The sequence below is a fragment of the Vidua macroura genome, chromosome 2 (genome assembly GCF_024509145.1).
Source record: "Vidua macroura isolate BioBank_ID:100142 chromosome 2, ASM2450914v1, whole genome shotgun sequence".
Classification (NCBI taxonomy): Eukaryota; Metazoa; Chordata; class Aves; order Passeriformes; family Viduidae; genus Vidua; species Vidua macroura.
Genome location: NC_071572.1, coordinates 74,264,697 through 74,390,392, shown reverse-complemented (window position 1 = coordinate 74,390,392; position 125,696 = coordinate 74,264,697). Strand labels below are relative to the sequence as shown.

At 40.9% G+C, this 125,696-nt stretch overlaps 1 protein-coding gene, 1 long non-coding RNA gene and 1 gene segment (V, D, J or C); 2 read left to right on the top strand and 1 right to left on the bottom strand.

Moving 5' to 3' along the window:
• Positions 1-4,417: 4,417 nt before the first annotated feature.
• On the top strand, positions 4,418-12,271 carry LOC128803587 (T cell receptor beta constant 2-like). The segment is given in 5 exon segments: positions 4,418-4,445; positions 8,471-8,806; positions 9,188-9,205; positions 10,293-10,399; positions 11,956-12,271. Coding segments are annotated over 5 exon segments (492 nt in total).
• Positions 12,272-40,290: 28,019 nt separating this feature from the next.
• EPHB6 (EPH receptor B6) lies at positions 40,291-107,477 on the top strand. 7 transcript variants are annotated; one of them, XM_053970655.1, is made up of 17 exons: positions 40,291-40,381; positions 58,948-59,166; positions 69,572-69,636; positions 72,119-72,815; positions 85,296-85,451; positions 86,463-86,801; positions 95,825-95,949; positions 96,962-97,124; positions 97,896-98,010; positions 100,744-100,799; positions 100,915-101,034; positions 101,429-101,676; positions 102,588-102,803; positions 103,833-103,982; positions 104,131-104,324; positions 105,569-105,724; positions 106,754-107,477. In XM_053970655.1, the coding sequence occupies exons 2-17, from the start codon at positions 59,073-59,075 to the stop codon at positions 106,860-106,862; spliced, it is 3,003 nt and encodes a 1,000-aa protein (XP_053826630.1). In that variant the 5' UTR covers positions 40,291-40,381; positions 58,948-59,072; the 3' UTR covers positions 106,863-107,477. The 7 variants fall into 7 exon arrangements, with proteins under 7 accessions (XP_053826630.1, XP_053826631.1, XP_053826632.1 ...); XM_053970656.1 differs by lacking the exon at positions 40,291-40,381 and adding an exon at positions 40,525-40,718; XM_053970657.1 differs by lacking the exon at positions 40,291-40,381 and adding an exon at positions 58,554-58,813.
• Positions 63,118-63,427, bottom strand: LOC128803590 (uncharacterized). Its single transcript, XR_008435765.1, has 2 exons — positions 63,316-63,427; positions 63,118-63,231 (listed from the first exon to the last, which is right to left on the bottom strand). It is a non-coding gene; the product is annotated as an uncharacterized LOC128803590 (long non-coding RNA).
• Positions 107,478-125,696: the final 18,219 nt, after the last annotated feature.

Below are 125,696 nucleotides of genomic sequence, written 5' to 3'. Positions count from 1 at the left end.
GGGCTGCAGGCACTGGAGGCTTGCCCTCGCCAGGGGCTGATTTTGGGCCAAAACAGCTTCATAATTCAAAGGTGGTAGAGAAGGAAACAGCACTCAAGCCAGGTGAGAAGTGACATCCTCTTGGGAGAAGCATGGGAGCTGCTTTTTTCTCTCACTTGGTTCTTTTGTGGGATTACCTTGGTGATGGCACCAGATTCACTGTGGTATTGAAGAAAAACTTGGTGAATAGATTATAAGTCTCTGACACTTAATGGTTTTGTTTCAAAAGGATCTGATGACAGACTTGAGAGGAATCTGTCATACCTCTATTCATGTCAATAAAGAAGAAAGCTGTATCTTAATGCTAGAGGACAGATGGGTATAATGCTGTAAAATGGAGTTGGTGTCCTGCTCAGTGTTTGCCACTCTTTCAGTCTCCTCAAAACACTTGAGAAGAGGTGAAAATATCCTACGCAACCAAGAGATTTATTTGGTGTTCTGAGTACAGAAATTACTTAAGTAGTCTTGTGGCTGCTCCAAACAAAACAGAGAACTGTTTCCTGAAAAATACTTTTAACAAATCTGCTTCAAGGGGTCTTATATTCACAAGATGTGAATGAGCTGGTCTAGGGAAAGGCGTCCCCTTCCTCTTTAGAGAAGAAACGATAGGAACAGTTCTTGGCAAGTGGGAATCGTAAGAAGGTTGTACAAAGGGGCAATTTCAGGGGGTGTGACAAAGATAAACAAACAGGTTCATCTTCTCATTCTGAGGATGGGTTCTTTTTCCAAGAAAAAGAAATGCCCCATTATTCATGCTCTATGAAGTTAGAATAGACTGGAGCACAGCAGAGTGGAATATTAAAAAATAATTCCAGCTCAGCCTGAAACACATTAAGATGAATATAATTTATTAGGACATTTGGTGAAAATGGCTGAATTTATCAGGGCTGTCGGAAAAACCCCCAGATCAATCTTGTCCTCACACACACAGGCTTTCAGAGTGATCGTGGCAGAACTTGGTCAAAGTGAACAGAGGACAAACTGGAGCATAGGAATTTTGGAGCAGACAAGCTACGGTGCAAAGGAGGGACATAACTAAGCGGTTCTATGGAAGAAAAGAATGTGGCAAATGACAGAGACTTCCCTTTAGTCTCTGGAATATGAAGAATGTTCCCACAGTGAATTCATATCTCTCAGTCACTGGAAATTGAGACCAAGGTCTGCAATCCAATCCTGTTCTTTTCCAAGCTTTCTCCAAGACATGTAATTCTCATTCTCACACACTCCTGCTATTACAGAGGTGACTGTAAAAAGAGACCACTTTAAAAGAGAGACAGATACATATCTAGGCTCATATAATAGCTCCTTTTTTTTTTCTTTTGAATTGAAGTATGTTTAAAGGAAAGTTTTTGTCCATCAAGCTCTATTTCAAGAGTGTTTTCTACAGGCGATGTTTGTGATAGGGCTGATGCTTAAGTCCAAGGAGAGAAGCAGAATTCTACTCCTCACCCATTTATTGTCACTCCTTCTAGCCTTACAGGAGACCACTTTGGACAAAGTGATGTCTTCAGGGTGATATTTATGTAAGCCCACTTCTCTACAATTACACTGCACTGTGTCTCTTACAATTTTCTAGAGAACCAGCTAGTGAGAATGAAGGGGAGGATTTTTGACAAAAAGAAGGAAGGAATGCCAGGTGCACTAGACAATGGATGAAATATGATTAAATTGTGTTGACCTTTTGAAGAAGAGTAAAATGGAAAATTAGGAAGAGTAAGAAAATAAAGACAGTCATTTCAAGAATGAAAGGAAATAAATAAAAACATAAGTCAGAGTAAAACTGATACAATTGAGAGATAGGGAAGAGAATCTAACCTGTAGTGGAGGAGAAGCAAAGGGAACCAGAGTGTGTTTCTGTAAAACGGTGTTTGTGGTGACCTTTTCTGTGCACCATAAACTATATACTCAAGGGATTAGTAAATGTGGAGAGTTTTTCTGAAGATCTTTCCCCCACTTTACTTCTCATTATTACCTCACGCCAGAAGTTAAACCATTGGTAGTTCAGTGGAAGCTCACACAGGGCTAAATGAAAAACGGAGTCATACATTTTATGTTTAATTGTTTCCTGCATAGATGTAGGAAATAACACAGGCTAAGGTAGAGGTGCAACAGTGTAAATTTGGATGCAGAAGTTCTGGTATACATGAAAATATTAGAAAAAATATATTGTAATTTTCCTAGTAGAATGGCTTTGTTTTGAAGTATTTTGTTCTGTGCTTTGTAGTATATTTTTCATGTAAAAAAGATTCAAGTGAAGCTGTTGAAGAGCAATATAAAAACATGTTTAGGTTAGGTTGCTAACTATGTGTTTGCACTTTGTGAGACAAGACTGCGCCACTTATGTATAAGGGAGGAGACAAATGTAGCCTGTTACCTCTCCCCATCAGTTCTTGTCCATTCAGACAGTCTGCAAAACGAAGGCTTGCTCTTACTCCTAAAAGAAGCCCTTTCAGAGTCACAAGCATCCTGGGAGGATGCTCTCAAGCAACACAAAGCTACAAAGACAAACACCAGCCCGTAGTAAACAAATTACTCTCATTGCAAATCAGTTAGCATGGGTTAAAAGTTTTTGTCATCCTCCAGGGGGTAAAAAGGAGAAAGAGTAGAAAGGAAAGCAGCATGAACACTGCCATGACATTACTAAGTGAAAAATGACTGCATTTAAAGCCAGCCAATAAAAGAATAAAAAGTGTTACCTTTCTGAGTATAAGAAAAAAATCTTGAGATTGTAAATTGAGGAATATTGGATACACTGAGAGGTAATTGGACCATCGCATAGAAACAGCAATGGCAAAGGAAGGATGTGGTCTGTGGTTCTGTCATGGTTTAGCCCTAGCCAGGATCAAGCCCCACGCAGCTGCTTGCTCACTCCCCACCAGCAGGACTGGGGAGAGAATTGGAAAAGCACAAGTGAAAAACTTGTGGTTTGAGATAAAGACAGTTTAAGAGGTAAAGAAAAACTGTGCACACAAGCAAAGCATAACAAGGAATTCATTCTCCACTTCTCATGGACAGGCAGGTGTTCAGCCATTCCCAGGATGGCAGGGCCCCATCACCAGTAATGGTGACTTGGAAAGGCAAACACCATCACTCCAAATATCTCTCTCTTCCTTCTTCTTTCCCCTACTTGCCCCTTTCACATAGTGAACACGACACCATGGGATATGGACTATCCCTTGGATCAATTGGGATCAGCTCTCCCTGCTGTCCCTCCTCCCAAGTTCCCATGCACCACCAGCCTCCTTGCCAGCATGGTGGTATGAGAAGCAGAAAAGCCCTGAATGCTGTGTAACCACTTTAGCAGTAACAAAAACATTTCTATCTTGTCAACAGTATGTGCAGAACAAGCCCAAAAGACAGCCCCACAGCAGCATCTCTCAAGTAAATAAACTGTACCACAGTCCAAACCAGCATAGGTAAACATGGCAATCCTTCCTGGTTAACAAAAACAGGGGGTGGAGTCATGGGTGGGATTGTTTTTGTACCAGACTGTATCATTGTGGCACAACAGCGGGGGACCACGATGATACATTCTCCAGGAAGCCTTTACAAAAACCCATGGGTACATTAACCTTGTGGCAGAGCATGTTAAGGAAGCTGCAGAGAATTCTGCAGCAGAACAGGCGTGCTCTGCCTTGGTTTCTCTTAACAGACCTTGTATGCTGGGATTTACTTTCATCATCTGAGAACTGAGCCTGCCCTCCCTGGCAAGCAAGCTAGGAAATTCTGAGATATCAAAATTAATTTTCACCAAACCAAACTGTGACTGCAGATGCATCTAAAGCCAATCAACCATGCAAAGCTGGAATTATTATATTTTCCTGATGCACCAATGTTTGCAATTGATGACAATATGGTTCTTTCTTAATGTGGTACAAGTGTTAGGAAAAGAATTCTGACATGTAGCAGGTATCTCTCAGAGGCACTACATAAAATGTGTTGGGGTTTTCTGTCTTAAATAATCCTCCAATATATGCTGACTGCCTCATGTCCGTGAGAACAAAGGTTGCCTATAATCCCTATCCCTGCTCTCTCACTGCAGTTCTTCCTAATGGCTCTGAAGGGTTTGTCTGGGACCAGTCAACAGATTCTTCTGGGCTCTCCTTGTGTGGATTATTTTAACCAATCCAAAAACTGAATGGGATCCTGAAAGACTATTCAAGATGGCTGGCCTGCCATGGAAGGGAAAACAATGGGGTTTGTTTTAGTTCAATGTTACAGGCAAACCACTTCAAATAGAGAATGAGTGATGTTTGGGATTCCAAAAACAGTAATGGTTTCTAAAGCTTGTGCTTATAGTAAGGCAGCTGTAGTGCATGCCTTCTCTTAGCTTATGATACATCACTTTGTCACTGTGAATGCTGCTGATATGATTTTTGGCAGTGGCACAAAACTTACAGTAATGGGTAAGAAACTTTAGTTTCCTCCTTTAATTCACTTCAAATGCCATGTCTTCTCTTTAGAGAACGTCATCATTAACCTCCCTATCATTATTAAACTGGTGTGTGTTAGCAGCCCTGTCGACTTCTGAGCATAGACTAAGTTGGGTCCTCCAGGTAGCGGTACACCTTTCATTTTGGAGAACTGAATGAATGTGTTTTCAGTAAAGAAAAATCTGTCCCTAGAAAGAATGGGGATAAGGAATAGGATAAATAATGTGCACATGACATAAAAAAAAGTTGTCCTAGTGAATCAACACATGCAAAAAATCCCCAAAAGTATAGCTGCTCTCTATAACGCTGGTTCTGCTGGGGCTAGAGATGATTAAGGACAAGTCAGTGAAAAGCTGTCTATCTGTCTGGAAAGAACTGACTTGGGGTTGCACTTTGAAGGGGTCTAAAAAAAAAGACCAAGACAATACAAGCTTAAATTATCATGGATCTTCCCAGGGTGAATTAAAGAATGTGTTGTCTCAGATAACTGGGAAAAAAACACATGTGCTAGCATTTTTAATTTATAAAAAAGAAGGTATTAATAAGTACTGAACTATATAATAAGCAATATTAAATCTCTCTGCAGCTTTTTAAGTCGTTGTTGTTATAGAAAGTAGCTCTTCACAGCACAGCCAGTTTCTTTCCACTGTACAGGCTCACCAGGTAAAAGATACAAAGACCACAAAGAACAATGGCATTACTATTTCAGAATAGGTGCTAAACAGCCATTGAAAACCACAGAAAAATAATATATGATTAATTTCTAAGAGAAAGAGATCTCAGGGAATGTCGATATATGGGAAATATTTTCTAATATTCTCATATGACACCTAGATAAATAAATAAATATTAACTAAAAATTGTTGGAACCTCCAACAACTCACTGAACCTGGAGCAAAAGGGCTCTGGGCAGGGCATTTCTGATGTTGATTGCAGCTGTTTAGATACACAGATTTGCTGGTGTTCCCTTTCAGACCTGTTTTCTAGGAGACCTGAGATAAATGTACTCTGTATTTCTTCTTTTCTGGTACCACATGAGGGGAGGGTTAGTCCACAGGCTTGGCTCTGAGGACTGGGAGTAGAGGAGAGGTTTTTCTGCGGCTGCAAAATGGTGTGAATAATAATAGACTGTTCTTTGGCAGTGGGACAAAACTTACAGTCATAGGTAAGTAAAAAGTCAGATCTCCATGATTTATGTGATACTGGTTTAGGGGACAAGAACGTTCTTAATTAAAAGCTTAAGAAGATAATTTTTCATGCAGCCATGAGAATAGGATTAATGCTTTATTGGTTGCTTATTAAAATGAGATGTGCCATTATGGAAGTGTAGGATTTACAGGCACAAATGCTTGCCTTCAGTCTTTGTCTTTCATTTCTGGGAACTTCATGAAGGGAGAAGGGAATAAATAATTTTATTTTCACCCATCCTCCAAGGAAATATTATAGGGGTTGGGAATGAAAAATGCTTCTTTAGTCTGCAGGTTTTTATAGTTTATCTGTGTAATGATCCAAAGCAGCATTTTGGAAGTAGAATCTGGATTCTCCTGTGTGCTGAACCACAGAGGGAAGGAGTAATCTTGCTGGCACGTCGCTTGCCTGTCCATGGATGGTTGTCAGGCTGTCTAAAGTTGCTTTAGGACGCTGGCTTCTGCTAGTAATCCTTTTCACAACTTCTGCTGCTCAGCAAGGACTGTATTATTTTTCTTTTAGCATACTTTTTCCCTCTATTCTTTTTATTTTTCCCCATTTTCTTTTGTTGTTTTCCCCTCTTGCAGCAAAGGATTTAACATCACCTATATCAGGGCATTTCAGAATCACAAGGCAAAGTAACTTTTTCTATCTGCTACTGCCCCATCTGACAGCAAACTGTAGAAATACTCACTGGTGCCTGCTCCTTTAAACAGTACAATTTTAAGGAACTATGTGGCTGGCAGGAAGAGCATAATGACACTGGGGGTTAGAGCCCGACTTTGTACAGCTGTGCAAACCAGCCGCTTAACTTTGGAGTCGGTACTGTGCTCAGAGTCATAGGTAAGGAGCTGTTGTTAACCCAAGTGCTCAGTGTGGAGGACACCTGAAAATTGCCCTTCCATTCATGATATGTAGCACATACAGAGATGATTTTAAAATGAGAGTAGGAGCGAAAGATAACAAGAAATTGTGAAATTGACCCTGCAATGATGGGAATGGAGGAACTGTGATACTTTTTCTCTCAGGTAGGTGAAGTCCATGTGACAGGGAATGAGTTTATGCATGGAAGTGATCGAGCTTTGTGTCAGTATCTACAATGAAGATCATGGATGACCAAAACACAACGGGCTGCTGATCAGATTTTTTTTTCTAGTCCTTGCTTTTACCAATCCCTTTATTCCATTTCAAGCATGCTAATTTTCTGATTTTCTTGGCCTTTCCAGTAGTTTCAGTATTTTTCTAATTCTTTTCTTCTGTCTCTCTTTTTTACGTACCTTCCATGTTTGGTAGTTTCTTTTTTTCTTTAGGCTATAAAATTTCTCCTTTTTCTTTTGTCCTCCTATCTGTTTCCATCTCCTCACTAATTCGCTGTTAAGGCTATGAGCCGAAGAATTTGTCAGAGATACTTCTAATATAGGAAAAAAACATCATAACAACAAGTGCTGTAAGGGAGAAGCAGAAGTGATCAATCTCTCTCTATACCCACTAAGAGGAAAGAGAGCAGTGCTAAACCCTCTAGGGAGTTATCTCTATTTAATATCCAGGTCATCTAAAGTCTGTACAAACTCATACAGAAGCAGCCCAGGGATCTTTGCAGAGCAAGCACTGGTGGTCACAATTAAGGCATCACTTGAATGCAAACACAAGGGCTTAGGGGACAAGATCTCTGCAAGATACTAATTTCTGCCCATTCTGCTACCTCTCTTCCTCTGCAAAGGACAGAGTGATCAGAAAGAACAGCCACAATTCATAGTGCCTTGATACAAAAAAAGCAACCCAGAGTAATAATTTTCTCTTTGGCTCCATACCACAGTTTTCCCTACATTCCTTTTTCCAGCAGCACTCTACAGACCTCATGGGTTTCTCATGCTAGATGAGTCAAAAATATTTTTTGACTCATCTAGCATGAGATGTAGTACATGAAAACCTCCTGGCTTTTACGGTCCCTGCTTGACTTCTGAGTAAGTTCTCATGGCTGCCTTGTACATCCTTCTCGCTGAGGTCTGTTCTCATTAATCTTAAAAGTAGGTATTAAACACCTTAGGACAGGGAACAATGCTTGATTTGCAAGTCTACAGAATCTCGCATCATTTGGGGAAGGTGTGTAGCCTAGGATCAGAGCTTCTCATACCTACACTAATCTAAAAACTAAATTACATAAAGACATTTTAATATTCTTAAAAATGGATAGGTTAAGACCCAAGGCAAAACCTGTCCCTGGCAGATTCATGTTGCCTGCCTCAATTGTTTTTCACTTCAGACAGTGAGAAGGATCAGCTCCTTCCTTCTTTCCTTCCTTCCTTCCTGGTCATCTCGTAGATGGGGGACCAAGTAGGGTATCCCATGACAGTATAATTCTGAACACTGCAATGACCACCATGTCTTAGTTCCGTCCCCCGGAATGTAACTCGGTTTCCTGAAGATGTTTGTGCCTTAAAAGAGACTCCCTTATCTATTCATACAATATTACAAATACAGGCCTTACTTACAGCAAAACTGGGAACTTTTCTGCCCATCTGTTTGCTCAGTTTCTTTGCAGCTTTGTATTCTCTGACAGAGGCAATACAAGAAATTCAGGTGCTTGTGCATTTCTGTGGCCAGACCCTTTATGTTTCTGTGTAACGAGCGAAAAGAAATCCCACCAGTTTCCTGGTGTATCATATCCAATAGACATTAATTGTCCAATAGACAGCAGTTGAAAGGCCAGGTATTTCAAGAGTAACACAGCACAAACTCAGGACCATTTTCAGGGGGTTCTGATTGAACAGAGGGATGGAGGCTCTGGACCATGTTGCTTTGTGTTTCAGGGAAGAATGATGAAATCATACCTCCAGCTGTGGCCATCTTTTCCCCATCAAAGCAGGAGATCCAGCAGAAGAGCAAGGCCACCCTGGTGTGCCTGGCCTCTGGTTTCTACCCTGACCACCTGACTCTGGGGTGGAGGGTGAATGGTGTGAAAAGGACTGAAGGGGTGGGGACAGACGAGTACTCCACACAGAATGGGAGCACCTACTCACTGACCAGCCGACTGAGGATGCCAGCCTGGGAATGGTTCAACCCTCTGAATCGATTTGAGTGTGTTGCCAATTTTTTTCAGAATGGAACGACAGCATCAATAAACAAATTTATCTATGGTGATGCTGGTGAGTAAAAGACATCTCTTACCATGCTGTCTAAGATAGAAATCACAAATCAAAAGAGCAAGTGTTATGATATGAACCACATCTATATGTAGCTTGCATACAAGGTGTTCTTCTGGCACAAACACAGACCTAAATATCTAGGTATTAGCATGTGTCTCTTCCCATTCCTGGCCCTTTGTCCCTGAGTTACCATTCTACATGTAGAGTTTCTTCAGGTTTTCCATTGAGAAATCTCTGTAGTAGAGTAAATTGCACAGTATCATAAAACACCTAGAGTAGTAGGAAGAATGAGGCAGTGTGTTATAAAGTGAAACTTCTAAAACCTGTATTCTGTTTGCTCTGAAGAGAAAGATGACTTTCAATTCATTTTTGTCTTTTCAGGTTGTGCACTCACAGAAGGTATGTGTGGCTTCTCACGTAAAGAGAATTTTGCCTCTTCTCTCAGGCAATTATCAGTGTGTATTTTAATGCCAGTTTTACTGACATTAAGTACAACGTGTGGAAGATATCTGCTGTATGAATAGCTTCTTCTTTCTCCTGTAAGTGATTTGTATGTGATATTTAAAAAAAGAAAAAGAAGAAAAGTTTTTTTGGAGGGCTGTTTGTGCATATTGTATGTAGCTCAGCTTTGGGGTTTAGCTCTCCCATATGATTCCATTTTGAAAATAGAAGAAATCATGGTACCTTCCTGTAGACGGAAATGTACTCTTTATCGTCTCCTCCAGTCCTACAAACTGACTTCCACTGGGATCCATACTTACCCAAGTGATTCTGGCATCAAGAGTTAGGATATGATATTCCGAATATTCCTCAGTATCAAACTCAGAACAATTCCCATGACAAGTCACATTCCGCTCCACAGTGCTCTCATGTATGGAGGATATCCACAGTACAAATTACATTTCTTTCCTCTTTGTACACATATTTGCACACTCCTGTTTTTCAAGAACTTCTTTAATGCTTCAGGAATCTTAAGGCTGAGCCAAGACAGATCTTGTATCTCAATACTATGGCAACCCCCTTAAGAGTGAAAAATCCACAAGAATAAAACTTCTAGATGCCATCTTATTCTGAGCTTTGTGAAACATTCCTGATACATCGTCAGCACTCATAAAGCCATTGAAAATAATGAGACCCAAAAAAACATTTGTATCTTGTGGTTCAGCCTATTTTGCGTTCCTAACTGGGCACTCCAATGAACAGCCCAGTTCATCAGTAGGTGTGGAACTCAGTACTTTCCCAGCATAAAGCCAATCTCTGTCTTTCCTAGACTTGCTTTCTCTTTTGGTTCCTTAAGTCACTATGTTCTGTCCCTTCCCTGGGTCTCTAGCGTCAACAGAGCCATTCATTTGGCTCTAGCTCCTTTATGTAGCTTAGCTGAAGATTTCAAGGGTTCTCATTTGATGAAAGCTCCATTAAAACTACCATCTTGTAATGATGATGATGAAAATTGAATCCACAAATACAAATGGTGTTTGACTTGCAGAGTCGTACTTGCGGTATGGAAATTCCCTGAAGCTCACTTACCTCATATTCTGTGGCAAAGCCTTGGTCTATGCAGTTTTGGTGAGTGGTCTGGTGTGGACAGCCAAGGTAAGTCAGAGTGGCCCTGGAAAGCTGGGCTTACTCACTAGTCAGGGATCAGTGCATGCAGGCTAAACCTTTTCTCAGAGGTGTAGCTGTTCTGCAGGTGCTCTGCCAGGCTTTGTGCAGTTCGGCTTGAAAAATCACAAGTGATGGGTTTTCTCTTATTGTTTTTCCAGAAGTCAAATAAATTCAATGCTATCTAGCAGAAAAAATTCCTTCTCACAATCCTCTTTAAACACATGAAAAAGATAAGAATTAAGGACAAGTTGCCTAGAAAGTGAATAAGGGAAATAGCAGATTTATCATACATTTGTGTAATCATTGTAAAGGGGCTTACGCCTGCAGTGAAAATAATAAGCAGGTTTTTGAGGTGATGCAGGGGATAAATCTGATCAAACATTTACAAAGATTTATAAAGAACAGTGGATCGATCTGAGCAAACGGGATAAATTGAACTAACTGCCAGGGAATGCTTTTTATTAGTAAGTTTTTGCTACGGCGGAAACATACACGCAGTGGGAGCAGCAGAAGTCTCAGCACTTGTCCATTTAAAAGCAGAACAGGGAGATGTATTTGAAAAGTGACCTTGTTGAGCTGAGGGCAAGGATGAGGGCCATCTCAGTTATATTTTTTGGTCCTTTTGCAAGGATATACTGGAGGCTATCAATTTGTCTATTTTGGGATCATAGTCATAGAATCACAGAATGGTTTGGGTTAGACAGAGCATTTAAAGATTATCTAGTTCCATCCACACACTGACATGGGCAAGGACATCCTTCACTAGACCAGGTTGCTCAAAGCCCCATGCAACCAGACCTTAAAGACTTCCAGGGGTGGGACATCCACAGCTTCTCTGGGAAACCTGTTCCCACTGTCTCACCACCCTCACCAGAACAAACTTCTTCCTTTAATGTGAAGCTACCCTTTATCAGTTTAAAACCAGGGGCTCTTCATCCTATCACTGCAGACCTTGGTAAACCATCTCTGTTTTTCATGAAAGTCCCCCACTGCCGTATATTGAAAGACCTTAGGCAGGCCTCTCCAGAGGCTTCTCTTCTCCAGTCTCAGCAGGGCTTGTTCTCCCAGCCTGAGGCCCCGTGTCTGTTTTTGTGGGCCTCCTCTGGACCTGCTCTGTCATGGCCATGAATTTCCTGTGCTGGGGCCTCCAGAGCTGGACACTGAACTGCAGGTGGGGTTGGTGGGGGTTCACATGGGCCCTTCTCCAAGTTTGTCCAGTTCCCTGTGGCTGTCATCCCTTCCCTCAAACATACCAATGGCCACACAGCTTTGTGTCATCTCTGAACTTGCTGAGGGTGCACTTGCTCCCAGTATCAATGACACACTGATGAAAGCTGAAAAAATGCTTTTGGCCCTAGTACAGTTTCCCTTGAGGGAAACTGTTTGTGACTGATTCCCACTTGAACATTCAACCATTAATGGTAACTCTTTGGGCAAGGTCATCCAGCCAATTCCTGTATTTGTTTCTGTTGTTTGGTGGTTGTTGTTGTTATCATTACAATTTTATTGTTCTTCTTATTTTATCCCATTTTGTTTTCAATTAGACTGGTGTCAAGTTATCTAGAGAATAAATGAAGAGCCCTTGTCATGACATCAGCAGGAACATGACAAGTTCACTACCTTTCCATAGCAAAATATCTATGCTTCTACAAACTTCTGAATATAATTTTTTGGTAATTGTCTGTTGCCATCCTGTTCTTCTCTTTGTTGTAATCACTGCTGAGCTTTCCCTGTACTTCCATATCATAATGTATCATAATATTTCATTGTAACATATCTTTAAAAGTAGCACCTTCTTAATGCTCTGAGGCTGAGAACTCATCTCTTTGATTTAGGAATAAAGTTTTTGCTTCTTTTCCCTTGAAAAGCATGAGTTGTTGTTTTCAAATTCGGTCTTCTGTAGTAATAATGTCCTACTGCACAACTTTCAGTGAGAAATAGTGCCATAAGGAATGTACATTAAAGATCATTCCCTGACAATCCCGGTAGAAATAACTTATCAGATATGGGAACAGCAGAGACTCATCCAGTACTTACACTGTGTACCAACAAGCAGAGCCGGGCTGCAGGCACTGGAGGCTTGCCCTCGCCAGGGGCTGATTTTGGGCCAAAACAGCTTCATAATTCAAAGGTGGTAGAGAAGGAAACAGCACTCAAGCCAGGTGAGAAGTGACATCCTCTTGGGAGAAGCATGGGAGCTGCTTTTTTCTCTCACTTGGTTCTTTTGTGGGATTACCTTGGTGATGGCACCAGATTCACTGTGGTATTGAAGAAAAACTTGGTGAATAGATTATAAGTCTCTGACACTTAATGGTTTTGTTTCAAAAGGATCTGATGACAGACTTGAGAGGAATCTGTCATACCTCTATTCATGTCAATAAAGAAGAAAGCTGTATCTTAATGCTAGAGGACAGATGGGTATAATGCTGTAAAATGGAGTTGGTGTCCTGCTCAGTGTTTGCCACTCTTTCAGTCTCCTCAAAACACTTGAGAAGAGGTGAAAATATCCTACGCAACCAAGAGATTTATTTGGTGTTCTGAGTACAGAAATTACTTAAGTAGTCTTGTGGCTGCTCCAAACAAAACAGAGAACTGTTTCCTGAAAAATACTTTTAACAAATCTGCTTCAAGGGGTCTTATATTCACAAGATGTGAATGAGCTGGTCTAGGGAAAGGCGTCCCCTTCCTCTTTAGAGAAGAAACGATAGGAACAGTTCTTGGCAAGTGGGAATCGTAAGAAGGTTGTACAAAGGGGCAATTTCAGGGGGTGTGACAAAGATAAACAAACAGGTTCATCTTCTCATTCTGAGGATGGGTTCTTTTTCCAAGAAAAAGAAATGCCCCATTATTCATGCTCTATGAAGTTAGAATAGACTGGAGCACAGCAGAGTGGAATATTAAAAAATAATTCCAGCTCAGCCTGAAACACATTAAGATGAATATAATTTATTAGGACATTTGGTGAAAATGGCTGAATTTATCAGGGCTGTCGGAAAAACCCCCAGATCAATCTTGTCCTCACACACACAGGCTTTCAGAGTGATCGTGGCAGAACTTGGTCAAAGTGAACAGAGGACAAACTGGAGCATAGGAATTTTGGAGCAGACAAGCTACGGTGCAAAGGAGGGACATAACTAAGCGGTTCTATGGAAGAAAAGAATGTGGCAAATGACAGAGACTTCCCTTTAGTCTCTGGAATATGAAGAATGTTCCCACAGTGAATTCATATCTCTCAGTCACTGGAAATTGAGACCAAGGTCTGCAATCCAATCCTGTTCTTTTCCAAGCTTTCTCCAAGACATGTAATTCTCATTCTCACACACTCCTGCTATTACAGAGGTGACTGTAAAAAGAGACCACTTTAAAAGAGAGACAGATACATATCTAGGCTCATATAATAGCTCCTTTTTTTTTTCTTTTGAATTGAAGTATGTTTAAAGGAAAGTTTTTGTCCATCAAGCTCTATTTCAAGAGTGTTTTCTACAGGCGATGTTTGTGATAGGGCTGATGCTTAAGTCCAAGGAGAGAAGCAGAATTCTACTCCTCACCCATTTATTGTCACTCCTTCTAGCCTTACAGGAGACCACTTTGGACAAAGTGATGTCTTCAGGGTGATATTTATGTAAGCCCACTTCTCTACAATTACACTGCACTGTGTCTCTTACAATTTTCTAGAGAACCAGCTAGTGAGAATGAAGGGGAGGATTTTTGACAAAAAGAAGGAAGGAATGCCAGGTGCACTAGACAATGGATGAAATATGATTAAATTGTGTTGACCTTTTGAAGAAGAGTAAAATGGAAAATTAGGAAGAGTAAGAAAATAAAGACAGTCATTTCAAGAATGAAAGGAAATAAATAAAAACATAAGTCAGAGTAAAACTGATACAATTGAGAGATAGGGAAGAGAATCTAACCTGTAGTGGAGGAGAAGCAAAGGGAACCAGAGTGTGTTTCTGTAAAACGGTGTTTGTGGTGACCTTTTCTGTGCACCATAAACTATATACTCAAGGGATTAGTAAATGTGGAGAGTTTTTCTGAAGATCTTTCCCCCACTTTACTTCTCATTATTACCTCACGCCAGAAGTTAAACCATTGGTAGTTCAGTGGAAGCTCACACAGGGCTAAATGAAAAACGGAGTCATACATTTTATGTTTAATTGTTTCCTGCATAGATGTAGGAAATAACACAGGCTAAGGTAGAGGAGCGCTTGTGAAGCTTTGAAAGCAGACCTGAGTATGTACTAGCCCGGCAGAAGAAGTAGGAGGCTTAGAGCAGAGGTCCTAAAGTGAGTTTCTGTCTAACATAGAGTCAACAGCAGAGGAAACCATCTCTGAAGGCCTCAGCAGAAAATGGTACCTCAGAATGAGAGCAGTTGATGTGCCAAAATGCGCTGGAAAATATTTCTTTAAGGGAATAGCAGTTAAATTTTACCAAAACAGGATGCGGTTTGACATTTACTCAGAAAACCTTTTTGATAACGCATCAGCCTCTCTTACCACAACACCTCCCCAGCTTCTCAGGACGATGCACAGGATGTGGCTTTCTGTTCACCATTTTACAGCTGGGCAGAAAAAGTGACACATAAACGATCTCATGAAATCTATTGGGGTTTTTGCCTCACATTATCATACAATCTTCTTGTTACTCAAGTCAACAGATGGGTCTGCATGTGCAGCTGCTCTTTCTGTTGTGCAACATACAGAAAAAAAAAAAAAGATTTGTGGTTTTGGGGGAGTTGCTGACCTGCTTTTACAAGTTAAAAAAACTTCAGTGCTTTTTCTAGGCTTCTCAAATCAGCAAATCAAGATAATAAAAATCATAGACTTGTAGAAAAATTGATGGGAGGGACTTCTGGAGGTGTCTCAATAAAAATTCCTGATCAAAACAGGGCCAACTCCAATGCTCCAACACATGTTGCTTAGAGCTTTGTCCAGGTAATTTCTGAATATCTTCAAGGACAGAGATTTGACAGAATCTCCAAGAAACATTTTCCAGTGTGGAAGCATCATCAAGAGAAAGTACTTTTTATTTATTTATTATTAGAAAGTACTAATCAGGGTTTACCTTGCTGCAGCTTGTTTCCACTTGATTCCACTGTGTCTCTCTAAGACTACAACTCTGGTTAGGCATTTGGAGTAATGCAATTACTAATCTTTTAGCCTTCTTCTCTGCATGATGAACAAAATCCCTCAACCTCTCTTATATTTCTGCCCCAGTCCCTTGATCATCTTAGTGACTGACCCTCTGCTGCACTCTTATGATATCTCTATTGTACTGGGGTTGGGACAGGACAGGAATGTGTGTGGACTAGAGAGGTGGTATTCCAGACGTAGTCTCAAGAGTGTTTCAACATGTTAACTGCACCCTTGCTAATGCAACCAAAAATGCAACTAGCCTTCACTGCTGAAAGGGCTTGCTGCCTATTCATGTTTAATTACTGTTCTGCAAAGTGGTTCTCCTAGCCAGTCAGCTGATATTTAAAGGATTCACATAAAAGTTCTTTTGCCTTTTCTCCAGGGATGTGCCTGTAGTCCAATAATTCCTGTCCAATGAAGAAACATTGCACAATAATCACAAATTGAAAATTTCCTTTGAAGATCAGTATGGTTATCCTGCATGCGTGGTAATAGTCCTTTGCCCTACAACATTTACAATATAATCTGACATATTTCAGACTGGGATAAGAATAATATCACAGTGTGGATGCTGTGTCTAATTATGGAACCTTCCCTTTCTACATCCTTTATTTAAACCTTTCCAAAACTGGAAACACATTATTATTCTTTATTTCAGAACTAGCAAATTATGCAGGTGACTTTTATACCTCACAAGAACCTTGCTTAGTGCTTTTTTGGTTTAGAACATTTTAAGACAATTTGTTATATTATCACCATGAAAGGCTTACACCAAAGAGTATCTCAGGCTATGACTAATCCCACTGCATCAGTTACGCTATCTGGGAGAATGGTGGTGATGGAAAGAGACTGGTAAGTCTTTCTGTGCGGCATGAAAGAGTCTTCATGCCAAACCAGAAATATCCTGTCAGGGAGAGGTTATGCAGTATATAAGTTTACATTCACATCCTGTTTTTTCATCCCTCTCTATTTTTTTGTTTTCAAAATATGGATGCTCTCTGAAGCAGTGTTCATATCAGGACTTAGATCACAGTCAAAAGATCTATAAGGCCTTGAGAAACATCGCAAAGTTGCCTTGGATAAAAAAAGCCCTCAGAACTCAGCCACAGAGAGAAGGAATCAACCAGATTAATACTGAATATTGCTGCTTTTTCAGTTGTGAGAGAGATATAAAGAGATAGATGTGGCACACATAGTGGTATGGGATTCACTGTGCAGCCAGAAGTAAACTCCATAGTAAGAACAATTTCTGAACAAATGAAAATCTGCATGTTATTTTTTCTTGAATGTGAATTCATCCCAAGTTACATACTACTTTGACTACCTGCCTTTACACTTAATGCCTTCCATATACATTCAGCTTTTAAGCATTTTGTCTATGCACTTGCAGGCCATGGTAATGATTCCTCTTTTGTCATTTTAATCCAGTCTGTTGCATATTAGTTCTGTATAGATTCTATTCCTGCATTGTCTTTTGTTCAGATTCCTTCCCATCACCATTGAAAATTATAATTCTACAGTTTTCTTGTGATTAGGGTAACCTTTCCAAGCACAGTGAAAAACATTGTGGTTCAGGAAGGAATGAGAGTGCACATAGAAGTCACTATCTCTAAAGTATTTCAGACTTGTGTATGTCAAGCAACTGTTCTGTGTCAGGTAAGAAAATATCTTAGGGGACAATAACTTGTGGCTGTATCAACTATGATTTACATTTCCTTTATTTTACATCTGCATTTGATTAACAATCTTTATTGATTGTTCTGATAAGGTGGAGGATAAATGGCTGATCAGGAAAGAGGAGTTCAGCAATTAGCCTGCACTTCAAATACCTATTTTGCCTAGGTCTTATTTCTACCTATTCTTGTTCCACCTTCTCAGTAACATCTGGTTTGTGAGTAGGTGATTGCCCTACACCCCCTTTTCTGGTGCTGAGAGCAGCTCCCTTTGGACGGAAGGTGCTGAAAGGGGAGAGGTTTATGTAAAGAAAGCAAGTGACTTTGAAGTGTTGTGTCCAAACTACTGGCACAGAAATAGACGGCTGAGTGGTTCGACTTCACAGACAAAATGTCCAAATAGAATTCTGCAAGGTTTGGCCTGTTAGCCTGGAATCCGGCTGAAATGTCACCCTCTTGCTTTAGAGTTACACCATAGGAATAATAAATCAATTGCATCGCCTTCCCTGGCTGCTGCAGATACCAGTACATAGAATTGTGATTATTATTTTGACTGCATTTCAGGGTAACATTCTCATCTTCTCTCGCCACAAGACTTGGGGTTTGGGTGATTTCGGCTCCTGTAAAACAGAACAAAACAAAAACAAAGTAAAACAAGTAAGCCACATTCTCCCAGCAGCAGAGCAGATATTATGGCTCTACTGATTCCTTACTTGTTCCGAAGAAGTACATTGCCACACACAGAACTGTCCACATCCTCATTTCTGCCTCAGGAGTCAGTGAACCTACCCCATATGACTTATATAGATCCGTTTCACCTGCTTCCCCATAACCAATAGCGGATATCTCTGTAACAGCTACATCTACCCTGAAAAACAAGCTCCTTCCTGCAAGATTTCAAGCAAACAATTTATTTGAAGTGCATGTGTTGAAAACACACAGAAAATTTCAAACTGACTCATCTAGAAGCTTTTCATACTCTACCAATGACAATTGTGGTTTTATTTACCCCTGCATGTCTTTTTTTACTTTTTGATTTTTTTTTCCAGAATAAACCAGAAAATGTTTAGTGCAACCAAATAATGTGGTTTAATTTTGTGTAGGTGGATGTTTTCTTTTGGGAAAAATACAAGACCTATGCTCAGACCTTACTTTTTTTCTTCTTTCTCCACCTGTAAGAACAAGAATGCATTATATTATTTTGGGAAGAGCTTTATATGGGAGCCTGTTGCAGCCTTAGCACAAAGCAAAAATGAAGGAAAATTTGGTTATTCCTGAAATAAATATCTAACAATTTCTTGGCCAACAGTACCTGTACTAATTTTATATATTTTTCAGGATCCAGAGTGATACCACTGTTTCTGACACAAACTTTTAACCTGTGTTAAGAAGACTGATTGCTGTCCCACCATGGTATTTTGGAAGTACAATGGGAACCATCACAGTATTCATAATTTGCCATTTATAGCTTTGAAGTGTAGCCCCAGAGGCCAGTGCTCATATCAAACAAAACAAGATCTGTATTATATATATTCTTTCTTATTTAAGTGAAATGGTACCATCTGGTGGAGTGAGGGGGTGTTTACAATGATCCTTACAGGATTATTTTTCACAGATCTTTATTTTTGCATTAGCAGATATTCATGGAGAAGGGACTGGAACTAATGTACCAGAGATATATTTGTCTGTTGTTAGACTGTGAAATGCTACATTGAAAGTGTTGACTCACAAGTACACGGGTTCTTTATCTGGACAAGAAAAATATCAGAGGTGATATTGAGAATGGGATTTCAAAAACATAATGCAGATGAGGAGGGGAACTAGTGTGTGTAATAGCTGATGAAGTTCCTAACTAGATATGCTGTAAAAACTGTCCTAAGATCCAGGTAAATGGGTGGGGAAGAGAAACCTCTTTTCACTCTTTTCATCCTCTTAACTTTTCACTTCCTCTGGGTTTTACATGGTACAGTGGGAAGATGAGGGGTCTATAGAAATGTTACAGGTAAAACCTTTCAGAGCAATATCAAGATTCAAATCCCATGTTGCTGTTTTGAGACATGATCTGAATCCTGACAAACCAGCTCTCTAGTGCACTGTGCAGTAAGGTATCACAAAGGGATTAATGACTATTTCTTTTCTACTGTATATAAATACAAACTTATAGCTTAAATTTCAGATTCTATATTCGATCAATAAATATTTAAGTATTTATTCAATAAATATTTATGTATTATTTAAGTACATATTCACTTAATACAAAGTGAAAGAATTTCAAGAGGAAAATATGACTCACAACATCCTGCTGCACACCAGTGGTTAAGTCTAAGTGGTTAAGTGTGGGCAGTGGGAGGGAGAGACCTCATCACCTAATCCTGGCAGTGAGTTTGTTAGGTTGATTTTCCTGATGAAGTTGTAAAAATAAAGGTAGAAAATGTCTTGCTGGGGCACTCTGAGTATAACCTATTCACCTAATCATCAGCTCAGTGCTGTGATAAGCTTCCTTTCTTCTTAATGGGAATGAAAACATGTAACATGGGCTTCACTCTCAACAAATATCATGATTAACCTTTTAGCTATATTTTATATTAATTTTTGTGTGACACCAAAATTACAAGATGTGGAAAAAATTATTACCAGCAATGTTAGTAGAACTGATCCAGTAAATACTAATACATCTTTCAGGAAAAAAAAAATTACATTGTTAATTAAAAAAAATTTATTCTAAATACTGCTTTTTTTTTTTTTTTTTTTTTTTTTTTTTTTTTTTTTTGTGGGAGAAAAATATTTGTTAGAATGCCCTGACTCTTATACTGTCAGGAATAAAGAAAAGATGAAATGTAGAAAACATGCTCCTTTTTTTTTTCTCAATTTGTCAAATTGATTTAAAAATTAGTTACATTTTTCACCTTCCAGTCATGAGTATCAGGAACATTTTACATGAGAGAATACTCACTCCTGTCTGCAAGCCAGCTGTTTCAGACTTGTGTTGTCACATTATTTTTATTTGAGAAAAATACGATAATGGTATTTAGCATAATTTGCATGTTCCATAATCTCTTCTGTGGTCAGCTCAATTTCACACAGTACTTTTGGTGAGGATGAGTTACATAGAGAAGGATTTCAGCGTAAATTTCATAACAGCCAGACATGTAAAAATATTTATCTCATAAATCAGGGGTCTCTTAGCTCTCTTCATTGTCAGAAATTTGCTACTATTATTCAGGGCTGAATTACAGGTTTTCTTTCAGGAGAACCCAAACTGCTTAATGATGTCTCTTTCAGAGCCCTGTGTGTTGCTCAGTGAGGGTCATGGAAGTTTCAGCACAGCACAAAATTGTTGTCATTGCAGTTAAGCCACTGGCAATGTAGATTTGGTGACAGAAACTTAGTCTGTTCAGCTACTCACAGCGAGAGTAAAGGAGATTATTTTTTTGTTGTTGCAGGATCTGCATGTGCTTGGTCATACTAAAGGTTCCTGGCACTGTAGTGCACCCCAGTGTTTTGGGGTCTCCTTTTTTTCTGATAAAGTGTTTTTATACTCAGTCTAAAGTTCCACTTGTTTTGCTGCCTGCACTAAAACATGCTGTCTCAACTTCCTGAACTGGTTGTTGGAAGCAGTAAATGCAAGATTGTCTCTGTGCCCCTCCTGGTGGAGAATCAGAGAATCCACCTGAAAAAGAAGGAAAGAGGGAAGGAGTAAAACAAAGAAAATAAACAAACAAACAAAACAGAAAAAGGAGAAAGTCTTCTCATGCACAGCAGATAATTTCTTTTCATGTATTTTATCATAAATTTTATTACTTTTATCAATGAATGTCATGACAAAAAGAAGAAGCAATGGCTACCCAGGTATCTTTCTTTCCTTAAACATCACTGATCTCAGATAATTTTCCTTCCTCCGGGCAGGTAAAAGCTACAGACCAGTTGAATCACATACCGTTGCAGACTTTCTGTCTTCCACTGCCATTTGCCTTAAGCTTATCCCTAATTTGCTCCAGAATTTGCATACAACACTCTTACAGATTACTTCCATTCTTCCCTCTTCCCATCTTCTCACTTTTCCTCTTCCTCAATTAAAACTCATCATTTCTAAACAAGTTTTCTGTGCCTGTTTTCTGTGCCCTTTTGCATCAAGGCCTGCCAAACCTCACAGCTCTGATCAGACTGTACTTTTGTTAGTCTCCAGATAAAAAAGCAACCTTTTAAATTTCCATTATTAGACCTTCAAATGACTACTTTCTGTCATCTTGTAAGTGTTTAAGAACACAAGAAACTCTCAGGCTTTCCCCACCCACTCATCTGGTCTATATAACATCATCGTGCAAATTCTACCCTCTGTTCTTTCAATCACACAAACAGAGTGAGAGGAATTATACTGAAAGCCTTCCTCTGTTTGGCAATCAACACCAGAATAAAGCATATTCTCACGTTCATCCAGGTTTAGTCTTTCATATCACACTACTCAGAAGCCATTAATATCCTGTTCTGTAGGACTGATGACTCCTGGGCAACTGATCACAACTCCTATTAGTCTGCCTCCTATTTTAGCTGCTGGCATCAAGCATGTTGCAGCCCTACAGATCTTTTGCTTCTCACTAATAAACCAGCTTGTGAGTGCTTTAGAAAGGAGAGCCAGTGGGAGAACAGGCAGCATTAGGAGGGGAATAGTAAAACAGAAAGTTTGGCATAAAAGTGACGTCCTCTTGTCTCTTAACAATGCAACTACATTGCTGAGAGGGAAGATAGAACTGGAAATAGCAGACAGGAGATCAACAGGTGTATTACTCAGCCAGAAGAGAGATAGGTGGAGGCTGAAATAAAGAGAATAGAAAATCAGGGAAGGGATGTTTAGACTACTTGCAATGCTGTGGACTGAGATGCAATTACAGCTGCTTGTCCTTCACCTAAGCAATGCCTAACACTCCAGGTATTGATTTTGAGTATATTTGCTGTCAATGCAGTCAATAAAATACTTTGCAGAGGAAGCAAAAGCTATAGACCTCTAAATTCTCATGTAAGTAAAGAAGCATGCTTTACAGCACAGCTGCAAATAAAACCTAAAGGATGCTGGCTGTCACACATTCTTGAATAGAAGATACTGCTCATTAACTATTCAACAGTTTACTGAAAAACCAAGGAAAGAAGACAAGTCAGCAAAACCTTAAAACCAGCCTGAAACTGTATTTTATCACATGGTGATAAAAGTATCTAATTGCAGAGTTTTCTTTCTGGCACATCTGTACAAAATCTCACATATAACCACCAAACAAAATTAATTTCTTTGCTGCCAATCTTATCCATATGATAAAAAAAAAAGAATTTGACTTTGCAAACAACATAAAAATAACATAGCCAGGCAGTGAATAAAGTGAGAGTCACACACTGCCGGACCAAGAAACAGAGCTTGTGTTTTATGATGCTAGCAGGACTGTATGGGAGAAGGAAGAAATCTTTCTGACTGATGAAATGACAACACAGAGGTATAACTCTATAGTATTTAAGGTAGGTTTAATTGATGATATAACTATATATTTGGTAATAGGATGTGATTGAGAAAGAGTGCTATTATTTCTATGTCTGTCACAACTATCCATTTTTTCACTATTCAGATTATTCCAAAAATATTATTACATACTGGCTAAAATGACCGAGAAGCTGATTCTGTGAACAGTTAAACATGGAGGGGAAGGGTGGTTGAATCTGACTGACATTAATAACGTTGGTTTTTTGTTTGGTTTTTTTTTTTTTTTTTTTTTTTTAGTTTGAGGAGCATAATCCATCAGGCCACTTTCACTGTGCAACAATGTACACAAACCCGGTTATATTTCATAATTCTTATCACATCCTGAGAAAAGAACTCATGCAGTTAGTTATACTTGCTTGATTGCTTGAACACACTTCTTCTCCAGGAAAGAAGATGGGAATCATAAATAACAGTTAAGTCCATAAGCACCTTTATTTGTAGTGATATTTGATGTTGTGTTGGTAATCAAAGTACTTATTGCAAAAAAAATCTCACAACACGCTCTGGTTAGATCTGTCCTTATCTCAACCCTTCATGCCCCACTTTGGCAAAAAAGGACTGTTGTGGGTTTAAGCTCAGCTGGAGATGAAACAGCACATGGCCACTAACCTCCCTCCTTTTCCCCCACACCTCCCCCGGTGGAATGGGGAGGAGAATCAAAGTAAAACTTGTATGTTGAGATAAGAGCCATTTAGTAATTGAAAATAAAGTCAAATATAATAAAAATTAGTATTAATAATAATAAAACAAATGAGTGATGCACTCACCATTGCAATGCAATTGCTCACCAAGCTCTGACCCATGCCAGACCTCACTTCCCAACCCCAGACTGGCTGTGGTTCCATTAACTCCCCTCCAGTTTAAATACTGGGCATGACTCTGGTCAGTTTGGGTCCACTGTCCCAGCTATGCTCCCTCCCAGCTTCTTTTGTGTACTTCCTCACTGGCAGAGCATGAGTCACGGAAAAAGAAAGAAGTCCTTGACTCAGGATAAAGCAAAAAACCAAAACATTAGTGTGTTACCAACACCATTCTCTTTCCAAATCCAAAATGCAGCACTGCAACAGCTAGGAAGGAAATTAACTCTACCCCAGCTGAAACCAGGACAATAAAGTACAAATAAACTTTTCTATTCCATTTGAAAACTTGAGTATCTAGACTTTTTCATAGAGAAAGATAAAGGATTTACAATAAGCATTGATAAATGTCCATCACGAAGATATATGTGAGCTTCTCCATTGCTTTAACACTATTGACTTTAACAAATATACTTAAATCCAAAGAAAAACCCTTATTACATTTTCTTTACAAGCTATTGAAGCTTTTTAGTGAAGCTGAAAAAGAGTTTGGGCAACAATGTGATTATAGGAATGAACGTATGTTAATGTACATGCAAAATGTGGTAACACAATTTTCTCTCAAACTGTGATATAAAGTTAGTATCAAATATATGTCAATAAATTAGTATATGCAGATAAATAGGAATATAAAAGACTAGAAATTGATTAATCTCTTATTTCTGCAGTTCTATATGATGATTTAAGAAGAACTAGGCTGAACTTCTAAGAGCAGTAGGGTTAAAGGTTATTTTCCTGTTCATATTATTCACTATAGTTAAACTTGAATTAAGATACTCTAAAAGAAAGCAGAAGACAAAGTTTATTTATGCTAAAAAACTGGTATAATTTTCAGGAAGATCCACAAACCCCAGAGGTTTATGTCCAAACAGGAGACAGAAGAGTCCTTCAGCTTTATTTGAATTAAGGGGGAGAGTCCACTGGGGCACACACCCGCAGGGTTTTCTCTCTCCACGTTTCGGAGGGCGCAGCCTCCCTTGATCCTAAACTCCCGGCTGCGCGTTTCCCCCTTCCTTTCCCCATTGCCGAGGCATTAGGAAGGTTCAGCCTTCCCGAACCACCTACCACATCCTGCCCCCTTGAACCTACTGTTCTACCCCAAAGCTCAGAATTTCAGGCTTGTGCAGACCCGTGTCTGTTTCAGGAGCCAAGGTGTCAGGGCTCTGCAACAAACCTGCTGCCCTCAGTCAGTAGAGACATTCAGACCCGTTTCAAAGATGTTAACACCCATACCTTCACCCATCAAACTGTGTGTAAAGACATTAGTTTTTCTCTCATAAAGCAGACCAGGGTAGATGTTATTTATACTTGTTTTTTCTACTTGAAAATTTTCAACATTTTTCTGTCCCTAAAACAAGATCTTATGCATTATTTACCCTTTAGTTTTCCTCAATCTGAGGGGAAATGTCAAGCCTCTCTAGAAAAGACTGCAGATGGAACAGCATTAGGACATATTCAATGTTGTCAGGTGCTGTCAAATTAAATGTCTGGCCATGGTCCATTAGGATATCTCAAATTTACAGAATAAAATACCTGTGATCTAAATTTTATTTCATAAGCTCATAAAGAAATGCAGCCGGGGGCTGCAAAACAGAGGCTCAACCCCCTTTTGCCTAGACTAGTCTATCACAGGAATTCACTTATTCAGCATTCAAATTATATGGTTTCAAATCTTGGAACCCATAATTGTTAATTCATAACCTTACAAGGAAAAAATAAATCAATTAGTCATCTAGCCGATAGCGAGAATGTTCATCCTTCCTCTTCCATCAGGCTTTGGGTATCCCCTGTGAAACACCGGCAATCCAGCTGCTATTGTGTCTGCTCCAAATGTACTCTGAGTAAGCTGATGGTTTTATATCTTCCATCCGGAAGGTTTGGTCTAAATCATTTTCATAAATTAGCAGATTGTGCAGAAAGTGACAGACGGAGAAGATGGCTGCAGGTGCCAGGGATCTGCAGTTGACAATGGCTGCAAAATGGCCCTTTGCCCTTTCTGGGCACCTGTCCTGCCTACTGGTGCTCTCTCTTTGACCTAGTGTCTGCCCCCAGCATTCATCAGGCCTCAGCACAAGCTGTGCCAGCCAGCTCCTGAGCAGGATTTTAGTGAACAGGCACAATGCCTAAACAAGATTTAAGAACAACCTGTTCCCTATTCATTAATAAAATCTCAGTGCAGGGTGAGTCAAAAGAAATTGTCCCTCCCACACACAATTAAACTGATTGTGAGCTGATCCTATTTCCTTCCCCTTCCCCTAGGGCATGAACACACTTGAGGGCTCACCTTTCCATGGATTTCTCACTGATGAGCATTCCTTAGACTGAGGTGGATGAACCACATTCCATACATCCTGAAAATGCAGGTTTTAAGAACAGTCTCAAGGAGAAGGCAGTTTTATATTTTCCAGTGAATCTTACTTTTATGTGTAAAATAGCAATGCAAAAACATACAAAACTTATCAGAGATACTGGAAAAAATCAGTAAAAAGCCTTTTGATTAAGAAAGAAGTATTTCAAAGAATTTTCTTTGAAACTTGGGAGTAATGATACTTGTGATCTGAAATCAAACCTCTGAAAAGACTTTACTAATGAAAAGTTCCTTTTTCATTCGGCTTCCAGGATTAACAAAAGGTAAACAGCCCGTATTTATCAGGAAGCAGCCCGGGGCACCTCCCTTGAGAGAGGGTGGGAAGTGCCAGCTGAAACCAGCCCAGCTCTGCTCAGCCCGTAAAGAGCTCTGTGCAAGAGCTGTGTTTTCATGTGTTTTCAGCATGAGGCTCCAGGCACCAGTAACACACCTCTGGCGTTGTTATAAACGGGACCACACTCCCGGTACTAAAAGTGATTTCAGCATTTACTGTAATAAAAAAGAAAGGCCTAAAGCATGGGGGCCCGCGGGCTGAGCAGGAGCGTTCCCGTCGAGGATGCTGCAGCGCCAGCGCTGAGTCTTCTGAGCAGCGATGTCCCTGACGCTCTAGGTGGAGCGGCACAGGTTCAGTGGGTCAGATGCTCCATTTTTAATCCTGTTTTTTGTCCCTTTGGGTGGGTTTCTTTTTGGATCCTTCATTTGCATGAAGGTTTAAGGCGCTTGATTGGCCCATTACAGTTCTGTCCAGGCTGGCTCGTTTCGCTTGGGGGTGGTGCACTTTACTTAGGTGTAATACGGTACGTGAGTACCGTGTTTCTGACAACTACCCCTTTAAACCCCTTTTACCATAACCAAACTAACAGTACATGCTTGACAACTATCAACTATTTTACAATAGTTTCTAACCTATTTTTAACAGGTGTCACTGCTGATAAAACTCCGTGTGCTCTCTAGCAGCTGCCTCTTCTGCCGAGCAGCCGTGCCACGTTTGTGCGGGATGCTCGCACTGTCCTAGCGGCACACAGCACCGGCGCTGGGAAAGCTTTCTCACGGGCCGGCTGCTGCTTCATGGGAACGTTGCCACTGCGGCTCTCCAAGAAGCTGGACTGATGATCCCTGGAGCTGAAAAACTAAACAGGGAGGCTACCAAAATGTCTGACAGAACTCACCTGAAAGAAGGAGGGGAAAAAAGAGAAAACTGTTAAAAATAGGTTAGAAACTATTGTAAAATAGTTGATAGTTGTCAAGCATGTACTGTTAGTTTGGTTATGGTAAAAGGGGTTTAAAGGGGTAGTTGTCAGAAATACGGTACTCACGTACCGTATTACACCTAAGTAAAGTGCACCACCCCCAAGCGAAACGAGCCAGCCTGGACAGAACTGTAATGGGCCAATCAAGCGCCTTAAACCTTCATGCAAATGAAGGATCCAAAAAGAAACCCATCCAAAGGAACAAAAAAACATGATAAAAATGGGGCTTCTGACCCAAAGGAACAACAAAAAAAAAAAAAAAAAAAAAAAAAAAAAAAAAAAAAAAAACCACAAACAAACAAAAAAACAAAAAAAACAAAAACAAAAACAAAAACCACAAAAAAAAACCCCACAGGATAAAAAGGGGGCTTCTGATCTACTGAACCTTGTGTCGCTCCATCTGGAATGTGGGGATATCGCTGCTCAGAAGACCCAGCGTTGGCGCTGCAGCATCCTCGACAGGAACGCTCCTGCTCAGCCCGCGAGCCCCCTTGCTTTAGGCCTTTCTTTTTTTATTACAATCAATGCTGAAATCACTTTTAGTACCGGGAGTGTGGTCCCGTTTTTAAACAAACACACCTCTTGGTCCTGACAGCTCCAGTGTGTTCTTACATTCAGCAGCTGTAAAGAGAAACAACAACAACAACAACCATGTCATCATTTTCCTGTCCTGCAACTGCACTTATGCCAGCAAGAGATATCAGGCACTTGGAAGCCAGATGTTCTATCTGTTGTCTGGATTTTATTTTTCCCTACAAAACCTCTCTTTTTCCAGTCTCCATTAATTTATTTGTCTGGATTTGTTATTTGGTTATGCTGTGGACTCTCCCTTTATTCCCAGTTCCCCCTTTTAAATGATTTTTTTCAATTTTCTGAAAAATCTGAAGTTAATACTTTTCCTGTGGTGCTTTTTCAAACATTCTACTTCCACAGAATCATTTTACCAGATAATTACTGAAAAACTGGTTATGAAATCGGTCCGATTTTCCTGGAGTATTCCTTTTATGGGTTATGTTCCATCTTTGAAAGAAGAGATGGAACCTTAAACATGAATTAAACATCAATCTTAAACACGAACACACCTTAAACATGAATTTTTCACATTAATTTCTGTTCTTTACAATTTTTCACATTAATTTATTTTCTTTGAGTATAGGATGCTGAACCCTGAACCAACTGCATGAACCTCTTTGCATGTGGCAACTTCCTCTCCTTTTAAATGATTGGCTCAAAACATTTATTGATTTATTCTTGGTAAGGCAGTAGCTCAGTCCAGGAAAATGAAGAATTTCAGCAGTTCATTAAAAAGCACTTCATATGAAGGGAATGACAGAAAGTCAGTAGGTAGAAATACCAGACTGCCTGATTAGACCAGCACAGACTCATTGTAAGGCAGATTGACACAGGTTGTGTTTTAGGATAAATGTGAATGAAAAAAAAAATGGACTTGTAGAAAGCAAAAGACAGGTACTTTGGGTAATTAAGGTCTGTCCCTAGGACACTGAGGTAGAAGCAAGACATTAGGCTAGTTTATTTCTGGAGAAAAAAGCAAACCCACCTTACTGTGGACAAAACAGCTTTACTTTCTTTACAGGCCACAGTTTAAGAACTGACCCTCAAATACAGTCTTGCATTTATCTGAAGTCACAGCATTTTCGTGAAGATATTTTTTTCTCTGAGCTGGAGAATTCTTAGTCGAGGATGCAAACTTGCAGTTACAGACAGAAATCTTTCAACCACATCACATTGTTGAATGTGAAACCAGAAAGCAGCTCACTGCAAGCAGCCTTCATTACCTGCTTTAGGAGAGGTGTCCTCTTCCTCACCTGCATTTTGTTCCCAGAAAAGCTATTTGCTATGTCCTCTCTGAGCAGACACATAATCAGCTGTAATGAAACAACAACTGTACAACACATTTTGCATGCACGCTATTTTTATTTTTTTTTATGATCTGTCCAATCTTGCTGCAAATCACAACAGCAAGTTCCTAATTTTTTTTTTACACACCCCCCCCCCCGCCCCCGCAACTCTTTATTATTCACTTGGTTATAGTTTGTCAAAACTGTTCATCTTTTATTATGCAGCAAGTGAGCTGCAGTACAGGTAGAACCAACCACATATGGGTCTTCACAAGCCTGACTCTAACTGATAAACCTTGCAGAAGTAGTTCCATGACACTTTCCATAAAACCTACAGGTTTTTTTAAGATTACATTCCCCTGCTCTTGCCTGTACAAGGACTGATTTATTGTCTCAGTAACGCTAATGGAATCTGAGAAAAATGTCTATATTTTGGCAATGTAACATAGCCACTTGTGTCAGTGACAAAAACCTTAAGCTGGCCTTCCCTGAATGACACTCTGGCTTTAAAATACTCTCAAGCATTTATGCATCAATGCAGTGGTCACTAAGTGGGAGAGAAAGCCTTTAGAGAGCCAGCAGAAGACTGCCAACATGAGAACAGCCAGTTTGTAAATATGGTCCCTAAAAGATCTCTGGAGCTTTTTTCTAACGACAAATGCAAGGCAGAATCTGCAGGCCAATGGTGCATTTCACCCATCTTACCAACAACACAGGTGAAGACCTGCTCACGACATTGTTTATACAAGTGATGTGTGCTGACATTTGACATACAGCTTTTGGGGCAAGGGACAGAAACTGCATTGTTGGATAGTGCAGGTGAGCTTGTCTAGAACAATTAAAACTTATTGATGCACTCAGGAATCTGACTGTCTTGGCTGAAGGAGTACAGCTTCAATACACTTTACAGAGGAAATCATAGACTTGGAAAAAAAAATACTTACTTAAACCACGTGTAGCATCACAGTGTCAGTAGGATAGTGATGACTTTAAACAGCGAGCACCCACTGCTTCAAGACACTTTCTGCAGCAGAGAAAAGCCCGTCAGGGTAGTAGTTAATGGTTATTGATCAGTCACAGTCACTTAGAATTCGTGGGTATCCCTGAAATGCTAGAGATTATGTAGGTAGTTTCAAATTACTTTCCCTACCGACTTCAGTACCCTGAACTGTGCAGTGCTAGCGATGACCCAAAAAAGGAGAGGGCTAGTACTGTCCCAAGTTTTTATGTTTTTCTTTTATTTCTAACATTTGAATACGCGATGCTTTTATAGGCCCGGCTCTGCTAAACGCGAGGGACGAGCGGAGCTCTGTGGCGCCGAGCCGGCGCGTTGGGGTGCAGTACCAGCTCTGGCCACCGGGCGGCACTGCTCAGCCGCACAGCCGCACGCAGCGCGCCGCCGCGGGAAGGGGCGCCCCGAAATGGCCCGCCCGGGTGACCGTACACCCACAGCCAGCCGGAGCTCCGTTCCGTGCTCGCCTGGAAGAGCCCGAGAAATGCTAGGCCCCCCACACAGTATCTTCAGTCTGTGTTCAGACTTCAGCGCAAGGACGAATATATTACTTGTTCTCAAACACGTTCTCTACTCTCCTGAGCTCTAGTTCAAAATTACACTCCCTATTTCATGGTTTTCTTCAATTCTTTTTTGTACCTTTTTCACAAATCTTAGTCGTCTCTGTTCACCGCCTGGACTCTAATACATACAACCTGGGGGATGAGAGGCTGGAGAGCCCTGTAGAAAGGGATATGATGGTTTGGGTTGATGGCAAGTGGAATATGAGTCAGGAGTGTCCTGGCAGACAAAAGGGCTAACTGGGTCCAGGGGTGCATCAGGCACAGCATCACCAGCCAGGCAAGAGAGGGGATTGTCCTGCTCTGCTCTGCATTGATGTGACCTCACCTCAAGTTCTGTGTGCAGTTTTGGGCACCACAATGTAACAGGAACATCAGATTATTAGAGTGTGTCCAGAGAAAGGCAACCAAGATGAAGAAAGGTCTCCAGAGACAGAGGTCACTTGGTTTGTTCAGCCTAAAGAAAGCTTCCTCATGGGCTAAATAGAGTGGGAGGTGCTGATTTTCTCTCTCTGGTGACCAAAGATTGGACACAAGGAAATCTAGAATCATTAAGGTTGAAAAAGACCTTTAAGATCACCAAATCCAACCATAAACCCAATGCTGCCAAGTTTGTGTCTAAGACATGTCCCCAATTGCCACATTTGCATTTTAAATGCCTCCAGGGATGGTGACTCATCCACTTTCCTGGACAGCCTGTTCCAGTGTTTGATAAATCTTTTGGTGAACAAATCTTCCTTAATTTCCAATCTAAACCTGCCCTGGCACAACTCGAGATTGTTTCCTCTTGTCCTGTTGCTTATTACATGGAAAAATAGACTCACCCCCACCTGGCTACACCCTCCTTTCAGGCAGATATGGAGTGTGTTAAGGTCCCCCTGAGTCTCCTTTTCTCCAGGCCAAACAACACCAGCTGCCTCAGCAGCTCCTCACAGGATTTGTGCTGCACCAGCTCTGTTGCCCTTCTCTGGACTTGTTCCAGCACCTCAGTGTTTCTCTTGTAGTGCGGGGCCCAGCACTGAACACAGGATTTGAAGTGTAGCCTCACCAGTGCCAAGGAGATAGGGGATGATCGCTGCCCTGGCGCTGCTGGCCACAGTATTGATCATACAGGCCAGGTACCATTGGCCTTCTTGGCCACCTGGGCACACTGCCAGTTCCTGTTCAGCCACACCCCCAGGTCCTTTTACTCTGGGCCACATTCCTTTCACTCTGTTCCAAGCCTGTAACTCTGCAGGTTGTGACCTAAGTGCAGGACTCCGCACTCAGCCTTATTGAACCTCACACAATTGGCCTCAGCCCATCGATCCAGCCTGTCCAGATCCCTCTGCAGAGCTCTCCTGCCCTCCTGCAGGTCAACACTCCCACTCTGCCTGGTATATCCTGCGAACTGACTGAGGATGCCTTTGATCCCTTTGCCCAGATCATCAGTAAAGATATTAAACAGGACTGGCCCCAATACTGAGCTCTGGGGAACCCCACTGGTGACCAACTGCCAACTGGACACAACTCCTTTCACCACCACTTCCTGGGCCCAGCCATACAGCCAGTTTTTAACCCAGTGAAAAGTATGCCTGTCTAAGTGATAAGCAGCCAGCTTCTCCCAAAAAAATGTTGTGGGAAATGGTGTCAAAGGCTTTATTGAAGTTCAGGTAGAAGAAAACATCCACTGCCTTTCCCTCATCCACTAAGCACCCTGTCATGGAAGGAGATCGGGTTGGTCAAGAAGGACCTGCCTTTCCTAAATCCATCCTGGCTGGGCTTGAATCCCTGGCTGCCCTGCACACGCTGTGTGATGGCACTCAGGATGAGCTGTTCCATGACCTCCCCAGGCACTGAGCTCAGCCTGACAGGTCTGTAGTTCCCTGGATCTTCCTTCTGGCCCTTCTTTTGGATGGGCGTCACATTTGTCAGCATCCAGTCACCTGGGCCCTCCCTGGTGATTCAGGTCCCTCAGGTGGATCCCATCTGGACCCAAAGTGCTGTGTGTATCTGCAGCAGGTCACTGAGCATTTCCATTGGATTATGGGGGGTTATGGGGAGTGAATTCTGCTCCCTGCCTTCCATCTCAGAGAGCTGGGTACCTGAAGAACAACTGGTCTTGCTAATAAGGACTGAGGCAAGGAGGGTCTGTTATGTACCTTTTCCTCATTCTTTGTCACTATGTTTGCCCCTGCAGCATCCAGTAAAGGATGGAGATTCTCCTTAGCCCTCCATTTGTTGCTGATGTATTTATAAAGACATTTTGATTGTCTTTTCATTCCACTGAAATTATATGAAGCTGTGTTAGGGGAAGTTTATATTGGACATTAGGAAGATTTCCCTCACTGAGAGCACTGTTGGTCACTGGAACATGCTCCCTAGGGAAGCGGTCTTGGCCCCAAGCTTGTTGGAGTTCAAGGAGCACTTAAGTCATATGGTTTAGATTTAGGCAGTCCTGTGAGGAGCAGGGGGTTGGACTCAATGATCCTTATGGGTCCCTTCCAACTCAAGATATCCTGTGATTCTATAATTCTGTGATTCAGGGTGATAAGCAGGAGAGCTGATGTGACTATAATAGATTACTCCCAACATGATGAAGATAAGCAGTTGTTCATTGCTTTTGTTACCTTCAAGGTGCTTACTCACCTTCTGCAGCTGTGCTGCCTAATGCATAGGGGGATTACTCTTTGCATGTTACTCTTTGCATATGTGACTTCACACCTGCACTCCCTCAGTGTTTTACAGATTTACTCAACAGGGGCATTTTAACAATTTCTGGAGGCATTTTCAAGTTTAGCTTTATTTTCTTGCATAGTTTCTTAGCAATTTTCTTTCTTTCTTTTTTTTGCAGCTTTATTTTTGGTGGGAAGAGAACCGTTTCATACACAGACTGCAACAGCAAGGGGTACTGAAAACACATCCCTGTTATGGGATACTCAGTTTCAAAGGCCTCATACTCTGGGGACTGGCATATGGCCACTTAAAACAAACATCAACTCTCTTGACTGTCCCTCCCCAACCTGCCCACCCTTTGCTTTCCCATCCATCTTCTAGCTGTAGCATTTTATTCAATTCCATAAAGTCTCCTACATGTACACCAAATTTGTGCATTTAATTTTTGATGAATTAGTTTTCAGACAGATCAGGTCCTTGATCCAGATCACTGCACAAATGTTTGCTGATAGCACAGGGAAGGTGATGAGGAAAGGGCAGAGAAAAAAAGAGTGTAATGTCATCTGTCTCTGTAGAGGTTCTTATTCTTGTGGGGTTGAAGTATCTGTGGGACTACACCCTTAGAAGTAAATTCCCATTTTGCACTACAATGCTTTTAAACTGTTTTCTAGAAATATGTTGCCACTTCTGGGTTCCTGAATATGCCAGTCTGTGCATGGGAGATTGAATGAGAAATTAATTTTTCTGTTGAGATGTTTCCACATCTTACAAGTAATTAAGTATTGCTTGGGAAGAAGCTGGCTCAGTCTGAGACCCGGGAACTGCCAGGATACAGACTGGTTCTGCTCATGAAACACTTTTTCTGCCAGGAGATGTATCCAGCCATTCATTCCCTTCTCTGAAAAACTCCTGGAATAATTATATTAAGTGGAGCTTCATGCTAAACAAAATTGCTTTAACACTTCCCACGTTCTTTTTCTCTCTGAAAGAAAATAAATAATTTTATTCCCAACTAAATTTGTAGTTCTCCTTTCCTACCCATTTTTCACCAAGAGCTAAATGAGAAAGACAGTCATTTATGTAACCCCTTGCTGCAAGTTTGAGCAGGCTCACAGACTTTTACTGACGGGTCTCGACATAGGGTGGCACCAGTCACCCTCTTTGGCAGCCAAAAAGAAAACTCCTGTGGGTACCTCACGTTGTCTCACAGAAGCTCAGCTCCATTCCTTTCATCTTCCTGAGGGTGTGAAGCCTTCACCTCTCTGCCTTTCAATACCAGTAACTTAATGTCCTTATTTTTCTACAGGGCTTCCAAGAATAAGTTGTATGTTATGTGATCTTTTTAGCTGGGCAATTTTGCTTAAATCCCAGGGCACTTAGGATGTGCAACTTCCCTTTCCATCTACGTAACTGTCGGTCCATTTTTTCCACTAGAGCATAAGCATGCAACTGAAAACAGAGCTTTTTGCAATCTTCTGCAGCTTTCTAGAGTCATTCTTCAGATGAGCAACAGTCACCCGAATCTAGCACAGATCTCCTTAAAGCATGGAATATTTCCAAACATTCTTATGGAAGCAACAGAACAGTAGGATAATTGCAGTTTACTTGAGCCCCTCTTCCTTCCAAGTCAAACAGACAATACTGAAAAAAATACAGTGATACTTTATCTGTGCTATTCCAAAAGGAGTTTGTAGTTTCTGGTTTTCACAAGTAGAAATTAGAAAGGAAGTGAGTGAAGCTTGGATCAACATGGATCAGCAGATAGACAGGGCTAGTCTCAGGTGCTTTACAGAATATAGAGGAGAACTTGTAAAACATACAAGTTCACAACAAGTTCATAAGATATACCTATACATTCATAATTTCTAGAGAGTTCATAGGACTTTAATAACAACATATACAAAATAACTTTACATCTCTCTAACTGCACATTTCTGTTCCTGAGCCATGGCTGCAGAGCTCATGAATTTTACTTTTTCTCCCTTTAGCAGCTTCAGAAACCCTGTAGTGTCTCATGTTCCCGTAAGCAAAAAATTAATTTACAAGGTCTGGGCATTCAGGTAAAACCTAGCAGCAGTATTGAACTTACACAGCTGGACTGCGGGTCTGCACAGAATTGACTAAATAGTGTCCAGTCCCAGCAAGGAACAAGGTTTATTGTAAAACCAGTCATGGATTCTCAGGCAGCCACTTCTCTTTTTAAAGTTACCCAAATCCTGGTCCAAAGCAAAAATGACTGTTTTTCCCTCTGGCTGTCAGCATGATGAGCACTGGCACTCAGTCTGTGTGATGAGTGTGCTAGAACACTCAGGTTTCATAGGGAGGATGCTGGAAAATGGATAGATAAACAGATACTTAGACTGCAGCTCTAGTGAACTGGCGCAAGTTTAGCTGTTTCTTCCCCTTTGAGACTGTAATAAAAATTTGCAACCGGCCCATGCCAACTGAGGAGAGAAGCAGGATGCAAAGCATAGAATTACAATGGGCAAATGTTAATTCACGTGCATGAGGTGTCCCAGCCAAATTGGGGCAACCTGAATGTGGTTTTACACACAATTCTTATACCCTTCAAACATTCAGGTAATACATGATTTGACTAATCACTTACACCCACATTACTGATTATTAATAACAGTAAATCTCTGCAAAGCACATGCATTTTTGCAGAATTCTTACTGCTTATCTGTTGATCCAGACATCCCTGGATTCAGTCTTGCTATAATTACTTGCTCTGATGCCAGAAGATGCTGGGAAGATGTGGTCTAGGATGCTACTGTTATCTTGGTTGTCAAAGTCCGTATTTCCAGGAATAGGTTACCCTTTAGTTTCATTTACTTGAGCAGGAGCAATATTAACTTCAGTAAAATTTCAGAACTTTGTGACAATACAGTGTACAATGTGAAATAGTACATGTTAACAAAATTAATACACAGTTACATTATAAAGATTGGTTGATATAATAGTCAAGGAAGATAATTTTCATAACAACTGATACACATACTTAATGAAAATAATAATTAAAAATACAGGTGGGTGAATAGTCAGCTAATGTAGATTGTGTTTTTTCTCCTCTCTGACATTTATTTCCATTAAAGCTCATAAGCAAAGCGCTAAGCAGAAATGAATGATGGCAAAGAAGGAACAAAGCAGAGAATAAGCCTGGTCTGTAAGCAGAAGAACACTGCTTATTTCAAGGGAGAGCTGAGACTCAGAAGCCTTCTTTCTGGTAAAAAAATCTCATTATTTGTGATAAAGATTTAAAAAAAAAAAAATAAAAGCATGACTGTATACTGGTGGTTGCCAAGAGCCAGTGTGGAGACTGTAAAGGTGCAGGGTCTGGTTTTTCACATTCCATCTTGAGCTGCCCCTGAATCCTTTGCACTTCTATGCTTCCCCAAATTATCTTCAGTTATCTCTTATTAATTTTCTGTAAGCTTCTCCTCTTTTTGTGCCAAGTTTCTTAGGGAGAAAATACCTTTGTACTTCAACAAACACAGCAACAAACAAAACAACAAGGCTTTGGATATAGGATATCCAGATGGATATTATAAGGTTTTAGTTTACTGATCTGTATGATTATTTTTCAGAAATCTGTGAAGGAAAATGTGCTATTTCAGACAGTTGCAGTGATAAATCTGGCCTTGAAAAAATCTTCTTGAAGATTTTATCCACTAAACAGTACTGCTTCAAAACTGCTTGTCAAACATGTCCTCTCATGTATAAATAGTACCCTTCTTATTCTTTGCTTTGCCTGCTATTCTATTTGCTGTTCCCAGCTCCTCCCTTTCTTCTTCAGATCCCTTTCTTTCCTTGTCTGTCTTTTATAGTTGCTCTGTGTGTATCTTGCTTTCTCTACCTCTGTCTCCCACCTCTCTTACTCTTACCCTCCTTCTTCTCTCCTTTTTCTTTGAAACTCTATTCCCCTTGTCTTAGCCTCACCCCTCCCTTTTATCCTCCTCAGCTATTCTCTCATGGGTGGTTTTCTTCTCTTTGGTTTGTGTGGTCTGCCCCGCACATTCCAATTCTTTTCTCTTCAAGACCTAACACGTTTCACACAGTGAGGAGAGTATTTGATAAATGAATTATGCTTTGCTGCTCTGACCATTGTTTTAATAACTGCAACTTTAAATATTATGAGATCTGTTTGTGTGTCTGGACATTTGAAACTCACTATTGTGTGGGATCGTGTCTATAAAATGAATGTCTGTGTAATTTTGAGTACATGATTGCCTTTATCAATGTCTCCAAACTTTCTTGATCACGTATCCCTCTTGGTAAAAGGCTTTAGCATACACCCCCATTATACATATATTTACTTATTTATAAATTATGTTCTACGGAAGTTCTATTACTTTCCTCCTGCACACCAATGGGTTGCCTTGCATACCCCTTTGGGGTACATGTGGTCCTCTTTGGAGATCACAGCTCTATATCATGGAAGCCCCACTGTTGTATGAGATATGCTGGGTTTGTCACATTTAAGATTCCCCTGAGAATCCGATCCATGCGTGGTAGTTTGGGATTGAGAGCTTTTTCTTCTCTGTTTCTGTCATGTCAGCTGTGGTTGTTTATATATTGAGAGGGCTGAGGTTTCCTGGTAGGGTGTGTTAATTTGCCTAGCAGAAAGATTTCAGAAACTGGAAATTTTTTTTAAACATACAAATTCTGCAGCATTGCAAAATGCTGCAACACTGGAGAAAAAACATTTAAAGGCTGGCGTAAAAATTAATCCCTTGTAAAAGATTGACTGTCAGCCATCCTTTCACCAGGTGAAGTTTTAAAGAGGATTTGGATGTTGCATGTGCACGCGTGCACAGGAACTTTTCTCAGACTTCCCCATTCAGTGTAGCAGTTCACTCATGCTTGGCTTTCATTCCACAAGAAGGAGGAGGAGGAGGAGGTTTTGGGGGGAATATTCCGTTACCATAAAGGGGAGGAAGTGTTTCTGCAGCTATTGAACAAAGCAGCTAGTTAACCTCTTTCCCGACCCCGGTGCAATGGTACAGTCCCACTGCTCCTTTCTAGGGGCCAGATGCTCCTTATAGTAGTAAAACGAGGAAGAAAGGAAAACATATGTGCAAAAATGTACTACCCAGCTAGTAAGGACCAGATTTCAGGAGGAGCTGAATACCTGCAATTTCTCCTAAAATAAATTTCTTTTAGAATCAGATGGGGAGAGGGAGAGGGAGAGGGAGGGAAGTTGGAAGGAAAGAGGTCTGTTGTAATTCGTGTCTAGAAACCCCCACAGAGAGGATTAAGAAAGAAACTATGCTGTCTGGGAAGAAGTAGGTATTTGTGTTATTCTGCATAGATACAGAACTGCTAGAAAAGGCTGTGCTCTGTGGAAACCAGCCCTAGCTTTTTGAGCACTGAGATGTGTCACTGTCTGCTGATAGTACTTCTTTTAAGCAGAACTTTATTTAATGTGCTTTTTCCTTTTGTATGTGTACTAGTGTCTTACGTGAAAGGGAATCGCAGTCACTTTCTAGTGTGTGTGTTGTGAAGCTCATACTTCAAGCCAAAGGGAGTTACTTCGGGAACAGAAGCCAAAATTCTTCTCTGTGGTATCACAGAAGCATTTATGAATTGTAAGGCACTAAGTTTTGATATCTTTTCCGTCCAGTCCTAATGCATGCCATGTTTAACTCACTGCCCCCTCCCTCATTTTCTGCCGCTCAGCTGTGTAACTCACTGAATGGTAGGGACGAGCAGAGGGTAATGCTGTGTGCCTCATCTGCTAGCATTTCTCTGTATGCAGCCCAGTGACATTTGCAGAATTAGTAGGTACACTCTTCTTCTTGCACTGGCAGGAAACAGGAGACATCCAGAAAGATTATTCAAGAAAGATGCTTTCAGTCCTTTGTTTCCACATTGGAAGGTGAGGTTCTCTTTTGGAAGAACTGAGAAACCCTGTTTGATTCACCCACATGACTGAGGTTTGTCAGTACCTAGAATCAAGGAAGCACCTCGCCTCTGTGACATTTCACAGAATCACAGCATGTGTCAGGTTGAAAGAGATCATGGGAGGGATCATCTGCTCCAACCTCCCTGCTCAAACAGGATCATCCCAGAGCACACGGCACAGGATTGTGTCCAGATGGTTTGGAATATCTCCAGTGAGGGAAACTCCACAACCTCTCTGGGAAATCCATCACAGTGCTCAGTCACCTGCACAGTGAAGAGGTTCTTCCTTGTACTCAGGTGGAACTTCCTGTTCATCAGTTTCTGTCCATTGCCCCGTGTCCTAGTGGCTTGGCACCACTGAGAAGAGCCTGGATCCACCCCCAACACCCTCCCTGCAAATACTTATAGACATTGATGAGCCCCCTCTCAGACATCTCTTCTAAAGGCTAAACAGGCTCAGCTCTTTCAGCCTTTCCTCATAAGAAAGGTGCTCCAGTCTGTTAATAATCTTTGTAGCCCCTCACTGGACTCGCTCCTGGAACTCCATGTCTCTCTTGGACTAAGGAGCCCAGAACTGGACACAGCACTCCAGAGGAGCTTCTCCAGAGCTGAGAAGAGAGAAAGCATTGGAGGTGGAGTACAAGTAAGCACAAATGCACGAACTTGAGGCTGGGTTATACAGACCAACAGGAGATGGCACACAGTAACACGGATTTCAACAATGTCAAGAGAGGCTGACCAAGGATCAGTCTTGTGCAGCCACACTGTCCTTCCTGACCTGAACCTGGCAGGGATAGGGGCTGGGGCAGGGGCTTGGGCAGAGGCTGGGGCAGGCACAGCTGCGGGCACACTCGGAATCCCCGGAGAGCAAGCGGTGAGGGAAGACCCTTTTGGAAAATCCCCCTCTGGAAGAGACTGGCTGGGGGAAGCGGGAGGGGCTCGGCAGCACAGCCTGGGATCGCGGAGGGAAGCCGGTGCCGCCCAGCGACCCGCCCAGCGGAGCGGCTCCGAGGGGAGGCTGCCGGCGGCCGGGGGAGCCGGCGGGGCGTGCGGCACACAGGATGGCCATGGCCGCGGAAGTGACAGGAGTGGCTGCAGCCGCCTCGGAGTGCGGGATCTCGCAGCGCCCCCACCCCCATTTGCCGTCGCTGGGCTTCTGCGAAGGAAAGCAGGTCGGGGGGGCGGAGAGAGAATGGAGGAGGGGCACGGCGAGGAAGGGAGGGAGGGAGGGGGGAGAGAAAGCGAGAGAGAGAGAGAGGAGCCCGGAGAAAGGGACAAGGCAGATCCTGGGAAGCGAGAGGAACAGAGACTCCTGCAGGAGGGGGAACCTGGGCGGGGAGAGGACATTCCCAGTGAAGGGCCTGGAGGGGAGCGCAAGGATCGGGACTGCTCACAAGCATCCGACTTTTTGAAAGACGTCGAGCGAGGCCAGAGGCTGTGCCCGGGGCCGGGGGACAAAGCGGCGTTGGGCGCAGAGCGAGAGGGAGCTGGCGCTGGCCCGCCGGGATGGTGCGACTCGCGTGGTGAAAATGGTCTTTGTCCAACTTTTCTGATGCCGGGAGGCCGGGCGGCACGGCTCTAGCGGGAAGGGCTCCTGCAAACACTGCTCGAGTAATGCTGGGAAGTGGAGGGGGTGGTTGCTGGAGTCCTGCACAAGGTACCGTGGCGGGCGGGCGAGGACGGGCATTGTGAGTCCGGCCGGAGCGCTCGGAGGGAGCGGGACGTGGTCGCGGCAACCCGCGGGTCTCTGACATCCGAGGGAGGGGGCACGGAACAAACGAGGACTACTTCTAAAGGGGTTAAAACTCCCAGGTGATGTTCTTTTTCCTCCTTTCCCGGTGTGTGCCGTTCAAAGGCGGCGTTACCGGGACCCTTCCCCGAGCGCACCTCTGCTGTCAGGTGCCGGCCGTGGGCACGGGGAGGACAGATGTGGGCAATCGGGTCACGGCCTCTCCGCTCACGGAGATTGCCATCGCCCCCAGAGCCCTTCCACACGGCCGTGGTGCGTTTGCTCTGCTCCCACGAGCGGTGTTTCCCCTCTAGCCCCCTGGAGAGCCACAGGGAAATGCTGCCTTGGAAGTCTCTGAAGTAGGGCTTGATGGATGCTGGTGTTCCTCGTGGAACGACACAAGGGAGGCTGTGTGGCCTTGTCTGTGGGTAGGGTTGCTCAGCGCTCTTGTGGGGGACAGATGGCTGTATGAGTGCTTGTGGCAGAGAAAAGCCATGTTAGGCTATTTTTCAAGGAGATGATGCAAGTTACTACTACTCAGGCTAAATAAATCTGTGAATGTGGGAGGGGCTGTTGTGATGGGTAATTTTAATTTTGCCTTTTGTGGGTTCCACTGAGATGATTTCACTTACTCTGAAGTTTCTCTTGCTATTACCACACTCATTTGGTTGGGAAGGAGAGTGAGTGTCACCTGCCTTTACTACAAGTTCCAGAAATCAGAGAGTAAAGATGAAGAAGCAAGTCTCCCGAAGGGCATCCTTTACTAGCAGTGATACCAAGTCATGCAGATTCATGATGAAGTAGAGTGAGGGAGCAAATGGAAACAACAAAGTCAAGGAGAGTTAGCTGCCCCCAGACACGTCTGTTACAGAGACAAATCTGTAGTCTCAGCTGCAATGAAGGAGCAGGCTTCCTTTTTCATTGTTATATAGGTTCTGATCTGAAACATGGAACTGGATGTGGGTGCACCTCATGTTTAGTCACAGCTAATCCACCTGCCCTAAGCCATTAACACAAGATTTATTGGATAATTTTAGGTATTTCTTCATTCCCGGTTTGAAATAATTCCAATGCTGATGTTCCTTTGGGAGAAGGAAAGGAAAAGATAGTCCACAATCTAATAATCCTTCTCACCCCATCTTATTGCAGAAAAAAATGCTGTTTTTCTCTTGAAGTTCACTCCCTAAATTCAATACCTTGCACTACTTCAGTTTACTTTGCTGATGTATTGGCAAGCTTCAGATAACTGCACATAATTGCATCCTTTCCTTTACTGCCTTTTGCATGTATGCTCTCTTAGCCAAATTACACATGTGCAGTTTTTAATTCATTGACTTGTGTGCCCCTCTAGCCACTAAACATTTTTTCTTGTCTTATGAGCTCTCTCCTATTTGACATTCTTGCACTTGCACTGGGCTGCTCAGAATTGTTTGTATGGCCATGTGTTTTGATACCTGGAAAAAGCATCACTTTGGAGCATTGAATATTGTATGAAATGGGATTGTATCTCTTTCTAATTTAATCACTGAAACCTCACAGAAAGTCATGTTTTCTTCTATTGTTCTGAAGTTCTCTGCTCTTCCTATCTGTTATCTGTGACAAGAACAGCTTAGGTTGTGGAGACGTTTTGGAGGGGGGTGGGGAGGAGATGTCTGTTGTCTTTTCTTTTGCCCAAGGCTGCTACTGTCTTTGCTTTCTGTATTTGACTTGGAGGCTGACCAATGGCACAGGGTAAATCCTTTTTGGGGGGAAGGCAGCTGGTGGCTCCAAGGAGACAGCTGCTTATTCTCCAGCATGCTCCCATAGGCTGCCAACAGATGTGTCTGACAAGGGAGTTGATCCCTTAGCCCATTGAGAATTGTCTTCCTTATGCCTGTACGGATTCACTGTGTGGATCCCTCTTTGTGCCCAGGTGCAGATGGCTTACCCTTCTTCCCTCTGATATTGCATGTGCCATATGCAGAGAATCATGTAAGAGATTAGTGTATTTCCCACCCCCCCCCCCCCTTATCTCATGTGCCTCCAATTAAGACAGTTTTGTTTTTTGGCCAACTTTTCTTCCCTGGATTGTCAGAAGATTTATGCATGCTTTTCCTCTGGTTCAGGAATGCTCCTGTCTCCAGATCTGGTCTCCCTAAAACCTTTGTTTCCTTGTATTTCATTATCCATCAGCAGTCCCTGTACAGAGGGTTAACCTGAAGTCCCTACAGATTAGTGCAGAGTGCTTTTGAAGCACACTTAAGGTTGCACAATATATTTTTATTTTTCATTTCTGTGGCCATATTGCATATGTTTACTGCACACATAAACAATAGAAGGTGGAAGAAGTACAAATTGGTGTGTGGTCAAGCTAGAGCTTTATAATGTCATTTAGCCACCAAACAAGAGGACAGTATCTTCTAAAAAGGGTGCTGTCATTAAAAAGTATTTATTAAGAATATTCCAGATTGTCTGGTTTTGGTCATAAGCATGTGATGATTTTTTTTTTCAAAAAGCTCAATGTCTTATTTTTGTGAAAAGTTGATTAAAGGTTTAGAGGGGAAACTGATGAGCCCCTATAATACTGTCATTATTTAGCCTTGTTTGCTGTTGATTTTTTCCTTAAACCTGATTTAGTATTATATTACAGTTATATCTTGCTGTTGATTTTGATTCTGTTAGCAAGTTTTGTATCATCTTACAGAAATACAGGTAAGGTATTTCTTCCAGCTACTGACTGCACGCATTCAGCAGTTTTCCAACTCATTATGACCTTATACTTTAGCTTCTACCTGATAAATCTTGGGCTGGATATCACTCTGCTCTCCATGTTTGCTCTTTGGCAACCATGAAGTGTCATGGGCTTCAGGGGTGTACACAAGTGTATCACAGGTGTATTTTGTAAATAATTCTATAGATGTTGTACAACAGCAAACTAACACTTTTTTTCCAGTGCTGCTAAGTAAACAGACCTCCAAAAGGATAAAAGCTCATTAATTGCTCATGTCAGCCATAGCAATCAAACATGTGAGCAGCAAGTCTGAATAAGAAAAAAACATTTCATGTTGTCACTCTTCTCACACTTGATTTATACAAGGAGTTTTAAACTTAACAAAGAACTACACTAGTACTTCCTTCTCAGAGGCACTCTGTTGAGCTTTCAAGAAATATTCCTCTGCCACCAGAAATAGAATTTTATCAGGAGTGTACTGTTAATATATGTTGTGTTTTAAAAAATGCAGTTAAAATGTGTGCACCTTTTGGAGATCCTGGCGCCTAATTTTATACTGAAGGCGCTGTCTTGCCTCTTAAAAAGTCACCATGGAGCAAGCTGATGTTTCTGTCACAGAGGTCCTACTTGAAGATTGTCCTTGAGACCACTTCCACTCTTCTAGTCACTGGTTTCATTTTTCCATGCCTCCAGAGGCCCGTGTGCATTCTGCTACTCAGGCCTGCTTGTCAAGAAAATTTTTATTCAAACGTTTCACATGCACACCCCCACGCCCGTATGCACGGGCGCATGCTCATGGGTGCACACAGCCACGGGCAAAGAGCAGAAAAAAGGGCTGTCCTGGCAGCAGAGAAGATGCTGGGTACCGTAAGAACACAGCCTCTCCAGCCTGAAAACTACAGTCTTGTATATGAAAGCTGAATCCTTAAGCTCTTGATTCACCTTAGGATGGAAATTCTCGCCAGCCCAGACCTGCACATTGAAACATACATGACTTCATTTTCAGACAGGCTTTTTTTTTTCCCCTGTCTCCTTAAGCTTGCCAAGTAAATGATTCCTCTGCTGATTCTGCAGTTTCAAAGTACAGGTTTTTGCTCTGTGCCATGTCTCTGGAAAATATCCAATGTGTCTAAATCATGTAATTAAACCCTAGAAGCTAAAGACTGAGAACTACTGACTCTTTGTAAGATATTTCTGTTTTAGCATACTGATGTTTCTCCAAGTTACTGTAAAGCTTTCAAAGCTCCCTAAATGACCTGATCTCTCTCCCACTTACTGCAAAACACTCACATGATATGAATCTGTTTGGCCCAGCTGACCACTTCAGAGGCAGTGTGTAGGATACAGACGCCTGTGTGGAAGCCTTTAGCATCAGGCTTACCACAGATTCTCTCAGATCCCAGGGATGTCTGCAAATGGAAGCATGGTTCCTTGGCAGAACTCTCTTATCTTCTTAACTATTCTCTACTATGAGAGTGGGATGTCACAAGAGGGACAATATTGCAGATCCTTCTGGGCAGGTTTTGAATAATTTCAGTTTGGAAATTCAAACTGGACTGTTTATAAGACTGTTTGAATTTCCAAATGTTAGGTTTCGCTCACAGCTAGGATCAATTTCATTCCAGTACACAGAATCTGGAATGCTTTTTGCACCAGGAAGATGTTTGAAATTACTCCTTGGGTTTGAGCCAGGGAGAAGCTGCTGGAAGCACAGCTGGATTGGTATGCATGCCTGCAGTTGTCTCCCAGATGGTCCCTTCCCTTCCTAATGTCAGTAGGCTTTCAGCTGGTGCCAGTAGCAATGGGGATGCAAATATGTACTGACATTTTCACTTTTCAGTGAGTTTGCTAATCCCGTTTGGTGCATGTGTTGTCCATAAAGGGGCTACCATATCAGCAGTTACCACTGGCATCACTATGGTATCAGGAATGGAATAGTTCTGTTGAGGAATGTTTGTTTCATTGCTAGTACAGAGAGTATCTTAGTGGTCTTCTCCTCTTCCAGTATCTAACTGTGTTAGAAGTACATAAAGATGTTCTTACATGATGTGAGAACAAATTCTGGTGACCTGAGTGTAAATCAGCGGTGTTAAAATATAGGGGATAGGTAGAAGCTTTGACAGAGGGAATTTTCTTAGTTTGCACGTGCCTTGTTCTGCTGGGACATGTATGTGGAGTCAGATGCTGAAGAGCAATTAGTCTTCATTTTGAGCCTCACTGTAGCTACCTTTTTGCTTGGGGCCCCAGGCTGAGCACCAGAAAGACATTTGGTGAAATAACGTAATGGGAATGATGCATGACTTGTGCTCCTTGTTTCAGTCAGAAGACCTCTTAACTCAGACTGCAAGAATGGTGTTGACAGTTGTGTGTTTCTCATGGATAATTTTGCCAGTCTTGAATTAGAAGTGGCTCTGGACGGTCTCAGAGGGCTGCAGGTTCTTGGAAGAGCTAAGGACATCTTTGGGCAGAAGATGGAGGGCCATGAAGGGAGGGTCAGAAAAGGCCAGGAAGGGGGCTGAAGCACCTCTGAAGACAAGCTGAGAGAGCTGAGATTGTTCAGACTGGGAAAGACTCTGGGGTGACCTTATTGTGGCCTTCCAGTACCTAAAGGGAATATAAGAGAGCTGGAGAGGGACTTTTGGCAAGGACCTGTAAGCAATACAATATCTGGGAAAGACTCCAGACTTGAAGGGTTGGTGTAGAGGAAGGAATTCTCTACTCAGAGAGTGGTGAGGCACTGAAACAGGTTGCCTGGCAAAGCTATGGATGCCCCATCCCTGGAAGTGTTCAAGTCCAGGCTGGATAGGGCTTGGAGCAACCTGATGCAATGGAAGGTGTCCCTGCTCATGGCAGGGGGTCAGAATTGAATGGTCTTTAAGGTTCCCTCCAACCCAAACCATTCTGTGATCCTGTGAAATCAAATTAGTGACTAGATTCCTGTTACCTGAGAAGAATCGCTAAAAAAATTGTCTCCTAAATAGATTCTTTTGATTATGTCTAATGGGTTACCCTCCAAAAAGTGTGCATGATGACAGAGTGTGAAGAAAGCAAATCTTTGGAAACAGAGTAAAAACAAAAATGTTAAATTCTTGAAAATAATTAAGCTAAAACAGATCTTACTCTGTTTGATAAATTAACACCTACTGGACAGTCCTAATTGAAAGGATCAGAATAGGGTCCATTGAATTTTACTTTTCCTGCTTCTCTTGGCTGATAGTCTGTACCAGGCCACTGTACCAGACCAGTGTTGAAAAGAGTTGTGTATATGGAAATCAGAGTGGGAAGGAGAAACTTGCTCTAAATCCTTAGAAAGTTCTTTTTAAATTAGTTTTTAGATGATTTTTTTAAAGGCTTAGCCTTCCCCTCTTCCACCCAGATCATAGCATATCAGCCTGGCATTTTCTACTTTTTTTCTTTTGTGCCTCTGAACCTGTGGTGTTGAAATTGGACAGTCCCTGACTTTATGGCACTAATGCAAATGCACAGAGACTATTTGTGTTTGACTGCGTGAACTTCTCTGCCACAGCACTGATGAACCGGGAGCTCAGTGAAGAGCAACAGAAGTGATTAGGTGACTATAGGGAATTTTTAAAACGCTATTTAAAAGCACTAGCTTACTGATGAGTGAAAAGGGTTTGCTCTGGAGTAGATAGAGTACCTAAAAGACTATTGACAGGATCCCAGGCAATGTGCTGGCCAAAGGAAAAGGACTGGCTCAAATTGCCCAGAGTAGGTGAGTTTTGGGTTCAGTATTAAGGTGTTATTTCTTCCAGCAAAAGTCCACACAGATTGCAGAAAGTCATGGAAGCCCTATTGCTGATGACATTTAAAAATATGACTAGGGAAGCTTAAAGAAATACTCCAACAAAAATCCTGCAGTTGACATGGGACTGTAGGCCAGATGTTGTCTAAATAAAGGTGCCCATCCCCCTCATTTAATTTCTATTATTATAGTCTTATCAACAGCTGGGGGAGGGACTACCTTCCTGACAGAAAATGTACCTTGGATCTGCTCTATTATGATCAAGACTGGTCGATATCCAAGGAAAGGAAGTGGTGTATTGTATTCACTCCATTTTAAATGTAATCCTTCGGTTTTGAGGCTGGATGTGGATGTAACAAGAGCAGTGAGCCCCAGCATCCACACTGAAATATAAATAAGCCTTTGAGACACTGAGGAGGCAGGATGAACTCTGAGAATTATGTGTTGTTGCCTTCATCTCTGGCATGAAAAATAATACAAACATGCATTAGAAAGAGATGCTATGAGCCTGAAATATCTTTCTACCATAACCTGCTTGGCCTTCCCTTTTCCTCTTAAGACTATTTCTGTTCTGCTGAAGTACTAGTGGCACATAATGTTCCCATTTCCTGAGGGTGGAAACATTGAACTGGAAATGCAGGATGGAGGAGGAGGGAAGGACCTGAGAACAAAATTGGCTGCTCTTCAGGCTCTGCCAGTGGCAAGTTCAAATTTTTGGTGGAGCTCTCTAACCCACTTTTGCTACACATGGGCTCCTTCTGATGCTTCACTGAACTCAGGTAATTGTTCCAAGCAGTCATTGCCATTGAGATCACTACTTCTTTGCAGCCTTCATCTGACTTCTTTTCTTCAAGCTACCATTTCTGCTTCAATTCCCTCTCGATTGTCTCGTAGATGAGATCCAATTTTGGGCAACCTGATTCCCAAAATCAAAGTTAAAACCTGGTTGAAGCCTTGAATCATCATGAATCATTAGTGTTGCTCTCTAAATAAATATCTAGATGTTGGTAAAAGTTAAAAGGAACTTAGTGTGAAAGACCAAGTGAGATGTTTCTGAAGTCCAGCAGAACTTCTGTAGTGTCTGTTCTTGTTGCTTAGTTCAGTCATTTTAACAGTGAGACCTAGGCCCTAAGAGGAAAGACAGCTGAGTCTGAATGAATATTATGGATTTCAAGACTGGAACTGAAGACAGCAAAACTGGAGAAACCATCTATTTTCTCAAAGTCTTTCCAGAAGAAGTTCTAGGTCTCATAGTTCTTTTCTCTGTGTTCTCGAGAGGTTGCTGCCAAGGTAGCTCCCTAATTGCCTGTTACTGCACAGTGAAGTAACACCTCCTGCAAAAAATGTCTTTAAACAGGCTGTAGTAAGTGTTCGTGTGCACTTTTCAGAGTATGACCAATGCAGTGCAGAGTTGTTTTGTGATGTTTTAGTAGGTAACATGAATGTGAGACTCAAACTAATGGTAGAACAGACAGAATTCCCGTCTAGGCAAACAGTGGTCATAAAAGAATGAAGGCTGTGTGGTAGAGCTCTTCTCTGAGCCATCTTCTCCCTCCCTCATAGCTTCCTAGTTTTGTGCATATATTTCCACATCAAACACTCTAATTTATGTGCTGGAGCTAAAGCTTGTATATTGTACAGCCTGTTGGTGCAGTCAGCAAAACATAAGGGAATCAGCTTGACTGAATATAATTTTTTATTCTCACTACCATTCGGGGAATACACTATGTTACAGCCCACTGTTGGGGCAACCTTATGAGCTCAAGAACTGCTATTTGTAATTCTGTGGGTTTATAACTAGATGGGAGGTACCTGGTAATCATGTGCATGGAGTGAAGGTAGAAGAGTAGGTTTGGACAGCAAGGTCAAAGCAGTGAAAAAGTCAGTAAAGTGATTGTGCTTCAGTGCTTTTCTGCCTTGTTGTTTTACATAGGAGTATTCTTGCTTCTGTTAACAGGAATAAAAACAGTGATGATAAATAATGCTAGTAATTAAATAGTTTTAAAAGTAGCTTCTATCTACAAATGCATGAAGCCAACAATTTGTGAACCAAGCTCTATGACAGCCCAAGGCTGTGAAACTGATTAAAATGGAAAAAAGTAGTTTTAATTAACCCTTAAATTATGAAGCACATTCTCTGAAAACCCAAGCTGCCTCATTGAAGCCAGACAGGAGGTTAATATAAAGAGCTGCACTTAAATTAAGATGCTTTAATATTATTAATCCTTTCTGTAATCTGTTTTGAAATGACAGTTTCTCCCATGGAATGAAAGGCAATTTCAAAATGATGGGAATTCCCATAGAAGAGGAACATTATCTTTTAACTGTCTGTCAAGTACTGCCACTATATCCCAATAGACAACATAACCTTGGATACTGTGAATACGAACAACATGCATTTTCTGCTTATGCTAAATATTTCTTGCTGTAAAACCCTCATGAAGTCAAAAGAAAAATTAGAGATGAAGACAGTAAGCATATTTTTGCAAAAAATGAAGTTCTTTACTGCAGCTGAAGAAAATACTAATCCTTACTAAAGGATTTTGCAAACTGGTCCACAATGAACAGCTTAAGAAAAGTATTTTCAGCTTGTTCTTTTTTTTCCCTCCATTGTATCTTTTGAGTGTTTGTGCATGGATCTTGGTTCATGTATTTCTAGGCATGCCGTGTAAGGCTACATTCTTAAGTTACAATGGGAGAGAGCATTAGTATAAAACATCTCTTTTCTTAGACTTATTCATATCTTAGTGTTGCAAGCTACTCTCACTTTTGCTCCTGCTCAATCCCTCAGGCCTTTGATTTCTTTTCCAGTGTCCTGAGAGTGCCTTTAAGGCTGTTGTGCAGCTCTGTGTTTGGGTTGTCTGTGCAGATTTGCAGTTGCATTTGCAAACTTGGTCAGCAAATGTCGAGGTTATTTTTCTGATTTGTAGCATTGCTTGTCTGGCCATTGCAAACACTGTGCTTGGCTTCTTTACCACTTTCTACCCATCAGCAAACAGAACTTGGTATATAATAACTTTAATCTCACTTGAAAAAAAAAGCATGATCAGCATTGCTGAGTAGATGAGAACATGATTTTAGGGACATTCTCTTTACGTCACTGTCATGGTTTAACCCCAGCTGGCAGCTCAGCAGCACACAGCTGCTCGCTTAGCCCCTACCCTCCCACCCCTCCCATCCCAGTAGGATGGAAAGGAGAATCAGAAAAAGGTAAAGGACATGGGTTGAGATAACAACAATAAGAACAGTTTAATAATTGGAATAAAATAATAACAGTAATAATGGCTATGGTGATGTTGATGATGACAGAAAAGAAAGGGGGAGAGGGGCCTGAACCCCAAAAAACACAAGTGATGCTTGGTACAGTGGCTCACCACCTACTGATGGATGCCCAGCACATCCCTGACCAGTGGTCAACAGATCCTGGCCACCTCCCCTCTGTTTATGTACTGAGCATGACATTCCTTAGTGTGGAATATCTCTTCAGCCTGTTCGGGTCAGCTCTTCCTGTCCATGCTCCCTCCCAGTTTCTTCTCCATCTCCTCACTGGTAGAGCATGGGAAATTGAAAAGTTCTTGATTTAGAGTAAGCTTTACTTAGCAACAACTGAAACATCTGTGTTATTAACAGTATTCTCAATCCAAAACACAGCACTGTGCCAGCTCCTAAGAAGAAATTTAACTCTATCCTAGCCAAAACCAGGACAGTAAAACATTCTTTGTTTAATAACCATTTGTGAAAATGTGTTATTTCCCTTCCCCTTTTAAATGCTGAAATAGCATGCATCTTTTTTCTCGTTTTCAGACATCTTCTATTATAAAATTTCAGTGAATTTTGGGGTGTTTATTTAAACTTAAGTTGTATTAGAGAAGGAAGTGTCAGTTTTCAAAGAATTTTTAGTGCCACAGATTACTTTCACCTAGAAGTTAGTAATGTGGTGATCTTCAGGGATACTTGAGTCTAGTATTCCAAACTTAAAATTCTGTGCTTAGAATTTTGGAAATACAACACTTTACACAGTGCTTGACAAAGGTTTGCAGCTGTGCCCTAGAGTTTGTGAATTGCATATTTTTTCCTCACTGAAGTCTTATGTCTTCCTTTTGTACAGGTGAAAGTATAATTGTCGAAGATAAATTATACTTGAAGTTGACAACATCATGTTTATTTCTACATAGATAAAAGTGCAGGGATCTGCACAGTTGTACTGAGAGAAGTATCCTGAGGAATTAGAGTAAAATCAATAACAGGACAGTGAAACCATACCCAGTGGGTACAGTTGTCATCTTCTTTTTCCATCAAAGAAGATAAATATGATGGACAGCTGTTAATTCATTTCTCCCTGTTTGCACAGTCTCCTTTATTTACAGTATGAAAATTCAAAGGGAGTCATTTCCATATCACTTCAATTCCTGTTATGTTTTAGAAGATTTTCTATCAGGCAAGTAATGGATAACATAAATTAACAATTAATTTCTTCACAATTTTCATTCTATAATGCTGTTAATATTCTAGAGCTGGGATTTTGCTTCCAGGTGTTAATGTTAGAAACTTGACTATAATTGCCAGTGTTTCTTAGAAAACTATACAAATCACTATAAAAGTTGTCAGTGAAATCAAATCTTGTGAGGTGGGAAGAAATTGCTTTCAGAAACTTAATTGTGTTTAATATGTATGTAATTCAAGTACATAATAGATGGAAGAAAGAATCCATATCTTTAATTACAATTTTTTTTTAAATTGCTGTAGTTTCAAGAGATCAGTGTCCATCTTTGTTAGGCATAGCAAAACATGATGTGGAGGCATTGAGAAAGGCTCCAGAAACACAGGGCAGCTGTGAATGAATTTTGCTTAGGAAGAAAGACTAGATTTACAAGCTAAGCTGTAAAGCTACTCTAGCCAAGTATGTGTCATGGCAGAGAAGAGAGATTTAAGGGAAAGCATTGTAGTTATCTAGAGAGATGCTAACTTGGCCTCCTGTGTGGGTTGGGAGATGGCACAGAGGCTTGGAATGTCCCCAGATACCTTCGGGCTGCACCTAGTGGGGGTCATTGGGAGGAAGCTGTTCAGCTGTCCATAGCTCCCTTTTTTAATTAGTGCAGATCTTAGTTACCTGGTGAACATGATTCAGTTCAGTCCACTGACTGTAGAGGTCATTTGAGTGATTATGCTTCTAAGTTGGGCACCCTGTTTTAGCCTCAAGGGTTTAATAAAAATTCATGAAAATAAGAGTCTCTTTCTTCCCTTTAAGAGCTATGGAAGTTCTTAATTTGGGTCCCACTAGGAAATGTATAATCAGAGCATGGAAGATCAGCTTCAAGACTCCTGGTGTTTCCGTGGTAAACAAGGAAATAAATGCCTTTCTTTGGAAAACATTCAGAATCAGCTTTTGGAGTGTCATTGTATACTTAAGGGATCCCAAGAGACACAGACACAACTCTATCTAGATAATCTGTAGGAAGCAAATGATCAAGCCAGCTAGAAGAAATATTTTATGAAGTATGCGCTTGAGGAAGTATTCCTTTAAACTTAGTTTTACATTTCATCTAGAGCATTTCTTTCAAAATTAAATGAATCAACTGAACAGACTGTAAAAAATCCACAAGGCACAAGGGTTTTTTCAATAAATTCTGCTCTTGTCTCGGATATTTTCCAAGTAGTTTGAAGTCATTAAAAATAATCTCAATTAGTAACACAGGATAAAAGGATATACAGCAGCTATCAAAATGATCTATTCATTTAGTCAGTCATTTTTCTGTGGTGCTTTATGTGCCCCAGCAATATAATTTTTGAAGAAAACACATTAACTTACATTATATTAAAACCCTGAGCGATAAATTATGTATTGCCCCCCCCCCCCTTCACTTCCTGTTTGGGGCGTAGAAAGATTTCTATGAATAGCAGTTATTGTAATTATTGTCTAAGAAAGAAGGTAGGCAGTGTTATGTCATTCTCAGGGTGCTGGACAGGCACTGAGTGACAGCTTTTCACAGCAGCATTGTGAAATTTATCCCAGTGAGATGCGTGACCAGTGCTGCAAGGGCATCCCAGCGGCAAAGTGAACTGGGGCCAACAAAGGAGGGGGGGAGGCCTTTTGCTTGATGCGTAACACTGTCATGATTCCCTATTTATCATGAATGAGAGGTATTAATTCCACTTTTTGTACTCTGCCTAAATGTGATGAATCAGTGTGCAGCACAGATTAATTGGAATAGTAGTTTATTGACTCTCCCAGATGTTGTGCTCATTTATCTTTTTAATGGTTCTTGCTGAGAGATAATATTAAGCTGATATGAGTCACAGTGCAAAATGTGCAGGAGGAGGAAAGACTGTGTTTGCAAAGGTACAGCATTTTCTCTACCATGGAGTAGAGAATGGAATTCTACCATGGAGAATTCTTGAGGTGCATTTATTTTGCACCTAGATCCTTTGTGTGAGGAAGAAGTATGACAAATACAGGGAAAATTTGTGGAATCAAGAGTAGCAGAAGGAAGGTAGACCCATATAATGATTTCTACTGTGAAATAGGCCTAGAAGAGTCAGTTAACAATGAATGAGGAAGAAGCATTGTTCCAGTGGGAGGAAGCAAGATGATTTGGAAAAGTTCTTGGAACAGATAAGAAGAATTGAAAGCATAAAAAATTTGGCACTGTTATGATTTCAGTTTCTATTAGTAGAACAATATAAAATACGTAAAAATACTTGTTGCACGAGGATAGACATCTTTTCAAATTTGTTAGAAGTTCAAAACAGGGATTGGATGAATTCCTAAAGAGATACTAAAGTGAATTAATTGGGGGATATTGTCTAGTAATCTTTGTCTTACATTTGTGGATACCGGAGCAAGAGGAGGGAAGTGGGTCACACAGAGGTCAGTCTTGCAAGCTATCTGTGCATAGCACCTCTTCGTGGCACTGGAGACGCGGAGAAAACTTGGCTTAGGTGGACATTCATCTGGTTCTGCGCTTTCTTGTGTGTTGAATTGTAGAACTTGAAGAAACAGCTATATTCAGGCCCTCATCTTTTCTCCAGAAAGTTTGTGCAGTGCATGAACAATCCTAGCTTTTTTCTTAATTCGAAATGTGTGCCTGAATTCCTCTTGTGGAAGCCAGACAGATGCATGGTTCAGATGAGTGGTTAATGCTATTTGATGTCAGGTTCTGCAGGTGGTATCTGTCAGAGGGAAATAGGGTCACTGTACTTTACTTTCTCATCTGTGACTGCATATTGTCTGTGTAGTAAGCTAGAACGTGCTTCAGTGAAGGTCTGTCCAAAGTTTTATGGTTGGAGTCAAAAGGTTGAGAAAAGGACGAGTTTTGTTCAAAGCTTAGGTCCACAAGAACCTGTGGCCAGCACAGAATTAACAGAGTTTATCTAGCTGTCACTGTTTTTGATCAGTCTCAGAGTGCCATGCAAACCCCAGAAGAATAAAAAAACAGTCCATTTTAAAGAGACCCCTCTTTGGTTTGTCATGTTTATGACCAACCTTCATCAAGATTTCAGATATATATTCAGATATATATTGGGGTGCTCTAAAATAAGTGACTGCGCAAACCTTGGAGCAAACCTGCTTGCTTTCAAAAAAAAAAAAAAAAAAACCACATGCACTGATGGAAGGGAATTCTTGATTAATGCTGACCTGTTTAGTAGCACTGGTGCCCTATGGCTCTTCAGGTGTCATCACTGACAATGCTTGAACTTTGAGGGAATCCTTTATTTGCATAAAGAAGCTGCTGCAAAGCTACTGGCTGCTTGAAATGCTTTGCCACAGCTTGGGTACAGCATGGACAGACAGCAGCGCTCTTTGTGACAGTAATCTCACAAGCACAGAACTGTACTACTGTCAGTTGTTTTAGCACATGTGGGAGCACTGAGCATCATTTGCCTGGAGATGGTACTGAAGTGTTCCCACTTCAAGACTGAGTTCAGAAAAAGTGAGAAATTACAGCACCAGCCCTGTCTGGTGAGAATAAACAGGACTTAAACAGTGCCAGTCAAGCCAGGCATGATGTTTCACATTCAAGGCTTTCCAGCTGAAATAGCTTGTGCTTTCTGTCTTGGGTAGAAGAAGCTTTGAGGTGCTTGGCAAGAGCTGACTCTCTTCTGTTGAGATAGAAAACAGAAGAGAGCAAAGGAGATTCTGACTACATATAAGGAAGAAAAAAATCCCCAGTTAAAAAAAAAAAAATTAAAATTACCCAGTTCAACACTGCTACAGAAGCCCAAAAAAGTTGAGGAACCTCCATCCTTGGTGATGTTCAAAACTCACCTTGATAAGCTTCCCAAAGAACTTGTCTCCCTTGTTTATTGTTCTGCTAAGAAACCAGATTCTTGAAAATAGTGGTGGTGATTGTATTTATCTCTTTAACTGGGATCTCAAACATAAATTTTGGTGATCTAGGTACCACAGTGATGGTGCCAAAGTAAACAGTCATGATAGCTTTGGTGAATAATGTAAGGAGACAACCCAGAAACTTCTGTCTCCCATCACTTGAAGCTTAGTATTACAGTAAAAATAATATGGGAGTGGTCTTTTCTGACTGCTTGGGATCTTCACAGTTTTATAGGGTTGAATCATTAAAAGACATTTTGATCCTTAGGAACTGTCACTTTTCAGATGCTTTAAAATTTTCAGGACTTCCAAGGAGATAGAAATCATTCCACTAGCTAAGGAAATATATACCTAAAAATAGGTTATCATAAGAGGATTGACAGCTGGTACATGAGTGGCAAGTTCATGTACTTGGAGGAGAGAGAGGGAGAGAAGGGGTATTTAAGGAAGTGTATAGAAGGACCCTGTGCACAGAAGATACATTTCTTTGCATTTGGATTTGGAGGAATGTGGGGAATAGTGGATTCCATAGCAAAGAGAAGTAATCTTGCTGGAAGAAGTTTTGGAACAAGTAACTAGCTGAGGTGGCCATGGAAAGGAGCTTGTGTGGACAAGAGAAGAGGGTGGTTTGAAAGTTGAGATGGTTTGAGGTTTCTGTTTACGTAGTTTAGTGTAGGGTAGAAGTAGTAGGAGAACTGAAGAATGAAAGATGAGCGTCTTTGGGTGTAGTCAGATTCTGTACACATCAAGTCCTAGGGGGAAGGGCAGGGCAGTGGTTAGCAATTTAGGGACTTGGTACTCTTTAATTCACAGAGGCTAGTGCTTCCCTCCTACTCTTCCTTAAATGCTTCCATAATGTTCTCTCTATCCTTCATTGTGGAGTAAGCATTTTTCATTGAGGTGTGGAAGAGGCAGAACAAAAATTTTTAAAAGCCCCAAAAACTTTTTAAAAAATACCTTTTTTATCTACTAAATCACAGCCATCTTTTTGGTTTAGCCACAGTTTATTTTAAGGAAAATAATTGCCAGTTTAATCCAGACAAAGGCTGCATGATTCCTCTTGAAGAGCAAACTAACTTTGGTGGAATACAGGGGAAACCAGGATAAGGCAAACAGATGTTTTAAGAGAGATGTGCAGGTGAGGAGGGCAGCAGAAGAACAATTTGTTTCCTTGGAGCCAGAAGTTGTTTTGTGTCTGGTTTTGTGTATAAGGGTTTTTTAAGTTAAATCTGTTTTGTGGTAATTTTGATGCTTTGGTGTGAGATCCAGCAGCTGAAGTATATTTGGGTTGTGTTTTCTGCTCTGTGACTCCAAAGTTATGTGACGTGAGAATATCTGAATTGCAAGCTGCTTTCAAGCCTTCTGCAGATAAATGAGGTTCCATAGACTGAAATGAAAGTATTCTTCAATTTGTTTGACGTCTGTTTCTGCAGTTGTTTGCCTTCATTATGAATGCTTAAATCTCTTATGAAGTCCATCTCTTAGGACTTCACTGCTCTAATAAAAATTTATAAATATTATAATATTATAGATTGACTAGCAGTACAAATGGTAAGTATTTATGTCTCCACGTAGAGGTGTCTTTCAGGCTTGAATTTGGTGTGCCCAGTCTTAGTTTTGGTGGCTCAGGCAGCAGTCCTTTCTCCTGTTCCAGGAGACTGCTGTTGTGTGCTTGGGTAGTTGTTTCTGTAAAGAAGGACTTTCTGACTTTTCACTCTGAAATTTTCTCCTTTTTGCAGTTGCATCCAGTGGTGTTTTTATTCTGTGATGTGTTGTGTTGTATACATGCTTCATAAAGTAATAAGCAGTACCTGTATCCATCCTCACATTTAATTTTTTCTCAGTAATATTTAATGATTTTATTTTTCTCTTTCCACAGAAGTCATGAATCAAAATTTTTGCCTCTTGCTGAGATTCCTTTAGTTTCCTTACATTTTAGTGATGCCCAGAGTGCCTTTGGTTCATCTGTTTTGGGTGCTCTAGGTTCTCACTGGAAGCAGCAGAAGAGAGAACTGTTCCATCCTGCCCAAATTTCTCTCCCTCTCCAGTAGAGAGAATCTAATTGCGCTCTGCTGCCTTTTCGCATACTCCCCAGGCTGCTTTTTCCTCTGCTATGCCCAACTTGCTCAAATCCCCTACTGCAAGGTTTTCAGATAATTGCACTGAGGCTGCCCCTTTTAATTACAACTCTTCCCCCCTCCTCCCCTCTTTCAGCCAAGTTATTGAGCCATTTTTGTATATTGCCTGAGACATTTTTCTTTCTCCTTAGCTACGCTTCACTGTCTCACTGAAGACATTGAAGCATTTTCAATGCTCTGCTCAAAGAGCACCTGAAGAAATAAAACATACTGGCTTTTTGCATGCAACCTACATATTACTGTGATATTTCTCTGGTGGGCTGAGAATTGGACAGATGGAGTTAGAATTACCTTGCTTAACAAAATTGTTATGCTGTATTGATCTAATGCAGTGCTGGATTAAGCTACATGCTGCTCCCTTACTGTAAGATAAGCTTTTATGTCAGGTTCTTAATGGTAGTGGTAGAGTTTTGTTTGGATTTTTTCCCACTTAAGATAATGAACTTGGGCCTGTGTGCTTTTTCTGGCTGTAATGCAGGCTCCCTATTTGACCTTAAATATCACAACGTTTGTGTCCTCCCGTACAACATATCAATGGAAAAAATACTGTCCAACTTAGTAGTATTGTGCAGTCATATGCTTGAAGGGACAAATGCCTGCATCTGAAATGCAGTTACAAGTGTGTCAGCTGGGCAGATTTGTGTTGGCAAAAACTCTCCTGTCATGACTACTGCCCTGCAGAGTCCTTAAAAGGCAAAGTGTAAACTACAAGAGACAGAATTTGAAAAGCATACAGGGGAAATGAAATGGACACCTTCCAAGAAATGTTGCCAAAGATGCAGAAAGGATCAGGACTTCAGTAATAGTACAGCCTATACTGTGGTAGAGATTAATGTTGATTTGGGAACCACACCGTCACTGATGCCATGAAAGTCTCAAAATCTGTGTGTACTGGCAGTGCAAAAAACACCTGTGACTGACAGAAGTCCTGAGGGGTGGGTATATGGAAAACACTCCTTTTTACCCATATCTTGAAAGTAGTAAATGATGGAATGGGTACATAAAAACTGTCAGTTTCGTGTTAGAGTGACCTGATTTCTGTTTCTACCTTCTGTTTTTTCTTAAACAGTATTTCTCTGCAAAGACCTCTGTGCTTTAATTTGGGAAGATATTAAAACACTCAAAGAAATCTCAGACCATTTCAAGGGAGTGGTGTGTGCTTGTTGAAGATGGTGGTATTTACAGAGAATCTTCATGGATTCTAATGCTGGCATCAGTGCAAGAAGAGTGTCAGGAATGGGTTGGCTCTGGATGGTCTTCTTCTTTCATCTAGTCACCTCATTAGAAGGTAAGAACAGATGTTTCGCATCAGCTCTAAAGAGTTTTCTCTAGAGGTTAAAAAAAAAGGTGTGCTCTCCAGTATGCTTATATCCTACTCCAGATGAGCGTTGAGCACATGTCTTTCTGTTTGATGGTTGATCACTATCTCTTGGGATTTAAAAAGTTATTAGTATTGTGTCTGCTGGGAGAGGCAAACCCTCTTATGAAGGATCATTAGTGAGCATTACTACTAACTATCTCAGAAGTGACTGCTTCAAATAATAGATTTTTTTTCTCCAGGACTAAGCTCCTTGTTTATACTTGGTATGTATTTGATTCTTGTGTTTCTGTTCTTGCACCATGTTTGCTTTGTGAAACAGTCTCTGGACATTTATACTGTTAAAGAAGACAGCACCCAGTGGGCTGAAATCAAGAGTTTTTGTCTCACCTCTGAGAAACTTGCCTCAAATAATAGATATGGGGAGAATGTTTTGCATTAACAAGAAGAGGCAGTTCACATTCAGCCAGCAGAGAGAGGAGGGAGAAAGCACTGGAGGCAGGGTAGGGAAAAGGCAGGCAGGGGAAAAGAGGTGCCAAGAAAATGGTAGAAGAAAGAATAGATGATAGAAGGGAGGGCGATGAGAGTAGGAGATAAGATGAGAGCTATGGAAGAGAGTTAGAGAAGGGCAGAGGTACTGTAAACAGTCCCCTTGTTTGTTCCAAGAATATCCTTGCAGCTACATGTGCTCAGTGAACTGTACTGCTTTGTGATAAATGTTCATCTCTTGCATTTCTGAAAGCTGTTGAAAGAGGAGAGGAGGGAGAGATGGAATCAAAGGAAAGCATGGAAAGACCTAGAGGAAAGGAGAGTAGTGTGAGATCTAATAAAAAGAGGAAAGCTTGTTAAAGCATCCCTTCTTTTAATAGGAGGGGAATACAGTGTGTGTGGGAAGTTCAGAGACTAAATAATTGATGTAAGATTATAATAATACAAATTCTTAAATCTGTGAAATTCTGTGAATTACTGATTTTAAAAGTGTATTAAAAATTACTGTGTAATTCCTTGTGTAACTGGTAGAGAAACTGACATAGAAAAGGGGGGAAATGTAAATTCTCTCTGCAAATACGAAGTAACTAAGTGATGCCTGTACAAATGAACATTTTTTAAATTCAGTGCTCAGTCCTGAAAGTTTGTAGAGATAAAAAGAGTTTAGAAAGTACTGTGTGATATAGCTTCACAGATCACATAGTTGACCTGTCTGGATTAAAATAGGACAGTATAATTCTGCCTATGGAGAGGAAACGGTGAAGGTGTCCATGAGCCAAACTTCAACTCTCAATTCAGGGTCAGGGGAGTCAGCATCTTCATTGTGACTGTACTGTACGGTCCTAAGTTTGCACTTTAAAGGTGATTTGCATCTCAGAGGTAAATATTTTTGTTGTGGTCAGAAGTCAGATAAAAATTATATGGTAAGGGAGGAAAGTCTGATGATAACTATGTAGAAAGCTTTGCTTTAGTGCAGAGTTGTCCGTAAGGAAGAAAAAAGGCCCATGGCTTGTTTGTTGACTCATTATTCTATATAGCAGAAACTTGAAATTCAGGTTTCAGATTTAAGTTGAAAAATATAGGGAATATCCAGTGTGGTCTTTAGTTTTTGTAGAGCTTCTTAGAAGTTTTAGATGGTGTTTAAAATACATTTCACCTCCAACTAAAGAGAATTGACTAAGTGGGAAAATCAATCAATTCTTTCAGGTGTTTCTCAGGCATTTGAGTCAGATTTAAAGTCTGAATATAAATCACATTTTGACTCAAATTAAATATTGTTCAAACTTTGAAATTTTCTAAACCTTAATGTTAATCATTAAGAAAAGAGGGAGAAGCTGTAGAGAGGGGAAGTAGTCAGAAGATTCAGACTACCTTTATATGCATTATGAAGAGAGCAAATACTTCTTAGGCAGAATGCTTCTCAGATGGAAAGAAGGCAGCATGCTTTTACAGGACCTAATGGGACTTTAAACTCCCTCATGACTCAGAAGTGAAGAAGTTCTTGTAAGCAATTGAAATTATTTTGTTGGTATTGGTTTTAATGCATAAAAAGAAGACATTAGGCTGAATTTATTCAACACAGCTCTAGTATTTGAACACACTGATTTCACCAGGAATGAGCATGTCTGTGCAAAGTTTTCCAGACATGATTTTTACACCAAAAAAAAAGCCTGAATGGAAACTTGAGGGAAAACTGCTTTGCAAACAGAAAACATTTATATAAGGGATTTTTTTTAGCTTTATAAAAGGAAACACAATTGCACAAAAGTTTTCATTAAGATCACATTTCTCAGTGTTTATGGCTCTGCAAGAGTTTTTGAGGATTTGGTTTTGAGAGCATTACTTTTGAGCTACATACTGGGTGAAGTAATGGATTTTTCCTTTTTCTCAAAGCTACATAAAGAAATACAGTAATTTTATTTATTTTAAAATCCATACATGTATGTAATTACAGTTTATCACTGAATATTTAAGTTAACGTTTTAGGTTAACCTCTCTGATTGTAAAAGTTTGTGAAGCATAGAATTTAAGAATGCTTGATGGGCTGCAGTCAAGACAAGTGAGACCAAGTGATAACTTGTTAATGAAATAGCTCTTGCTAGGGCACTGAGATCAATTTTATGTGGAATATTGGTTTTGCTTTGATGGAGTTATAAATGTCTACAGCTGTAAACACAAGCAGAGTTCATTTTGTAGAACTCATTAAATATGTTCCAAAGGAATTATGTGTTCTGTCTGTAAGTGATTGCATTTATTTTACAACAAGCTCTCAAGCCTGCAGAATAGCTGGACAATCTAAGTATCTTCCAGAAATTCAAGATATAGAGAGAATAATTCTTCTGCTTTGGTAAAACCTCTTTGCATTAAGAATGTCTCTTTGGCAAAAAGGAATATGGAAGAAAAAAAGGTAGTGAGGTCAGACATTCTTATTTCATTTTCCACCTATTTTTTCTACTCACTGGTTGTTGTATTGGGCTGTTGAGAATAATGTATTGATTGGTCAAATTGGCTTGCCTTTGAAGTGGAGGAAAATATACCTTCCTCAGAGGGAATCTTCAGAATGAAAAATACCACTGTCTTCTGGTTTATTATATGCAGTTTAGTATACACAAAGAAAGGTTTAAATTAGTGTCATTTTACTTCAGGGGGGAAAAAAGTGAAATTAACTTTTTAGTTTGATTGCATGTGATTCACATGAGTTATTAAAATCCTAGCAAACATTTTCTTCACAGCTCTTTCCTGATGCTCTCCTGCATGCCAAAAGCTTTGCCGCATGCTTGGAAAGCCCAGGGCAGAGGAATATCCTGCTGTAGACATTCAGAACATGAATGAGACAGGGCTGGATGTGCAGCCTGATTGTAAAGGGGGAATGGACAGGGGTAAAGGAGGAATAGACAGGGGTTTATCCTTTTGGTCAGTCTCAGCACTTCCATTTGATTTGTTTTCTTCCATAATAGATTCCTGTGTAGTTCCTGTGCTAGGGATATCCCTGTTCCCAGGTTCGTGCCATGCCTTGCGTTGAATCTACTCCCAATCTGCTGCTTGGAGGCCAGTAGGACAGGAGAGACTATTCATGGTGCAACTAACGCTGTTTATATTCAAAGCTAATTAAAGCTTCAAAGAAAAGGAATGGCATTCTTGTAATCCAGGGTCTCCGAGACTTTCAGTGTATGCCTCGGAAAAACTTTGGAAGACATAAGCTCACTTTTTAATGTCTATGAAAAAAAAGCAAGCAGGAGAACATAGATAAACATGAAAAGTCACGCTGTGCTGTATGGAAAGTAGCTGGGTTAGATGGCACTGGCAGTTAGACCCAAGTTCTAGACTTAATAGTGGGTGTTTGGAGAATGAACTTCTTAAGCCGTGGAAGAGCAGATATTATATTGTATCTCTAGGAAAGTTGTAGATAGTAATTTAACTGGATTTCATATGCAAAGTTGGAACTTTTTTTATTTTAATTTCTAGATATCTGCATTTTCTGACATCAGTAGTAGTGCAACATGCTAATCCCGGCAGTTTCCTTAGAGCTTTAACAAAAGAAAGGGGCTGGGAAAGAGAAAAATACACAATCATTCATAAAGCTTAAAAACTGTGTTACCTTGCAAAAAGCTGTGTATTTCCATATCCTACACCATTTGGCTGTCATTTCTCTCTGTCACAGATGGTACATAACTCCTGGTTGGAGTGTGAGAATTCCTCCTTGCAGATGACAACTTTGATGTTCTGATAGTGTCAGCATTTTGCTCTGACATAGCAAGCAGTTATATTAGATTATACTTCATGGAACTTACTAAACGCGTATCCCATTGATTCCAAATAGCTTTTCTGAAATTAATTGCATTTGAGAAGTAGCTTTGCAGAAGTAATACAGGATCATTCATTGCAGGATTGACATTATAGCTTCATACAAGAAAAAATGCAAACTCATTTGTCTTGTCATATAGATTGGTTTTGTATATATTCTGTTATATTAGGAGGCATATTCTATAACTCTGTAGCTTGTTTTTTCATGTTAAGTCATAGCTAAACTTTAAGACATTTTGTTTTAAAAAATAACAGCAACTTTTGTGTTGGATAGTTATGAACAAGTGGGATTTTTTGGCTATTTTTGTTTGTTTTTTTACTTGTTTCATCAACTCATTTTTAAAAAAAGGAATACTTACTACAGTTGCATATGTCATTAGCTATTGATATATTATTTACTTCACCACAATTGCTGTTTGATTTTGGAAGAAGTTCTGGTGTATTTAAGGCTTCCCAAAAGTTTCACTGTATTTTGTCTCCAGATGGTAGACCCCATGCATAAATATATTTGTTTATATAAGTGATAAAAGGTTCCTGGTAAAAGGGTCCTCTCCCCATGCTCAAAGGAGCGCAGAGAAACAGTGAAAGGCAGGGAAGCCTCAATAACCTAACCGCAAAATAAATGCCCTGACCCAGCTTCTCCCAGAGCTATCAGAGGAGTGTGATCAGTCCATGGGGTGGGAATGAACCCATTAAGTTAAATCAATGGAAGTGCTCTCTGGAACGCCTTTCAGATTGAAGGAGATTATTGCCAACAGGGGCATGGTATTATGGGATATAAGGAAGATAATCTGCAAAATTTATTGTGGGTTGTTTAGGGAGTAACTGTAGGTGTGGAAAGGGAGGATTAAGTGTGAGAAAGTAGAGAGATAAGGGGCCAGTCATATACACCAGCTGCAGGTCAGTATGGCTGTCAGGCACCTGATCACCACAGTATAGCCTATCTTCTTACTTAATTCCATTTTTCACCATTTACCTGGGTGAGGGGGCTTTGTTTTGTGTGTGCGTATGTGTTTTTTTTTATTCATATACGAGCAACTGGAGTTGAACCACAGGTCAGAGTGGCCCATGAGTCAGTGCTACCAGCAACTGAAGATCATAGAATGGATGAAAATCAAGTGCTAGGAACTCAAGGTAGAGCACAGGTCATAGGATCTGTGCATCTGTGATGCAAGCAGCTGGAGTGAATGAGCTTGTATTAGTGAGTCTGTGATCTCTATAGCAAGCCAGACTAGTTCGATGGTGGAGTTAGTGGGTTGGGAAGGCAGGGAAAGAGCAGAATCTGGAGGAAGAATGAGACACCAGTTTGAATGTGTCCCTTTGAGTGAGACAAGTGGGGGGGGTTTATCTAGTGAGGGAAGAACTATCAGGAGCACCAGGTCAGCTATTGTGGTCACCATAAATTCCAGGGGTTCTTTGAGAGTACTGTCTATGTGTTGTGTATCTCAGTGCACCTGGAGACAAGATGATCCCAGGACAACTCCTGGGTAGGCTGAGTGGCAAAGACCACTTCATGAGAGATCCACAGAATAGCAGCCCAGGAGAACAAGCACCCAGGACTAGCTGCTGGGTAGGCTGCACCCTTAAAGCAGGTAGCAGAGGATCCATAGTGTGCTTCTGTGTGTGTGTGAAGGGGTGTATCAGTGAGTGAGCCTGTCTGACTGCTCACACCAGGAGTGGGGCTGTGAGCTCCAGGTGCCAGCAGATGGAGAGACCACAGATTCAGAGGTCAGGAGGCTAAATCTTTAAGGACAGTCATTGCAGAGATCCGCATTGTATATAAATGCATATATATTTCCCACTAACAGACCTTAATCCTGACCAACCAGAAAGGGGAGCAGGATGAGGCCGCTGGTGGTGCTCTTTCTGTTTGCATGACTGGTGAGTGCTTCTGTCTGTGTGGATCTTTGTGGCTGGCCATTCATAGATGTGCAGTGCCTGCGTGTGTTTGTATGTGTGCCTGTTGGGAATACCCACCTGACCCTCCTGTTGGTTGTGCCTGGGGCCATGGAGCTGCAGCAGCCTGGCTTGTGTGAAGTTACTGGATTTGACAGCTCCTAACACTATTTTTGCACAAGCCCAGGAAATGCTTTCTCTTCCCAGCCTTCTTAGAGAGCATTCACACTTTTCCTGCTTTTTCAAGGAATGATCATAGAAGGCAGAATAATCTTGGAAATGTTTGCAGTTCTTTGCAAGTCTGTTAAGTGAGCAAGTTTTGCTGCTTGGGGCATTCAGCTCCATAGCAAAGCAAACTCTCTGAATGTTACCTTTTACCATAGTGCCCTTTGCCTTCTACCAGTGTACATTTGGATATATTCAGAATTCAAATGGACAAGGTTTGGAGCAGCCTACTGTAATTTAGCCTGGCCTTGAGTGGGTTGTTGTTTAAGATGACCTCTGTACCTCCCTTCCACCTTGTTTCATTCTGTGATTCTACACAGATGTAGTAGAAGTTTAGTACCAAATTCTCATCACACAGGTAAAGGGATTCTTTTATTCTCTTCTCAGGATCAACTCTTCTTGTCCATGGGTGTAGTTTGCAAGGCTTTGGTTGTACAATTCCCTCTTGCACCACTGCACTGTTAAGACACCGAGTGCAAATGTTCTTCAATCCAGAAAGCTGTTAGGCCATCTCTGCCTCCATGAAAGTTGTCTAAGGGTCAACCATCCTTGGGTGAATTGTCATCCTCTTGCATTAGGGGATCATTTTGTCTGTAACACAAGCGCTTAATAGTCTTGCTTGAAAGTACAGGCAGACCAAAATCTGAAAATTATTAACATGCATATTCTGAACAGCCTGATCTGTAATAGCAGCTTCCAGCCTCCGCCCAGTTTTTCTGGATGTTGACATTATAGCATAATGTAGCCCAAGAGATTGGTTTGTGATGTAAATATAGAATAGTACTAGCTGAAGCATTTGGGATTTTTATTTCACCCTTTCTGGCCTGCACGAACTGAGGCTAGTCAAATGAGAGTTTAGATTTTGCAGAGTGTAATGAACCCATGTGATTCTTCTATAAAAAGTGATGTTTTTTTCTTTTTAGTTTAGGGAAGAGACATAGAAGAGAATCTCTCATCAGTTATTTTTATCTTCCTTCAAGTAAAATAACACTTGTAATATAAAATTGGAATACCATTCTTCAAAACTGAGATTAAACCAGGAGTGAAAAAAAGAATTGTAGAATTGTCATAATTTCACATGTTTCAGAGCCTCTAGATTGTTCAGATATCTTTCCTATTCTCATTTTTAATGCAGAGTGGAATAGTCCCCCAATGATACCCTGAGATACCTCAATCAGTGTTTCCTCTAGCAGCATCATGGGCTGGACTGAGCCTGAATCTAACCTGATGTTACAAGATCCTTGATTTTGAGCAATGTTGGAAGGGTAAAAGCTGTTTTTTTTTTTTCCAAGGTGGTAAATTCAGCTGAACAGATCATTTCTGTCAGCACTGAAGAGCAGCAAAATACTGGTCTGGCTCAGCACAGTGAGGATGTGAAATGCTACATCAGTGCTAATAAAGTGTCAGAGTGAAGGCTTATACCTGTACCCATGAAGTCATTCATACTGTTAAATTATGAGTGCAGCCGTGGGTTTGTTTGGCCCATGCCATATAATCTTGTCACAAACAGTGCCTACACATAGGTCAGAGGTTAGGATAGACTGAGGACCATTCCTGGGAGGTGGTTTGGATGCAGCTGTGCACTTCTGTGAGGTTGGAATTTTTAGCCATGGGAACATGAACCATACTGTGCCTGTTGTCCTCAGAGCTAGAGAACAGTTTAACAGCTTGTTAGATTTATGAGTGTACATGCAGCTAGTGTGACTGGGGATGTGATTCCAGGCATATAGCCAGTAGGAAAGGGAGGAAGAACAAAAATAGTGAGGGACTTTTGGCCATAGGTTGCGAAATGAGATTTATGCACACAAAATTCTTGTGTACTTTTCTTACTTTTTCTAGTGGTTTTTGACTTAAAGTATTCACTGTGAAAGGGACAGTTCTGTCTGCTTCAGGCTGCCTAATTCTGTTTGCTTGTAAAATACTCACATGCTTGGTAAATATTACCTTGCTCACTGGTGAGAATTTGTCTGGAGAATATGCTTGACATGGTAGAGCACAGCCTATTGAGCAAGTCTTCTCTACTTCCTTTCTTCTCCATTCCTTTCTCACTTTCTGTACGGCTTTCCATGCCCTGATTAACTTTTCTCTATTTTACTTTACTTTATTTCTAGAGTTTCCATGGGGTAGAAGCATTATACTTTGGTAAATGGGAGACTCAGATCTGATTAGAAAAAAAGTTCTTTCTGTGTTGAAAAATGGCCTTGTGTATTATTTCAGCATATCAAGGCTATGTCTGGGATCCCAGTGGCAAAGTAATGACATGACACAGTGCAATCCCTGTGCCAGACTGTGCAATTGAGAAGGTAATGGGCATGTGGGAATGCCAAGTTCCTCTGCTGCTAGGGCAGCCTGGGGAAGACTGTGCCTCAGGGAGGCATAGGCCTTTTGCAGACGTTCTGCTGCTCAGAGGGGCTGTCTGAGCCGAGCTGTCCTTGAGAACTGAGCAGCTCAGCATTTCCTGAGGTCTGTTACATAATTTTAGTGGGGTTGTACTTTAGCTGTAACCAGTAGTTCTTTCCAGTTTTGGCAAGCCAGCCCTGGTATTTTGCGCTGCTTTTGAATCAAGGAGCTTCGTCCTCAGGGATGCATTTTATACTATAAAGTATATAAGGAATACAGGGAATATAGTTCAGGGACGTCGGTGAAGGCTGGGGTCTGTATAAACTTGCTCACTTGATCATGTCTGCTTTAGGATGAGCCTAGTCTTTCCTTTCCAGTGATTAATGTGGAGTGAATCCCCAGGTGTTTTGGTAGGGATAGTGACATAAGCAATCCATAAACTGGAAATAAAGACCATTGAGGATCTCTCTCCTGCATAAAACATGGAACAATCATATTATTAAACCTGTGCAAGGTTTAATAGTGGATCGTGAACCTTATTTGTAAGTAAGCTGGCTGTTAGGTTTTGGGTTGCATTTTTTAATCTGTTATTTGCAGGTTTTTTTTTTTAAGCAATAAGATAAAAATATGAAAATCAAAATAAGCAAATAAAGCTTCCCCGAATTTAAGAAAAAACAGTTGATCTATACAGTATGTATCAACACATGTACATACCTATTCAATTGAGTAATTTTCTTATTCTATGTCCTAAATATACAGAATAAAGAGCACATGCTTGCATACCACCAGTGGTCTCAGACCCTGACATTCTCTTTTGGAGAATACTATGTTTATAGTTTTTACTGTCAAAATCTCTTTTGTGTTTCTTTGTACCCAAACAGAGAATAACTGTCCAAGAGCAGTCAAGGCTGATATCTGTCTCCAGTGGTAGATTCAATAACAATGGAAATGCAGACTAGTTGTGGGAATAAACTAGGCCTGTGAAGTTCTGCATGTACCTTACTCTTGAGCAGTGTAATAATACAACAGATTATTTGATACTAGGATTCCTACACAGGCCTGCAATGTAATTCCCAGCTCCGGAACAAAATGAATCCATTACAAGATCAGCTGGGTCATAGTCTTAAACTCCCAAAGAAATTTGGTTCCAGAGCTGGGAACAAACATGCCTTGGCCTTGTGTCCACACTTATATGTGCAAGTAAAATGGGCAACCATAGTTCTAATGAGACTGGCATGCATTCATGTAGCTCATCTTGTGTCCCACCTTTTCCTTTCCAAAAAGAGAGTGGCCTCATCTGAACTGCTCATTATGATAACTCTGCACCATGCTGTCAGCATGCTTATACTTTGCCTGGGAAAGTCTGGTGAGAATATTGCCAAACAACTTGAGAATCATAAGTTAGCATGATTATGTGCCCAGTGCCTCTGCCTTTGTCTTGGGCTTTCTTAATTTATTAGTATGGACATAACCTGTCATATTTAGTCTCAAAACATGAATGTTTATTTTTGGTGTATGGAAGTCCTCTACAAGACAATCTTGAGAGGAACAGATAAGATTTTTGTCTGACTTGGAATAGCACAAAATACTTTTTTGATTTAATTCTTTTAAATACAAACAGAAATACTTCTGGATACAACTCAAGAGACATCAGAGATTGGCTGGACTGCACACCCTTCTGATGGGGTAAGCATTTCCCTTGTCCCTCTTCTTGTCTCTATGTCTGCTGGGAAGACATGCATGCATCTGATGAAGAAAGGGAAACTGTGAGACTTGGTTCATAGATTTTTTTTATATATGAAGAATTTGAACAGTTTTTGATCTGTTTTGCAAAGCCAGATTGTTAAGAGAGAAGGATGCTGAGTGGGATGCAGTTGCCACCTCCTTACCCTCTTCATTCCCCTGTGCTCCAGAGATACTAAAGAGTTCTCCAGCCACCCCTCCATACTAGAATAGAATAGAATAGAATAGAATAGAATAGAATAGAATAGAATAGTTCAGTTGGAAGGTACCTACAACAATCACCTAGTCCAGCTGCCTAACCACTTAAGGGCTGACCAAAAGTTGAAGCATGTTACAAAGGGCACTGTCAAATGTCTCTTACACACTGACAGACTTGGGGTATTCACCACCTCTCTAGGAAGACTGTTCCAGTGTCTGACCACCCTCTAGATAAAGAAATGTTTCCTGCTGTCAATTCTGAGCTTCCTGTAAGGCAGATTTGAACCATTCCCATGCATCCTATCATGGATCTGAGGGAGAAGGGATCAGCACTTCCCTCTACAATTTCCCTCCTCAGGGAGCTGCAGAGCAAGGGGGTCACCCCTCAGCCTCTCTTCTCCACATTGGACAAACCCAGAGCCCTCAGCCACTCCTCCCAGGACACACCTTCCAGCCCCTTCACCAGCTTTGCTTCCCTCCTCTGCCCACATCCAGAGACTTTCACACTCCTCTGAAGTGGTGGTGCCCAGAGCTGCTCCCAGCACTCCGGGTGAGGCCGCACCAGCGCTGAGCACAGCGGATGATCCCCCCTCTGCCCTCTGTGCTCTGTGTTTGATGCCCCCAGGACACGGTTCCTGCCTTCTGGGCTGCCCGGGCACACCCTGCTGACTCTCACTGACCTGCTGCCCCCAGCACCCCCAGGGCCCTCCCTGCAGGGCACTCTGCAGACACTCCTGTCACAATTTGTACCTGTGCCTGCAGTTACTCCATCCCAGGTGCAGGATCTGGCACTTGTTCTTGTTAAGTTATGTGCCATGAATGATTGCCCAATGCTCCCATAGTGTACAAACATTTCAGTTGTGCTTCTGAGCTCTCTGTGCTCCCAGGAGCAGCATAAATGATCCCAGCTAGCACTGCCATCCTAACTCTATGCCATGCTAGCCCTTGGTTTACCTTCAGCTCTCCTGGTGGTATGCCCTTCCCCCATCAGTTATAGATTGAATCTCTCAATCAGTCCCTCCAGTTTATGAGCAAAGATGCATTTCTTCCATCCGAACAGTAGATCCTGTCACGTCCCAACACACCCTATGTCTCAGAGATTCTTCAGTGGTTACGAACCCAAGCATTTTGGCAGAGGTAGCAGTCCTGAAGCCAGTATTGATGTCTTGGCATCATTTATTTCTTTCAAATGTGCCTTACTACTACTGAAAAGATTGAGAAAAACCATGCTCCTGATTTTTTTAACATTTCATCCAGGGCCCTGAAAACTCTCTTGATCAACTTAACACTTTTGTTGGGACGTTATTTGTACCCATGTGAAAAAGCAGTTGTGGATAGTAGTCTGAAGGCTGTACTAAGCTCTTCCATCATCTGGTGACATTGCTAAACTGGGGCCCAGGGAGACAGCACTTGCCTGAAAAGATGTTCCGATCAGTAAAAGGGTGCTTCTGTTTCACACAGGAGGGAGTCAGTAATGACCATAACTTGCTGTTGTTTCTTCTTGGCAAATGGTCTTAATGCAGATCTTATTGTGAGAAGTTGGTTGCTCAGACCTTCATGAGAATGCTTGAGCAGGTTCCTTCTCTTCTATCTCACTATGCACGTCCTCTGTCATACCCAGGGCCTTGTACCTATTCTGTAAAGCTTGTTGAGAGGTTTTGTCTTACAGCTTTGTACAGGAACCTGCTTCCACCCCTCCTTATACCTCCCTTGTGCCTTCCTGCAGGCACAAAACAGATTTGAACCTGCCCCTGTAGTGGCCATGCTGAGAGGTTTTATGTGCATAGGAGATGTCAGCACACAGCTCTCACTGTGGTAAAGCTAGGTAGAAGGGACTTCTGCTTTAATGTGTTCTCCAGAGAACAGTGTCTTGTTGCTCTGTCTCATTTGTTTGTGTTATTTGGTTTGTCTCTAGAGATAAGAGATGAGAAAAGAGGAGGGAAGAAAGTGTGACTTGCATTTTGAGATTCTCGATGTCGTGTGACCAAGTTTGCATGATTTATGTTTTCTGTCACAGCAATTCTTCAGAGCTTTGACTGCTCTTCTTTACAGGGTCATACTCTGTCTAGAGTGCTCTGCTGCACATAGCATCAACAAGTTCAAATCTTGTCATAGACATGGCAAGGAGAGGGGGAAGACAAAGACCTGTCCTGTATTTTTTGTGCAGTTGAATACTGAATAAATTTTTTTATTCCTGTTTCTTTTTTCTCCTCTATATTCATTGTAGTGGGATGAGGTAAGTGTCCTGGATGACAAGAAGCGCCTGATCCGAACCTTTCAAGTGTGCAACGTGGCTGAACCAGGTCAGAATAACTGGCTGCGCACTCACTTCATCGAGCGGCGCGGGGCCCACCGCGTCCATGTCCGCCTCCGTTTCTCAGTGAGGGACTGTGCCAGCATGCGCACTGTGGCCTCTTCCTGCAAGGAGACTTTCACACTCTACTACCACCAGTCGGAGGCTGACATAGCCTCTCAGGACATGCCAGAGTGGCGTGAGGGCCCCTGGACCAAAGTGGATACTATTGCAGCTGATGAAAGCTTTTCCCAGGTGGACAGCACTGGGAAGGTGGTCAAGATGAATGTTAAAGTACGTAGCTTTGGGCCACTCACCAAGCATGGCTTCTACCTGGCCTTCCAGGATTCGGGAGCCTGCATGTCCTTGGTGGCAGTCCAAGTCTTTTTCTACAAGTGCCCAGCTGTGGTGAAAGGATTTGCCTCCTTTCCTGAAACCTTTGCTGGCGGAGAGAGGACCTCACTGGTGGCATCGCCAGGGACGTGTGTACCCAACGCTGAAGAGACGAGCACGACGGGGTCCTCGAGTGTTCGGCTGCACTGCAATGGAGAAGGGGAGTGGATGGTGGCCATTGGACGATGTACCTGCAAGGCTGGCTACCAGCCTGTGGATGATGAACGAGCCTGCCAAGGTGAGAGATTATTCCTCTTCCCCTTAGGCAGCCATTTTATCATTGGTTCTCTATATCAACAATATTGGGCCTTAGCCAAAATTTCACAGAGCTGGGAGAGTAAATCGTTTCTCAGAGAGATCGTCTTGTAGCAGCCTCTTCTCACACATTTAACTCCTCAGACTGGAGTTTTGGAGTGACCACTTGTCATGGTATAGGAATGGTGTTCTACAGTTTGGTATTGCCACTAAAACCATGCTGCCACTCCCTGCCCCTCCAACTGAAAGCACAAAAGGCAAAGATCATTGGTTATGATAAGAACAATTTACTGGAAACAGCAATGAGATAATAAAATGAACAGTAACAGCAACAATATTAACAAAAAAGGTGTAAGACAGATGATTTACATGGGAAGTGACAATAAACAAATACTGGTCTGATTGTTTTTTTCCAGCACATAAAGGATTTCTCCCAACAGAAAGGAATGTCCTTTTCCTTGGACTGTGAGTGCCTTCCCCCCACCGCTATCAATGATAAGAGGTGTTGTAGAGCAACATCTGGTCCTGGTTACACCCCCACAGCCATGCCCACTGCCAGCTAATGCAAGAGATTGTCTTTGTCCTGGCCAAAACAAGGACACCACTGCTTGCTGCTAAGAATATGGTTGGAAACTCCACTCAGGCCTTAGTTACAGCTGCCACCAGAGACAGGGTACTTACACAGAAATAGCAGTAGCTGTCACTAGCCAGATCTGCCATAATTCCACTTCTTTACCAAGAGGCAGCAGAATTAGAAGAAAGATGCCACATGGAGGAGAGCTGAAGCCAGAGCTAATAGACTCTCTGTCCTAGTTATTTTGGGCCCTTTTGCTAGTGTATAGTAATAAAATTAAAAAAGGGGAAACAGCAGCAGCCTGGTCATGGGACAGGGAAAATGTGGCTCTGTGAGTCTGTTCTGACTAGAAAAAGCAGTCATAATAGTATAATCATTACCAATAATGTACTCTCTGCCCCAGGGCCAATGGTATTTCTGTGATATGTTTGTAGGAGGTGGTAGATTACATTATGTGTCACCCATAAGTGGTATTGGGCTAAAATCTGGCCAAGCCTGAGCACCAAGTCTAATGTCATGACTGTGTTCCTATCTTAAGTCCATTAGAGCAAACTGCTTATGTTGGTTGTATAATTTGTGTATGATGTTCTTCTGGTGCTTCCTTTGTTTTAATACACATCTATTCAAAATCTCTCAGCAGTCTAAAATGTTGCTGCACTACCCTTTAGTAGTCTAAAAAATAAATGTAATGTTTTGGCTGCAAACAAAATTTAAAAGTTGGATTTATTCAAACAAGGGTCAACTTGGACAGGGAAAGTACAATTACTCTGGTTAACACCAAGTGCAAATACAATGAATAATTAGTGGTCGTCAATATACTACCTTAAAGTCCTGCTTCATGAAGTGATTTGTGTCATGCAAAATAGCTTTATTAAAATACAGGTCATTGTTCTGGAGACTTAAAAAGCAATTAAAATTGGTAAGTGCTTTTCATTTGTTTAAACTTTCAGAATAATTAAAATATGTGTGCCTTTTTATCCTGCTCATTCTGAGAGAAATGTAACTACATTCATTTAGTGCTGCTTCAGAGACAGTAAGCTGTGATGTAGAGCCACACTGTATGGCACTAAATTTGTTGTCTGCATCAGTAGCACGACTATTTCACAGTCTAAATAAACTGCTAGTCAGTAATTTAGTTTCAGATAGGAGTCTTAAGCAGTCAAAAAAAAAAAAAAAAAAAAGAGAAAGAAATTTGGCTTGCCAAATAAAAACAAGGATTTTTTTTAAAAAAAAGTCTTCAGTTTTCCATAGTATTCAGTGAAAGCTGATACTTCCTTGTTGCCTCATTGTCATAGAAGCTGGAGATAGATGAAAATGGTTAATATTATAAGGAATAAGTGAAATAATGACAGTCTATCTAGCTACAAAAGTCAGTTCCTGTTATTTACTTCCCGAGATTCCATGAGCAGCCTAGAGCAGCCAATGACAACCAAATATGAATCATAATGTTAAAGGGTATTCTTTGCTCCTCATGTTTCTTGTAAACTCCTCTGGCTTGGTTATCCTTCCTGATCTCTTCTCCTGCTAACAACATATTGCTGTCCTGTCTGAATGAAGCCACATTCAGCTCATGTCCCCTTGCTTGGTGTTCCTCTGCATGGAGTCCTCTCCAGCCCTTCTCTGTGCATGTCTTCTCCTTTCCTGAGAACAGATGTACACCCTGAGACAGAGCAGCCACAGAGTTCTAGATGAAACACAGAACAAAAGTGCTAGCCCAAGGGCAGATTTCTACTGATGATAATGCAGAGAGGTGTTCTTAATAAGACTGAAGAATCAACCAAGGATAAGGAGAAGAAGCAAGTTTCCTTCTTACACTTTGGTTGAAGAGTGTGTGGGCATTGCCTTCCCCCTCACCATATGCAAGCCTGTGGAGTCCTTCCTGGACCAGCTGTTATCTCTTTATTTAGAACAACAAATCTGCCAAGAGCCATTCTGAGCAGATAGATAGAAAGTCCTTCTTTTCCCCCTGCCCCCTATCATGATTTAAGGTACTTTCTTTCCTTATTTTTATAAGACTGCCTGCTCTGTGTTACTATATGGCAGATTTCTCCAGCTAAATAGAAGAGTGAAACAGCAACCTTTAGCAAGCCCTTTGGGTGATGTGGGGAGCAATCTGTGTGAGATTCACTTTTCACTTTATCTGATTAGACTTGTCATGCTGAACAGTCAAAAAAGAGAATGGCAGTCTACAGAGGGAAAAAGGTTGGGACTTTAGTTCCTTTTCTTTCTGTAGATGTATGCACAAAGGGTGCCTTGCCATGCAAAATCATATAGGATTTAGATTACTAGGTGCTTTTGAAAATAATATTTAGAATTTATGACTGGGACATTTAAAAAATATTTTTAAAATTACAGTGTTGACAAAAAAGAGAAGAGGAATGACTGCGTGATAAAGTGCTAAGCTGACTTCCAAATAAAGAAGGACGGAGCTCTGGACAGAGCTGAGCTGATTAGCCATGTGTGTGGCACCTCTGTACAAACATACTTAACCAGAGGCAGAAAACACCAGCCAGAAAGAGGAGGAGGGAACAAATTTGGAGTGAAAAGCTTTAAGCTGAACTTGGGAGAGGGAGGAGAAAAGGTGTTGGTTTAATGTTTGTTTTTGTTTTCTCATTACCCAAATCTATGTTAATCAGCAATAAATTAAATTTCCCCAAGCCAAGTCTGTCTTGCCTGTGATAGTAATTGGTAAACAAGCTCCCTGTCTTTATAACTTCTTTACCTCTGCCTACAAGCTTTCTCATCCAGTTTTCTCCCTGTGTCTTGCTGAGGAGGGAGAGTAAGAGGGTGGGCATTTGGGTGTTTACCAAGGTTGGCCATCCACATGGCTGCTTCTCCTGTCTTCTTTCTCTGGATGTTTGTTTCTAAGAGTATTTAGCAAGCCAAAGGTCTGCCTGTCATCTGTAGTAGCTGTCAGGTTTCCATAAAAGTGCCCTTGTCCTTTGGCTATATGCAGTCCCCTTCTGATTGCAGAAGGAATCACATCTGTATTACTGATAGCTACAAGAGCAAGCAACTGTGCAGGGAGCTGTTGGAGGTCTCATTTGGGATTAATATTTTATGATTATTTTTGTGTTATTAAAAAATGCCTTTTCTCATCAGCTTGGATAAACCTTTTTCAGTGTGTGAGGCTAAAAGAATGTTAAGATTTATATTAAAGTAAAAGATTTGATAGTCTGCTAAAAATATGCACATACAAGTAACAAAAGGAAAAAAAGAGAACAATAAGCTCTTCTTAAATTTTAATCACTTAAAGGATGCTTCCTTTAAAGCCACAAGATAATTTACGTTGCAGGGACTTGTGAATGTCATCTGTTCCAACCCCACGCTCAAAGCAGGACCAAATTGGGTTAGGTCACTCAAGGCCTGTTCTACTCTAGTTTTAGTTATTACTGAAGATGGAGATTACACAATGTCCCTGGGCAACTGTTCCAATATTTGACAACGCCCATGGTGAAATGACTTCTTCCTATGTAGAAGAAGATTTTAGTAAGATGTAGTAAGAAGTTATTACAACTTGTGTATGTTATCTCACGTTCTGCCACCTCGTGCCTACACCTTCTTCATATCCTCCCATTAGGTGGCTGATGACAGCCATAAGCTTCCACCCCACAGCCTGCTCTGCTTCAAAATGAACAAACCCAGTGTCTTAGCCTCTCCTGGGTAAGAGCTTTAATTTCAAGGTAAACTCACAGCTGACAATAATGTTTGATGCCTTGATCTAGATTACCTTTTTCAATATTTTTTTTCTTCCATATTACTCCTTTCATCAGCTTCTCCAGCCTCCTTCTGCTACTTGCATATACATTTTGGTGCTTTTCAAGTAGTTTGCTTCTTTTCCTGTATCAAGTGCTTGCTGTCTACTCATATTCTGTCCTACCCTGCCCAAATCTTTCCTCTCGTGTTTTTGCATTTTTTTCTCACACAACCCATTCCCTGGCAGTTCTCCCACATATAATTAGCCAGTAATTGCTTCAGCTCCACCTCTTTTACCTAAAAAATCCCTTACTCAACTGATCTATCAACAGTTAAGCAGAAAAGAGGTCTTAGTCACTTCAGTTATTTTATCTCAGTTGATTTGATGCTCTTCTTTAAGACTCAAAAGAAACACTTTTCTCTCTTTATGTTTCTTTCATTTTCCACTCTCTCTTCCCCACCCAAACAGTTGTAGTAACTGTGAAACTCTAGATCAACCCAGGGCCCTATTGCATCACTGTGCCTGGCTTTTATTGCTGGCTGATCCCACCTTATTCAGGACAAGATGCAAGATGCACAGTAGCAGTCACTGTGGAATAGTCTGGCCCAGCAGGAATTTGCTACCACCATAAGCAAGCCATAGAAATATTTATGGGAGGGGGAGGGGGGAAGAAGTGTTTTATCTAAAAGACACTACAATTTTTATTTTCTAGTGTGTTTTCTTCATGCTAATTATGCTATCTTTCTAGCATTTTGAGAAATGTAATGTCTAAATGTCTACATCATGATTCTACAATATTATTGGTTGCTAACTCCTTTCTATCATCCTGCCCTCTAAGTGCCAAACTCCATCCTTTTGCCTTGAGTCATTCTCATTTGATGCCCTCTGTAGTTCTGCACATGCAGCTTTCCCTAGGCCTCAAAAGCATCTGTGTCCATTCATCTTTCCCAGTTTGACTCCAGTTCCAGCTTTGACATTGTTCATTTTCAATACTCTCACATCTGGTATTTATTCTTTCTGTCCCACAGTACACCTGGGAGCAGAACTCCTACATAAGAAACTGATCAGTTGTCTCAGTCAATAAGAGAGCAATTTTATGCTCTTCTAAATGTCTTCTTGTGTCTCAGTTCAGTTCCAAGTCATATCTGCATACAAAAAGTGTCACCTGTATCACATTCCCTAAGGTCACTGCTGGGTATACCTAAAGCTCTGTTGAAGTTCCCAATTGCCTTTCTTAGTCCTTCTCCTCTTGATGCATTTTGCTTTATTCTCCAAATACTCCTCTCTGCTCTTACTGTCCAAGTGAGCTTTTTAATGCCTCTTTCTCTACCTCTTTGCTTGTTGGTCTGTCCTCTCTTCATTTTCATTTTCTTTACCCCTTTCCCTACTGCCACTCCATGATTCCAGCACTTTTCTCTTCTGGTTTTGCTATTTGTTATTGCTAGAACTCTGGCAGAAGCTGCTCCTCTGGCCTCCCAGGTGGAAATTGTCTCCAGTGAGCAGTCAGGCAAACACAGGCAGCACAGGGGCGAGCGTTGTAGGGGGAGCTGAGGAAAACTGGGTCAGTGTCTGAGATGAGCTGTGCCCAGCTGAACTGCTGTGGCATTCTGACACTGTGCCAAGATACAAAAAATGACTGAGACAAGCTGAGGGAAAAGCGCTTGCGCACTCCTAACTCTGCCTTCTCCTGTCATAGTAGGCTTGACTTGATGGGAAGTGGCAGCTTGCTCTGCCCCCTGAGGTGCTAGCTCTGCAACCCTCTGTCCTTGCATCCGATATTGTGAATCAATCAGAGCTAGATCTGTGTTTTCTTGGAAAGTCCTGCTGCTGAGGGATGGTAAGTTGTACTATCACCAGTGACAGGTCCTGTGGCTTAGCTGGTGTTCGTGTTTTGTGTGAAGCTGTTCTGCAGGAACACGGTGGAGGTGTTTCAGGAGAAGCCACTCTTGTTCAGTCTTTCTCTGGGATGGTCTTGAAGTGTTAGTGTTCACTAAAGGAAGACATACTAGTCCTGGTGACAGTGGGCCTACTACAGTGTGAATATTTGTTATGACTGTCTCCAGTGAGCACAGTCATCTGCAGAGGCTGTAGGACCACAGCAAGTGGACCTGATGCCATGATCTACAGTAAGAAGGGAATGCAAGGTAAGATCATTCAGAAACAAATGAGAGTTGGATTCTGTCTGTGTGTGCAAAGACAGCCCTAGGCTCACTGTAAGTGCTTGAATAAAAGGAAGTGGCTTTTGCCTATTTAGATTGCCAGGGAATTTTTTTCTCTTTCCTCCTGACTTGACCTTCGATACACTATTTATAGTGACTGGACTGAGGCAATGCCAGGAAAAGCTCCATGTCCTGGGAACAATTATTATTGCTATCTGTGGGCTAAAGTCCTGAGTGCTGTGGGCAGCCTATCTTAGGCAGTTTTGGAAAGGGATAAAGGTGCTTGTGAATGCAAGCAGCTCTCTGACTGGATGCAGAGGCAGGTTCAGGTGGAAGCAGAAAGTTTGTGATAGCTGCAGTGCCTGCCTTTGGAAGCCATTCTTTAGCTTCTTGTAGCTGGAGGCCAGTTAGTGTCTACTTTACTCAGTCCAGCTGTTTTGGCCTAAATTACAGATGTAAAATATAAGCAGCAACAAAACTTAGGCCATAGTATTATTTTTCCAACTATATTTTATTAGGAAGGTGAGAGAGATGTGAATCATATTTAATCACTGTAAATCTGCTTTGCTTGCAGTATGCTATGTGATTTCATTTTGCTGTTTTTCTTCTGGAAATAGAAATACCCAGGGGCAGAATGAGAGTTTCAAAGCATGATTGTTTCTCTGTATCTGCCATCCCTTCTGGAAATAACAATGTAAGATTATAGGTTTATGTAGTAATTATTTTTTTCACTAGACAATAAAAAATAATCACTGTGGAGAGATCTTCCCTCCTGAGTTGCTCAGTATTCCACTCCATAGTTCTTCAAGTGCAATTTCTATAATGGGAGTGGAACTGCGCAGGTGAATCTCTTCCTTATTGCTTTTCTTTACTCTTTTCTGTCTTGTTTAAAGTCTTTTCTCAGGCCCCTCCCTCAGAGGGAACCTGACCATCCTATTCTCATTTCACTTCTGAACATCTGAAATGAGATGTAGTCTAGTGTCAAGAACTTTCCATTCATTGTTCCCTGTCCACCCACCCTCAATCATGTATGTGATGAGTGATCTGGCAGTGAGGCAACCAAGACCGCGGGGTTCTATCCACACATTTTAATTGGCTTATGTTTAAGGGAAAACACAGAGTAGCTGAACTTGGGAGAGATCTCTGGAGTACACCTTAACCCCTCTCCCTGCACAAGCAAGGTCATATCTAGCAAGTAGCCCAGCAATAGATCCAGACTATTTTTGAATTTCTCTAAGGAAGGAGACTCTACAACCCTCTGGGTAACCTGCTTCAGTGTTCTGTCATCCTCATGGTAAAAAAATGTTTCTTTGTGTTCAGAGGGAACCTGCTGTGTTTCAGTTTGTGCTGTTCACCTCTGGGCCTGTCACTGAGAAACACTGAAAAGAGCCTTGCTCTGTCCTCTTCGCTTCCTCCCTTCAACTATTTGTGCTCATTCATGAGATTGCTAAAAGCCTTCTCCTCTCCAGGCTGAGCAATCCCATCTCTATCAGCCTGCCCTCCTGTGGGAAATACTCTATCCCCTTCATTGTCTTTATGGCCGATTAAATATTCTGCTGGATTCTCTCCAATATGTTAATGTCTCTTGTGTACTGGGGAGCCCAAAACTCAATACAGGACTCCAAGTGTACCCTCACCAAAGCTGAGTAAAAGCCAAAGATCATCTTACTTGCTGCAGAATTCCCCAAGGTCTCCACGACCTAGGGTTCCTAAAGGCTGGTCTTGCTAGTAAAGAATGATGTGAGGAACTTGTCCTGTGTCACCCAGCAGTTGACCTACATTTTCTCTAGTCTTCCTTGAGCCACTTCTGTTCTTACCCTTCTTGCTTTTGACATCCTGTGCCAGATGTGATTCCAGGTAGGCTCTGCTTTTCCTAGCCATGTGTCTACGTGTTTGGACAATGCCTCTATGTTCCTCTCAGGCTACCTGTCCATGCTTCTGCCTCCACATACTTCCTTTCTGTTCTAGGAGCTCTGTTCAAACATGCAGGCCTGTTGGCATTTTTTGCCTGAATTTGTGCTTTTTGGGATGGACTGCTTTTGCACCTGGAAGAAGTAATCCTTGCACGTGATCTATTTTTTTTGCGTCATTCTTCACTCCAGGGCATTATCCCACGGGACTCCTCCAGATCACCCAAGTGCTCACATCTGCTTGTCCTGGAGTTCAGTGTTGTGAGCTTGCTTTTTGCTCTGGTCACTGCACTCTGGATCTTGAACTCCACCATGTCATGGTCACTGTAGCAAAGGCTGGCTTCAGCCCTCACATCACCAGTGAGCCCTTCCTTGTTTGTGAGCATCAGGTCCAGGGGGGCACCTCCCCTCATTGCCTCCTCTATTGCTTGGGTCAGGAAGTAGTTCCCAATCCTTTCCAGGAACTTCCTCGAACCCTTATGCCCTGCTGTTTTCCTCCTCCAGTATAGTAGGCTGGTTGTAGTCCCCCTTGAAGATCAGTGCCTCTGAATGGGAGGCTAATTCCTGCTGTCAGCTCTGAGCTCCATCCAGATTTTAACAGGTAAACATGGAAAGCCATCTGAGACACACTGGTGTAGCCAAGACATGAGTCTACTCTGGTCTAGCAAATAGGACATGGGAGCATATTACTGAAATTTATTTCATTGATGGAACAGCTGCAGTGAAGTTTTCTTTCTTCAGTTACTCAGCTCTAGTGGAGTGCTTATTAATGAGCTGATGTAGCTGCTTCACTCTGTATAAGTTAAATAAAGGACAAGGGAATGTTTGGCCTGGAGAGGTTGGAAGGGAGAGATGTAAATGGCAACTGTATCAAAATCACTTCACAAACAGGCCAGGTTCCTTCTTAAAAGTGGTTAGGTGGTTAGGCTTTTTGTTTTGGTGTTGTTTTTTTGGTTTTTTTTTTGGTGGGATTTTTGTTGTTTTTTTTTTTTTTTTTTTTTCTTTTTTTTGTGTTTTTTTTTTTTTTTTTTTTGTCTACTGCTCATATTTGAAGTTTTTCTCAGAAGCCTACTACTTCAGTTGGTGGAAATATTCTTCTTGTTTAAACCTGTAATTTACCATAAAGTCACCTGTTCTCATGCTGTCATTACTCTTGAACCTAAATAAACAATTCTTCATTGAGTGACTCTTACAGTTCTGGGATTGCACTCAAAACTAGATGCTGCCTCGGTGACTAAGAGATCTCTTAGATAGCAAGGAATCAGCTCAGTGTCACAAGACAAAAGGCATTGGACCCTGGGCAGTGCTTGGGGAGACAGCAATAATCTGCTTTTGTATATGGTTCAGACATATAATGCCAAGCACCGTGCATGGATGGTGAAATTAGATTTTGTGAGGCAGTTAAGAACAGGTGTAAGTATTTGATCACTGACGTTTGTTACACATACCTGTTCCAGAGTGTTGTCCCTATAGCAGTGTACTGTATCAGTAATGTGAGCAGATAACACTGTTATCCATTAGCTGACACCATGTCCCTGTCCAGAGACTTGTGTTCTTGATCTATGCGTTGGTTGGTTGGTTTTTACAAGCAGTTTTTGAATGTTTATGGTCACTTGGAGTGACTGCCCATAACATGGATGAAATCTTGCTTGGCCTTTTAAGCAATACAGGTGTTCTAACTTACATATACTGCTTTTCTTTACTGAGGAGGTGTTGCACTATTTTGTTCCATTGCATAAAGCCTACAGCACTGCACTTGTCCTTACTACCCTTGGCTAATTCATCAACAGTGTGCTAACTCTGCAGGCCTCATCCCTGCATCCCCAGGCTCAACAGCAAGTTGCCAGTAGACTTTAAAAGAACTGTGTAAAAACAAATGTTTATTTATTTTAACACATGTTTATTTTAAAATTAATTTCATTTAGTAAATGCCAGACAAACTCTTCATTCACAGATTTGCTAGGTTTCCATATGATTTGCAATTGGGCTAAAGGTGAATTTACCTGAAATCTTTTTGCACTGTCCTTATAGGGTAAATATGGTTTTGTACTTCAGGGGTAAAGTCCATACCCTCTACAGATTTCCCTTTAGCATCACAGACATGGCAGGTATTACCATTATGTGTTCATTTTCATTATTGTGACTAGCAGCAAGGTGTCCTACTTGATATCAGGCTGTAATACTGAATGAATGAAAATAACTGTTCTACAGGGTCTACCTTGACAAGTGGAATGAATATATCATTAGTTCTAAGCCTCATCAAAAGCTCAAGAAGGAGTTTGATGCAAGAAAAAAACAAATGAGATAAAATTGCTTTTAAGAAAATAAAGACATTCACATTAAATTCAGCATTCTCAAACTTGAAATAAAGAAAGAAAGATCCCTGAAATTTTGGTTGACTGACTTTGCAGTGTGTTGGATGAGAACTTCCCATTCATGCTACTCATAGTTTCAGTACAAATGCATTTGCCAAGAAGTGTGAATATTGTATTCTACATCTGTGGCTGTTAAGAGAGCCTAAAATTGAGTAAAAGGTGTATAGTTTATGAAGTGGATAAAATCTTCCATACTCTTTCTTGTCCATACAAACATATGGAGGTATCTCTCCGTATGGGAATAATTTGATTTTCTGCTGGATAAAGGCCTGAAGGCAAGGGCGGTTGCACTGTTCTTAACCATCGTCCGTCACACGAAAAATTACAGTCTCTTCTTCCCCTTTCCTTTCCAAATGGCAATGTATCACACAATGAGTGTTGTCATCTTTTGAGTGCTGGAAAGAAACAGTGTTCCCCTATCTAATAGCTATCATTCAGTGTTATTGAAGTCCCCTTTATGGTCTGGCCTTATCACTCTTATCTGTGTACATGTGGAGGTTCCTCTGTGCATCCAAGAAGAATTTTGACAAGAGAGGATGAAGTAATATAAGAAGCATAAACCTGATGGGACTCCACAGATGTTATTGGCTGTTATTTCTGGACTGTGCCTGTAGCCGCAACAGGGATTGAACACATATGATTCTGATTTCATATAACACCTCTATACAATATTCTTCTCTTATTTGCTTTGCTTTTTTTTAGGTAACTTTTAATCCTCAGTCCATTGGAATATTCTGCTTACGGTAACCACTAGAATAGTTCTGCTCTTGAGGGTGTCCCTTGTGTCTTTTGACATCAAATGCTTATCTGGGATCTGTCTGAAAGTTTCCCATTCCTTGTAAATGTTCTTTATTGTGAAATTAATGAACCAAACATTAGCTGCTAATGAGCTTTCACCTGAACTTGTTAGTCCATAAAATCTAAAAGAGCTGCATCTATTTGTATAGAAAATCAGCTTAGAAAACGTACATAAAAGCAGTAAAAGCTGTATCCTATCACTTCTGTATAAGGTCCAGGCACCTCCTATTAGTCATCTTTGCCAAACCTAGAATGTGCCATACTCTCATATTGTTAATAAATTATTTTTTCATTTTTCATTTTCTTTCCCTGTAGGATGGATTTCCATCCTTGTTTCAGCTTGTTGCATACACATGTTCCTATGCACTTGCAGATTAAATTTGACTAATTAACATACTTTTATCCATTACTGGGAAGTTTTCAGACCTACAGGAAAAAAAATAGGACTGCCAGTCTTAGTGTCTGCTCTTCGTTTTAATGCAAAATCAGCAATGGTAGTGTATATATTACTTTAAGCAATGAAACTGTTGTAGGCAGCATAAAAAATCCAGTTTTGTGGCTGTGTTGGGTGGGGGGAAGGAGGTGTGGGTAACTGTTTGATATTTCAAGACAAATCGCTTGGCTGGGCTCCTTGGCTTCTCTAATTTAGAAGCTCTTTGAGTGAATAATGAGAAGACAATTATTCGAGGTGGCCAAAGCTGTCTCAGGACTGTTTCTCTTTCATCCACCAGTGAATCAATTTAAGCACTTACTATAGAATAAAATAAACTGTTTTGAAATGGCAACTTGGACAAAATATGCTCTATAAAGAACCAAAACGAGTAGTAGCTCTATGCAATAACTTCTCCCAGCAGTAGCAGCACAAGTTAAATGTAAATAAGATTACAGTGTTTCTGAAATCTGAATTAATGATTTTCCTGCTTTTGCCTTTCTTATTTTCCTCCTGTTAGCCTGTGCCCCTGGTTTCTTTAAAGTATCTGTGGGAGATGACCCCTGCCATCTGTGCCCTGCCCACAGCCACGCTCCACTGCCAGGTTCCCGGGAATGTGTGTGTCAGAACCGGTACTATCGATCTGCTTCAGACAATTCTGATGCTCCCTGCACTGGTAAGTGTTTGGATGAAGTGTTTGAAAACAAGAAGGGCGGTTAATGAGAGAAAATGTGCCCAAATGATTTGGGGGGGTGGGGGGGTTGCAATTCCCCTCTTCTTAAGACCTTTGAAATTACCCCAAACTTCCCTTTGCTTCTGCACCTGACTAAAGAGTGACGATGAGAATGAGGGTTTCATTACAGCCTTCAGAGGAAATGTTCTGTAAATAATGTTTTCCTTACCCCTCCCTGTTACTGAGCTCAGCCTCTCTGTCCCTCCCTTTCCCGTCTTGCTTTGTGTCTGTGCCCAGGTTTAGCAGTGCAATTCTGCTGCCTACTTCTACCTTTCTGAACTTTTCATTCTTAGCTGCAGTGTCTTGTCCCATTCTCATCCCCATGCCTTCTTGTAACGCTCTGCATTTTTCTCCTTCTCTTCACTGTCTCTGTGCCATTAAGGGAAGTGTTAGATGCACAGAATGGGCAATTTTTCAGCTGTCAGAGTTTACCTCTGATGCCATTGAGGAATCTGGCTGGCACCAGGAATAACTGCAGGCAAAATTGGTGTCTAGTTCCTGGAACAGATGCAACAGGCTAACTAAAGTCTTAGAAAATTCAGAGATATTAGCTGCCAAAGGAGAGAATTAAAGGTCTCAGTAGAGATAAATCTTTACTAAGCTTGTGTAAAGTTTAAAATTTGTGTAAAGTTTTAAAAGGGATAGGCACTTCCCTAAATAATGGCTGTTCTTTTAAGGAAATGAAAAAGTCACACCCTTGAAACAAGGACTCTTCTTTGTAATTTTGTTTGTCTAAAATGTGCTAATACAGTTGTTCCTTTGTTAATGTGTGTGCTTGATGTAGCAAAGATTATGTTTTTCTTAGCCTTCCTCAAAGAAACAACTGATGAAGAGTAAGAATGAGAAGAAGAAGCAACTTATTCTTCTATTCTTTTCCCTTTGCTTTGCCTCCGGCCTTCCCTCACCTCTCTCCCATTCTTTCATGGGATTTTGATCCTTCATTCTGCTTTCTAGGCATCCCCTCTGCTCCTCGTGACCTCAGCTATGAAATCATTGGCTCCAACGTGCTCCTGACCTGGCGCCTCCCCAAGGACCTGGGCGGCCGCAAGGACGTTTTCTTCAACGTGATTTGCAAGGTGTGCCCAGCGGGATCAGTGGGGCCCTGCGTGCGCTGCGGGGACAGCGTGCAGTTTGAGCCACGCCAGGTGGGGCTGACCGAGAGCCGCGTGCAGGTCTCCAACCTCCTGGCCCGCGTGCACTACACCTTCGAGATCCAGGCCGTCAACTTGGTCACTGAGCTGAGTTCAGAAGCACCCCACTTTGCCACCATCAATGTTAGCACCAGCCAGTCAGGTGAGGAGACTCCTGTCTCGAAGTTTCTACTTCTCTCTCTCGTTTGATTTGCTTTTATCTTTTGAATCCTGGAGTTTTGTCTTTTTACCTGTGCGGCGTTCCGTTGTTTTCTCCTGGCCCCGGGCAGCTCCGGCGCCTGGAGCAGCACCGCTTCTCTCTGGAGACCGGGTTCACCACTTGTGCCCGGGCGCGGCTCCATTCCGCACTCCGGGCAGGGCTGGCCGCGGTTTCTACTGCCGCACGCGAGGGATGTTGGCAAAGAGAGAAGGAATATCCACTTTGTCCACGAGGGAGGCTGAAAGGCTTTAATGGCCGCGGGAGCTGTGGTGGAGAAGTTGCAAACCGCCCCCAACTCCGTGTGGACGAAAATGGCCCTGAGATCTGGGAGGCGTGGGGTTTTATCGGGGGCAGGACGAGGAGAGCAGAAGCCCTCCCGCCAAATGGGGACAGGCGCTGTGGCGATGACGTGGACCATGGCGCCTGACGGGGACGCAACGGGGGCGGACCCTGGGCTCCGGGGCGAACAGGGTTGCAGGATCGGGGTGACAGACACCGAACTCTCCAGACGGGACAGGGAGTGGTTACAGGAGCAGCAGGCTGAAGCTCCAATAGTAAGAGACCCGGAGCGAACCACCGCAGTGGGGGGAGAAACACAGGGGGTGCGCAGGGGTACACAGCACTCGGCTAGCTAACATAGATCATAACCCCTAATCTGAACCCAAACCCGGGATGCAACATACCTGTGTTGTGTGCCTTTTTTTATCCTGCCCGGTTAGTTCCATAGTTTCACTTTTGCCCTTCTCATTCCTGCCTTATCTAAATGGGCTTTCCATTCTTGCTTCTTGGAAAAAAAACTCAAGTTTAGCAGCTGATGTGATCGTTGCGGAAGGAGCTGCCCTGGAGAAAATTCCAATGGGAGATGTTGCGCTGTGGGTCAGACAAAGCACATCGTTTCACTGTGCAAGAGAGGGGACGCTACTAGGGTTTGATGAAGATTTTGTGAGCATCAGTTTGCCAGAGAAGCTATTCATTTTCTCTATCCCCTGCTCTTCTCCATTTTATCGTCTTATTTTCCTCTTAATAAGAAACATTTTTTTTTTTCCTTTATATGGTAGAAATATTAAAATATGTTGTGCAGTTATATTCAAAGATGTCATGATCCTTGTAACTAGAAACTAAATCATGGGGATGACTAAACTAACATACTAATGGGTTGTGTGGGCAGTCAGAGGAGTTCTGTTTCCTGTAAATATCATTTACAAGGACTGGAGCTGGAGAGAGACGCATACATCCAGGCATAGAGTTCTGCTAAATGTCAGCATTAAGAGGCTTGGGCATATGTTGTTCTTCACAAGCATGTATAAGCTAATATGGAGAGGAATTATACACAGCCTGTTTAAGAGGATATAATAAGGAGTAATGTGATGGAGAGGAGAAGGAGGGGTAACATTTTGAACTGAGTGACAGAAAATGTCTGCAAACATTTAGCGTTGTGTAAATGTTAAACTGAAACAAATCCTGTATGAGATTCCAGAGTGTAGTGTGGAAACCCCTGCAAAACAAGTTTTTGGTAAAGCTCCAGGCAAGTGCTGTGAAACCAGATGTGGCATCATGGGCTTGGTTAAATCACATCTTATCACTTCTGCTTCTATTATATGGAAAGAAAGGGAATATATATTATACCCCCTATCTAATTTCCTGCTGTTAATAGATGCCAGGGGGTTGATCTGTTTGTTCCCTTTGAAATGTTACCTGACAGATACCAAGCAGCAAAGCACCTCTAGGATCCCTGGTCCCCTTAAAAGGCAGGCTGCAAGTGGGTGATCAGTTTTTGTTTACAGTAAAATGTGTCTGGGTAATTTGCATGGTAATTCCAGGCAGTTCCTTTGGCTTCTCTTGGAGAAAGGTGGGTGTTCTACTAACATCCTACAGAATTCTCTTTCTTCATGCTTCTCATCTCAACCTTCTTTATCTATATCAGAGATAACTTAATTGAGCAGCTGCTCCCTCCTCCTTCCTGAAATCACCCAATCTACCCTCTTTATCTGTTTGAATTTTCTGACCACTCCTTTTCCAAGTGTCTCATAATGTCTTTGGGTGTCTTGGGTGCTTCTCTCTTAGGTGCCTCTCCTGTGCAGTAAAGCTGTTTCAGGGAAGAACAACTTCCTTAAACATCAGTGTGTACTGAGTGGCTTCTTTTTGTGTTTGGTCGCAGTTTTTTCTTTCCTTGCTTTTCCTTGGGATCGTTAGGAGTGAGCTTGAGATGAGCTGCCCTCGATTTGTACTGACAGCTCATACTAACAAGGCCCTGCTTCCTCCATCACATGGCCTGTCTCATCCATACCCCCTTCCTTTTGATCCCTTCAGCAGCTTTTCACTTTAGCATTGCTTGTTGATGTTGTGTTATTGTAACAATTATTATTTCTGTTGTTATTATTATACAAGCAGAGATAGAACTTTCAGAGGATTGTACATGCTGAGAGAAAAAGGGTACAGGAAAACATAAAGGGTAAAAAAAAAAAAAAAAAAAAAAAAGCAAAAGCAAACCAGAGAAAGGTACAGTGACAGGATAAAGGGCCATAGCAAAAATTTTCTCTCCACTGAATTAAAGATGACCCAAAAAAAGATCCTCCAGTCCTGGCAGTTTCTGAAGATTCTGCTTACTCATACATCAGTCTGAGTTCTCTCTCTTCTTCTAAAGTGCTGGTCCAAAAAACACTGCTGCCCCTTTGTTAGTGGTGTCTTAGGCAATGTTCTGTGTGGAAACAGTTCTACTTTTTCTTCTTCCCATGATACCTATTCACTCTTTAACTTTGTCTCAAAACACTGTTCCTCTAAGAGTTTGCGTACCCCTCACAGTCTTCTGGCCCTTCTTCAGAGCATGATAGGATCCTTTGGTTACACAATCACATTTTTCTCTGGCAGACTGATTATGATGTTCCTACTCTTCAGTGATATTGTGCCTGAAATCAGAATTAGAGGGCTGTCACTGAAAAACCTTTATTGTAAGACTTAACCTGAAACATGAGACCTGTTTGAATAGCAGTAATGAAACCTGTTTGGATAGTAATAGTGTGAAATGCAAATATGATATGCTAATCACCGGAAGAACTGTGCAGAGATGAGACAAGAGAAGGGAATTGCTTTCAGCTCAGGTTTGAAGTGCTGAGGGTGAATACCTAAATAAATGTCAGGAAGTATAGAGAGATGTTGGAAGGCTGTTCCAGATAGCAGGAACCATATGATGAAAGGCAATTATGTAATTCTAATGAAGTTATACTTTATCACAGGTGTGAACCTGACACACAAAAATGCAAAGAACTTAAACTCTTACCATATTATCACAAAAAATAAAACTGACTAAATTTTTGTTCATTATTTTAACATCTTCAAGTGTATTTATCAGGGTAAACAAAGTCTCTTCTTATGTCTAAGGACAGAAGTCAGGTTTTCATTTAAAGGACTGTGAAAAAATTTTTTCTATGCACAGCTGTAACTACCTGTAACTATCACTTTTCCCCTGCAACTTTCACTGAAGCATGTAGTAATGTCTGTTGCCAGAGAAATGCTACTGAACTTATTTGTTCAGGCAGTTCTTACATTCCTAGAAAGAAGAGGAAAAAAGAAAGGCAGCAGAGATTTAAATGTTGGCACAAATCAATGCAGACTTTTAAAAGCAAGTGTATTGGGATTTTTAGCTGAGTCCAGACATTCTGAGAGCTAGTAGAGGTATGTGAAGATACAGGTTATTTGACCAGGTTGCCTTGTACCTGTGAAAATATATGCATCAGCCTTCTGCATCAGTGGAAATCAGAGCAGTAGAACCTGGCAATACCGAAAATCTGTAGCATTGCAGAAATGTGTGCTAGACAGTCTGAAGACTTGTGTAAGAGGCTGAATGGGCACAAGGACACTTTTGGGTAGTGCTAGGAAGTTTAAGAGGACCTGACAGAAGATTTTCACATGAAATGGTGTGAGAAGAGGAAAGGAATTAAATGCCAAGTATGATTATATGAGATTGTGAAGGGAAATGATGAACTGCTTGAAGATGTTTGGTTTCCCAAAGAGATCCAAAAGAGTACAGTAGACTTAGTTGGCAAAAGCAGGGACAAAGGCAAGGCATTTTCTAGTTCAAAACAAGAAAGAAATAAGACGAGAGCTGTCAAAAGCTCCATGCTGTTGTGTTTTGCCAGGCTAAAGCCAGCAGGTACAGCAAGTAGAGTGTGAGTGTTCTTTGTCCTCTAAATGAAATACATTTGTCAATTTAGCATCTTTAATGGATTTGCCTAGCTATGACTGGGAATTAATAACAATTTTTATGGTCACTCCACAAAAAGGAACTATTCCAGTTTCTCTCTTTACTATGCCCAATCTCTACAGCATGAGCAGAGAATGAATGTGCTTATTTTCAAAATTCAGGTTTCACTTACTGTTTAAACGAAGTCAGAAACCTTTTGAGCAAGTATAAGTATAAAATACAAAGTAAAACATGGCGCCTTGTGTCATAAAGGCTATTTTCCTCTTTATTAAGCATGAGTGGAATGCATATACAAAAACTAATAATAAGAGAGGGAAGGGAAGTTAAAATAACTGACTAATTTGCCCTTTTAAAGCACTCTTCATCCATAGGGAGCAAAAGTACAAGGTTATGACAGAAGACAGTCCAAGATACTTTTAAAGGATTTTTGGGTATTTAGAGAAAGGGACAGAACTAAATTGAAATGTGTGGAAAAATGTAGGACATTTTCAAAATAAAGATAAGATAATAAACATATTAAGAAGGGAATTTCCATGCTGCATTCAGGCTGATCTTCCTAGAAGATGATGTTTGGGAAGCTGGAACAAAGCTAAGAACGAAGCTAGGGCCTTCATGTCATCTGCTTGGAATATGAGAATAGGATACCTGAAGAGATAATAAAAGTGAAATAACTATGAGAGAATGTAGAGGCATGTTAGTGAACATTAGAAGTCTAGCTGAGGTTGATCAAACTGTATAACTTCAGAAGACTGTGGAGCAAGACTGAAGGGGAAGAAAACACCTAACTAGATATAACACATAGGTCTTGACAGGATTTAGTTTGAATCCCAGCTGAGTGATGACCCACGAGCCAGTTGTCTGAACTCCTCTTGTATTCTGTGGGTATCTAGTCAGTACTGCTAAATGAGGGTCTCCTCAGAATCAGAAAATGGCTAAGCTTGGAAGATACCTCTGGAGAACGTATTCTCCAACCTGTCTGCTTATCAGGGTCACCTCAAGCAAATTGCAAATTGACCACACCCAGAACACCTTTGAATATTGCCAAGGTTGGAAACTCAACAACCCCTTTGGATGAAGGTGAGGCTTAGCTGCCTGCCTATCCCTGTGTCCTCTTTCCTTCCCTTACTGAGGAGAGGAGTGACATTTGTTTTCCACTAGTCCTCAGGCACCCCTCACAGTCACAAAGATGATTCTAAGATTATCAAGAGTGCCCTCAAAATTACATCAGCCCGAAGGATGCATCCCATCAGGGTCTGTGAAATGGTGTAGTTTGCCTAAATATTCAGTCAGCTGATCTGGCATGAGGAAAAAGATCTTCCTGGCTGCAAACTTCCCCAAGGTCTGCACAACCTGGTGTTCCTAAAGGCAAGACTTGGTGGTAAAGACTGATGTGAAGAAGATGCCCTGTGTCACCAGGACCTTGCACCACCCAGCAGTTGGCCCACATTTTCCTTCTTCCTTGAACCGCCTCTGTACTTAGAGAAACCCTTCTTGCTGTTGACATCCTGTACCAGATGTGATTCCAGGTAGGCTCTGCCTTTCCTAGCCATGTGTCTACATGATTGGACAATGCCTCTATGTTCCTCTCAGGCTACCTGCCTGTGCTTCCACCCTCCACCTGCTTCCTTTTTGTGTCTGAGTTTAGGTAGGAGCTCCTTGTTCAAACATGCAGGCCTGTTGGCATTGTTTGCCTGAATTTGTGCTTGTTGGGATGGACTGCTTTTGCACCTGGAAGAAGTAATCCTTGCACATGAGCTAGCTTTTTTGAGCCACTCTTCCCTCCAGGGTGTTATCCCACGGGATTTCTCCAGGCAGAACCACAAAGGGGTCACATTGGCTCTCCCAAAGTATCTTCATGGAATGTAATATGGACTGAATGTCACATGCCAGAAATGCTCATGGTCTGCCAAGAATGGCACTTGGCTGTGCTCTGCATAAGTGGGGATTGCCATGTATTGTTACATGAGTCTGCATTTCCTTTGCACTCCTTACTTACCTAGTCTGTTGATTGAGATAGATTTTTAGTTTTGCAGGCACGTGTCTGCTGCCAGGAAAAAATTTGTCTTGCAACTGACAACCACAAAATATAGAATCTGGGAGTTGTATTTAACTGGTGTTTGGACTTCTTTACAGCTTTAACTAGGTTTATGTGGGCAAGAATTTTCCATACATTTGGTATTATTTAAATTGCATACAATGAGAACTGCTTTTTCAGTCTTAATTAAAGATCTGATCTCATAGCACGTTTTTTGCTTTCAGTAAATAGAATAGAATAGAATTAGAATTAGAATTAGAATTAGAATTCAGTAGAATAGTTGGAAATGAACCTACAATGATCATCTAGTCCAGCTGCCCAGATTGGATTGAATCAGGCACTGTGATTTCAGCTGCCATTAGCCAGGGATGTAACATGTCTATGTCTATAAACCTCATGTAAAAAGAAAATAATAAAACTGACAAATCAATATAGACCTGGACACATTTGTGTATACAAAAGAAAGCTTTGAAAGCAAAGTTCTGTTATAAACATTTTTAAAAGTGGGCATGCAAACAAGGGAAAATACTCACCTAGCACTTCTGTGGCAGCAGAGGTATTGAATTTTGAATGTCTGTAGACATAAAACCTTGAACTTTATATTTCGTAATGTATTAACACTGAGAGAATAACCTTATGATACACCTCTGACAGGAAATATGTACTTACTCCACCAACAATTATGTTTGCCTTGCACATCACCTTAGTATTGGTATTCATACCATGTTAGTATGAAATTTTCAAAAGAGAAATCTTGATATCTGTTTTAATTCAAGTGATGGAAGAGCTCCCTGGTCAGTGTTTCATGATTTTTTAGGTCCTTAAAAGAGAGGCAAACATGTATCAAAATCTAAACTATGTCTCAGAGAGGCAGATTAAAGAAAATCTGCCTTGCAGTGATTCATTGCTGGTTTTATTTCTGAGAGTTTTTAATGGCTTTTGCTCTAAGTAGTGTCACTGAAATTACTATTTTTAATACAACAGACTGCAGTATCCTGGTTGCCCCCCCGCCCCCCGCCACCATCTGATTACCCTAAGTGATGGACATATCTCGATAATAGGAACATTCTAGAATGCTGAGGCACATGGTCAAGAGATACAACTGAGGGATGTTTTTGCTATTTCCTTGTTGATTAATTCTTCCAAGTAGGGGAAAAATTTGGGATTGGGAAGAAATGAGAAGCAAGAGAAGAATAACTGTTAGAGCTGGGAAGGAGAGGAACTGAGGGGAGATTTAATTCTGATCATTCTGTAAAATCTTAGAAGGAAGTGAACTGTTCCCTGGCAATGTAGCTTTGCGTTTAGTTTTGCACCTCTCCTGCGTGTTTGCTTTGTGTCTCCGTGGAAGACAGTTAAACTTTTTGGAACATTAAATGTAGCAGAATCTGTCTTAGTCAAATGTTAACTGACCAGTTACCTTCTGACATTTTAATACATTATAATAATTATATAATAATTATGTTATTCATTCGCATCTTAAATGCTACATATAGTCTTGGTTAATTGTTGCTCTCTTCCATTCTTGTCACAACATTCTCATTGGCAGGTGGAGTAGTTGTGTAATCTTGTTTGAAGGACAAGCAATGGTAAAAAGTAACGAGGAGAGAAAGCATTTTATGGCTTAGACTCTTATTTTGTTTCATTTACATTTTTAAATTAGTTCCCACTTGCCTGAGCTATTTGAAGCCCATCTGAAATATGTTTTACAGAATAATTTTATCTTGTTATTAAAAAGAATCCTTTTATCTTTTTCACGATTAATGAGGGAAGAAAGTACTATTCTGCAGGTTTTGATCATTTGCCAAATGTCTCTACTTCATTCTTCACATCAAGGAAGTTTACATCTATTTTCTAAAACCGGTGGGGTTTGGTGGCAGCTTTTCATTGGCATGCTTTTCCTGGAAAATTTAAATGTTGCTGAAAATGTTGTGTCCATTAGGAAAATGAGGATACCCTAGCTGCTTACCTGTAGGTTTCTTGGCAACATGACATTTTCTTTGCAGAGAGAAAGCAAAACTTGAGAAGAGCTTTGTGGAAAGACAGCTGGCAGGCTGAAAGAGCCTCTTAAAATTGTCCTGAGATTTTTGCTTGGAAATCTCTCCCAAGATGTTGTTCATACACTCTTAGCTTTTGCATGAACCTGGAGAGTGTGGACGTGTGTGGAGATGGGTTCATGAATGGTTTTGATAGAAATGGATTTCCATTCTCTAGAGTGTTTCATATACAAGGTCTCCATTACTCTGGTAGCCTATACTTGATTTTTTTCACCCAGGAAAAGAATTACAGTCTGGGGGAGTAGCAGAAGAGAAGCAATGTGCTCTGCTTTTGTTCTCACCACCATCGTATTCTTTGTCCAAGTATGATCTTAAAAAAAGGCAGTGGCATGGAGCACCTTCTCACCTTGCACATAAAAATTGCACATTTGAAGATCAGAATTATATTCCAGCTATAATATAGATAATTTCTTAACTCCTGTGCATAATCAGTTGGATTTGGATTTCTTTGTTTTCTTTCAGTCTGAGTTGTCAATGACAGTCTGACTGTCTCCCAGCAGAGTAGTATTGTGCCTAGATTTCTTCTGATTATTTTACAAAGTGCTTCATAATGCAAATTAAGGAAAGTTAAAGGAAGAGCTGGCCTAACTTACTAACTCATCCTAAGGAATGTTCAATGACAGTTAATTTTTAAGCCCATCCCTTTGCAATCTCTCCTTTTTGTCTTTTATTCCAGTCCCCTCTGCTGTGCCTATGATGCATCAGGTGAGTCGTACTACCAACAGCATCACACTGTCGTGGCCTCAGCCAGACCAGCCCAATGGGATCATCCTGGATTACCAGCTACGCTACTTTGACAAGGTGAGCAAAAAGTCATACTGAGCACTTGATGTCTGGGTGATGCACCCCAGCGTCAGAATGACCAAGGTGGAAAAAAAATGCTTCAGTTACGATGAAGGAACAAACTCTAGCAATACCAGAAGTTTGTGATAGACAAGCCATCTGACATCAGTCCATCTGCATTTCCCAACTTGGAAACATCTAGGGACAAGGCAAATTTTAATAAAAGAGAAGACACATGTTTAAGGTTAAAAACTGCAGCTAACAATAAGTTTAGTATCAGCTGACACAGGTAACAGTGGAAGGAGCTGAAGTTTCTAAATATGTTTACTGGAATTGGATTCACTGCAAGTCTGTCATTCATTTATGAGGAGAAGTCTCATGTCCCCATTTATGCCTGGACAGACATCTCTAAGAAATTTTATGAGAAGAAATGCCCTCTTCCATTTGCTAAGTGGCAAATACCTCTTTGTGTGCTGGGATTACAGGGTGGCAAATACAAATTTGTCCTCCACTCACATGTCTTGTGACTCCTAATCCATCTGACTTGAGGGGAAGAGATGTGTGGGGCTGTTCAGACAAACTCCCATTCCATATTACTGGTCTTTCACATAAATACTTTTGCAGGATTTTGCAGGGCTACTGTTTTTTAGAGGTAAAAAGGACTGCTATTTGTGAAAACTTGTGTAGCAGCTTCATGGATACAGCTTTACATGTGTTCTTGCTCTGAATTCTCCTAGGAGAGTAGATGAGTTTGGAGTCTATAGGAAGTGAACCACAGGACAAAGTTTTGTCTTTCATTTTTGTTTAGATTGAGAGTCTTTAGCAGAGCTTTGCAGGAAGCCCAGGCCCGGGGGAATGAAACGCAGCAGTGAGTAGTGAGAGAGGAAGTAAGGTCTGGAATAGCAGCTGTTGTTGGGAGGCTCTGTAAAGGTTCAAAGACTATTGGGTTGACATGGAAACTGTCGTGATGAGGAGAGTGAGCAGTGTAGGCAGAAGTTTCACATTCTTTTTTGGTCATTGACATTCACAGGCAGAAGATGAGGATAATTCATTGACCTTAACTAGTGAGACCAACATGGCCACGATACCAAGTCTGAGCCCAGGCAAGATCTATGCCTTCCAAGTGCGTGCTAGGACAGCAGTCGGCTACGGCCCTTACAGTGGGAAGATGTATTTCCAGACTTCAACAGGAGGTAAGTGCTGCCATTTTGTGCCAAGGTCTGCACATGATCACCTTCCACTTGCCTGTGTCCCTGACTGTATTGGCTTATCCTCTGGAGGACTGCTACCAGACACTCCTACTCAACTTGTATTTCTGTTTATAATAATTTGCATATGCAGATTTGGTCACTCAGAGAAGCTTCATGCTGTCAGAGGATATTGTTTATGCTACTGCCAGACTCCCCAGCCCTACTCCTTGTTGCCTCTGTGCCTCTGACCAGCAGGTGCAGTGTGCCAGTAAAAATCTCTTTAGGGGGATGTGGCAGTACACTGCACTATATACTGCTGTAGTTTGGCCCCCAGCTGTCACAGGACAGCTTACAGCTGAAAGCTCTGTGAATATCTAAAAGACAGGTGGGACATAGGACACAAAGGTAGATGGGACACAGGCATGTGTGCCTTCCAGCATGATCACCATCCTTTTGGTATGGATGAAAGGTACTCAACTACGTCACTGGCAAGCTACATTAATAGGGGACAGTGGGATTACAGCCCAGGTGTAGAGCTATCCTGTGCTTAAGTGGCTTGTCAGCTGTCAGTGGACCAGGGGAAGAGAAAGTGGATTCAGAGGGAGCACTGGCTTTTCATATGTAGGAAAGAAGGCGCTGGAGAAACACAATGACTGGTGAGCAAAGGGCTGGTAGGGCTGGAATTATGGGAGAGATCTTGGTGAGCAGAAGGGAAACTCTGCACAGTTCCTGTCCTCTGCATCCGTGTGTGTGTATGTGTGTCTTCCTTGCCAGGGGAGCGCTCGGAGATGGTGCAGGACCGACTGCCGCTGATTGTGGGCTCAGTGCTCGGGGGTCTGGCCTTCTTGGTAATTGCTGCCATTGCCATCCTTGCCATCATCTTCAAGAGGTGAATTCCTTGACCTGCTCATGTGCACTTCAGACAGTGGAACTTCCTTACACCCGCAACATAACCCCGTCCCAAGGGAAACAGCCTGATCTGCATTTATCCAGATGTCCTTGAGATGCCATTCTCTAATTAAGGAAAGATCCTGACCCATTACTCCTATCTGGGGAGCCTCTCCTTTGGTAAACCACTCATGTGATAGAAACCACTTAGCTGATATTTGGCTAGTTAGCAATATGGACACAAGGAAAGCATTTCAAAGCTGGTACTCAAAAGGTATTTAAATGCACTGCTGTGAAGGAGGGACTGTAAATTGTATTTTAGGCAAGCACGTAGAGAATGAAACAATGTAGTGCAGAAGGACTGGTGGAATAAGTATGCATATCCAGTTATTTAGAAGGTGATAAATACCCTTTCACCAATGACCAAGAAACAAGGGCTCATTTGCTGAAGAATAAAATCTATTCAACCCCAGTGGTTCCATGGAACACTAGCTCATAAAATACAGGTTAAAGAAAGCAAATACCACTTTCCATTTTGGAAAGAATAAAGGGCATATAAAAGATTGTAGAGATAATCTGTTACAGAAAAAAAAAATGAGAGAAATTTTAAAGAGAAAAAAGTAGGAGTTACTATTTTTGTAGAGGTACAAAAGTAAACAATGGGGGTTTTGTTATTTGAAGAAAAGAAACAGTCATTACCCACTCCTTGAATTTACTGAGGTTTGAACTTAATCCCCTAGATTGTCAGTAATGGATTTCTCTGTCTTTGCTCTACTGTGCCTCTGCACAAGAGGGACTTTTTAGCTTTTTCTGCTGATGTAAAAAAAAATGTATAAACTACTTAACTTTAGAAAGTGACATCTAGTTTTAATGATTTCTTTTTTGTTCTCTTCCCTTTTCTACATTTGTTTCCTCCTCTTGTATATATTTTTTTTTAATATTTTTCTTTCTGGAAAGAAAATAATTATCAAATATTGTTATATTTGAAATGATGCTTCCTTTTGTTGCTTTGAACTGTTAAAAATACCATTTCTTGTTACAGCTGGAAATGTGATATTCTGTGCACAACTCAATAAAGCATATATTTTTCTAAAAAAAATAAACCAAACCCAGAATAAGTTAATATTACCAAAACTGTGTTGGGGAAAGACATTAACAGTATCTGTAAATATACATATGAGGAAATATAATAAAAAATACATTCATTTGTACTTAAAGAATTATGTACAGTTAATAGACAGTTTTTCAGAAAAAGATAGCAAATTTCTATTTTAAATTTGTCCTTGATAAGAAAATAAGTTTGAAGATGCAGAAAATGAGGAACACTAGATGAAATGAGTAGTTCCATAAAAATTTGAACATCTATAAAATCAAATGCTATGACTTACTTGTTTTTATAAATTGTTGGTACACATTTTTCAGGCAATATGCACTGTGAAACATCTCTTTTAGCTAATTGTTTTGTTGGCTTTTTATATGGAAAACAATGAATTTGTTAGATAACCTATAAAAAACCTGACTTTCAGGTTCAACAGCAGAGTTAGAGCTCTTAGGTATAGGCCCCCAGCAAAGCCGATTTCTTTGCACAAGAGAAAAAAATTTGAAGTTAAAACTGTATGTGGTTTTGAAAGCAGAATTTAAAGAGATAAGTCTGACAAGTAGGAATAATACAGTTAGCTGTTAGAATGTCAGAATTACTTATGTTCATAAAAAAAAGTAACATAATGTTTCATGATACTTTGCCTTCAAATGCTAATTGAATCAGCAGCTAAAAGGTCTCATGCTGAAACAGCAAAACATGAGTTGACACAAATCCATGCAGACAGCGGGGATACTGCAGGATACTGTAGGGTTTGATTTACAATCTGGTCTAATTAATAGGATGATTGGAAACTAGCATGAAATGTAATTTTTTTTTTTTTTAAATGAACACTGCTTGGAACAAAGGAAGTAGCTTGAAAATGGCAAATAGATTTAATGCAAACAAAGAATAGAATGAAACTTCTAAAATAATTGTGTGGGAAATAAATGGTGAATCATACACATTCAGAAGGAGAATGAAATCTGAGAAATGCCTATGCTGAGAAGGACCTATGCTTACTAGAAATTAGATGCATATATGCAATAAACCTTACAATATTAAAAATCTGTTTTGATCTACACATGCAAAAGTCACATCAAGGAACAGATTTCCATCTGTTTGGCTCTGTGTGGTTGGATTTGAGTACCATACTTACGAATAGAATGGCCAAAGTAAATGCTGTTAAACAAAGCCAGGAGGAAAAATAATTGGGGGAGATCTGTACATATTAAGCATTAGAGTAAATGGCTCTTAGAATGTTTTTGAAGAACTTAAAAGGCATCACAGAAGAAGGCATACATTATAATTGAGAAGAATAATTTGTTGTAATTAAATTAAATTAAAATGCAAATTTAGCCTGAATAGCAATAAAACTTCCAAGGCAGTAATGTTAAACTGTAATATTCTTTTTCAGGATAGTGTTGAAAGCCCTACCATTTGTCATTTCTGAACTGGGGGTGCCAACAGTGGTATAAAAACCACCACATAGAAAACAAGCATGCACTGGTTACCAGGAGATGGGCAGGATCTTAACATCCATCTTCTACCCCTAATTTCAAGGATTCTCTGAGCCTTGCACTGAGAAGCCTACCCCAGGATTTGATGAGAGACTCTTGTGTGTGTTTTGACTTTCCTTTCCTTTGTGTCCTGCAGTAAAAGGCGAGAGACTCCATACACAGACCGCCTGCAGCAGTATATCGGTGCACGAGGTAAGTGTGTTTGAGCAACAGATGGCCAGGGCCTGTCTCTTTTCAGGACTCATTAACACCTGTGTGTCTCAGGGTTTGATTCTGGTGATGTTTTGGGCTGTTTCCCCCACTGCAGGACTCGGAGTGAAGTATTACATTGATCCTTCAACCTATGAAGATCCCAATGAAGCCATTCGAGAATTTGCCAAGGAGATTGATGTGTCCCTCATCAAGATTGAGGAGGTCATTGGATCAGGTAGTGTGAGAATCTGCAGATTATTTAAAGTGCCTTCTTGTTCACCTTGAGACCTGGCACACTACTGGCCTGAAGTGGACCAGTGGATCCATCCAGTGTCCCAGGATATCTAAACCTTCATTTTTACCAAAATTCATTTTAACCTACAAACTCTTAGATGCTAGCTCTAAACTAAGTTTAAAACACCCTTTGAAGACTCAGAACTCCTCATTTGAACCCCAAAGATGTACTAGTCTCCAACATAGACCAAAGACTTTGCCTTAATCTAAACGGTCCCATAACCCTATTTCCATGCATCACCCAAAGTCATCCACAGTAGAATGCTTTAGTCCATCTGTTTAAAATCCACTGCTGTATTTCCTTACTTGAGGTGTGTTTCTTCCCTCCCTGACAGGAGAGTTTGGAGAGGTGTGCTTTGGGCGCCTAAAACACCCAGGGAAGCGTGAATACATGGTAGCTATTAAGACCTTGAAGTCAGGTTACACAGAGGAACAGCGGCGGGAGTTCCTGAGCGAGGCCAGCATCATGGGGCAATTTGAGCATCCCAATGTCATCCACCTGGAGGGGGTGGTCACCAAGAGCCGACCAGTCATGATTGTCACAGAGTTCATGGAGAATGGATCGCTGGATTCCTTCCTCAGGGTACCACAGAGTCTCCCACAACCATTAACCTCTTTATCTCGCTGTGTGGCAGTCTCAGACCTGATAATTTTGCCTGTCCTACTTCTTCAGTCCTGTCTTCCTAAGTCCTCAGTTGCCCTCCTCAGGGGCAATAGAATTTATAGCAAATAGCCACAGTAAGTGGTTTCATGACAACATGGTGAAAACACTCCAAGGGCTCAACAACCATATAAATTTTCAGTATTTTAGACTTCTTCAACTCCAATAATTAATGTAAACAGTACCAAATCTTTGTACACACCCTTTCAGTTGCTTATGTGCATGTTCCAAATTTTTCCTTTCTAATAATGTTTTTCAGACTTTATTTCACAGAATATTTTCTAATTTCAACATTGTAATGAAGTAATGAAACTTGCAGTTATTTTTGGATTTCGAGTTTTCTAGTAATGGAGCATAAATATGGACAATCTATGTAGTATAGCTGCTTCACTTCTCCTTTTTTACTGATTCATGTGCTCATTCAGCCACAAATGCTTTGGCAGGTACAATTTGAAGAGTACATGAGCCTATTGAGTAGAACTACATAGAAGCCATTGTGAAGATCTTAGTAAAAGCAGATTTGTCTGCTCACAATCATTTAACCATCTTAGTAGTTAGTGAGGTTAGATGTAGGATGCTAAAGGGGATGTGGCCACAAGAGGAGGTTTACCTTCAGGAAAAGATCACCAATGTCTGATTTTATTTGAGATTCATTGCTTTAAGTCCACCCTCCTTTCTTATTTGTTGCCTTGAACCTTCAGATTTGGACTGAAATTAAGATGTGTGTTCTCTAACTTCATAAATCCACATTATTACCCTGCTCTTTGTTAGTCTCCCCTGTTGGCTTCATGTTCTGTGGCCATGAGAGCCTGTGTTTGCCTCCTCCCTTGCAGCAGAAGGAAGGGCAGTTCAGTGTGCTGCAGCTGGTGGGAATGCTGCGGGGGATTGCAGCCGGTATGCGCTACCTGTCAGACATGAACTATGTGCATCGTGACCTGGCAGCACGAAACATCTTGGTCAACAGTAACCTGGTGTGCAAGGTGTCAGACTTTGGGTTGTCCCGCTTCCTGGAGGATGATGCTTCCAATCCCACCTACACTGGGGGTCTGGTAAGTCACTGCTGTGGTGGGAGTTACTGTAGTGCTGACAGATAGAATTTTTTCCTGTGTTCCTCCTTGGTTTCGTGTACCTTCTCTAGTCTGTCTTAAGACCATAGAGATGCGTGGAGTAGAGACTTCTGTCTTGTGGGCTATTTGTTCCAAAGCAGTAAAAATTAAAAATAACTGAGTATCTGAGCCACTCTGCTATGTGAAGTCTCAGTGCTGTTCTTTGTGGCATGATGGTGAATAGGTCAAACCTCACAGCCTGATGTAATTATTATCTTCCCCTTTTCATTACCTTTTTATAGCACGGACAAAGGACTTAAGGAGAGACTGCAATCCTGTACTACCACTCTTTGAAGAAAGAGTTGGGTTTTTTCCTACAGAAAAGATAAATGGCCTTAGTGTATTTATGGGCTTCCAACCAACCATCAGATGAGCTTATTGCCTATGAAGTTGTGACACCTGTCACACATACTGCAAAAGGGGTGGGAGTAAAAAAGAAGGGGATGAAAAATTCAGTCACTGAAAAGTGGAACAATTTTTAGATCTGTGTGTTTTGAAGAACCAGCATCTGAATGGTATTTCATCTTACAGGTAATACCTGTAGTTAGAGAGGTCAAGATGGAAAAGGAAATGAGTTAATGCTGGCTACTCAGTGGATCTGTCCCTAAGTGCTGCAGTTTGGCATTATTTAAATGGCTTTAGATTTCCAAATGATTGTGACTCAGGATGATTTTACTATATGCCACTTTCAAATGCTGCAAAGTAAATCTGCAAAAGTATAAAATCGTGGGATTTGTAGCATCAAGGAGGCATGATTCTCTCTTTTCATTTATACTTGTCAGTAAAAGAAGGTGGAAATCTTGAACATAGTATGCATTTAAACCAGCAATGTTTCCAAGACAGAATCAATGGGACTGTCACTCTGTGCTCCAGGCTGTGTTGTGCTGCTAACATCTGATTGTTTCAGTGATGTTGTTTTCACAAGCAGTCCTTATCTCACTACATTCTGGTTGCTTTCTCTCTGCTTGCCAGGGCTGCAAAATCCCCATCCGCTGGACTGCCCCTGAAGCCATCCAGTACCGCAAGTTCACCTCTTCCAGTGATGTCTGGAGCTATGGCATTGTCATGTGGGAGGTGATGTCCTACGGTGAGAGGCCTTACTGGGACATGTCCAATCAGGATGTAAGTTTTGGAAGTGGTGAGGATGTACATCTTCCTCTCTGTGCTGTATCAATTCAAGCAGAAGAAAGCCTCACATACCAAGTGATTGAAGCTCTTTTGTCTTTTATTTTCCCAGTTGTGATAAAGCTTTGTTCTTCTTTTCTTGCAGGTAATTAATGCCATTGACCAGGACTATCGCCTGCCACCACCCCCAGACTGCCCAACTGTTTTGCATCTGCTGATGCTTGACTGCTGGCAGAAGGAGAGGGTCCAGAGACCCAAATTTGAGCAAATAGTCAGTGCCCTGGATAAAATGATTCGCAAGCCATCAGCCCTGAAAGCCATTGGCACTGGGACCAGCAGGTGAGATGGGGATTTAATGCAAAATAGTAGGACTTGTCTCTCAGTAGGCATCATGAGGAAAGGGAAGCCAGAAATCAGGCTATATAGTTTTTTTTCTAACTCTGTCATTTGAGACTGGGAACAAACAGGAAGTGGAAAAAAAGAGAGGAAGCAGGTTGGAAGAGCTGTATATCCTGATTCAGTTAATGGGGAGGTCTGAGTGCTGAATGTGACAGGAGATAAATCTCGATGAGTTGCACTGAGGACGAATTACTGAGGGATCATAAGGAATGAAGGGAGGGACACATCTGGGTGCAGCAGCACGAGATATTCTGTGATCTCACCATATTGTGTGACTACAAGAGATGATGAAGAAAAAGAAGGCCTTAGCTTAAGGAGGGAAGGAAGTCTCTACATAAGAATAATTAGAACTGCAGCTTACATCCCATATTTTCCCAACTGCATTTTGCAGTCTGATGGAACGAGAGGCAGGAGGTCAGCAAAGAAGAAGTCTCTGGAGGGATAAACGGTGCCAAGGTTAGTTGGCTGCTGGGCTGATGACAAAATTACATCCTGCTGGCCTGGAGGGGTTTTCCCTGTGGTTATAAATCTTGTCTCAGTGGAATGTACTCCACAGCTGGGGGAGGGGAAAAGTATCTAGTGATGCCCAGTTTACTAAAAGCAGCACATAAAGAGTGTTAAAACTCTGGGACAGGTTCAGATGATGAGGAAAAGAGCAAATACCATATGTAAACAGTCATCTCTTCAGCCTTTTAGTGCAATTCTTTTATCTGGTGGGTGTTGGAGCTGAAACAACGCACTCATTGTCTCATAGGTCATTATCTGACCAAAAGAGAACATTTAGGAGAGGAAGACCTAGTCACAAAGGTAAAAAAGGTGTATATGGTCTCTTTCAGAAACCTTCTCACTGCAGTTCATTGCCCAGCTAATAGGTCTAGGCCAAGAAAGTGTGGAAGGATCTTGGGCAATAAGAAGAGAATATGTCTGAGAGAGTATGGGCAATGGGAAGGGAGAATCAATTCCTTGAGTTGGTTGATTGTTTTCAGGCACAAAAAGGGACACTGGAAGTCTAGAAACAGCACATCAAGGCAGGACTTTAGGAGCCAGGGCATGAAGAACAAATGTCATTGTTCTTCATTCTGTCCTCTTCGGAGGCTGCATTCTCTCCCTCTCATAATTCTTATTTTACTAGTGTGCTCATCTGATGCCGATAACTTGGGTTTTAGAACCTGCCTCTTTTGCAGACCATCTCAGCCTCTCCTGAGCAACTGTCCTCCAGATTTCCCTTCCCTTAGTAATGCCCACGAATGGTTGGATGCTATCAAGATGGGCCGCTACAAGGAGAATTTTGACCAGGCTGGTCTGGCTACATTTGATGTCATATCACGCATGACTCTCGAGTAAGTAACAGAGCAGAGAGCAACAGTTACCAGACACTCAGTTTTCCTTGCAGTAAGTGAAAGCAGTCTGAGAAATTGGCTATATGGAAAATACATACACATGAAAAAGGAGAGGGATGCCAAAGCAAAGTAGCTACTGTTCCTTGCATGTAACTAGGGCCTCTGGACAGCATCCATGGTGTGATACACTTGTAATCTGTATCTATAAGCACTGATTCTGATCCAGTGTGCATCAGAAAATGTGTTGTCAGTGTTGCAGAGAGCCTGTTATATCAGACTGTTCATGACAGCTAGCACAGATAATAACAAGCACTTCTAAGCAGATGTGTGGAACCAGCCACACCATATACTGGGTTGAAGTGTTATGTAAAAGACAGGATCCAGGAAAACAAACATTCTTGGAATCATAGAATGGTTTGGGTTGGAACGGACTTTTAAAGATCATCCAGTCCAACACCCCTGCCTTAAGCAGGGACATCTTTCACTAGATGATGTTGATCACAGCTCTGACCAACCTGATCTTGAATGCTTACAGGGATGGGACATCCACAACTTCTCCTGGCAACCTGTTTCCGTGTCCCACCACCCTTCTTTATTTCCAGTCTAAACCTACCCTCTTTTTGTTTCAAACCACTGCCCCTTATTCTGTTACCATAGGGCCTGGTAAGAAGTCATTCTCCATCTTTCTTGTAAGCCCCCTTTATATACTGAGAAAGTTCTTTCTGGAGCCTTCTCTTCTGGCTGAAAAACTCCAACACTCTTTTTTTCTGTAGAAGATCAGCCTTCTGATCCTTTTCATGGCCCAATTGCACTGCTTCTTTTTGTGCCTACCAAGTTCTGCCAACACCCCCTCCACCCACACATATTTGTCAAGCAAAACCAGAAGCCTCGTCAGCTGTTTCTCAGGCACGGATAGGCACACACACACATATCCATACACATTTATTTGCATCTACAGCAAAATGGACTGAGACTGTTCAGAGCAAGAAGTTCATTTTAACAACTTCTGTGTCCTCTGTTGTTTTGCAGAGATATCCAGCGTATTGGAATCACCCTTGTTGGTCACCAGAAGAAGATTCTAAACAGCATCCAGCTCATGCGAGTCCATTTGAATCAACTTGAACCAGTTGAAGTGTGATGTTTACATCATCCTCATTCCACTAGTTTCAAACTCTGGAAAGGTTCTGGGGGAATTCAGAGTGATTTTCAATGTAAGAAAAAGATGTCAGTATGCTACTTGAAGACTTAACGCACCCAGAGAGTGCACACTATGTGTCCTGTTCCATGAACAAAAACCAAGCCTTGCCGTGATTTGAAAGCAGACCTAAATGACTGGTGACAGTTACATGCGGCTGATGTCATACATTGGGAATGGGTTTGGGGAGGGAAGGTTATAGTAACATGGGGTGGAGATGGAATAATGGCTTGGACAGATCACAAGCACCTGTTGCCTATTGTCTGCCAACAAAAGGTATCTGACAACTTTACAAAGTCATCAGCAGGCTTTATTTATGGCTGAGAGCCCAGCAAAGCTGCAAAGACATAATAAAGGCAACAAAAAATTCTTCTTTTTTCAGAAGAATGCCATCATGGTGTGAAAGATTATTCCTCAGATGGAGATGAACATCAGGCTATCACTTGGTGTGCCAGCTCAGTTCGGAACTGAAGTTCCAGCTAGTGCACAGCATGTGGTAAGCAAAAACAGATGTCACCTGGTACACAGGTCAGAGTAAAGAATCGAAATTCAATGCTATTTCGTGTGCAGTTCTTGGGTCTGCTCCATAATGGGAATTGCTAATCTTTTGTGCTGACGTGAGGAACAGTCCATCTATATTTATGGGACTGCAACAGAATAAACAACGATTCCTAAAATCCCTCCTGCAAGACCTGCAAGTGAAGGGGGATACAAATAGGTTCTGGTTCTCACAAGCCCATTCTTGTGAGGAAAGGCGTAACCTGTGATACACAGAAATCCTGAGTACCCAGATCTTGGGTTTTGTTTTCTTCTGAACCCCTTACAATGAAAAGCAGAAAAAATTCTGAAACCCTTTGCTGCTGAAAAATACTTCCTCTTTTTCTCACCCTAGCCATTAGGCACAGAATATTTTTTTGAAGAAAATGCAGACATGCAGTAGTCAACTTCAAACAGACCATTGGAATGGGTGAGGTGAAACTCTTTCACGAGTTTTTGTCAAGAGTGATCAGGGAATGATACCAGTCCCATAAGTCACGTCAGTCCTTAAAAAAGGGCTAACAATGTTCTTGGGTTCAACGATGCTGATCCCAAGGCACATGAGAGTGACCAGAATGGCAGAGCTTATGTATCCCTTCAGGCAGACTAGTACCTGTTTCTGGGGAAATCAGCTTCAAGAAGGAGCAGAGCTTTGGGGCTGTATCTCTCTATGTATCCCAATGAAGTTGAGCTTGAGAGGAAAATTCATTAACTATACACTTGTCTACCTCATCAACATGTAGGAAGGGAAATGGAAATGGCCCAGGTAAACAAGACCCCAGTTATGATACCCTCTGTGTGTCTAGAGAGGAAATAACCTCAAGTGTTCTGATCTGTGTTCATCTGTTCACTTACTGTGAACTAGACATGAATCTCATGTACTTCTCCAGCTGTCAAGAACATCACAACTTCTTCACATACTGCTCCTGTATGGATTTAAAGATTCCCCCAACAACTGAAGATCAAGAAGCCACATTTAAGAGTTTTTGAAGAGTCCAATAATATGATGAGAGGTGCTCCAGAGTAGTTGCACTCGAATAGCCAATGCAGTTCAGACTCTTTGTTAAGCATTAGAGTAATGTTATTTTAATTTTTTTTTAGCTGAAGAGGGAGAACAGAAGTGCATTTTTCAAGATATAAAAAAGTCAATACAAAAACAATAAAAGGAAACATGAATAAAACATTCATGACAGTACAAAGAGAGTGTGAAGATTTAAAAAACACCCAAATCACTTCCAGCTAGAGTCCAACCTAGAAAATCTCAGTCTGTGCTTTTTAAGGGATTTCTGGAAACTTGTAATACTCACACATCCAGTCACATGTATGCTGACTGACTGTCAGCTCCACCCACGGCATCTGAGACAGAACAAGTGTTGTCCTCCTCAGAAAGCATATTGAGCACAAGATGTTGAGGGGAATCTGTGGTCTCTAGCACCTTCCATATATATTCACCAGAGGACAACAGTGCATGTATGCATCTTCATATATGAGTGTATTCTAGACGTTCTGTGGGCCATTTGGGGAAACTAGGCAGCCTTTCTTTTCCATGCCTTGAGTGGTCAGGATTACTGGAGAGATTAGCAACCTAGATAGAATTCTATGGCCTCTTTTCAGCCTAGTAGAAACTTACATGCAGAAAAAACATTTTCTTGCTCTCTTCGTGAGATAGGAAATTAAATGGGAGCCTGAATTCTGTTGTGTTAACAATGAAACTTAGAACTGCACAAGGAGCAGACTTGGCATCACATTTGAGTGCAAATGAATAACTTCTGTAAGAAGTGTCTCCATTCTCTTTATTCCCAGTGTGTTCCCAGTTTTCAGGCAGTTATTCTCTTGCACAGTTTGGGATGCAAAGGTTCTCAAGTTGCAATGCAGCTTGTGTCATTTGCCATCATGTCTCTCCTTAACTGTGCAACCATGGAGGAAGGACAGTCATGGCAAAAGCATCAGAAATACTCTGATCTTACTTTTCTCAATCATCTGAAAACAGAAATTCTACATTCTTTTTCCACAGTCATCTGAGATGTCCTGCAGTACATGAGCAGCCCTAACAGGTAGGCATGGAAATGAGGAGGGAAAGCAGTGAGCTCACCTAGGCATCTGGTATCTGCCCTCCACCAGAAGAGTGAGAAACAGTGCTGAAAATGTCTTACAGAGAAGCAATGGGAGACTAACAAGTTACTGCCCACCTTCACTCCATACAATTTCTACAGCAGGCAGTGTACAAGAGTAATGAATTACATAAATGCACAGGGATCAGTGGACAGACCTTCTTAAGGGAGTTACGCATTTGTATGAAAGCTCAGAAGAGTCATACCTATAGCTAGAAAGAATATATTTCAAAGATTAAATGTCTTTTGTGCTTGAACACCAACTTTTCACTGTCTGGAAACAGGAAGAAACTTCACCTTAAGGCAAGCTGTTTTGTAATTATTCTTGATGAGGTTCCTTGAACCTGTCTTTTTGGTGTCTGTTGCTGGACAGCCTCCCAGACAGATAATTGGATCTGCACCAGAATGTCAGTTAATACTCTGTGCTGCCAGAGAGCACATCGGGCAAGCAAGTTCCCACCTATGCTGCTTTGGCAGCCAAGTGAAATTCTCAGCCAGGAACTACATGCCTGTGCACTCCTGCCTCATTAAGCCATGGCATGTTTCTGCCAGAAGCAGGCCCTGCTCACCAGAGTGTTCAAAGACAAGCACGTAAGCTAAGATTTTTGCTTCCATGCCTGAAATGATTTTAATGAAAGGCTCAATGACAGTGTGACTTAAACAGTGATTTCTGTGCTTTGCACCCAAGTAGCTTCAATGTATGTGCGGGTGAAATGGCTGAAGTCCCTGATTTCTTGTTTGCTTATTTTTTTTTTTTTAATTGAAGTGTGTAATCTTAGTCCATGCTTCGACAACACTGTATTAGGGCTAATTGAGGGAGCACAAGCTGCTCAGTGGAGAGAAATGCTGAAAGAGTCTGTCTGTTTAGCACAAATATATTCAGCACCTAGGGCTATCTAGAAAGAAAGAGACCGCTGTAGCTGGTCCCAGACAATTCATATGTTATGAAGCTGAATGAAAGCTGTGGGTATGGTGGGAAACAATGAACACCACCAAGGAACTTGGCTTTACTAAACAAACAAGGGTAGAGCTGTCCCTACCACTGGATCTTCCTTGGTCATGATTCCAGCCAACACGTCTACCTGAGGGCAATTCCGAGTGAAGGTAACCAGCTTGAATCCATCCTGCTTTTGGCACATTTTCTCACCAGCTGGCTACACAATTCTTCTCCATGAAGAATTCATGTCTCCTGCATGAAGCTCATGTCTCCTACACCTAGAGATGCAGCTAGGCAGTAGATTTGGGTTCAGGACAATAGTGATAAATTCTCTTCCGGAACCCAGGTAATACTAGAGGGGCAATGTAATCAGCTGATCCCATGTGTTGCGTGTTAACTACGATTCATGAGTACCAGGCATCCAGAGGATTGCAGATCACATAAATTTGAATCTTTGGATATCATTAAAAGACAGCATGGAAGAGCAAACCTCATTGCTCTACCTAAAAGCTAGTCTAGTCCTTCACTCTTCAAATCTATATGGAAAAAATGGCACCTCTCTCAGAATTTACGTTTTGTTGTGGCATTCAAGGTCATCGTGCTCTTTGTGTAAAGCTGTTCCACTTCAGTGTTGCTGAAAGGGTGCGCTGAGCTAATGAAAAGCCACTGTGTCTTCTAGACTTTGTGGAGCTGTAACTAGGACTTGTTCAGAGATGAATCACTCCCCCTGGTGTGCTGAAATGCAGAACTGAAGTGTCCCGGTGTGCTGTAGTACAGAACTGCCTTCAAAAAGCCTGGGAGCTGAGCTATTTCATTTCCCTTTCCCAGGTGATGAGAAAACTCTTTTCCTGAAATATTGTCAGTTGAAACATGCAGTTTCATGAAAACATTCTGACACTTCCTTCTGGTTTCTTCCATGACCTCTTTTCCTCAAACAAACAGAGTAACATGGTCTTTTACTCAAGTGCTGCAAGAGCAAGTCACAAGTATGAGTGCCATCGTTGACATCCGTGCCCCAAATAGTTAATAGTTTGGCCTGTTATTTATGTCTCTTACACAAGACCAAGTGTGCTTAGCTGACAGTGATAAAGCTGTTTGCTTCTGAAAATTAATTCCATAAATTCAGGCCATGCTAAGTAAGGTTGATTTTTTTTCCAGTTTTCAGTGACACTAGAAACTACACAGGCTGCTGGCTACAACTGGAATTGGAGTTACATCTCATCGCATTTTGGACACTTTAAGTCAAACTTACTACCGCCTATGCATTTGGACAGCTGGAACAGATTGATCATTTTAAGCAATTCTGTTGCTGAGATCAGACTCTTGCCCTCTTTGAACCATACTAACTCTGCAAGTGAACAGGAGATTAAAAATAAAAAATCAGATTTATTCAGGGAAGTCACCTAGTTGGACAGATAGAAATGACAAGGCACTATCTGAAATTTGCTATTTAAAAATAGATCTATTCATGTTGCTCTGTTAGAAAAGACAGTAATTATAATGTGCCTTACTGTCTCTACGATTAAGGTAGAAGAGGGAACATTGATCTTTACTGTCCAGGACAGTACATTTTACCTCTTCACCCACTGTTGAGTTTAACTTACATTTGACTGGAGACTGTTTGCTAGAAAGGCATCTAATCTTGGTTAGTTCAGGAATAATGAATCTACAAGATACCTTGGACTTTTTTCCCATGGCTGTGATAATTTTTAATTGCAGTTTGCCTGGCACTTTTTGTTTACTACCCAATTTGGATAGAGATGTTTGTAATCTGATACTTCTGCATTTTCCACCATCATTGGGTCACACACTTGCTTCTTTATATTCTAAAAAAAGGAAATATTTACATGCCTCCCTGTCACACATCCTGTTTGGTCCTCCCAACTTTGTTATGGTTCTCTTCTTCATCTCATCTTCTGCCTTCCTTTCTAAGAAGAGAATATGAAGAAGAGGCAGAACCAGTCTCCCTAATACTTTACATGGACAGGAAACCAGCCTCTCACACTGACTGTTCACTACTTATTCACCCGCAGATCACAGTAAGCCTTTCACAATTGAGTTCTTTGACTCAATCAGGACACTCTGATCCTTCTGACGTAAATGTTTTTTTTAGAAAACTCATTCTATGTAGATAGAAAGTGCACTCTTTTTTTTTTTCCCAGCTGTCAAGGACTACCCTTAGAGAAGAGTTTTCAAAAAATGGATCTTAGATCATTTTACAATGCTAATCAGTATTTTCAATCTAACAGACCATAAAATGATCCACAAGTCAAGCCTGGACTACCGAAGACCAATTTTATGGGAATTATGCTATCCAAATCTTAAAGTAAGTATTCGCAAGAACCGCCTGAATTAAGGAAAATATATCAGTGTCTGCCACTTCCTCCCTAGACACAGTTTTCCCTTGCTTGTTCAGCACCTCATCAGAAAAATAGTGCATCTAGCTGTTCCTGGGTTGTAAGCCCTTCTTAAATACAATAAGGAATGAACCTGTGACTTCAATTTGGTGAAACTCCAAGGGCAGAGGAGTTATAAATTCTGGGGCATATTGCTCTAGCATTTTTTTATTACAGCCAGGAATTTACCAGAATAAAATGTCTAAAAATGAAAATCATCCAGAACTTCTGAATCCCTAATGGCTCTGTCAAAGGTAGGCCTTACCACCTCACCTACCAAATGCTAGTTTGTGACTGCTGGTTTGTATCCTATTAATCTTTTCCATTTCTGCTTTGAGAGAGTGCTGATAGGTCTCCTACAAGGTACAGCCAGAGCAAAGCTAGATGAGATAATCTCTAGGTCACATATGTGTGATCTGATGGGTAAGCATAGCAGCAATATCCTAGGGTCTAAAATAACTCAGTCAAGAAATTCTTAAACTACATCCTCTCTGAAACTGAAATAGATTAGCTGGAGCAACTATGGATCATAGGCTGAGGCATTTAGGTGTTCAAGTCTTTTAGTGCATCTGGATGGCCACGCTGTAAAATTATCCTGTCATTTGTTACAAAACTGACTGTGCTGTTGGATTGCACAGGGCTGTCATGTGTGAGTTTCATCATAGCAACTCAATGGTTGTCCATACATCACTTGGGATCTGTGATGCCATTCACACGGGAATGGAGCATGTGAATTACCAAGCCTTTTAAGCTGATGATAGATATAAAAAATAACATACACCCCTTACAGTCTTTTCTACAAATTGATCTATCGTAGTCAAGATCCCACAATACCTAACTACTCTTGAGTTCTTAAGCAATTGTATCCATGATGTCCTAGTCATCAATCTCCCCTGTTTTTACATTTTTTGGCATACCAAGTCAGGTCAAGGATCAATTCCTGGATCTCCTCTGTCTCATTTAATCTGCTTAGATGGTGGCATAGGTAAAAAAGAAGTATAGATTTATCCCTAATCCATTAATGTAAACTTAAGAACTAATTTCATTTTCTTCAAGTTTGTAGTGTACCAGCGCCTGAGACTGAATATTTTTCACCATGAGGTTGAAAAATACCATTCAAATGATCCAGAGGGAGAGCTCTGTGTCAACAAATGTCTCCATTTACACACCACCATTTGAAATTCCCACAACAACATTCCAGAATTATTTGCTGAAGGCAAAAAGAGTAAAGGAATCTAGGGGGGGTTGCCTGAAAGAGAGACAAAATGCTTTCTGACAAGAATTAAGTCATAGCAGAGAGTAAAGACTGAGCAAATGAAAGATTTATGTTCTTCAGAGGAGAAGGTGAAGGGAGTAAGAACTTAAGAGACTGAGCAAATACATAAGACACAAACAAGCAAACCCATAAAGAATTTTAAAGTAAGAAACTCCTTTAGTCTTAGAGCCTAAGAATGACTGAAAATGCAGCAAATCTAGATTTTACATCTCTAGGCAACCTGCTCCTGTGCTTTATCACCCTCCCAGTAAAATACATTTCCTGATGGAACATGCTGTCCTTTAGTTCATGCTGATTGTTTTTTTTTTTTTCTGTCACTGGACACCACTGAAAGAGCCTGTCCAGATCTGCCTTCTTTAAACACTCCCTTCAGACTTCTGTACATGTTGGATAGTCCCAGGTCTCCCTGCCTCATCTCATAGGACAGAAACTCCACTCCCTAAATTGTTTTAGTGGCCTTTTGCTGGACTCTATGTGGCAGCTACATGTCTCTCTTAGTTTGGAAGCCCAGATCTGGACACAGGACTCCAGGTGGTGCCTCACCAGAGCTGAGCAGATGTGAATGATCACCTCTCTCAATCTGGTGGCAGCGTTCTGTTTAATGCAGCCCAGGATTAGCTGTGTTGGTGTCAAGAATACATTGCTGGCTCATGTTCAGCCTGTGGTCCATCAGTATCTCCAGACTCTTTCTGCAAAGCCATACAGCCAGAGGCATGATTTATAACAGGGTTTTGGTTTTTTTTTTTTCAGCATTTCATTTTAGTGCAGGAATTAAAATAAAAATGTCTCCTTGATTTTAGGGGATGGAGAGAAAGAACTATTCATATAATGAAATACAAGTGGAAGCAAAACAGAATAATTATTTACAAACATTAGAAAGGGCAAACAAAAGGGGAAAGGAATTGTTTATATTAATCATAACTCCTGTTTATAATCTGTTTATGAGCTCTTACTCATGGTCTCTATTAGCAGGGCAGTACAGAATCTGAGTGGATGTTCCTACTTAGCATTCATCATGTAAGAGAAGTTCATCATGCACAGTGCAAGGCTTACGTCCCACTTCAATCTTATTTTATAGTATGAGTGGGATGTAAAGGAGTTCATCAACCTCATAATGGCTCTATTTACACAGATTTTTTTTTTCCTCATAAAAGTAGTTCACTTAAAATGCCTTTACTTCAATGAAATGTCACTATATTTACAGTGAAGTAATCAAGAGTAAGATTAGACCACCATCTGTAGCAGATTTGATTTGAAAAATGTCTAACTCACTGAAAAGTTGCTTTTATTAAGTATCTACATGGAGAGATAAGTGACCCTCTTTTGGAACTTTTCATGCTTTCTCAATTGGAATTTAGACAATGGTCCAGTAACTGTTTTAAAGCAGAATATTGAAAAATCAATGGGATGGAAAGATCTATTATGTTAGAGTCAATAGGAGAAGATTTTGAAGTTCCCAGGGAAGAAATGGAAGCACAAATGTAATATACACATAGTACAGTCATAGATAAGCACAAAGTACACGTTTCTGTACACACCACAGGTATATACATATATACACCACACAGATGTTTGGCTTAAAAATTAATTGAAGTGTCAGTATAAAAGTAATGGTAAATTTCTTATTTCCTTACACTCACAGTTTGTGGCATTGACAGTTAATAAAAACCATGGCCAGCTGGTTGACTAACATAAATAAAATACTGGCATTTATTGCATTATTCCAGTTTGTATCAAATGACAAGTCAGCCCAGTAGTATCTAAAGGGGAAAACCCAGAATTATAGGAAGAAGCAATACAACAAGCAATCTACAGAATTTGGAGAAATGAAAACAGAAATGAAATAATGGAAATTTTTAAAAAATTATTTGGATTTGCATTCTTTTCCATCTGTCCTGCAGAGATTTTCTGCTCTTCAGGGGTAATTCAGATTAACAGTATAATAAAAAGATTATTCTCTCCTGCAACACTATGCTGATCTTCCATCTCTGCCTTGCCAAATCCTGGCAGCAGAGGTGTTCCAGCATTTCAGAGAGAGTTTTTTTATCATAGACAGATGTTTTGTGTCAAGAGAGACTTACTGAGTGTTAGCATATTAATAATAATTCTTTATCTACTCTAATTTAAAGTGAGCAGGAATTTGTCTGCTAAGTGCCTAACACTTAATATCCCCAGTTCCATACTATCACAAATATTTCCACATCACACACAATATCAGCACACACTTTTCTTTATCAAATTTCAACCCCTTTTTTGTTGTTATATTTTTGAGGCCTTTTTGAATATCTGCTATCTGTGACTGTTGCATGCTTTTTTGAAGCATATGATTAGGTGAGAAGAGATGATGTGGCGTGCTGTGATGTGACATGACACAAAGACTATAGGAGAGAATGGAAGAAGGAAATGTATCAACATGAGAAAGAAATTGGAAAGACAGCTTTGGAAAGAAAATCACAAGTCTGTGCACTCTGAAGCAATGCTTTTCAATTTCAGAAGGGTAGATATTAATATTTCATATACACATATGTTCATCTAAATTTTAAATTAATAATATCATTGTCTCAAAGCCATCTGTATTAATTGAAGGGGAAAACCATGAAGTCATATCTGATGTCAAATGTTACCTTAGAATACATCTGGACCCACAGAACAACAGTTCCGTTTGAAAAGAAAACATTATTAACAATGTGGATGCATTTGCACAATCTGCCCTTTTGGGTTCTTTCGATAATTTTTTATGCTGACTTTGGTTCAGAAACACTTTCTACAGACATCAGAACTTCATATTGCTTATTTCTATCCACAGCTAAGGTTGCAGAGTATTTTCATAGCTGCGTATGAAAAGCTGATGGTTTTGGGCACGGTATGAGAGAGAAACCATGGTATGAAGTTTCAGATTAGTTGTATTAGTGTTGTAATGGGTGACAGTGGAGTCATTAACAGCTCTTGTCAGTACCATTATCTTAGAGGATTAAAGTTTGCTGCTTCTTTTCACTGTATCAGGCTACCTGCAGGTTCAGAAAGGCATTTCCCCACGGGTCACAGTTCCATTAGGGTACAGGGACAAAAAACTGCTACCTTTTTTAAGTCCAAACTTCTGCAGAAAAGTTCTCTGGCAAGATTTGTGTTCCTTGGCAATTCTGAAGTTACAATTTGTGGAAGAGACACAGACATGCTACTGATTCAACAGGTTGATAGAAAGAGGAAGAAAAGTGGACAGTTGCAGAGACACCCATGTCAGAAATAAAGAAAACACAGCAGTTTAATCCACAGGTGAATACCAAAGTAGATGAGATTGTAATAGTTGTGACTGAAAATTTATTTACTGGCCTGAGGATTCTTGACATCATCTCCCTTTTCCATTATCACCTTCACCAAATTGATGGTTTCTTTCACCACAGCACTGTGAAGAGCAGTCTCTCCTGCAACACACAATTTCCTTATTATCTCTTACAGCATATCTAATGTGCCAGAAACACTTCAACAACTACAAATCCACAGCACAGCCACAGATATTTTGTTAGTGGAAAACTGAGAGATAATAGGAAACTACAGGATTTTCAAATATTTCCATGGCAATGAGTGATGAATATCCATGGAACTAGGGAGATGAACATAAGATTTCTTTCAAGTCTCAGGAAATTGTCAGTTCAAGACTCATCTCATTTTCATATTAGGAGTGACTTTCCAGAAGACAGTCTGGGTTTTGTGCTGTGAGAAGGACCATAAGATCTGATCTAGTTTCTCATCCATGGAGGATTCAATTTGTTTGGACCCAAAGGCAGATATTAGATCTGTGAAATGAATTGCCACTCAGAGTGAACAAATTCACTGTCAGCATTGCTCATTCAAGTGTTTTAGCACTTTGTTTATTCCACTTATGTTCCCAGTCATATTTTTATATTCTCTAAACACTTCACTGGGAGTATCTCAAGCACTTGGAAATGCTACTTAACCAGATTTCAGTGAAGTAGCCTTTGTTCATGGATCTGAAATAATTAATGATCTTTTACAGACTTTTTAGACTTTTTCTGAAATAGGTGGATGCAACTCTTGCACAATGTAGGGTTGCTATGAATGCATTTTAAAAAGTGACATACCCCTCCAAAAAATCACAATGTGAATGTAGTGTTCACCCTGAAATTTAGGCAAAACCACAAATAAATATTACTGCTCCTGAGGGCTACATGATCTTACAAGAACTTTGCATGCATTCTCCTCTCATGAATTGTGTTTGTTCAGGGAGGAGGCTCCTCCCCACGACTGTTTACATTGCTTTCTCTGGCAGGTCTGTGTAGCAACATCTGTGAGAATGAGCTTCGGATAGGAAAAGCATCATCTGGATCCACACTGTTTCTGTCAGCTCTGAAACATGTCTGCAGAGGTGATCTTTCTAAATTATCAATCCAGACAAATCAAATAGAGACTAAAAGCTGACAATGGGATACATTCCAAGGACAAAATTGACTTATGGGCCTTTTAGGTCATCATAAAGACACAGTTTAGGGACATGGGTGTTTTTAGACTGTGTAGATACACAGTTCACATCTTGAAGTGAAAGCAAAGTATTCAGAAGTATCAAAAAACTGAGTCATGGGTAAATAAAATAGAACATCCTTAAGCAGGTAATTTTCACTAGCTCTTTGGGATCTTGAGTGAATCTCTTACATGGTTCTGGACCATTACTGGACCATGTTTGATCATTTAGATGTTCTGATACTGTCCTTTCATATATTTATACCTGCTTACAGCTCAGATGTCATTGTTGTATTGACGAGCTCTGGGGCTGTGTCTGTCAGAACTGAGCAACACCCACACTGTCCTACAAGGCAGTCACATGCAGGGCTGCCTCCCCCTCTGCACCTAGGAACATTTTCATAATTTCACCATCCCACTGCTGAGTCCCCACCATTCAGCCATTTCCTCTTCATGCTGGCAAGTTTATTTTCTGCTACAGCTACAGTCTGGTACCCATTGTCCAAACATGCAGGCCCCAGTAGTTTTCTTTTAAAAATTATTGTAGCCTAGACTAGTACAAGAAGGGGCGTTACCCATCTCACGAGTACAACAGATTTTACAAGCAAGAAATTTCTGAATAGCTCGTTATCCTCCAAGGCCTGGAGCTTGGGAGATTCCCAAAGCCTGGAACAATAAAAATTGTCCATCCATAGTTTTAAAATTAATATATTTGTTACAGGAAATGAGTTTTGCTGCATCTGCCATCCAGACTTGGTTAGAGGTTTTTGTTCTCAAGGTAGTGGATGGACACTTTGAGAACTCTCAAGACATGCATATAAATGATCCACCTTTTATAGATCAGATATTTTACATAACCAGAAGATCCATAATTCAGCTTTTACATGACCAGGGAGCTGATGAAGTTGTCACAAAAGAAACATAATTCTGACTCGGGTGGTAATTCAGCATTCCAGGGTTATTGCACATTTACTGTACTTGACTAGACTTAGTACAAGGTGTCAAATTGCCTTCCAATCTTGCATGGCCAGGCCTCAGCATTTTCCAGCACATGACATCTGAGATCCATGAAGAAATTGCACATATTCCTGGCATTATTTCTGGATTTCTGCTCCCATTTCAAGTTTTTCAACCAGTTTCAAGTAGACTGGATCATTGAGTCTCGCCGTAGTACAAAATTCAGTAACCAAATCCTTTCTTTCTGACAGATGGAAATACACAGCCAGAACACAAAGCTGTCTCTTTGATTCTCATCGTTCTGCTCTAACCAGGAAATTCGGATAAAAAAGAATCCTAATTAAAGATTTAAACCTTTCATCTTGCTCCATCCCAGCATGGGAGCTTCAGCTCAATACAATACATAATGACCCCTCTGGAAAGTTTGAAAATAAAGATGTCATTGTTAAGAGAAGTAAATAATTTTTAAGTAACATAAAGGTTGGCTGCATGCCCATTGTAATTATCTCTGATACTAAGAGCCACAGGGGTTCAGCCTGTAAAGTCCCAGCCAGCTTAATCTGCCAAATTAAAAAAAAAATCAAAAAAGAAGCTTCTTCTTCATCTCTTTATTAACTTAAGTAAAATAAGGTGATACACTAAGAAAATGTACTAACAACATGAAGCATCATGCTTTTCATAAGCTTTTCATGCTTTTTCATTCCTTTTCATAAGGAAGGAATGAAAAACCCTTCTGCCTTCTCTTAATGAGGTGGGCTGTGCTTAAGAAATTGGAAGTCAAGCCTGCAGTTACTGATAAACATGCTGAAAGGGCAAGATTGGGGTAACAGCAGATCTGGCCAACAAGGTATCACACCTCAGATATACAAGGCTGGAGAGCAAAATTAGGAAAAGAGCTGTGTCTCTCTGACCTGCATCTCCAAAATGTGATACAGAAACCAAAGAAGAAAGAGCTGAAAAGGATGAAGAGACAGGAGTATACTTGAATATGGAATCAGCACTTGTTCAGTATTCACTGGCTCTGCACAGCACTAGGTAGTGCTGTCAGCTACTCATCTTTACCAGCGCTGCAATTCCTGATTTATTAAAAAGATAGATAAGATAAATGGTTGTCATAGTTCCTCATAGTTCAGTGAGTAATATAAACATCTGCAATCACAGCCCAGGACCTCTGCTTTGCTGCCTTTCTGCTCAAGGAAACAGAGGTATCATGTGCATGTATTTGGATATTATTCCCAAAGAAACATGGAAAGAGGATATAGGGCTCATCATTTACCCTAAACCCATTGTGGAAAGTAGCAATGTAGATGTCCCTCAGTTTAGTAGGTTCCTCAGGAAAATTGATCAGGTCTTCCTGTCACTTATTACTCCTAGAGAGAGTTAAGAATAAAATCAGATTAAGTCTGAATTTTTTATAAGATAAGTTAAAAAAAAAACCCTGGTAGCTGATTACATAATAATTAAGATTTTGAACATTAAGTTGCAGGAAATTTAAAATATAGACAAAAGTCAAGCTTAAGATGATATTTTTTCTCAGAAGAAAATATATGTGAAAGTCTGGAATGTCATTTCATTGTGATCTACCCTAGGTAGTCAAAAATATCACATTTTTTGCCACTGCTAAGTCTAAATATTTTAGAATACAAATGTTTGGGCTTCTGTGCTTGAAGGGACTGTTTTACAGGTTTACAGAACTGTATTTGTGCTGAAGGATCTCTTATAATTCTACCTGGATCTTCTGGGTTTGCCTAATTATTTTCTTTAGTTCCCTGTGTTTTCTTTGAGTCACTCTAACCACTTTTATTGCTTTATCTTTAAGGATAAGATCAGTGTCTGTATAGTTCTACCTTTGCCTTAAAATTGTTTGCATCTGTGCCTAACATGTTCTCTGTCTTTATTCTCAGCAGGATGTTCATTATGCTAAAATGCCTAAAGTGAATTTTAAAATTCTACTATTAAAATTTTGTGAAAATGCAGTAAATGTAATCTCCATTAATTTAAACTTTAATCAAACTTCTGTAAAATATATTCTATGTTATTTCGAATGATTTTTAATGTAAGTGCTCATCACCTGGTTGGATATATGTATCCACATAAGACTAGATAATTGTACAGATCTCATGAACTTGTGTAACAGGGCTGTGGAAGTGTGTGTGTTGATGTATTACTTGTAAAGTGTTAGGAATCAAGAAACTACATTTTTTGTTACAGATTTTTTTTTTTCCCCAGGTAGCTAAAGTTGAATTTTGAGAATGGTTAAAGCCCAATGATTTTAGTAAGGAAACATTAAATACATTTTGATTGAAATTCTATTGAAGAGTATCAAAATATCACTTGACTGGTAGTTCCATGCTCTGAAATGTTATTGCTAGTCTGTAATGAAATCCCACTCAACAAAGGAAGAGAAAAAGGAGAAGCTCCCTGCCTTTTTGTCCTTCTTAGCTTTCAATAGAGGAATTAATCTTTGCTCATGCCTCACTAGACTTATTCTTCCCAGATGTGTTTGGTTGTGTTACTCACTGATTATTCACATTAAGATGACGCAAGTAGTGAGATTCACTTTTCTTGGAAGATCATGAAATTATGAAATCTTTTTATTGTTTAATTATTAATCCTTAAAGTAATCCCTAAAGCCTGATGGTGGGTCACTAATTATGAGTTCAGTTTGGCTGGTAGATAGCCTTTCCAGATTTTGAGGCTGTCATTCCATTTATGTTTGTTTAAATACTGTAACAGTGTCACAGTATTTAACCAATAACAGAATTTAACTTGCTTTTATTTGAACTAATAGAGGATCTGCTCCCTTTGGTAGCTGCCTTGTGATGTCTGGCTAGGATTGGCTTGGCTGATAGTTTAAGTAACAACAGTTCTGACAGGTGTATTAGTGGCCTGCAAAAGACAAACATAATTTTGTCCAGGACACAGAGCTGAGCAACATGGATTTCTCAAGGGGAACAGCAGGATCCATATATTGACCAGTTTATTTTTGCAGTGCTTTAATTTAGAAAGGCTCTTCTCTTCTCTTCTCTTCTCTTCTCTTCTCTTCTCTTCTCTTCTCTTCTCTTCTCTTCTCTTCTCTTCTCTTCTCTTCTCTTCTCTTCTCTTCTCTTCTCTTCTCTTCTCTTCTCTTCTCTTCTCTTCTCTTCTCTTCTCTTCTCTTCTCTTCTCTTCTCTTCTCTTCTCTCCTCTTCCTCTTCCTCTTCCTCTTCCTCTTCCTCTTCCTCTTCCTCTTCCTCTTCCTCTTCCCCTTCCCCTTCCCCTTCCCCTTCCTCTTCCTCTTCCTCTTCTCCTCCCCTTCCCCAAAGACTTAGTGATACTGTCCTTGAGAAAACAAGCCTGCATTGAAATGGCAGTAGATCTGATGGCATATGGTGATGATTTATGTTTTTGAAAGTAAACGTGATGAATTAGGCCTGAGACAGGAGCAACAGTTTATTTTATTTTTCTAACACTAAAACAAATTTGCTGAGCTGAGCCTTGCCCGACTCAGCACATAAAGGCCTACCTCAAATGACTACCTCAAATGTTTACTGAAACTTGAAACTCTCATTCTTGCTGGTCACTCTAGGACCACAGGCAGGCTGTGGTGAGGATGTAGCCATTCTGTTGCAGTGAGAATAAATGAACACAAGGCAGCAGCAGAGACTTGAGTGGAGAACAGTGAGGGCTTGAAGAAATTCATCTCTGCCTGAACTTGACATATAAAGACTTGCTCAGCTTATCTCTGTTTGGAGAAGGCATGTATTTGCCAACTCCAGTTAAATACAAGCCATTTGAACTAGGTTTTAGTTCAAGTGGCTACAAACATCAGCCTAACCCCCCCTCCCCCAAACTCTATTCTTTGGCTAAACCATTGACACCTGGGGGTATATCAGACCCCATATATAAAAAGTGCACAGGCTTTATGAGGCCAGATTTACAACATTGGAATGCAGCTGCTACCTCTAAATGTCAGGGAGTTTGTCCATAAAACTATACACCTAGTTCTCATTCCCAGGCTTGACTGCACCTTGGCTCAGACAATGAGTCTCTCTTGGTTCGTTTGAAAATGCTCTATCAGCTAACAGAGCTCTTGTAATATAAATAATTGATTTTTTTTTAAAAAGGTAGCATTCTTGTCTGCCTGATTTAATTACATTTTCTTGAGCTGTGCCATATTTCTGGCTCCTGAGCCCCTCAATACAAACTCCTGCATGGTGCTCAGAGTGAAGCCATTTGCACAGAAGGAGGGCAGGTAGTTATAGAACAAGATTTGCCCGAAAGATCTTCTAGAAGAAAAGAATATCTTGCTGTACATAATGATTTGCATTCTGAGACACTGAAGACCCCTGCAAAAGAGTTTTCAGTGAGGTTCCTCTCTCCGCACAAAAATCCTGCCATCTTTGAATAAAACATATTACATTCTTTTGTAACTAAAAAAAATCACCTACATAAATGAGCAGATGATTTGAGCTTGTTCTCAAGATTCCAAAGCCACAATAGAACTTTCCAGGCAGCAGCAGAAAGGAATGATAGAGGTGATTCAATCCGATCATAATAAGCATCAGCTGCTGCATAATTTCTCTACACTGACTCACAATAGGGTGAGTGAGGTTCGCAGACATGCATCCCTTGTAAATAGCAAAAAGTTTTCTATATGGGTGATATCTATTGCTGTGTGGCTAAGTACTCAGTCAGAATTCATAGGAGTTTAGCTTTTCTGAAAACCAGACCAGCCGAATGTGAAGATAATCATTGCTGAAAATGCTTAGTCAGGAATTTATTTAATCTCTACTTGGACATAGAAAAGTTCTGATGTCTGTGTCCTACATACCTGCTGAAATGACATTTTTCCTTGAAGCCATTCTGGTTCAGAAGCCAAAACAGCAAAACATAAACTGTTTTTTATTTTCTTAACCCAAGATGGCTCCATGTTAGCAAATATAAAGCTTTGCTTTTTTTATTAGACACTTTCTTTAATAATTGTGTGGCAATTTATTCTGAATAACAACAATTAGAAAATTTCCAGAAATTCTGGAATTAAAACTACTCTGCTCAAATCAGATGTCTGAGACCCCCTTAACAGAGTTTACATATATCTAATTAGAGTTGCATTTCTGATACAGAGTTAAATTGGATTCTGCACAAAAAAAAAAAAAAAAAAAAAACCCTTATCTAGGCCAATCCCTCAGAGATTAGTTTCTGGCACACTAATTTCTGCCAGAATTCTGCTTCACTTATTATAAATACTGCATGTACACTTATTTGCAATCAGCTGTGATCCAGGTGATTGCAGGCTTTTGTATTTCCTTAGTGAGAGTGTGGACCTGTCCAACATGCCAAAGGCCAGGAATGAATGGGTTTAGCAGTTTTTTTAAGGGAGCTGATACATGAGCCCTTTTTCTTACACATCACAGAAGTATTTAAACCAATGCCAGAAAATTGACACCCACTGCATTCAGCCTCTCAGTGGGGATACAAACGAACAAATTTTCAAAATGCATCATGGCTCTGAATACAGGCTGCATAGTCCTAAGGACTTCCACATCTCTGCAGTGTGTGCTGCACTTCCAAACAGCTCAACTATTAAACTGAGAGCAGATACAGCTGTTCTTCTCTCTGAGTAGCTGAAAATGTTATCCTACTTGTGGATTTTAAACTGATGTCACAACTGTGTCTTCCAGCTTATTTACCTGAGTAAACTTTAAATGCAACCAAGGCGGCACAGGCATCACTACAGGTGCGAAAAGCTGCTCAAAAAGCTGAGTAAATCCCAGACACCTAACCTACCACAAACATTCCTACATAAAATCCTTCTCACTGGGAAAGATTCTCTCTTCACACTTGCTTGTTCTATTGTCTTCCAAATTTTTTTCTCTCTTCACACTTTCTTGTTCTATTGTCTTCCTAATTTTTGATCTACAGCATTCAATGCTGTAGTATTTAGTCCTTTGCTTAAAAAACTGCTGAATCAGATCACCGCTCAGAAAGACAGCACATACACTTTGAAACACAGGAAAGAAAAATGAGATTTTACCTTTGCAAATGTAAAAACAGTTTGAAGGATTTTAAAATACTGAGAAAAATAAGCTGATTGAGAAATTCTAC

Coding starts and splice junctions, on each gene's coding strand:
- EPHB6 (XM_053970654.1), top strand. CDS start 64,955: ATGATCCCAGGACAACTCCTGGGTAGGCTGAGTGGCAAAGACCACTTC. Junction 97,125..97,895: donor TTTCCAGACTTCAACAGGAG/GTAAGTGCTGCC, acceptor CTTCCTTGCCAG/GGGAGCGCTCGGAGATGGTG. Junction 98,011..100,743: donor CTTGCCATCATCTTCAAGAG/GTGAATTCCTTG, acceptor TGTGTCCTGCAG/TAAAAGGCGAGAGACTCCAT.